General features: G+C 39.2%; 1 protein-coding gene and 1 non-coding gene across 3 annotated transcripts; both read right to left on the reverse strand.

Annotated features, from left to right (window-relative positions):
* Nucleotides 1–9,254: 9,254 nt before the first annotated feature.
* Nucleotides 9,255–9,356, reverse strand: LOC138817430 (U6 spliceosomal RNA). The gene has a single exon (XR_011368875.1). It is a non-coding gene; the product is annotated as a U6 spliceosomal RNA (small nuclear RNA).
* A 4,837-nt stretch (nucleotides 9,357–14,193) lies between these two features.
* On the reverse strand, nucleotides 14,194–106,557 carry Kiz (kizuna centrosomal protein). Of its 2 annotated transcripts, XM_070006660.1 has the most exons (13): nucleotides 106,365–106,557; nucleotides 98,540–98,602; nucleotides 95,812–95,974; nucleotides 84,846–84,938; nucleotides 75,378–76,023; nucleotides 73,907–74,171; nucleotides 52,336–52,429; nucleotides 43,933–44,098; nucleotides 42,496–42,561; nucleotides 28,719–28,823; nucleotides 22,745–22,838; nucleotides 15,005–15,048; nucleotides 14,194–14,343 (listed from the first exon to the last, which is right to left on the reverse strand). In XM_070006660.1, the coding sequence occupies exons 1-13, from the start codon at nucleotides 106,472–106,474 to the stop codon at nucleotides 14,237–14,239; spliced, it is 2,016 nt and encodes a 671-aa protein (XP_069862761.1). In that variant the 5' UTR covers nucleotides 106,475–106,557; the 3' UTR covers nucleotides 14,194–14,236. The 2 variants fall into 2 exon arrangements, with proteins under 2 accessions (XP_069862761.1, XP_069862762.1); XM_070006661.1 differs by lacking the exons at nucleotides 95,812–95,974; nucleotides 98,540–98,602 and having other exon boundaries at nucleotides 106,365–106,434.
* Nucleotides 106,558–144,179: the final 37,622 nt, after the last annotated feature.

Genomic DNA, 144,179 nt, shown 5'->3' on the forward strand with positions numbered 1-144,179 from the left:
CAATGCATATATCCTGTTCTTAATCCAATGTTTACCTATCAACTCTTTAACTTCCATTGATGTTTCTTGCCTGACTCAAATTATGATGGTTGCAAAATGGTGATGTTTCTAACTCTGGCATCTCTTCTACATTTTTAGTTAACTGAGAGAAAGTTCTTCACAGTAGAATGCCAACTAATAATGCCTAATTGCTCTACTCTCTCTCTCTCTCTCTCTCTCTCTCTCTCACACACACACACACACACACACACACAAACATATAAATACTTATATGTATGTTAATATGTGTATGTTATACAAACTATTAATTGGTATATATACATACACACTGCATGTGTATTTGTAATAAGTATGGCAAAATAATTTATATAGGTGCTAGAAATTGAACCAAGGGCTTTACTCTTCCTAGGCATGTGTTGTACTGTGCTACTTCCCTAGTCCTTGTAGTTGGCCATGTCTCCTATGTCTCCTATTGTCCAGTGATCAACTCTTCACACCCACTCTGCAATGAGAATGGGTCATCCAAGTCTTTATAAGTACAACGATGGGGAAGATGGCTGCGATCCAAACTTCAGCTACAAGTATATTTGATGTCAATCATATTGGATGTCAGGGCTGGGAAGGTGGCTCAGTGGTAGAGCGCTTGCCTTGCACGCATGAGGCCCTGGGTTCGATTCCTCAGCACCACATAAGCAAAAAGAAAAAAGACGGAAGTGGTGCTGTGGCTCAAGTGGTAGGGCGCTAGCTTTGAGCTGAAGAGCTGAGGGACAGCGCCCAGGCCCAGAGTTCAGGCCCCACGACCGGACCCCCCCCAAAAAAAATAATATTTGATGTCAATTTTGAAAGCTGCCTTAGAAAAGAGACTGGTTGTGCTCAGCAAATGAGTGGAAGGATCAGGAGGGATTGCAGACCAGCCTTGTGAAGAAGTTATGGAGACATGGGCCTGACTCCTGGGTCAATGCCATCTCTCATTTCAAAAACAATAAAAAGGATTGGAGTGACTTCGACCTTGCGCTTCTTTAGGAAACTATCAAGCTCAGAACTATGATGAATGCTGCTTTGACTGGGCAGCAGGGGCACTGTAAACACCCAAATACTTTTTATTTAATGATGAGTCAAGCAAGGATCCATCTTCTTTTCTGCTCACTCCAGAGCAGGGTTTGAGAATTCTAACCAACCAGGCTGAGAGGCTCTCCAAGATCTCTAGTTTGCCTAGCAGGAACAATATTGACCTTCTGTTTTTAATCAATGATTCATCCCCAGAGGCTGTATAGAAGATCAAGACGGCAAAGCATTCTCTTGCCTTCTTTCTCTCTCTTTCCCAGTTTTGGCAGAACTGTTTTCTTGGGAGGAAACAGGGCAACATTAACATCAAATTCCCTAGTTCCCACTTGCAATCTGTAGGGTCCCTGAGTGATTTTCTTAGTTCCCAGGGAGAGTAGGCAGAGGGTAGTGCTCTATCCTCCAGGTGGAAGACTTACAGTAAAATATTCATAAGGAAAAGGATTGAGATCATGAGCAAACTTTTGAACAGCTTTGTGAACAATTTAATGTTTAGGAGGATAAGACTATGACTCCCCCTCTTATGTGCAACCTTCAGGATCCTTCCATGCACTATCAACAAGAAACTTATGGATTTTTTGGCTGTGGAGATAATGGACCAACTAAGAAGTATTAGTGCATGTATACATGGATCTTCAAGAAATAGAGACCAAAAAACCAAAAAAGGTAAACAAACAAACTCTTTGGCTTGAATCTCCTGATTTAGGGTTTATAACTACCGTATCTTTTTTTTGGGGGGGGGATCGGTCATGGGGCTTGAATTCTTAACTCCCATATCCTGATGACTCTGTTCCTGGAGGTATGCTGTCACCTACTCCACCAACAGAGGCTACAAAAAATTGTTTAAAAATAGTTTTAATTGTTATTATAAAGGTGATATACAGAGGAGTTACAGTTACATAAATCAGGTAAAGAGTACATCCCTTTTTGGACAGTATCACCCCTTCCCTTGCTCTCTCCAGGTTTTTCCCTCTTATCCCCCAAAATTCTTTTTTTGGGACCACATTGTAAAGATTGTTTTACATTCCTCTTTACTTCCTCCTCTTCAGGTCTCCCTTTTTCTAAGTATCCCCTCCCCCATGATGCATCTCTAATCAAAAGGAAGGAGCTATTCACTGAAGGAGCTTTAAGGAAATGTACTGCTTAGAAGTGCTATACAGGAAAAAAACAAATGATCCATCAAGAAATAAAGGAACATAGGAACATAGATAAGGCCCATAAAGAAGCCATTATGCCAAATAATGAACATAGGAGCTAGTTTAGAAGTGATGAAAATAACATGTGAAGCACTTACAACCTAGGACTAGTTTTAGAATACTAGTTTTGGAATACTGGTATCCACTACAAGCAAATGATGGCTCTTACTAAAGCCTATAACCTCTGAAGTAGGTACAACAGGTGTTCCAATTCAGGTGAAAGAGTTGCCTAGATAATAACCACATGGATTTCTAGATATAATCTGTTTCTTCAATCAAGTGTCTTTCAATAATTTTTCATGTCCATAAAAACCAAATGCAGTGAGGTAAGTGGCTCCTTCAGTTAAAAAAATACTGTAAGAGAACATTTTTTATACAAATAGGGAAATTTGAATAAGGACCATATATTGGAGAGCATTACTGTGTAAATGTTATCATCTCAAATGTCTTAATAGTACTATAATTAGGCATGAGATGTCCTTATTCTTTGGAGATGCTGGCTGAAGCATTTAGGCCACGAGGAAAGAATAGAGCATAGAGGGACGGAAAGATATCACAGATCTAGCTGGTCTGCTCAGGGCTCCTCTCAGTCAAATGGAAAACACACTGTGTTTAAGCACACAATGCTGTATACTAAATATCCCCAAACATGGTGGCCAGTAATAACAAGTGGTAATTTGCTGCTAGTCTGCATCTTGAGCAGGCAGCACATGTAGACCCAAATGCCATTTGGGAGCAGCTCAATGACTAAATACTTTTTGGCCGAGTTCCTTACTCCGCTTTCACATGCCCCTGTCCAGGTGGTTAGTTTGAATTTCCTCATAACATGGTGGTCTCAGCATAGTTGGACTTCTTATATGGAAGCTGGCTTTCCATCAAGCACATAAAAGGAAACGTCAACTTCCATAAGGCTTAGGCTTAGAAGGGGCACCGTGTCAATTCTGACACAGGTCATGAGGCCAGGCCTACTTTACAGGACTTCAATGCCAGGTAGGGAGACTCATGGGAAGGGATTGTCACTAAATGGGGATCACACCTACAAAGGAGAAACTGTGATGTGTGGAAATGTTCTGTAGGTCAGCAATCTCAGAAACAGGATACACAAAAGGTGTTTCCAAATTCTTCAAAGATCTCTTTGGGTCATATTAGATCTGTTGGTCATCTTTCTGTCATTGAGAACAAAACAACAAAAAAGGAGGAAAGATTTCTTTTGGCTGAGAGGTTCAGAAGCTTTAGTCTTTGTTTGCTCCGTGTGGTTGCTTTTAGACCTATGGCAAGGCAGAGTATCAATGACAGAAGCATGTGAGGGAGAAAATCTTCTTATCTCTTGGAGTCTAGGAAACAGAGAAAAATAGCCAAAGATATTGGATGGGGAAGAGGCCTGGGACAAAATGTACCCTTCAAGAACAAGCCCCCAATGGCTAAGCCCTCCCTCCCAATAGTCCATTAAATTGTGAATCCATAAATGGATTAATTTTCTTGTGAAGTCAGAATCCTCCTGATCCAATCACCTTCCAAGACTCACTTCTCGGGGACACATGAACCTTCAGGGGACATTTGATATCAAAACTACAAGACGTATGGATGCATACCTATAATCTCAGTACTTGGGAGGGTATTGGATTATGAGTTTAATGCAAGCAAGGATTATATAGTGAGACTCTGTCTCAAAAAAAATCTTAAAACCTATGTAAGATCCAAACCATATTGCCAGACCACTTCAACTGAAAAGCAGTGATCAAACAGTTTGATGAAAAGTGGGGAAATAAGCATTTAACTTGTTGCAGGACCTCAAAGAATTTAAGCTCACGTGTGTTGGGGGTTAATAATACAAAATGTTTCCCAGATCTATTTGACCATAGTATTTATGGTAAGTATATGTGTGGCATGTGTGTATGCTATAATATATACAATATATGTGTACATACACATAATGATTTGAGACATTTGGATTTTTACCCTCCAGACATGTTGGGCAAGTTTTGCATTGGATCGTAGTCTGGGCTGTTTTGTTGTCTGTATCACCATGATACTTGTCCCTGATTCTTCTGATGTACATTGATAAATTTCTCTTCTCCCACATCCTCCTAAGGGGTATTTGTGAAGGTTCATTGTTGTCAAAGATCAGAATATGAGTCTTGAGAGCCCAATATGAGCTCCTGTGGTATGAGAAAATTCTAATAGCTCAGAGGAAAACTGGTCTAGCACTTCCTTGACATTCAGGATGATTGAACCCCTAGCCTTTTCCTCATTAAACTATTTTTTTTTGTCGGTGGTGGGGCTTGAACTCTGGGCCTGGGCGCTGTCCCTTAGCTCTTCAGCTCAAGGCGAGTGCTCTACCACTTGAGCTACAGCGCCACTTCCGGTTTTCTGGTGGTTTATTGGAGATAGGAGTCTCACGGTCTTTCTTGCCCGGGCTGGCTTTGAACCGCGATCCTCAGATCTCAGCCTCCTGAGTAGCTAGGATTACAGGCGTGAGCCACCAGCACCCGGCTTCATTAAACTATTTTTTAATTTAAATTTTATAGTAAAGGTGATGTACAAAGAGAGGGGCTACAGTTATATGACTCAGGTAATGAGCACAGTTTTTTTTTTTTTTGGTCCGGTCGTTGGGCCTGAACTCTGGGCCTGGGCGCTGTCCCTCAGCTCTTCAGCTCAAGGCTAGCGCTCTACCACTTGAGCCACAGCGCCACTTCCGGCTTTTTTCTTATGTGGTGCTGAGGAATTGAACCCAGGGCCTCAGGGCCTCAGGCATGCAAGGCAAGCGCTCTACCACTGAGCCACCTTCCCAGCCCGAGCACAGTTCTTTTTGAGCAAGTTGCATAGTTCATTTCCAATATAGTGTCTAGTGAGTATCACTGCTGAATTGGTTCACCCTTTGACCTTTCTGTGCTTTCCCTTCCCTTCCCCAAATCATATATACTTATATGTAAGACAAAAGGTACAGAAATCAACAACAGTGACAAAAGGGAATAAACTAAAAGAAAAAATGCAAACTATACAACTAAAAAAACCTTGTTTCCATCTCTTGGAGTTCATTTCAATGAGCATCATTTTATATGATCATATGCACATAGTTATTGAGCCACTGTGATTCTCTCCTAAGCATATCCTCCTTTGGTCTCACTGTGTGAATATCTAGAGTGCTGTTTAATTGTGTCCAAGTGTAATTATTTGTCTTTTACTATCAATTGGATTTACTTGTAGATTTATAGTTGCATTTTAGTTATTACAAATGAGGGAAGCCATGCAGCAGCCTATGTTTCTTTGGATCTGGTGGCTTACTTCACTTTTTTATAATTTTTCCAAGTCTATTTCCTTCTGAATGGAGCAATGTCACTCTTCCTGATGGAAGCATAGAAATCCATAGTGTATATATACCACATTTTCTTGATCTTTTCTTCCACAAGGGCTATCTGGGTTGATTCCATGTCTTAGCTATGGTAAACAATGCTATAATGAATATGGTTGTGCTGGTGGCTTTAGTGAAGCTTAGTTTGTGGTCATTTGGATAAATACCAAGGAATGGAATTTCTAGGTCATAGGGAAGCTCTATGTTTACTCTTTTGAGGAATTTCCATACTGCTTTCCAGAGTGGTGTAACAACTTTACATTCCCACCAACAGTGTAATAGCATTCCCTTTGGCCACATTCCCCACCACTAGTTAAACTCTTATAGATCCTTGGATCACTTTGTCAGCCTAATTGGCAGTCTGTCCAATCTCTTCAATGTATTTCTTCAGAATGGCAAATAATCACACTATTGGCTAATATGTGCCAAGTATGAGGATTCAAATATAGGCATGTCTGGCTCCTGAACTGAACTGCTTAAATCACTGCACATCTCAGCCTCTCTGGGGTTGTTCCTCTACCAATATTTAGCACACAGCTCTTTATGGCAAAGTTGACCAGTTTTCTTTTTTCTTTTCTTTTCTTTTTGTCAGTCGGGGGGGTTTGAACTTTGGGCATGGGTGCTGTCCCTCAGCTCTTCAGCTCAAGGCTAGCACTCTATCACTTGAGCCACAGAGCCATTTCCGGTTTTCTGAATGGTTTATTGGAGATAAGAGTTGCACAAACTTTTTTGCTTGGGCTGACTTTGAACCTCAATCCTCAGATCTCAGCCTCCTGAGTAGCTAGGATTAAAGGTGTGAGCCACCAGCACCTGGCCAAAGATGGCCAAAGATTCTAACTAAATATTTTCTCTTCTTCCTAAGAGCATGACTATCCAGCTGGAAATTATTTCCTAACCTATTTTATAGTTAAGTGTAGCCATATAACTTAAGCATTCACTAGTGGAATGTGAGAAGAAAATTTCTTTCCTATGTCTTTTCCTCTTCCTCTCTTTACTAGTGTCCATAACCCAACATGACAGTGCAGATCAGCTTTGTACTCTAGGAATGGTAAAGGAACAAAATAGAAAAAAAAAAACCTAGGCTTCTGAATGCACAAAACAGAGTCACCTGCTAAACCTGGGGCTACTAAGGATTGTGAAATAAATTTATATACCCTCTAAGCCACTGTGCTTGGAGGCCTACTTATTCTAGCAGCTGAATTTTTTCCCTAAACAATTAACATGAAGATGATCCATTTTTTTCTCTGTGAGACAGAAAAGTTCTTGAGGACAGAGAGAATGCCTAATCCATCTTTCTGCTTATCTGTCATTCATCCAGAATGCTCCTGTAGAATGAGAATTGAATAAGCAGCTACTTCTTATTTTGTTGCAAAAAATGTTTATGAAGGACTTTTTGTGCATTGAGACAGGATGTGGACACACCTGAAAAAGGAGGAAGATTGGTTCTTAACAAGAATACAGACATATGTGGAAGTGACATCATTCTCTTGGGACTGGAGAGAGTGGTGCAGACTGATTTCATACAGTGTCTACAGGTGTGCCTACAAGTGCTAGCCAGACCTAGCCAGCAGGATCCCACAAATGACATTTAATGAACCACCATGGTGATTAAGCCACAGCACACTATACAGTGGTTCCTAGCTCTTTTCTCCAGTAAGTTCTTTCAGTTGAGTGGCTTTAAATTTGGAAAGGCAGGAGATAGCAATGGTTCTGTCCATCAGTATCATCTGTCGTCATCTTTGGGCTGCCAGCATGACAGCTGGGGAAGAGTAGGATCAAGTTGACTGGCAGAATGCTTTACATCTAATGAGTTTGTGCACAATAATAGTATAATAAATAAGACTCTAGAGGAACTCAGTTATCACTTGCATTCCAAAAGTGAGATATGGCCTTACCAGAAGCTCACAGAACCATCTGTCATCAAATATTAGTCTTTGTGTCAGTGACTAGACTAGCCTGGGGAAATGGAAAACATCAGCGAAGGGAGACAAATGACGACCCATGTCATCCAAAAAGACTTAAGGGGAGCTGCCTTAAGAAGCAAGAGATTTGCAGATGATTTTGAAATAAGTATCTACAACCACTACCAAAAGCAGTTAGAGTTAAAATCTTAGCTGCTGAATGCTAATGAGCTTTTACATTGGATAAGTTCAGTTTCTGTCATTCAGAGTAAGTTCTTGAGTAATATCATTCTTATCTGCTTGGATTTGGGGCTGGAATTATTGTGATCATCTTTAATGTGTTTTTGCCAGTTTTGATCCATCCTGATCTGATTGTCACCAAAGCATTCTGCCAAGGACATAGCCATTAATGACAGGGATATTGAAAGTGGACGGAAGCTTGAGAATTTGACCAAAGCTGTTAGGATTTGTAGTTGTTTGTTTTCCTCATTTCTTTGTTGAGAGAAAGAAGGGAGAATCTCACAAGCTGTCATAAATAGAGAATTGTGGCCTAAACAAATCTCGTCAATCAATAACATAACTAATCCCGGGGCATATCAAACCATATGGTAATGGGAAACGTTAGGGAGAATACAGTAGAATGTTGATCATTTAAAAAGAATATGAAATTAGAATAACAATTCATCAAAATGAAAAACTCAAGGATAGCCAAGTCCCAGTAGTTGCAAGTACACTTTGGGGCTTATCTGTGTAAGACCTATGCAAAGATTTTCCTTGTAAGGATTTCTGCCTAGACAAAGCATGCAAAGTTTCTGGGATGGATCCCTAGGGACATGATTCAACAAGGGTCAATTTTGGTGACTTATAGATTTCACTTCTAGATTTGCTTTTTCAGTTGAGAACAATCTTTCACTTTGTTCCTGGACTAGTATTGGTGGATGTTTACAGAGAACCTAGTAGAACAATACTCACCATCCCTCCCAGCACCTCTCATATGTCTTCTTAATACTATAGAGCATGCTAAAAGATATACTGTCTAGACCTCTTGCAGCTATGGTTCTGTTGTAATTTAGCTAGATCCCACCAATCAGAGATTTGAGGGGTAGAAAGAAGGCAGGTCTGTGCTGCATTTCTGCTGCCACTGCTGCTCAAGTTGCAAGCTTGTGGAGTTATTACTTGGGGTCTCAGAATGTTAAGACACAGTACTAGACATCTATTTTCCTGAGACAGATGGTAAAGAAGGGCTTGATTTAGGAGCTGGTAGCTGTAATGGGGACTTTATTAGCATGGATTTCTGATTATGGCAGCTTTCTGATCACTGTGGCATCCCTATGGTGGTAAAGGTACGTTTATGGAGCTGGCAGCTGTAGAATGGCTCCCTACTTTGGCAAATGGCTTCCTCTGTGGTGGATGGTTAGTTTGTTCAGTCTTCTCATGGTCCTTTTTAAAAAAAAAAATTCCAAAGCTGATTTTCTTCTATTATTTTAAATTCAGTTCAGAGGTTGTGTTTTTTCATCCTTAATATTTTTCATATTCCATAAAGCACTGTTGAGCTTATAGAACTTGGCTGGCATTGCTGTTCCCTCAAATTTGGTGCTCCCAGGAATTCTCATAGCTGGGAGAGGTTGGGCTCGATGATTCTTTTGTATTATTAACATACTTTATTGTTATTATGGAGGTGATGTACAAAGGGATTACAATGACATGAGTCAGGTAAGGAATATATTTCCTTTTTTGCAGTGTAAAAACATGGAATGCTTCACGAATTTGAAGTCATCCTTGTGCAGAAGTCATGCTAATCTTCTCTGTATTGTTCTATTTTTAGTATATGCTGCCCAAGTGAGCACTTCTCAAGACTTTTAAGCTGTCCAGCATTCTTTGTGGTACAGAGATTCCAAAGATGGCCCTATCAATAATTTTTTCATAATGTATATACAGGCAACACTACTCATTAAGAAGCCAAATTCCCTCCCTTGCTCAATGGCTTGAATGAGAGAAGGTAAGAGCTCAGGTTGGCCTCAAACTCTGGATCCTCTGCCTGTCAAGTGCAGGGATTATGCATATACACCATAATTGTGTATCTACTAATCATTTGTTTCTTTTTCTATGAACTACTCATTCTGACCCTTTGTTTTTCCCATTGAGTTCTGTATTTCTGATTGATGGGTAGTTCTTTAATCTAGACACAGATCTTTGATATACATATATTCTCCAAATGTCACCTTCTACATGATTTCTTTTCATATTTTTGATAATTTTGTCACTCAAGTTTTGTATTTTAATGTAGTGATATTTATTTCTGAGTTTGTGCTTTTCCTGTTTTGGTTAAGACATTCTTCCTTGCTCCAAAATCGTAAGATACTTGCCTTTTCTCTTCAAATGTTTTAAAATTTTCTTACATTTCTTTCTTTTCTTCTCTTTTCTTTTCATGGGGCCTGAACTCTGGGCCTGAGCGCTGTCCCTCAGCTCTTCAGCTTAAGGTTAGCACTCTACCACTTGAGCCACTGCACCACGTCTGCCTTTTTCTGTTTATGTGTGCTGAGGAATCAAACCAGGGCCTCATGCATGCCAGGCAAGCACTCTACCACTGAGCCACCTTCCCAGCCCTTACATTTTTTTTCTTGATTCCAGCTGTGATTTCTTTTGTGCTTGGAAAAAAATAAAAATTGTGCTTTGTTATATAGTTCATAAACTGGCCAAAATACTCATTTCTGTATTACATCCACATGCCTGAAAGCCACAAGCCTGTGGCTCTACCACTTGAGCCACAGCACCATTTCTGGTTTTCTGGTGGTTAAATGGAGATAAGCGTCTCACAGACTTTCCTGTCTGGGGTTGGCTTTGAACCATGATCCTCAGATCTCAGCTTCCTGAGTAGCTAGGATTACATGCATCAACCACCAGTGCCTGGCTTTTTATTTATATTTCTTAAAAATATGTTTAAAATTTTATTTTATTTTTAGTTATTTTGTTGGTCATGGGGCTTGAACTCTGGTCTTGGGTGCTGTCCTTGCTTTCTTCACCTCAAGGTGAGCGCTCTACTGCTTGAGCCACATCGCCACTTCTGGTTTTCTAGTGCTTTATTGGAAATAAAAGTCTCATGGATTTTCCTGCCCAGGCTGGCTTTGAACTGCAATCCTCAGATCTCAGCCTCCTGAATAGCGAGGATTACAGGCGTGAGCCACCGGCACCTGCCTAAAATTTTATTTTGTTAGCATACATCATCATTATACAATAGGACATTTCATTATGACATTCTCATATATGTATATGCTGTATTCCAATCAATTTCTCTACCTCCATCATTCTCCCTTACCTCTCTTCCTAATATAATTTCAACAGGGATTGTTTTCAAACATGCCAACAATTTATTTTAACCCTATTCTTTATAATAAGTTTTGATTTCTGCTACAGCAAGATCTTTTCTCCTCACTGTTCAAAATTGATCATATTAGCCTTTTACATTTCCTCTGAATTTTATGATCAGATTCCTGGAAGGCACGTTGGGATTTTGGTTTAAATAGCATTGACTCTTGATCAATTGGAAAGGATTATAGGAAGAAGATTCACAGGGTGTCAGCTTTGTGTCACTGCAATAAAATACCTGATAGAGGCTACTTAGGCATTAAAGATCATTTGACTCAGAAGGCCAGGATCAGGTGGCTCTGTTGGCTTGGGCCTCTTAGTGGAGTACATGTTGAAGTCAGCACTCACAGCTTAAGACATGAAGCAGAGAGAAAAAGACATGATATGTGTGTAAGACCCCACAATCCCCTTCAAGGACATGCCTTCATGTCTTAAGACCTCTCACTTTGTCCCATCTCTTAAGAGTTCCACAGCACTTCCTTGAGGCCCAAGGGGCACTACCGATGTTCAAACTATAGGACTATCCATGTGGTTTTCTATGTATAAATGTCTTTGAGTAGCCTTTTCAGGGTATTTTGTCATATGGTCTTTGCCCTTAAATTGTCATTAATCTTGTTCTACACTGTTTTCCAAAATCAACATTTTGGAAGGTGCCTTTATATCCACCAACTTGGTTGATTGAACACTTACTGGCACTAGAGTCTCCTAATGATCTTAACAACCATATTTTCTGTAAATAAAGAACACTTTCCTTCCTTGACAGTCTGTAGTTACCTAAGTTGAAATGCATTTAACACCCCCAGTCTTCTGAACATGATGACTTAGCTACACAGTACACTGTAGAGTGCTGCTGCGGCTCTCATGTCTACTGCTCCCACGCATGGAGAGGGGATTCTTTATGACAAGTCACTGGCCTGGAAAAGGGTTGAAAAACCTTAAGTCAAATCATTATAAGTTAGGGACTGCATATTTGTTTAATTAACACATTTTTTGTGCCTCTAATCTTTGCAAATGCCATTTCTCTGCCTAGAGACCTTCACACTCCCCAGCCTCCACTCCTCTCTTATATAAACTCGCCTAGTGAAACTTTTCAAACACAATTTTTCATTCACTCCCTTGCACTTGAGGACATACTCATACCATAGTGTGATGCATAGAATACACCATTTCTAGCTTTGTGTCTTGTTGGAGATGAGGATGCTGAGGTCACTAGCCCAAGAATCTCCAAATATGGAGGAGTCAGAAAAGCCTGAGTATTTGATAAAGTTGTATCTGAAGCTGGCTAACTTGGGAGGCTGAGATTGGGAGGATCATTGTTCTTATTACTAGTGTGTAAAACTATAAAACAAAACTACCTTTTGTTTAAATAATAAAGGAATATGGGCAGCCAGTGGCTCATGCCTGTAATCCTAGCTGCTTAAGAGGCTGAGATCTGAGATTTGTGGTTCAAAGCCACCCTGGGCAGGAAAGTTCTATGAGACACTGGTCTCCAATTAACCACCAAAAACCTGGAAGTGGAGCCATAGTCTCAAGTGGTAGAATGCCAGCTTTAAGCAAAAAAGCTAAGGGACAGAGCCTAGGTTCTGAGTTCAAGCCCCAGTACTGGCACGCGCACGCGCGCACGCACGCGCGCGCACGCACACACACACACACACACACACACACACACACACACACACACACACACACACGAGATTAAGAGTAAAGGAGGGAATCCAATGCAATTCTAAGGGGCTGGGAAGGTGGCTCAGTGGTAGAGCGCTTGCCTTGCATGCATGAGGCCCTGGGTTCGATTCCTCAGCATCACATAAGCAAAAAGAAAAAAGCTGGAAGTGGCACTGTGGCTCAAGTGGTAGAGCGCCAGCCTTGAGCTGAAGAGCTGAGGGACAGCGCCCAGGCCCAGAGTTCAGGCCCACAACCGGACCCAAAAACAAAAACAAACAAACAAAAAACCAATGCAACTCTAAGTCTCCAAGTTTTTGAGCCAGGATGTGTGAAAAGCAAGAGAAAAACCAAAAGGGGTAAGTCTAATTCTTTGTATGTGCAGGGAGGTACTGGTGTTGAACTCAGGGATTCATGCAAAGTAGGCTTGTACTCTGCTACCTGAGTCATGCCTTCAAACTGTTTTCTCCTTGGTTATTTTGGAGAGGGAATCAAACTTTTCTGCCAAGGCTGCCTCAAACTGTGGTCCTCCAGCTCTCAGCCTCCTGAGAAGCTAGGTTTACAACTATGAGCCTTTGGCACCCAACTTGTATAAAGCTATTTAAAAATCATTACAATTTCAGAGAAGCAGAGAAATTAGAGGAAGCCAGAGTAGTCATATAAGCAAAGCAACTATGCTCCCAGGCTCCCTCCCTAGCTGTGCTGAATACACAGCCTTTTGGGGAAAGAGGGTGCTTCTGTATTAGGGTTTGAACTTTGCCTCATACTCTCATTCAGCTTCCTTGTTCACGGCTAGAACTCTACCACTTGAGCCACACCTAGCCAGATTTTTCTGGTTAATTAGACAAGGAGTCTTGCAGACTTTCCTGCCTGGACTGGCTTTGAACTGCTGTCCTCCAGGTTTCAGCCTCGAGTGACTAGGATTACTAGGATTACACTAGAGCCTGACTCATAGATAACTTCTGAAATTGACTTGTGACCCTTAATATATGAAGGGCCATACCAAGAGTTACTGATAATTAACTCCTGAATCATTTATAACTCATATACCATACAACTTGTCTGTTTAAATGTATAAGTCAATTGTTGCTAGTCTATTTCTCAACTCTGCCTAATAATAACTACTGATCTTTTTCTATGGATTTTCCTAACCTGGCATCTCTTTCTCTTTCTCATCTTTATATCAATTTCTTGAGTCTTTCTATCCATTTATTCTCTCTCTCTCTCTCTCCTCCCTCTCTCTCTCTCTCTCCCCTCTCTCCCTCTCTCCCCCCTCCTTATCCCTTCTCTCATAGGTGGTATATTGCTATGTAGCTCAGGCTGGCTCAAATTTAGCATTCTCCAGCTGAGCTTCCCAAGTGTTGGATTACAGGCACATACTACGAAGCTCAGCTTACCCAAAACAATTCACACAAATGAACCATTCAGCTTTATGTTTTCAAGATTTACTAATGTTGTATGTGTAGTGTATCAATAGTTTGTTCTTTTTTGTGTTGATACTGGGGCTTGAACTTAGGGCCGGGCACTCTCCCTTAGCTTTTTCACTCAAGGCTGGTACTCTACCAGTTGAGCCACACCTCAAGTTCTTCCCTTAAATAGTGAAAAAAATTTTAAAGGATGTATTTATGTTGGACATCAAATACAAAAACTTGGGTTTTGGTTTGTTTGAAGACTTTATTTTCAGCAGATGTTATAGCTCATGTGTCATAAAAGTCATCAAAGTCATCGATGGATGTATTGTGGTTTTTAGGACGTAACGCAGCTTCAATTTCTGAGTTGCTGTCATCAGACTCTCCCCAGAAGGCTAGAAGAGAAAAAAAAAACAGCTACTTAACATTTCCACACTGATTAAAGTTTTTACAACAGCACAGTAGGACTGGTTGAGACACCATCCTGCAAAAGACCTAACAGGAATACCAGGTGACGTTCCATACTTGGCATAGCAGGAATACATGACAGTACTGCACAAATTTACACCCTGCGCTATGAGTCCTCTGCATTGTCACAGAAAAATCCATGCAGAATACTACATTTCCCTTCTGTTGTGTCCCACTCCTCATTACAAGAGGGAGATTTACAATCAGAGTTAACACAGAAACAGGGTTACCTCAGCTGTTCTTTGCAAGAGCAGAGCAGAAAAGAATGGCAGTGATGACTGGCTTAAGGTAGGACCTAGATACACTATCATTTCTTTGGGAGGTGCTCTTAGCAACCAGGGGAGGGTGACCTACCACAGGGAGCAAACCTAGAAAAGGTGTGATCACAGGTGTGTGCTGGCAGTGGACACCTGGTATCAATTCTGCTAAGGACTCTCGGAGGAACTGTGGAGCGCTCTCCTTACATTAACCTAGTGAAGCAGATACTTCACAGTCCTCACACGAGGACAGAGGACACTAAAAGCTGTCATAAACAACATTTTTGGCTAAAATGTAAAATAAAAATTTGTGTCTGATTATTTCTCTTACCATTTGACTTTAAATTGGTCATTAGCTTCTTTTCATTTTCATGCCTGTAAAATTTTTAAAAAAAGGTGAAAAGAAAGGTGACAATCAGACTAAGAGTTGTATTACCAAGAACTGTCAGGAAGAAGCACTTAGCAGGTCAGAAACTATCCTTCCCACATACTGAAAGCACCAAGACAATAAACACAGGAGTTACACAAGAGTTATCTGCTGGGGCCTCGGTGGGAGCACTGCTACTGCAACAGCATCACATGGGTCCTCTGCGAATACCCTTGCCAGGCTCTTCCAGGTCCTCTCTTCCTGGATATGTATGCCCTGAGTGCCGTGGACTCGGGCTAGAGGATGATCACATGGTCTGGAGGCAAAGGACAACTTCCATTCAGTAGTCCTCTGGAAAATACTGTGTATAAAGCTTTAGTGCTCTTAGGCAAGTGAAAGTGAAATACTGAAGCCAGGAATTCAAGATGTTAAAATGCAAGGAGATGCTGTAAGTTGAAATACTTATTCAGTTGAGGCAGCAATACAAGCAGTTTAACCAAGGAGGTCACAACAAATGTGCTAGAAAATGACAAATGTCATGGACATATACATTTAGCTTTCTATGAATCAAACATACACACCCTCGTGTCTCTGGTGCCTAGTGCCTACTGACCCTCTGCTAGAGACAACAGGACAAGAAATCTGGCTCTGTGGAGTGGGATTTCTCAGTTGTCTTTTCAAGAGTTTCTATGATTTTAGTGAATTAAAAACCCTCTCTGGGAACATCATTAACATGTTTTATAATTCTTAAACCCTCCAAGGCTCATATTGAAGGATGAGAGGGGGTCAAAGGAGACATTAGGATTATTTGTGTCATACCAGGCACATACCTTGTTTCTCTTGAAGCAGGAAACCCTGCACAATCATCTTTCCCTTTCTAGTAGGCTGAGTCTGGTTAACCCGCAGCTAGTTAACTGCTGCTTCTCTCAAAGTGCCATAATTTACTTTTTTGGGGGGAGGGAGTAAAACAAACTTCCACCGAGGTACCATTTTCCAGGCCCAGGATCCCTCTTGCAACTTAGTGCCTGGTACTGGTAGTAATCAAGTTGTGCCTGAGACCATTTCTCTGTGAAGAGTAGAAGATCTCTATAACCATCTGAAAAGAGATAGCAGCTCTAGAAAAGAAGAAAACAAAACTGGCCTAATGCTGCACATGTGATTGTGAAAACCATCTATGCAAGTGATAGTTTGTAATCTTCCGACTTATCAGAAGCAAATGAGCCAGCAGTCAGGTTGGGTTCCACTGGAGGTGAACCACGGGGCCTGCCAGGGTCCCTCTGGCTATGCACAGGGCATTGTAGATAGGCTATGTCTCCTCAAGGCCCTTGCAATTATTTTTTTCTGTTCGTCTTGTGATCACACAATACATTGTATAATACATTTAAGACACAGGGAGTCAGTCAACATATCATGAAATGTGAATTGTCTTTTTGGTAGTTTTTCCTAACAAGAAACATGTGTCAGAGCTATATGCACCATAGTTCACCACTCAGAAAGGGGAAAGATGCTCTCAAGTGATTTCTACTCCACCCTTATACCCAAGGAACAATTCTTTTACTCTCTGTAAACCCATCTCTAAAAAATTCAGTGTGATACTGTAATTCAAGAATTCATACTAGACATAATCTACACAGTCAAACACAAAACTAGACGGTAAGGGTTACTCCAAGTTATAAGTTTTGCTTTGTAAAGCCAGTAAATAAGAAAAAAGTGAGAAAGGCTACAAAGTCCCCTATGGAATTAGAAGAGGATATTCATAGAGCTTCCCTGTATGGGTCGGCTGAGTTACCTGTCTCAAGCCGCACTAAGCCAGCCAGTAGTAGAAGAGAACAAAACATTCTCTGGCAACACGGACTCAAATATTCCAGTTGCAAACATCTGCCTCTAGGCACCATATGAGAAGCAGTAAAACATCAAGAGGAGCCTTTGGGTTTCTGGGTCCCTGCTCCAGTGAATGGCTGATTATGTGAGTTGGGATATATTGGTTCTGGGACAGAAGGCGTAGCTTCTAAGGCTGAACTCTGCTTATTCTGGGCTCTGGATAAGGTCCCTACCTCCTTGAACATCCATATTCTTGTCTGTAAAATGGGGTTAGCAATGCCCTTCGTCCAGAGCCCCGTAAGTTGAGAGCCTGTGTCAGGCAGACTTCAGGATGCAGAGGTGCTGCCCTGCCAGCACCCTGGGATGAACGAGAGCTCTGCTTGGTCTGGGGAAGAATCCTCGAGCAAGGGGCCAAGGAAAAATAAAGTTTGGGATAGACCGAAAGGAGACAGGTTTAATGTATATACATTTGTTCCTTTTAGGGATGACAGGTAGGAGCACTCAAGATGTGATGGACCTCCAGAGAAGGAAAACTGCCTCAGCCAGGCCTTCATCCAGTGCCTATACTGAGTTCATTCATTCACGTAATCATTCTTAAGGAATACAAATTACAACAAAAGGATTCAGGCCCTGGGCTTCGAATGGCAGCAGTGAACAAGAATCAATCTCTATACTCAACATGCTCACTCACCAGAGAGGATACACACACCCAAATGATAGCTGTGATATAGGTAAAAAAGGGCAACTGTGAGGTTTGCTGAGAACTGATGGCAGAAGTAGGGGGTGACATTCCAGGTCCCTGACAGGTACCAAGAGTACACATCCTCATCAAGGTCAGGATCACGAATCAAGTAACTCATCGATCAGTAGACAGGACCATAGTCAAGAAAGGATTCCAAGAAGGCTCCCTGAAAGTGTCTGCTTCCTAATGCCTGGGTAGAGAGGACTAATCCAAGTTGACCATGAGATTTCCCTTTAAAAATGTGCACACATGTGCACACCCCCTGCAACTTTGCTCATGCATACAACTGTATAGAATTCATTACTCCTTACAGCTCAGGTATGTGATATCAAACAGAACTAAGGCCTTTACACAAATGATTTTTTGGGGGGGGTCCAGTCGTGGGGCCTGAACTCTGGGCCTGGGCGCTGTCCCTCAGCTCTTCAGCTCAAGGCTAGCGCTCTACCACTTGAGCCACAGCACCACTTTCGGCTTTTTTCTTTTTGCTTATGTGGTGCTGAGGAATCGAGCCCAGGGCCTCAGGCATGCAAGGCAAGCGCTCTACCACTGAGCCACCTTCCCAGCCCCACAAATGATTTTTATAAGTAAAAATGCTTGAGTGAATGGTGGAACTATGTATTGATGCTTATTCTCTCAGAAAGTTCAACTGTTTTGCAATTGCCACTCCAAAGAGGAGCTCACACAAGGGCTGGAAGGAGAAGACAACTGTAAAAGGCTTCTTTACCCTTGATAGATGGTAATATGAACAGCCATTAGGCCACTAGAGGGGTATCCAACAAGGCTACATCCTCTGCTCAAGAAACGTTTAGAAGGTTGAATGAAAGAGTAGAGTAGATCATTCCAGTAAATGGACAGGAATAAGGCCATGTTTGGTAGTGCATGTGTCCAATTCCAGCTATTCAGGAGACAAATGTTGAGAAGATTATGGTTGGAGGCCAGCTAGGGCAAGAAGCTAGAGAGCTCATCTAAACAATAAGCTAGATTTGAGGGTTTGTGCCTGCAGTCACACCTGCTCTAGAGGCATAAGTAGGAGGATGGCAGTCTAAGACTAGACCAGGGTAAAAAAAGCAAGATCTTGGGCTGGGAAGGTGGCTCAGTGGTAGAGCGCTTGACTCGCATGCATGAGGCCCTGGGTTTGATTCCTCAGCACCACATAAGCAAAAAGAAAAAAGCCAGAAGTGGCACTGTGGCTCAAGTGGTAGAGCGCTAGCCTTGAGCTGAAGAGCTGAGGGACAGCGCCCAGGCCCAGAGTTCAGGCCCCACAACCGGCCCAAAAAAAAAAAAAAAAAAAAAAAAGCAAGATCTTTTCTGAACAATAACTGAAACAAAAAAGGGTGGAAGGCATAGCTTAAGTGATAGTTCCTAGCCCTGAGCCCAAACCTCAGAATTGTCAAAAGCAAATAAATAACTAACAAAAATAAATGCCATTTGACATGTGGCCTAGTGATTTAAAGGTATATGGAAGAGCAGACTAGCAACACATTTCAGCTGTGATCTTTAGACTGTAAATTCTAAATATTTTAATGATTTTAATTGCTTTCTGAATTTGGCATTAAAGTATCTCACACAGCATTTTCAACTGAGATCTTAAAGTACATATTTTCCTGAAAAATATAAGGTAAAAAACAATCCAGAAAGAAAAACATGATCATGCTAACAAATCTCTGTAAAATAGTGTCTAAGTTTTAAAGGCCCACCAAAGTTTGAGGCTGTTTTAATTTGATAAAGTCTGAGCGCCCCCTGATGGTTAATTTTGGGTCCTACAGCAGATGCCATTTTTAGCTGCCTAGGTCAACTTGTTAACTTCTCCCCTTTAAGTAATTGATTGTTCTTATGCAAAAGTGCTCTATGAAGGACACACACACACACACACACACACACACACACACACACACACATTTACAAGACTGCAATCTCTGGAGAACTTATGGCAAATGAAAATTTGCTAAGCCAAAGAGAGGGATGTACGCTTTTCTAAGAAAATCTATTGAACTTCCAGGAAAAACATTTTTATTTCAGTGGACAATAGGGTTCTCCTGATTTTCATATTATCCTAGGGAAAACAGCACAAGATAGGTAAGAGAGGCTATTACAACCCCCATCAGAACATCAATTGCAGGCTGGCGCCCTCGGCTGGTGGCTCCCATGGTTGCAGGGCTGGCACTGAATGCCACCCACAAGGCCTTGCCAGGGTGTGGTGGCTGAGTAACTACTGCTTCTTTTCCATCAGGCAAGCACCCATTCTTTTCTTTGGCATAACCATTATCTCAATCCAATGCTGAAGTTACAAGGCAGGAACCAGTAAGCTAAAGTTACAAGGCAGGCTGTTAAAATATAGTCTCCATTGAATAAATGGATCCAGGAGAGTTAAAACTGCTTCCTGAGGAAGGTAAAGCAAGACAATGTTTGCAGAGAAGAGGAAGCTCTGGCATGCACCCCTGAACAAAAGGGAACAAGTGGTCTTTACTCAGTGAACAGCTTCCTATTAGAACTCACTCCTTCATGCATTATGCCTTTCATCCCCACTCAACCACAAAATGATTTTGCTGAAGCAAATACAATGGTAGAAAAAGATTTACACTGAAAGAATCTTTAATAATAAACTGTTGCCGATCTGCCTACTTGCCCGTGATTTGTAATACAATAAACATCGGATTCTATTACGGCTCATACACGGAAGCTGCTGCTCGGAAAAACTGGAATATGAAAGCCCCTGGACCCCACTACCACCACCATAATAAAATGAGCATGTATAAATGTGCTAAGAGTATCTCTTTGCATCTTTTATAGCTTGTGTGTATTAATCTGTAACGCTTATTAAGAAAGTCATTGCTATGCAAAGCAGCACCCAATCCCTTTCTCTGGCTTTTCAACAGAGTGCACTGTTTAGCCAATAGGACGGACCCTCTGGCCCTCATTCTGCATTCATCACAGGCAACATTTGCACAATGTATCTCTCAAAGGCGACTGAAAAGAAGGCCTTAATACTCATGTAAACAACTGCAAACCAATTACTTAATGAATCAGGCCCACACATAATGAGGTGCAGACAAAGAGCTATAAATGCATTTTTGCGCCCAAGCCGCTGCTTTAAAGTAAAATCCCTCAGCTGTAGTTTGGGTTTAACTAGCACATCATAATTATTGTCTCTAGGACATCAGAGAAAGCCATTTTTTTTTTTTTTAGTCCAGTGGGGTCTTTTTTTTTTTTTTTTTTTTTTTGAGGTTGCTCATCAGCTCACTGACAAAATAGAGCAAAGAAGAATTTTTAAAAGTGCTACAGCAGCGCTGCACTGTTATGTTTATTCTCAAGTACTGGGTTTCGAGACCACTTGTAAAAGCAATAAAGCACAAGGAGTGACTGCAGTAAGTGGGATCCTTAAATGTAAGCCTCTAAGAAATTTCAGAAAAGCCAGCCACAAACAGCAAAACCAGGGTATTAACAATACCAAACCCAGTACAAGAAGCAAGCTGTGGCCAACAGCACGCCAACCATGCACTTGATGCCAGACCTTTCACTGCTGGATTATTATCAAGGGTTTCTGGAAGACCTTTTGTGCTTTTGCTTCTTGTTTTCTTAAAGTGGGTGATGAGATTACTTATGATTTATTAGGAAATTAATTTCATGTAGAAACAACTATAGTAACAAAAGGCAAAAGGCCTCTGTCTTAATTTGTAGAAAAACGTTCAATGTCAGTTTAGTCAAATATGAACAAGATATGAAATCACCAAACTGAGAAAATGCTCTACAAAATCCAATCTCTTTTCTCAATATATCTAAACATTCAAAGAGTGTATATATAAAAGTTTTTAAAAAGAAGCTCCCTGAAAAAGATGAACTTGTTTTGTTAATATCTCTAATAATGAGATAAATATTAAATAATAAATCCCTTTAGAAATCCTTTTTTAAGCCGAACGATAACATTAAACCCTGAAAACTATCTGTAGAAATGACTGGCCTTTAAATTAAAATTCTTTTAAAAGACCAAAAACTTGAATTTATCATATTATCATGACAATGTGATACTTAAACACTTCTGAATCCAGTTATCACCCAATTTCTCCAACAATATGGATGGAAAGCCAGGTATTAAATATAATAATTTCTGATAATTAAATATTGATTTTGGATACTCATCATTTCTAAAAGTAAGAATTTTGTAAAATGAATCTCATTTAAATGTTCTAGGTCCTAAAAAAATTGTGATGCTTTTATAAAACATAAATTAAAGTGTCCCTCCCCCCATTTTCATTTCATTTCAGTGTAATATTTCTGAATGAGATCATTTAATGTTATAGAACATTACATGTATCATTAGAAATGTAAATGTCCTGTTTTAAAATTTAATCAAGGTCAAGTAGTAAATTTAGGTGTAATACAATCGTCTAACGGATATAATTTTAATGAGCAACACTATCACCAAGAGAACTTACTGTGCTGTTTTAAATGGTAGTTAGCCCAAAGTAAAATGGTAGGTATTTCATCAGATGATTGTTTCCATTTCATCTCTTAAATTCTTTCTTGGTAGCTTGAAGCCACTGCATGATTAGTATTGTATGTTGTTAACAAATTCAGCACCCAAATCAGTTATCAATGCTTAAAAAACCTGCAAGTGCTATGGTTTAACAAATGTGAAAAGAAAAAAATTGTTCTTTCAGGAAATAAAACAAGAAAGTATCAGAAAAGAGAAAGCTAGCCTAAATACTTAGAAAAAACAAGAATACAAATACTATGTCCACAATTACTAGTTTATCTATCAGACATCTCAGAAAGAAATATAGCACTTTATTTCTTTTAAGGCAAGGCCTGATGTTTTCTCTCTGCCCTTTTACTGACAACCTCCATTGTGCGTCTCTAAGCAGCCCTACTGCGAGCAGCTGTAGACGCTAATTTGTGGTTCACTGAGGTGTCAATTGAGTCTTAAACCAAGGAAACAACAGCTGCAATACAATACTTGGCTCTGGTGCAAATATTTTCAAAGGTAGACTAAAGTTTCAACTGCTTTTTAGATAAACAAAAACCCAAATCATAACCCTTCATCAAGTAACACAACAAAATAATGCAGCGCCAGAGTTTAATTCATTGTGGACTGACATTTCTCATCTTGTTGCTGCTATTCAGAAAGGCTTTCAGGACTTTACCTTGACAAAGGACTTCCTTCACTAGATGAAAAACTAGCTTCTGAAGCAATGTTGTGAGTTGTCTTTGTCTTGAATGTGCTGCCAATGTTCAAACCTGTGATAAGCACAAACAGGGAGAGTGAGTCTTAGCTGCCAGGCAGCAATGAAACAAATAGACAAAAAGTGGCCTCTCAGGAACTTTGGTAAAACAAAAGCCAACAGAGGAAGATGCTACAGAAGTCATGGGAGCTGGAGGCAAGGGATGAAATACTGACAGAATACTAACAGGAAATGGTGGGATTTCCTTGTGGCACTTCAACAGAAACAACATGAAGTAGAAAATAAACTCACCCGACAAACTCTATTTTAAATGACCAAGATGCACACACATGCACATGGATCTTTAATGTGGCACATGGTACAAGACAACTTGCACTGTATGACCCACGGGCAGCAATGGCTCACCAAGATAATGGAGCCTGGGAACCAAGTGCCAGAAATAATGACACTCCTGGATGACAGTGACTCACCCCACCACCCTTGCACTCCTTTGCCAAGTCCTCTATTTTCTACCCCACAGAGGAGAATGAATCTCCACTGAAAACCAGCAAGACTACCATCTCAGCCTGAAAAGGGCAAGGAAGAGGAGTCACAATATCTCTTTCCGTCAGGCTTGGGGGAATGGACTGACTCCACTGTTTCTACCTCATGGGAGATTCCCTGATCTTTGCTTTCTGACTAGCTTCAGCCTTGAGTGTTCATAAGTGGCAGTCAGCCTAGATGCCAGATAGAGAATACATGGCAGTTATGCAAAGTTTCTAACCTGTATCCAGTTTGTCTACACGTCACCTCTGCTGCAAAGCAATTCTCCACAATATGTCTGCAATATGTTTAAAAGGCCAAGAACTCTGGAATATGAAAACTAAGGTTCGAGGTATATGGGACAGGTCGAAATGCAGAGACCTAAAATATCTACTCAGAAAATACACGAAACATGCACCCTGCTTCTCTAATAGTGAAGTCTGGGGGCGGGGGAGGAAGGGGGGGAGAGATCTTAAGTTGAGAGCACATATCTCCACTACTACCTGTGACTCTTATGAAGTTTCCCTTCACCTTCCCAGTTGGCTTCCTACTTCTTTTTGGAGTTTAAGGAAGTCGTCTCCAGGATCAGAGAGCAGAGGTGGGAATATAATGTACAGCCCAATAGAAACCATCAGAAGTATTTTGTGTGATTATAAAACTAGAAAATTTGGAATCTTTCAAAGCACAGTTTCATTTCAGTATGGAATGAGGGAATTGAGTCTAGGGGTGCTTGACTATACAAACTGTAAAGTATCATTTCACTTATGAATAAATGAAAATAAATTATTAATATGCTTAATAGTAATATATTTTTTAAATTTACAGCACTCAAATTATGTTGTCTATGCAAAATTCTAATAAATTAGAAGTCAACATGCTTATAAGGATACTGCAAATTGAAGGAAAATTCTTAACAAAAATTATAGTATATTTAGATATGAACAATTTGAAAGAATTGTAAAAACAAAACTGTAGGATACAGATAAATCAGTAACTAGATGTAAATTTATAGCTTTGAAATATACTCCTGGAAAAAACAAAATTTAAAATAAATGATTTAAAAGTTTAATACAAGTCCAAGGCTAGTGGCTCACACTTGTAATCCTAGCTGTTCTGGAGGCTGTATGTGGAGGACTGTAGTGAATCTCAGTTCCAAGGCAGCCCAGGCAGAAAAGTTCAGTAGATTCCATCTCAAAATAAGCAGAAAAAAGCAGGCTGGAGGCATAGCTCAACTGGCCAGATCATTAGCTGGCAAGCAAAAGACCCTGAGTTCAAACCCCAATGCCACACACAGAAAAGTTTAAGACAATAAAAACTAGAGAAAAGAATGAGATAATTTATTTAAAGTTTTTTTTGCATAATTTATGTCCCACAATAACTTAAATAAAGGAAGTATAAATCTTTCTCAACTTACAATGTCCAGTAGACTCATCATAAGTTAAAAAATATCATCAGTCAAAAGTGCCTGACGTACTGAACAACATTGCAACCAACAGACTGTACTGTCCATTACTGGAGTCTACTCTCATGATGGCATGGCTGACTGGGGTCTGCAGCTCACTGCCACTGCCCAGCATGGAGAAAGTATCTCCCCTCATATTGTTAGTCTAGGAAATGATCAAAAGTCAAAGTATGGGTTTTATTGAATGCTTTTAAAACTTATTTTCACTCCACAAATTTAAGGTGTATACTGCTATAAGTTGATATATGTATATAGTATGTAATGTCAAAACCAGGGTAGTTAACAGATCTATCTTGTTAAACACTGAAACTTGTAACATAATTAATTCTATATATTAGAGGATACAATGCAATATTTCTAGACATTTATGATGATGAAATTAAGGTAACTAACATTTTCTTTGAAGCTTTTGAGTACCTCTCTTCTATTTAATAAAATGTATAATAGATCCTGGTGAGCTATAGTTTTTCTACTGTTCTGTAGAAGAGTTAAACTTATTACTCCTATCACACCTATTAACTAACTTCTCATTATCTAATTTCCCATTTATCCCTGATTCCTAGCCTCTAGAAGTCACTTTTGTATTCTGATCAACTATTTTTTAACATCCAGACATGAGTAAGAACAAGAGGAATGTATCTTTCTGAGTCTGTTTATTTCATGTAATATTATGTCTTCTAGTTCCATTGAACTTGATGCAAATAATAGAATATCATCTTTTCATGGCTAAATAATATTTTTCATGGCTAAATAATATTTTCATGGCTAAATAATATTCACTACTGTGAATAGTAAATGGTATCATTTTTGTACCATTGTAAAGTTGGAAAATCTAAACTGAGTCTCTGTAAATTAGAGAAACAGAAATTGTATTAGTTGATATTAAATCCTTAATTTTTGGTGCCAGTGCTGGGGCTTGAACTCAAGGTATGGGTGCTGTCCTTTAGCTTTTGTGTTCAAGGATGATGGCACTATCACTTGAGCCACAGCTCCATTTCTGGCATTTCCGTGGTTAATTGGAGATAAGTCTCATGGACTTTCCTGCCCAGTTGGCTTTGAACTGCAATCCTCAGACCCCAGCCTCCTGAATGGCTAGGATTACAAGTATGAGACACCAGTGCCTGGCTCAACACATAATTTTTTTAATTAAAAGAGCTTTTCTTTTAATATCATGACTGCATAAACAATAATGGTGAATCAAAACAAATATCTCTGTGTCTGAGACTTCAGAAACTACCTTTTTCCCACCTTGAGACAGAATCTCCTAATAATAGCCTTGAACTTGTGATCCAGTTGTGATCTCAGCTCAGGTAAGGCTCTGAACTTGTGATCTCTCTGCTGTAGCTTTTCAATTACTGGGATTATGGGTATGTGCTACTACACCCAGCCAAAAATTAATTTTTAAACAGTTCTTTATAGTCCAATATTCCAAACAGATAAATTCTCTAGCCTGGGTTGATATCTTCTGCCTCTATGAAAAATAAGCACATTTCTTCATCCACTGAAAGGATGAGAGATGGAACCAAGAATTCAGCAGTGACATGTCATGCTTCAGAAGCTAAGTCCCTTGAAGACCTTATTAGCATTTAGTAAAATTTAAATAATTACAGAATACCTTCTTTCTTAGAGGTGTTGCTGAGATGCTACCTCCTTAACACTATCCTGCAGAAAAGAAAGCATGTCCTCAGACAGATTCTTGCTATAGAGAGTCTTTTCAATAACTACACTTTTTTTTTTTTTTTGGGTCCAGTTGTGGGGCCTGAACTCTGGGCCTGGGCACTGCCCCTCAGCTCTTCAGTTTAAGGCTAGCACTCTACCACTTGAGCCACAGCACCACTTCCGGCTTTTTTCTTTTTGCTTATGTGGTGCTGAGGAATCGAACCCAGGGCCTCATGCATGCAAGGCAAGCGCTCTACCACTGAGCCTCCTTCCCAGCCCAATAACTACACTTTTGAATAACACAATACTATCTGAAGGAATATGTAAAATCCTCAGAGGAACTCAATTTTACTTTTAGATTGGTATGTGGATCACTTTATAGAATTTGTTAAAAAGGCAGCCAAAATGTCATAGTAGTATCTTATTAATAGCATTTGACTTTTCTATCTATGTTATTTGAAGTTTGTATGTTCAAAATGGCTTTTTTTTTTAATGCCTCATTTGGAAAAAAAAAAAAAAAGCTTAGTTTTCAAGGTTGACTTTTGTTTGGGCATTTGATTATCTGTGAAAGGAAAGTGGTGAATGCTCCTTTCCCTGACTCTCCTGGTGAACAAGGCCACCTGGGGAGAAGGTAGCAGCTTACACTAAAGTCTGCAATAGAGCGTGCCTCTTTGGATGGCCTCTTTTGGTGCAAGGAGTCTGAGAACACTGGCAAAATGAAGTACCTGGAACTACTGCCTTCCCTGACCTGTGAGTGGTTAATTGCCTTGTTCTTTCTAAAGATGCTAGATAGTTTCCAAGTATACTTCTTGTGAGGGATTGGTTGTCATCCAAGTGAAGCCTTCCTCTGTGCTATACCTTGTCTTTGCCATTTATTTCCCCAACACTCATTATGGTCAGAAGGGGATGCTCTGACTCTCCTTTTTTTTTGGGGGGGGGGGTCCGGTCGTGGGGCCTGACCTCTGGGCCTGGGCTCTGTCCCTCAGCTCTTCAGCTCAAGGCTAGCACTCTACCACTTGAGCCACAGCGCCACTTCTGGCTTTTTTCTTTTTGCTTATGTGGGGCTGAGGAATCGAACCGAGGGCCTCGAGCATGCAAGGCAAGCGCTCTACCACTGAGCCATGTTCCCAGCCCCTGACTCTCCCTTTTAAACAAATGAAAAAACTATATAGTCATACATTAATGATAGGAGAAAAAAAAACACCCCACATCCGTTGGGTTCTTATTCACTGATGATGGGGAAAGACTTATGGGAGAGGATGCTTAAGACTCGGCTAGTATTACCACTTTCCAAAGTGATGACTGCCTTTAGGACAGAGGCCCTGCTCATACCTCACCAAACTATGATGACTATATTTGTATGATAACCACCACAGGATGGGCCCTCCCTGAGAGCGTTTCACCCCCAGGCCCTGCTCTAGGACTGCAATAGCTCACTTCATCCTCAAAACAACTCAAATAAGTGAATTTTATAGAAAAGACTATACCAGCTGTATAGAAATTTATCTAGGAATTTGTTCTCCAAAGTCAGGTAGCTCTGATGCACCATACATATGTCCCTTGACAAACTTCTTCTTTGAATGTATTTGAGACTATTAGAAAATCTAAATATAATCCATTAATTATATGATATTAAGAAATGATTATCCAACTCTGAGAAGAAATATTATAGTATTATGGTTATATAAAAAATAAATGCAGTGGTATGTATTTTCTTCTATATTAATCATCTACTTGTGTAGCGTTAAAGTAATCAATATACTAAAAGAAGATGTAATAAAAGGGAAGCCAATGAAAATAATAAATGTACAACAAAGAAAACAAGTAAGAAAACAAAATTATAAATAAAACAAAAACCTTAAACTACATTTAAAGTTTATAATTTAGTTTTCCTGGGACTTACAATTTTTTCATTGTAAGAACTTGAACTCTCCCAACATTCTATTTGAAGAGGTCAGTTTGGACATAGGTCTGCCTACTTAATGTAGGTTAGACAAGAAATCTGGGGCATCTCTTGTAGTGGTTAATGACAAGTCTTGTGATATGGCAAGCAAAATCTAGGGGTCTCTTGGGGCTATGCCATGCTGGGCCCCAAATACCCAGAAGGAAGGGCTCTTCCAAATGTCTGCTTGTTAAGGATGAACAAGCACTCACTCATTTTAACCTAATGACAACTTGTTGCAAAATAAACTCTAGAAACCTTCAAAGAATGACCACCTTCCCTGAATATAACAATGGCTGATGCCCTGTCCCCAGATACTGGGGTCAAGTAATGAATCTGCTCTTACTTACTTGAAAATTGTGGTGCTGAAGCATAGTCCTTTTGAAATTTCTCTTCAATTTGATTTGTATTATCCAGGAGGGTAGATTTCTTCAGCAACTGGTAGGTCTTTGTTTCTATGGATTAACAACAACAACAAAAATAGAAATATTGAATTTTCTACTATTCAGAGAGGTTACTTAAAATCTCTCCTATAAAGTTAATATTTTTGTCATGGCAAGCCAGGTGCCAGTGGCTCATGCCTGTAACTGTAGCTACTCAGGATGCTGAGATATGAGGATCGCGGTTCAAAGCCAGCCCGGGCAGGAAAGTCCATGAGACTCTTATCTCCAATAAACCACTAGAAAACCAGAAGTGGTGCAGTGGCTCAAGCAGTAGAGCGCTCACCTTGAGCTGAAGAGTGCAGGGACAGCGCCCAAGCCCAGAGTTCAAGCTCCACGGACTGACAAAAAAAAAAAAAAAAAAAAGTTTCATGGCTTTTCCTGCCCAGGCTGGTTTTGGACCGCAATTTTCAGATCTCAGCCTCCTGAATAGACAGGATTACAGGCATGAGCCACTTCAGCAGTGCCCGGCTGAAGTTAACACTTCTTAAATGAGTGAAAATTATTTTTGAACCATCACCTTTTTAGAAATTCTGCAAATATAAGTAAATGAACCTAGTAGGTTTTAATAAAGATGAACTGTAACAGTTTATCTGAGATAGCAAATTTAAATTCATTTTTTAAAAAGTTTCCAAATCAATGGTTTCTTTCCTTTCCAAGCCATGCAAAAGCCATTATAGGAATAAGCAGAAACTTGATAGTTGGTCAGGTCACTGAAGAGCACTTCTTGCTCTTGCTCTCCAGCTCCCACACTGCAGTGCTGCTCTCTGGGAGAGGAACAGGTGAATAATGAGAGAATCAAGAAGCACAATAGCAACATGGTAAATTCCGTATTCCACAGCTGATAAAATCTAACCCAATGGGAAAGAAAGGGAGGAGTGTGCCCGCAGAGATTAAATCCCAGATGCCCAGTGATACCAGCAGCAGCCCAAACCTGGCTCATATCCACAGGACTCTCTTGTCCCTGAAGGGCTTCTAACAATGTCTGCTGAAAGCTATTCTGTGGAAGTAAACAAATTATGTAAAGGACTCAAATGATACAACTTTCCCATTTCTGTAAGTCTTGAGGATACCTAAATAAAATGGAGGATGGAGAATTCAAATTTTAGCATAGACAAAACAAAACAGTATCCCTTTTCACATTTTCAACATGGCCACAAAGGGAGTCCTGCAGTCAACATGAGAAACTGGTTGAATTTCTGCTTTAGCTAGCTTTAAGATCTTAACCGTGAGTCCTTTATTACTGGATTAAGACTATCATTGCACAGAACAATAAAATATAACTTATCTTGCCTTTTTTGAGAATCAATCAGGTTAAAAAGGAGTAACTTGAGCATCTTGGGGGAGAATGATTGAAGGGGTGACATTGATCAAGATGCACTGTGTTCATAACTTGACATGTTAAATTGAAACTCCTTTGTATAACTAAAGATAATATTTTAATGAGTATGATACTTGGCAATATTAAATGCTATATAATTAAAATATGTACAGATGGGGGGGCTCTTTTAACTCTAGAGATAATAAGCTCCAATGCAATACTTTTTAACATTACTAGATTGTAAAATAGCTTAGTGTTATGGAACTACTATTTTAAGAAATGTAATTGAATTTAGAAAATACCATGTACAGTACTGTTTGTGTTGTCTGTGTCTGTATCTACAAGGTACACAATGTAAGGACTTGTCTGGGACAAAAAGTGCTTCCTGGTAAAGGGATGGCTTCCTAAATGTCCTGCAACATTTTCCAATTAATCCTTCATCACATTTTTCAGAAGTGTTATAAGATGATTTAGGGGAAGAAGAACGTATTCATAAAAGCAAAGACAAAGTGTCTGATTCTAGTGACAAAGAAGCAGAGTAAAAGTGGTGAAAAGTTTTTCTCCTCTCCCCCGTTGAGATACTTGGATTTGAATTCAGCACTTGAGTTCTGGCACTTACTAGGTAAATGGTTTATCCCTTGAGTGATATCTCCAGTCCTGAAAACCATGCTTTTTGCCAGCACCAGATCCTCCTATTTGCACTTCCTTTGTAGTTGCAATCACAGGTATGCACCACCAAGACCAGCCTTTTTTTTTTTTTTTTGGCCAATCTTGGGGCTTGAACTCAGGGCCAGGGCTCTGATCCTGAGCCTTGTTGTGCTCAAGGCTAGCACTCTACCACTTGAGACACAGTCCACTTTTGACCTTTTTCTCTTTCTGTGGTACTGATGAATTGAACCCAGGGCTTCATGCATGCTAGGCAGGCACTCTACCAATAAGCCATATTCCCAGCCCCAAGACCAACTTCCAATTGATTGATATGGAGGTCCTGAATACTTTTTGATTGAGTAGACCTTGAAATCTTTCTAATCTCAGCTGCCCAAGTAGGCATGAGCCACCATACCTAGCTGAAAAGGTGTATTTTAAAAAATAAGCCAGAAAAATTTCAGTTTGTAGGCTAAAAGTTCAGGTCTTAATGACCACATGGTATTTTTACATTCAAAGGTAGAAGGTAAAAAAGCATAAAAAAGGGAGCAGCTACTCGACCAGCTGAGGCTCCTGGCTCTAGGCAGGCAGCTGGCCTGAGGTTCACAATTCCTCTCATGGATTTTCTTAAGTTATATGATCCAGGAAAAAGCTCTCCTGATTTTCATAATAAGAACAATTCTGACCACTGGCTCTCAGAAGATTTTCTTAAGAAATATCAAGTTAGTAGTCTTGAGGTAATTTCAGATTGGTGGGAATTAAATATTTTTGCCGAACATAAGATAGCTGCTTGGAATCTAGCAAGGGAGAAAATTAGCCATGTGGCTAAGACTAAGACTCCTGGAAAATTGTAAAATGTCTCTGAACAACACTCTGGAAAAGATGAACCTTTCCATGGATCTCATGCTTTTCTATTCTAGACTCTTACCTGTCTTCCTCTTTCTTCTGCTCCTCCTCCTCCTTCGCCACCTTATCATCCTCTACCTCCTTTCTTTGATTATTCTGAGATGGAGACATGCTGTGTAGACCAAGCTAGTATCTATTTCTTAATCCTTCTGTTTCAGCCACCCAAGTGCTAGGATTACAGGCATATACCACTCTTGGCTCTTTCCTTCCTTCCTAAAAGACTTGGGTCCTGTCATCAGGCTTTTCTTCCAGTGAAACAGATTCTGCTAACCAACAGTTCTAGAGGGACTTTCTTGTCCCATTCCACCAAGACCAACCCTTCCAAGCAGGCTCCTTACTGGTACTGCATCTTTAAACTTTCTGTGACCCTCTTTCAATCAGTCACTGGAAACCACCAGGAAAAAACATGTTTATCTAGAATGTGGCTACTCTAACCTGAGAATAAAGGAGTGGGCAGGCTGAGGACTGCTGGACACATTACCTGTCTATCCACCCCAGACTCCAGTACGCTTCTTCCAATGGTTTAAGAACAAAGTGAAGTTTAAAAGGTGTGAGGATGAAGTACATTCATTTGGAGGAATCAATGGTAACTGGGGTAGGTCCTCAGAAATGAAACCAGCTGGAGGAAAAGGGTCAGTTATATTATGGGTCAGATGCATCAGAACCGTAAGATAATCTAAATAGGAAAACCAAAATTAATTGGGCCTGTTTTTTGTTTGTTTGTTTTTTAATTAGAAGAGGTTAGAGGTTAAAGGATAGACAGCCTGTGTAGAAACAAGGTTGGAAAAGGGTTAAAAACACCAATCCTACAAATGACTGGACAGGAGGAGATGACTCCTGGTCCAAGTAGGTACCACAAATTAGTAGTGCCACAAGCTCAAGGGCTGAGTCTGAACCCCAGCATGACCAAAACAAGAAGTCACTCTGGCTAGGTGGTTTGAATGGGAAAAGAAAGCTCTGTAGTAAGTTGGGAAGCATACTCCTGTCTTCAGAGAATAGCTGATCTCTGGTGGCAGGCAACTGATGCCAGGTAGGAAAGTAAGCTTAATCTTGCCAGACTTTTGCCTTATTTTTCTTTAAGTAAAGCACAGTATAGGCCAAAAAGAACATATTTGTATCTTAAAAACTAGATGTTAGTAGCAATTTTTATGTTTACTGAAAGTGGCACAAGAACACTTATGGGAAAACTACAGGCAAAGAATAGAAGCTAGATGCTAGAAAAGCTTTCTCATTGAAAGGGTTGCGACCCCGAAACATTATCAAGGGAGGCTGCAACAGCTGTATGAAGATTTTTAAGTAGTGGATTGGTTTCAGACTCTTTGGAGGCAAGAGTGTACTTTTTGCTAGCGGTTCTTAAAGAATTGTAACATCCTCTTGAAACTTCCTGGAAGACTTAAGATGCCATCATCAGGGTGCAAAAAAGACAAACTGATGGACATGTTTTGGGGCAAACATGTGAACTACTTATGCTAAAGGAGAACAGACCATAGTTCATGTTTCCAAGGGGAAAAATATAGTCTTTTCAGCTACAGGTAAGCTGTAAGTCTGAAATTTTGAGGACTGAGTGGTAGTTAAAGGCTTTATGTAATTTTCTAGCCTGTGTCAAAAGAACTCATGAGAAATAGTTCCTCCTATTAGTAATGTTAGACACTTGGAAAACTATTAAGTAGCAAAAAATGATTAGACAAAGCAAACACTTCTGAAGGATCCAATTATTTTCAGCTGGAAAGTTCTTGTATACAAAACAAATACACATGCATTCTCAAGCTTTCAGTTCCTGAATCTCAGTCAAACATCTATTATGTATTCAAATCTGTGTCAACTCTTAGTTTAAAAAGTAGAAAACATTGCAGTTTAAAACATAAAAAAGGCAAGGGGTCCCCGTTCTGTGCAGTATCCAGCTCTAAGAGCTTAAAATTTATCCTGTCTATTAATTCCTGACTGAGGACCCAATGAAATCAATATATTTTTCCCTACTTTGTTACATAGCTGCCAGAATCCAATCATCTTTCTGCAAAGTACTGAAGGATCACTAAGACTATTTTTTTCTGATAATTGTTTTGTGTTAGAAACTACTGTAGACACATCTAGAGAGGGAAAAAAAAAAAAACGGAAAACATGCTGAATAAAGAGGCCTGAGAGATGAGGTTGAGGAAAAAGAAAAAGCCTCAACTTCTTATCTTTTATTCTCTTTTATATGTAAATGTACACCTGCTAAAATACTTCTAAATCTACAAATAAAAAGAAAATATCTTATGAACAAGTTCTTTTAACAACCCATTACAAGAGCCAGATAAACATGTGGTTCACCATCCACTAAGGGTTGTCTGGTGACAGGGAAAGCTACCCATTGCTTTTGCAGAAATCCTTAATGAAAAAATAAAAATAAAAAAAAGACTTGAGCCCAGAAAGGAATAACAAAGAAGCAAACAACTTTAAAAATCGACCTTGAACCAACAAAGAACTGGGCATCTTCAAGTAAGGAAGCATAAGTACTATTCCTATATGAAGTGGGTAGAAATTTTTAAATTAAATTTTAAAAGAAATTTTCTAGTGCCATTACTACACATGTGTGTCTTTTTCATGTTATATTAGCTGTGTTGCTGATGCAGCAAAATCAGTTGCTTCTGTAAAAAGTATTAGCTTTATTTCTTAAATTAGCAAAAAAGACACATTATCATTGAAAATCCATGTCTCCTCTAATAATCTCAAGTGAAACAAGAAAATATTAGGATATGATGCTTTTGCAGTTCCAAAAAACAAACAGAAAATGCATCCACATTTAGAACTTAAAACTAAGGTCACAAGTCTTTGTGAATGTCAGATATGCATAGGTTTTGATCCATAATGAGAATTTTCATATCCTGACTTCTTGTTTTAAACTGAACTCCACTAGAAGACTCAGGCCTATAAATCTACTGCCAAAATTCCTCTTTGTGGTCTCATCAAGAGGGCTGATGCATAAGAAAATCTGAATTCACATGAACTGTATAGGGCTACATCAGAAAACAGATACTTACATTCTAGTCTTAATTTCTTCAAAGCAACTGAACAATTAAACTTGAAAACAATGCAAAGCTTGTAACATGTGTGTGTGTGTGTGTGTGTGTGTGTGTGTGTGTGTGTGTGTGTATGTGTGTATATATATATATATTGGTCATGGGGCTTCAACTGTGGGCCCGGGTGTTGAACCTGAGCTCAAGGCGATTGCTCTACCACTTGAGCCACAGTGCCACTTCCGGTTTTCTGGTGGTTAACTGGAGAGAAAAGTCATCTCATGGACTTTCCTGCCCCGGCTGGTTTTGAACAGCGATCCTCAGATCTCAGCCTCCTGAGTAGCTACATGAGCCACTAATACCTGGCTTATAACCTATGTTTAATGAATGTTCCTAAAACAGTTTTGAGGGTATGACATTTGACTATTCTCAGCTTCACATCTATAGATCCAACCAAGCAGATTGCAATTGCTAGAGGGAAAGGGATGTGTTTGTACTGTTGTACTTTTATCTTTGTCATTATTTCTTAAACAATACAGTATAATGACAATTTGTGTAGCATTTACATTGTACTAGGTATTACAAGTAATCTGGAGATGATTTAAAGTATTGTGTGGAAGATGTGTGTACGTTATATGCAAATGCTAACAATTTTATATATAAAGGACTTGAGCTTGAACAGATTTTGGTATTCAAGTAGGTCGTAGAAACAGTCCTTTACATATCTAAGAAATGACTGTATTTCCTATGAAAATTTATAATCACACTACTTCTCATTTTCCATTGTTTAATCATGGGAGGTAAATTTTCAAGTCTCAAACTCATTGAACCTATAATGTTTCAAAGATTGAGTAATCTTGATTAGAAAGTATATTTTATTAGCATAACTATATAGCTTCTCTTTTTACCTGTGCTCAAACCCTAAGTCTCATGCATGCTAATAACATGTGCAGTAGTAATGCCACCAGTACTCAAGAGTTTTGGTTTTTGTTTGTTTTTGTCAGTAATGGAGCTTGAAGTTGGGGTCTGGGCAGTGTTCCTGAACTCCTTTTGTTCAAGGCTACCACTTTGAGCCACAGTGTCATTTCCATTTTTCTGGTGGTTAATTGGAGATAAGAGTCTCACAGATTTTCCTGCCTGGGCCAGCTTTGAACTGTGATCCTCAGATCTCAGCCTCCTGAATAGCTAGGATTATAGGTGTGAGCCACTAATGTCTGGCAGCTAAACAGGTTTTTGAAAACAATATTTTTTAACAGTGGTACTTGAAAACCCATATAACAAAAAGAATCATAAATAATGACATTATTTGAGGTAAGTTCTTACAGATCGATTAGCTAAGGAGATCGAGATGAAACCATTCTGTATTTACTGTGGGCACTAAATCCAGGCTGCTATTCTTTAGGCTTGGGAGCTGTCCCTGAGCTTTTCTGCTCAAGGCTAGTGCTCTACCACTTGAGACACAGCTCCACTTCTGGCTTTTTGGTAGTTAATTGAAGGTAAGAGTTTCACAGACTTGCCGAGGCTGGCTCTGGCCTGCAATCTAGGATTACAGTAGCTAGGATCATAAGTGTAAGTCACTGGTGCCTGACTGATATCCTTTAATTAGAGGAGTAGACACAGAAAAGAAAGTAATATGAAGATGGATGCAGACACTGAAGCCCTGCTACCATAAGCTAGGAGCCACAAGAGGTAGAAATGGGAAGGAAGAATTCTCTAGAGCCTTCTGAAGGAGCATGACCTTGCTGATACCTTGGTTTCAGAATTCTGCACCGAAACTATGAGGGAATAAATTTCTGTAATTTTAAATTGTGGTACTTTGCTTTTGATACTCTGTTGCCAGGCTGGCTTCCAACTTCTGGGCTTGAACAATCCTCCTGACTCAGCCCCTTCAGTAGTTGGGACTGCAAGTGTATGGGACTGCAATTGTACAATACTATGCTTAACTTGGTTTATGGCACTTGGTTATAATAGTTCTAGGAAAACAATATGTTCCCTGACTTTCTTAAAATAACCAATCCTAATCTCTTCTCTTCATTTCAGTCACCTACCCACAATAAAATTCTTTCACAACAAAAGCTTTGAAGACTTGAGTTCCATAGTTCTGAAACCTGGAAATTCAACTGGATATGTTATAAACTTCCTGGGTTACACACAACCCCAATTCCCAGCTACTATTTAACTATTAACCAAGTGGCTTGGTCAAAGGAATCCACATGGGATTCTACTGAACAATCACGGTGGACTCTCAGTATAGATAACTTCATGCTCGAGTGTAGAATCCTCTAGATAACAGCAGTCTTGAGAAAGGCCACTTTATTTTATTTTTTTTTAATTTTTTTATTGTAAAGATTCTATACAGAGGGTTACAGTTACATGAGTGGGGTAATGAGTACACTTCCTCTTGAACATTGTTACCCCCTCCATTGTTTTCTCCCTACCATCCCCTCCCTCCCTCCCTTCCCCAAGGTTCTTTTTTTTTTTTTTTTTTTGATTGTGATTAAGTGATTACTTAATTTCCGGAAATTCACAGTATTGTGGAATAATGATGCTCATTTAAAGTCACACGTTCATTCTAACTTTCCTGGAGCAAATTGTCTATCACAGTCTATAATATATAACGGTGTTCATATGTTATATACCATACACGTGATCAGCAGCATGGGGATATTTAGTAGTGGTTCAACCAGATGAGTGGGAGTTCTTTGTTTCTTAAGTCCTGTTAGTTTTGTCATATCACCTAACATTTTGGATTTATCATCCGCTTATCAGGGAGACCATGTACTGTTTGTCTCTTCGTTCTTGGCTTACCTCGCTCAACATGATTCCTTCTAGCTCCATCCATTTCCCTGCAAATGCCATTATTTTGTCATTTCTAATGGCTGCATAATATTCCATTGTGTATAGATACCACAATTTTTGGATCCATTCATCTGTGGTGGGGCATCTAGGTTGTTTCCATATCCTAGCTATTGTGAACAGTGCTGCAATAAACATGGAGGTGCACGTGTCCTTGTATATTGGTTCCTGTTGTTCAGGGTAGATGCCTAGAAGTGGTATGACTGGGTCGTAAGGGAGGTCAATCTTTAGCTTTCTAAGGACCCTCCAGACTGCGAGAAAGGCCACTTTAAATAAATAAACTCCACCACCCTACAATGTAATGAGGAATTCTTGCTACTGTAAACAGTGAGTAGCAGGCCTCATGGAAGAGGCCCCAGCAGGCTGACCTCTACCTCAGATGTACTGCGGTGGACAATTCTGCAGCATGTACTAGTCCCTGGTGTTATACAATTTGAAAGTTCCCAGTCCAAATTATAGCAGATATTCCCAGTCCAAATTATAGCAGGTCTATATTAATTCTCATCAATAAAGCACTCTGGAACAAAACAGTTGAAGCACATTCATAGTAAACTCTAGGTACTTGCAATGATGTGTCACTATATATTGGTAGCTCAAAGTTGTCATTGGAGTCTTTTCTCCCAAGATAAATCCAGCCATTAATAACAACGTGGCCATTGCATATTTTCATTTCTTTGTCAACTTGATATAAAACTCTAGCAATAATGATACCAGTATAGTGGCTCAAGCCTACAACCCTATCTACTTGGAAAGCAAAAATTGAGGATCATGGATCAAAGCACATTGGTCATAAAAATTCAAGAGACTCCATCTCAACCAGTGGCTTGGCATGGTGGTGCACACCAGTTATCCCAGCAACAGGGAAAACACAAAGGCTGGGCACATATCAATCCGTATCATGTGCCTGTCGTCCGCAGCTATTCAAGGAAGCACAAATAGGAAAACTGTAGTACAGGTTGGCATATGAAATAAGTCAAGACCTCATCTCAAAAATAACCAGCTGAAAAAGGAGATAGTTGAGTGGCCCAAGTTGTAGAATTCCTGCCTAGAAAGCTTGAGGAATAAAGGTCAACCTCCAGTACTGCCAAACAAACAAAACAAACTCATCCAGCACTAATAAGAGTATTTGGGGAGGCAGTTTCTAGACTCCAAGTGGCAACTTGCAAATCTACGTTGATCTACTGGAAAAATTCTATATGGATGCCTCAAGGTGCCCTGGAAAATTTCAGAGTATCAGTGAGGAATGGTACAGTAAGGCAACCACTTTCAACACAGCTTGACCAAGAGAACTGGTGTCAAAAGAATGAGAGTGAATGGACCTTCTTAGAGGCTTAATCCTCTTGAGATAAAAGCTGAGAGCCCTTTTCACATGGAGCTTAAAGAGATGAGTTTTGCCAGGATGGGCACATGGGGTGGGGAAAAGTGGTAGTGGAGTGAATGACTGAAAGAGGTAGCATTCTGAATTGAATCAACAAGCATTTAAAGGGACTCCTTAATGTCCCCATTTTTATTCATTTGTTTGACAAATTAAGTGTCCACTCTGTGCCAGATACTGTGTCAGTTTTGGATTTTATTATATGCAGTATAAACTGTATTATTTGCAAAAAATGAAATCTAGTGCTGAAAGTAAACTTAGTGTAAATATAAATCAAATTGCCAGTGCAGGGAATGTCACCTTATGGGTATAAGTAACTCAAAAGAAGATCTTCTCTTATAATCTTGTGCAGCATCACTTTCTTACTGCCCTGGGTGTTTTTTAGGACATATCAATTGGCATGCTCTATAATGTGTAGGTGGTCTCAGGGCCCTAGGCATGCTCAGGTCTGGCCTACTTTACAGGGCATCCCTTTCAGTACAACCTGCAAATCTTAGCAGAGAAAACTCACGCCTTTTACAATGATGATTAACAAAACACCCTTTTGTAGAAATAGCTATCTCTTTTAAGGATGAGCATCTCTGCCTAAGTTTTGAGACATTAGCAGTTAAAGGGAAATGAAGTTATAAGAATGTTAGTATATTTGATTCCCTTAGGACAGAAGAAGAATCAAAATCTCAGCAGAGGAAGAAATGTCAAGTCCCAGAAAAAGAAAATTCCTTCTACAGTGTTCTTGTTAAGAGATTCATAGTTTCTGCTATGTTCCAAACACAGAATCTCATACCTTGAAGACACCTACCTTGGTTTGGCTGAAATAAAGAGCTACAAAATTATTTTGCTGCTGAACTATATTCTATCATTACAGCCAACCAATTCCCAGTCTTGTATGCTGTAGTCTCTCAAATGTCTAAAAATAGTTACTGTGCCCTTCTTAGGTTAAATGTCCTCCAAACAGTATACCTTCATCAACTTCCTGTATCTGACCTGGATTTCACCTCAGCTTTCCTTTTTCTCTGACATGGCGGCAAAGCAGACACACCTAGAGGGACACACAATGAAGAAGTGACCATATTTCTGAGTTGCTGTATTACTACTATAACCTTCAGTGGATTCATGGAACAGCTTTTTTTTTTTTTTTTTTTTTTTTGCCAGTCCTAGGCTTGAACTCAGGACCTGAGCACTGTCCCTAATGCTTCTTTTTGCTCAAGGCTAGCACTCTACCACTTGAGCCACAGGGCCACTTCTGGCTTTTTCTGTTTATGTGGTACTGAGGAATCGAACCAGGGCTTCATGCATGCTAGGCAAGCACTCTACCACTAAGCCAACTTCCCAGCCATGGAACAGCTTTTTAAAAATAGCTTCCAATCCTAACATCTACACTAGCATAACTAGACATCTCATTCGAAAGTAGTCTCTCCCTGCTTCTTTTCTCAGTTGAGTTTGCTTTGTGAAGGTCCTTTTGACTATATGATAGGGATTTAGAAGTGTTAGGGATTATGGGACCTAGTACAAAAGACCAATAATGCTACTAATATCCACATATTATAATACATTAAAGATAATATACATTGAGCATCTAGTATCTGTTTGGCATTTTCAAGTGCATGATCTCACTTAAACCTTAAAACATCCTGTCAGATAGAACATTTGCTTCCCCTACATAGAAGCTTAGTGGGGTGGAGAAACTAAGCAGGAGGTGAGACACTGATGCTAATGTCAAAGCTTAGGCTAGGCTGTCATACCCCTCACACCCTAGGGGACAGCCTCTGGAACAGGCTTTTCCTTTGAAATATTAAAGAAGAAATACAACCCACACAAACAGGAAACTCCAAGAGAACTAATATAAACAGATGGGTAGACCTTATTTGAAGTCAAACTATCTACTTGTTTTGCTCTCCCCAAAAGCCGTATCTCTATAATTACGCCAAAGACACAAAAAATAATAAAGGAATGGTGGTCAAAAACTTCAGATACCAAAGTAGCAGCAATGATAGATACAAGTGCTATTTAACAACCATAGCATTAAATACAGCAAAGGTACACAAGGCCTTCCAACATGAATATTGTGGGAAGTCTAAGGGTGGAGACTGGAGGATGAGGGCATGATGTTATAATAAGAAAAGGGCTTTACTAAGTTTTTTCCTCCCATGTTCTTCATACTTATCTTTTGTGGGTCAAATGCTTTGAAATGCAACAGACAAAAATATTATCTTTTAAACTTTTGATTGGCAGGTTGCTGAAATTACAATTTCTTTAAAAATCTTGTTGCCAAAAAGCCCGGATTACTCCTAGGTATATCACACTTCTGCATGAAACAAAGAAAGATTTAAAACCTTATACTCAACTATCTTCTCCCTTAGCATTTGCACTAAGGCTGGTAGTGCCACCCACCACAGCAAGGAAGACTGTAAAGAATACTGAAAATAGAAGTAAGAATGAACAATTAGGTAATTTCAAGGTTAATGGCATGATCTTTATAATTGTAGGCTTACAAGAATAAACTTTTATTATTCTAAATGAAATAAATTCATAGGCCATTAGATACTTCTATATTCAAAGGTAAATACAAAGAAAAGATAGCCAAATGATTTGATTATCTACAGTTTGGGAATTTTTTATATTTCTCCTAGTAATAAAAATAATCAAGAAGACACCCATACCATTTTCTCAACAATGTAAAATATAAACAGGCTGGAAAAAGTATTTTTAAAAGAAAATAAAATCTCTGTATTTTGGAAAATATTATGGCACATAATACATACAATAATTGCTTTGCCATAAACTTCTTTTTCAAAATTAGAGTTCATTATAGAAACTGAGCTAAAAAAATATCATCGTGCCATGAACTGCATTGTCATATAAGCAAGCCATTCTTTTCTTCTTATAAACAAGAGCAAATTACCACATATGCAGATGCATGTACCTCCAGGCAATGGTGTATTTACTTGCATAAATATTTAAAGTCAAACCTTTGAATTTATAATGAAGTAGCACAGCACTTTACAAAATAAGGTACTACTAAATTTAGATGAACAACAAATACGATTCTGTTCAGAATACTAATTACTGCTGTTGGTATTCTAAACCTAAAATAAGTAATGATATCATTCAGATTCCATCTAAACACACCTAATACAAGCATGGAAATCTTAATAGGTATTGATGAAGCCTGACTGGTAAAATTCTTAAAGTAACTGAGGCACAAGAAAGCTTTCTGCGTGGCACTTTGTTTTTCCCTGCTCATACTCTCAATTACTACAGGAAAGAAAAAAGTAAAAGCAGATGCATCTATGATTTATCATATCCTCCCTAGGTGTTCCATTGGGAGACTGTTCTCACACAGATGCAGGTGCTGAAAGGTTGCCCTATGAAAGACATTTACAGGTATAAATGTATAACATCATAAGGAAGAGCTCATGGGACACTGTAGTGTATGTTAAGGTAGCTTAGTAGCTTATATGTTACTTCTTATGATTCATCTCCTGCTTTAGTAAGCTGTAGTTAAATATACTGGCTCTCAGTGGACCCCACAAACCACTGAATGTTCTGATTATGTACTTTGAAATGGTCAGGCAACAATAGCTTTACCTGTCATTGGAACTTTTGCAGAGATGCTTTCTTCCTTGCTCTCATCTCCACAGTCACTTGAAACATCTGAAAATTGCACACATAATAAAAAGATACATCTAAGTTATGAAACAGATTTTCACTCCCCTTGATGCTGGGCATTAAATAGAGGGCCTTACAAACTCAAGGCAAGCCCTCTACCACTGATCTACACCCCCTGCCTCATATTTGAGAGTTTAATGGCCATTTCTTTTTCTAAAAAATTACTTTATTGTTATTATAGAGGTGATGTACAGATGAATTATTTACATGAGTCAGGTAATAAGTACATTTCCTTTTGTACAGTGTCTTCTGTTCCCTCATTCTCTCCCAGTCCCTTCCTCCTATCTCCACTCAGGAGCTGTATAGTTCACTTTCATCAGTGAGCTCCACTACTACACTTTTCACCCTTTATCTCTCAAGTTCTAAGTGCCTCCCCCCACCCCCACCTTCCTAAAGATATACACAGGAATACACCATACATAAGGTAAAGAAGACAGAATCATCAAAAACTAACAACTTAAAAAAAGTCTTTTGTTTCCATATCCTGAAGTTAGTTTCAGTATGTATATTATTTTATATAAATATGAAGAGTACTTAGGAATTGTACTTTTGTGTTTCTCTCCTAAGACTATCTTCTTTTGGTATCCTGAGTATCTACAATTCTTAATAATTTGTCATATCCCATTGTATTCTAGATCTAACTTCTACATAGAGAGAACATGTACCGTTTGTTTCTCTGGAGCTTGGCTTACCGCACTTAACATGATTTGTTTGTTCTAGTTCCATCATTTCCCTGAAAATGACATTATTTTATTCTTTCTAAAATGGCTGTGTAAAATTCCATTGTATATAAGAACCACATTTTTTGGATCCACTCATCTACTGTGGGGCATCTGGGCTGTTTTAATGGTCATTTCCTTTATTTTCACTGTCTCTCCACTTACTGGGTTTGGTTAGTTCACTGTTTGTCTGAGGAGTACTGCCAAGTGATTAGATTTATTAAGATTCATAACTTTTTTAAAATTTTATTTTATTGTAAAGGTGATGTACAGACATTTCTTGTCAAATAGTTACCCCTCCCTCATTTTCTCCCACTTTCCCTCCCTGCCAATTCCTTTCCTCCCAAGTTATACAGTTCATTTCTAACATAGTGTCTTGCGAGTATGACTGTTTGTAAATTAAAATACTTATTTTATTAGAAATACAACAGGACTACAGACCTATAACTAGATTTCCCATTCCAGTTAAACCAGAACAGAAGTATCTATTGGAAGGTGGCATAAAACAAATATTATGCATCTCAAAACCAAAAATACCCTCTAGTGAGTTGTGTTTTATAGATAAACCTTGAGAAAGAGGATGTTAGTATTGACTCTGAATGCCTTTTGCTGTGGACAGACTTTTAACAATAGTTACCTTGTTCCCTTGTAAGAACACTGTTGAGCCTCAGAGGGGGTTTTGCTTCCTTTATTGCACTATTGTCATTCAGAATAGATGGCAAGCTGCAGGATGATTCATTACTGTGAATAGCTGACCTATGGTCACTCTCTTCTGTAGGAGGCTTTTTCACTAATGCTGTTGCCTATAGTGTTTCAAAGAAAGCACAACAATTTGTAACCACATTCCCCTTAGTTTCAAAGATGTAGACTTTAAATATAACTTTAGGTTAAGCTTTACTTAAGTTTGTTTCCTGACATTCACTGAAATTAAAATGTCCTCAAGATAAAATATAACTGGTTATTTTCAAAACAATTTAATTTTATATAACAATTTTCACCTAACTTTTTTTTTTGAGGAATGAATCTTGTGTAATATACAAGGTTCTGATGTGATAATCTCTGCTGATCTGAATCAGTTTAATCTTCCTTTGATATACCCAAAAGTCAGAGCCCTAGAACACCTTTCTGAAGGAAAGATTTATTCTCTAATTGCTTGAATCCCGTTTCCTAGAAATGCAACAAAGGGCTGGTCTGGACTGAGAGAGAGATTTGAAAAAAACACGATCTTGTGGTTGGTTCCCTCATCTCCCTAGATAGTAATGACCCTTAACTTCCCTCCCAATAGGGAAGATTACAGAAAAACTTGGTGGCTGAGGAGTCTTCACTGAGCAAAAAGATAAGTGACCTGATTCTGAACTCTAATTTTAAATCAAAGATAAATATGATCTACACTTGCCTGTAAGTTATTGGGGAGCTGGGAAACTTCATCTGTCACTCGCTGCTCATCTTTTTCTCAAAGAGCACTAGATGTCTCTGATTTTATCAGATTTATCACATTCAACTTGAGAGGTGAAGAAAAAGTAGCAATTAACAGGGCCTGGCTTTTAATTTCTAGACCATCAGTTTGTCCCTCAGGCATATACTGTGGTAACAAGGAATAAAGGCTTAGGAGAAAATCACTGATCACATCATTCTACTGCCAGATTGTATGCTTTGTTCACTTGTATTAGCAAGTGGCAATCTGCTCTGGAACAGAAACCCTGATGGCAATGGACGTGACCTTTCATCTGATGATAGAAAACCCATAGCCAGTGTCTGACCCAATCTGTTAAGAAATGGACTGAAGATTTTATAAGCTAATATAAAAAGCAGAATTTGGCAAAACTTCACAGGTCATCTATATTCTATGAATGTATAAATGACAAAGCAATTATTTAGTTAATGGGGGAGAAAGGAATAATCATTTCTTGTGATTAACCATGGATGGAGTGAAGATGCACTAGTGAAGAATCATTAAGGCAGAGATGGAAGGCCCAGCCTTGTACATTTGACCTTGACAACATTTGATGTCCATTGCCTTCAGCCCTGACATCTCTCAAAGCTCTTGCTCTCTGCCCTCCCTAAAACTTGCTGGCCTCCTGGTCCTATGGCCTATGATGGAAGCTATATATAGTAGCTGATTTGGGAGAAGGGGGTTTCTAGTCCTTGGCCAAAGGACATGGTGTTAAGTTAGCCTTTGCAGCTAGCTAAGATCTTCCTGTGGTACAGTTCTAGTGACCAGGGGTTTTTCTATTTGTATAAGCTAGTCCCTGAACTTTATTCCAGTTATGATAGCTATTGGAATAACCTGTTCAGTACTCCAATAGGACTTGGCACAGAGTCTTGTCTTGAAGCCCAGGCCTAGGCTCATCTTCGTTTTCTGGCTGTCATCCAGCCACATCTTGGCAGCTTACATGGAACTATCTACTATACTTGCTTCTGAAATCTGCCCAGGAAGAGAAACACAAAGTACAGACACTTCTTCCTTAAACATCCTTCTCTCAACTCTCACTGTGCTATCTGGATTGTTAAGGGAATATTGGGAGCTCCACTCATCTTGTTCCAGTCTGTACTCAGTATTACTGGGCATAGAGAAAGTATTTTAAAATATGAACAAAAAGAACTGACCTAAATCCTATAGTGAAAGCTATAATTTTCATTTTCTGAAGTTTAAAGTAATCCATACATTCTGAGACCCTCAATTATGTATTTCTAAATCCTATTATCTTACTACAATAGTTATAACTAATAATTTCTTGACATGACCTGTTAATAGTTACAGTGTTAACACACATTTTAAGAATAAAATTGTTAAAGGACTGTGGAAGTTTTTTTTTTTTTGTACTTTCTACTGTGAAATTTGTCTGTAAAGATTCATAGGGTTTTTTATTAAATGAATTCAATGGCTTGTTTAGTATTGATACATAGATTTTTTTTTTTTAGCAATTTAAAACACTTTATTATTCCTCTCCTCCCCTGAATGCCAAACTGATTTGGCATTTGCAAGTTATCAGGATCAAAATGGAGCCATTTATGTCAACTTAACAAAATAGAGCCAGGGAGGCATGAAGGAACCCTTAGGTATGTATGTATGCCTATGACAGGAACTATGCAAGAAATTCTCCAAAACTACATTATAATAAGTCTGCCTTATTAGTGGATTACACATGTCTTTGGCCAAGCATGGTCAAAAAGTTAATTTTAAAAATCAAAAGGAATTTCAAAACCAAAATGGATAAATTCCTGTGCATGCATGCATTACGCAGCTTTACTGATGTGAAGCTCTTCAACAGCTGTGAGAGCTTTGGAACATTCTGTTATTTTCCTCCATGGAGGTTTCCTTGGAACTACCTAACTGTAGATTCTTGTACAAGTGCTTGCATAAGCTGCTTGCTTAAGAACACTTGACTAACAATGACTATTTCCATTAATGAGTTAACACACCCGCAACAAGCTCCTATAACCAATGGACTTTTACTTGTGTGGATTTCTCTTGTAGTTTCCCTTTTGCCTAACCTCTTTTGCACGTACTCATGGTCCACCAAGTTACTCAAAGATGAGCACTTTACAAAGATTTTAGTGCATGTCAAATTGCAACATGAGAGTGGCTGGCTTGACTACTGGACCATGGAGGCTTCAAAGAAGGCAATGGATCTGCCTAATACATCTTCTGTAAAGAATCTGTAATATAAGCCACTAAAAAGCAGAAAATAATAATAAATGGATAGAACAAAAGCCACCTATGTAATGACTAGTTATAGTTGTTAGTCAAAAACAACTTTTGCCCAGGCACTGGTGGCTCACACCTGTAATCCTAGCTATTCAGGAGGCTGAGATCTGAGAATCACAATTCGAAGGCAGAAAAGACCCCCCCCCCCCCCCCCCCGTGAGACTCTTATCTCAATTAACCACTCAAAAACCGGAAATGGCACTGTGGCTCAAGTGGTAGAGCACTAGCTTTGAGCACAAAGAGCCTCAGGGACAGCTCCCAGGCTCTGAGTTCAAGCTCCACTACTGACAAAAAACAAAACAAACAAAACAAAAACAAAACAAAAAAACCCAAACAAAAAACAACAACAAAAAAACACCCCAAACCTTCTGCTAAGCCAGGAAAACATCCATAAGATTCTCCAGATAGTATTAGTAGATTGTTCAGAAATCTTGATTTCTAAGGTAAGCCCCTATCTGAAAAAGTTTATATGAAAGTAAAGATACTAACTCATAGCTGCAAAGGGACAAAAGCCCAGAGAAGAGTTAATAAAATGCTTTACATATCTCACACTGGGATTGAATGGGTCCTGCAAAAATGGAGTTTCTTCTCTGAAAATTACTGCCAGAGAACAATTTTTCTGATAGCGCTTATGAATGAACTAAGCATAGGTTTAAACATACCTGTTACTGATAAAGTCTCTTTGAATTAGCTATCTTTTGAGCTCAGGAAGGGAAACTGGAGAGCATTTCACCCTTCTCAGAAAAATGAAGCCTAAGTTAACATCAGTAAGTTAGTCCTTTGCTTTGGGGCCTTTCAAGAACTAGGAAACAGGTCTTAGAAGTTACATCACAGGACACAATGATACCTACAAGATGACTGATGTTTATAACCTGCACATTTCAGATCTTACCACACACAGATAAATAAATCACTATGAATTACACTTAATAGTATTCCTAAAATTTCTACTAGAATTTTCCTCAAAGTTCAGTTTTAAATATGAATCCTCCTATGTTTAAAACCGTAAGAGTCACCTGGGCTGACTAAATTTATACCTAGAAACTTATCAATTATGATATTCAAATGCATAACTGGATAAAACTGTTAGTGGAAATGATTTGTGTCTAAAACCCTATTATGAAAAATGAAAGGTAAAGATCAAGCCGCTAGAAATACTGTGACAAAATGTACAAATTTGTATCTTGAAAGTTCTTATGAACCAATAATAGTAGGAAAATGAGCATAGAACATGAACTATTGAATTATAAAAGACATACAAATGGCTAACAAATAGGTACGTAAATATTTGACCTCAATTGTAACAGAAAGGTCAAATGAATAAAATAAAACTGTATGTCATTTTTACCTCTCAAACACATTTTTTAAAAGTTGATAGTATTTCATTTTATAAAGAAATCAAAGAAATTACTTATTCACCCATTACTGCTAACTCTGATGACCCTTCCAGAGCAAAGGCATGAAAGATATTCATACCTTTGACCTGCTACTTTTCTATACCTAGGAATTCATTCTAAGGAATTTGAAAAAGCTGAATTGTACAGATACCCTCTGAAACTTTCTTACTGGAAGAAAAATTGGAATAAACTTCTGATCCACAAGTGACTAAAATGAGAAAGAGTAGGGGACCTAAAACCATTTGAAATGATATAGAAGAACATGAAACAGTGTAAAAGACAACTCACTTTGTGAGAAGTGAGAGTAATGTATACAAACAATGCAATGGTATTTTAAATAGCAAAGATCACACATTTCAATGTGAATGGACTTACATATAGATAGAATCAGGGCAGTTTTTTTTCTTTCTGTGTATCTTGATATTTCAAAGATTTTTCTTTTTCCTGATTACTTTTAAAGAAAACATATGCTAGCTCTAAGAGAATATGGTTTCTGTACAGGTAGTATAAACACCAAGAGAAACAATGTGAAAGTATGTGATAAAATTACATTCCCTTCTATATGTAGGCCAGTGCTACTAACACAGCTACAGGAAAGCAAGGGTATTAATAACCACGATTGCAGACAGCAGATGACTTCCAAAGCCTTCCCCCATGGACACTGAAAATAATTTTTTGGTGTTCAAAGAGAAACACTGGCATCATTATTTAAGTTACATTTAAGTTAAAGATGATGGGAATTTATTCATGTAGCAATGAAAACAAAGGAATAAATATGAGCCAGCAAATGGGTATTCAGGAAGAAAGGACAAGAAAATAGTACATCATTTAGGGAATAAGTCTTCCTAGTGAACATAGCTGGAGTGTGTGTGTGCCTGTGTATGTGTGTATGCATGTGCACATGACCTATACTAAGTGCTACTAGCAAACTGCTCTGCTATGTCAAACTTCTCCCTGAGAGAAACAGACATCACTTGGGAGACAAAAAATATTAAGCCACTTTGTATTTTAATGACGCATCCAACTCATTTTTCCTCACATAAAGTAATTACAAATTTTTCTGAATTAAAAGCATGTAGCTCAATTATGTAATTGCCTAATAGGTATGCTGGCCCTGTTGGATCTTATCTGGTCTCCAGGGGACATAATCTGAGTTTCTGTGGCTTTGATGATGTATTTACTCAAGAGAAAGGATTGACTGGAGCGGACAGCACAGGGACCCACAGGTAAACATCATTTACATGTGGTTGTTTAATTAGCCACTTACCCAAGAGATCAAAGTAAATATTTCTGAGCTTCATTAGACTCCAAACCAAGTAATTGCTATTAGGGCCTTTTACATTTTGAAAATCACTTATTTTTAAGATTTTTATCTAAAGAGAGGTATTGAATCCATAATATTAAATGCTCACATTGTTTCAATATATAAAATAATTAAAAGATACTTAAAGATAGAATTCAAAGATACATAAAAGGATGATGAGGGCTAAAGATGTAATTCAGTGGTAGAACCTATGTGAAACCTTGGTTCAATTCCCATTATTATGAAATGATATATAATCCAAAACAGTTTTAGAAACCACAAAAGCATTCTGTCTTCAAGTTCACAAGTGTTACCTTGCTGGTATAATTTTGTTTATTTGTTCCATACTGGCTTAACTTGCTAGAATAGCACTCTATCTACCACTTGAGCCATGCCTCCAGCCCAACTTTTTGCTGTTACTTTTGGAGATGGAGTCTGGTGGACTTTTCTATCCAACCTCACCTCAAATAGTGACTTCCAGATACTGGCCTCCAATTAATTGGGATTATAGGCCTCAGCTATCAGCACTCAGCTTTCATTTTGCTAACATTATTCTTTGGAACTATGCATTTCTTCAGCCTCATCTAATTGTTTGAGACACTACCTGTTTTTAACTATTTTTATGGGTAGATTGTTGACATTAATTTATTGGTAATTTTTATGATTGTTACTAAAATGAGATGATGATGATTTAAAAAGGAACTGAGGAAGGCTTCTCCAAGTGGCCTGACTCCTTTCACTGAAGATGTAACTTCTTGACCATTATGTACCCTCATACGTGTCATCTCCTAGGAGGAGGACATTTTAATATTTCCTTCCAATAGATCTGGTCTAATATCTCTGTGCAGTAATGAATCAAAACATGCTTTCTGAATCAACACCAATGGTTTTTCAACCTTTTAAAGTACAGAATACAGACAGAAAACCCTTGCATGCATGAGGCCCTGGGTTCAATTCCTCAGCCCCACATAAGCAAAAAGAAAAAAAGCCGGAAGTGGCGCTGTGACTCAAGTGGTAGAATGCTAGCCTTGAGGAGAAGAGCTGAGGGACAGCACCCAGGCCCAGAGTTCAGGCCCCACGACTGGACCCCCCAAAAAAAAGAAAAAAAAAGAAAATGTTACAGTATGTGGAGGGCTCTCCTGGGTTTACCAGACAGCGGTACTGAGGCCTGGGTCTGCCCTGGGCCTCCCCGCCCTTGTGCTGGCTGCACATGGCCAGAAACACATGGCCCTGGGCATACCCAGTGAGGCCAAGGCGGTCTGGCGCAAGGGGCATTGGTCGCTTTCGCCCTGTGGAAGAGACCCACGGAAGTCCTACCCCTAAAAATCCTTCTACAAAATGTTATGCAAAAGACCTAACAACAGAAAGTTAAAACACACCAACCAATCACAAAACCTCACATTACTTTTCCTATCATTATTTAAAAAGTTAATTGTTCTTTTTTTAATTGTGAAAATACTGTACAGATGGGTTACAATTACATGGGCAAGATAATGAGTACATTTCTTATCAAGCATTGTAGCCTCCTCCTTTGTTTCCCCTTCCCATCTTCCCCCCCATCCAATCTGCCCCCCCCACCAAAGTTGTAAAGTTCGTTTTTCCACATAACAACTTGTACATCTCATTCTTGCAATGGACCCACCTGTATCCCTATTTAAACGGTTTGTTTTTTTCCTTCCCCTCCACAAATTATACCAACCTCAAATACAGTGAAAGCAGAGGTTATACCATGGGGGAGGGACATACAAAGTAACAAAGAAATCATCTTATAAATGTGTTAGAAACAATCACCTGAAAGAAAAAAAACATTTGAATACATATCTTAGGGTTCATTTCCCTAACATCAACTTATCTGACCTTTTCTGCTTGACTCAGACATATACTAGTTATTGCAAATTAGGGAAACCATGGGACCTAAGTTTCTTTGGGCCTGGCTTACTTCACTTAATTTTTTCCAAGTCTTTCCATTTCCTAACAAATGGGGCAATGTCATTCTTTCTGATGGAGGCACAGAATTCCACTGTGTATATATGCCACATTTTCTTGATCCATTCATCTACTGAGGGGCATCTGGATTGGTTCCATATCTTAGCTATGGTAAATAATGCTGCAATAAACATAGTTGTGCTGGTAGCTTTAGTGTGGCCTTGTTTGTGATCATTTGGGTAAATGCCCAAAAGTGGGATTGCTGGGTCATAGGGAAGCTCTATGTGGAGTTTTTGAGGAACCTCCATACTGCTTTCCAAAGTGGTTGAACAAGTTAATTGTTCTTAAGCATATGCTATTTCCTCAAGTGAATAACTTACAATCGTGAAACTTGTTTTTTGTTTAAAATAAAAACTACTAATCGGAGCTGGGAAGGTGGCTCAGTGGTAGAGCGCTTGCCTTGCATGCATGAGGCCCTGGGTTTGATTCCTCAGCACCACATAAGCAAAAAGAAAAAAGCCGGAAGCGGCGCTGTGGCTCAAGTGGTAGAGCGCTAGCCTTGGGCTGAAGAGCTGAGGGAGAGCGCCCAGGCCCAGAGTTCAGGCCCCACGACCGGAACCTCCCTCCCCCCAAAAAAACAAAAAACTACTAATCATTGTCATTAAGTCCACTTTTTTTGACTAAGAAAACACTGTAGCTACCTACCTCTTCTTCAAGAGAATTGTCACATTCTTTCAAAGTGGCAATATGCTGACCCAACTGTGTCTTCAATAAGCCCCAGTCTGGTGTTTGGTCAAATCTATAAGGCAAAAACAGGAGACACATTAAAGATTTGTAAATATAGTTAGTACTGGATTACTTTTGAGTTGCATATCTTTCAAGGACTAATAATCCACTTAGGAGAAGGATAGTTTATCCAGGAAAAGTCTAGGAACAAATAAATTCTAGTCAAGAAACTCTGAATCCAAATATCTTTTTTTTAAATTAAATCTTTGGTTATGATTTTTTCATTGCTAAAAAGAATCTTCAACTTTGGCTGCACACAACTACTTGAGAAGTTTTGCAAAGTCTAGGTGCATATTGCCACACCTACAGAATCTAATGAAATTGATCCAGGCTTTGGTCTGGCCATAAGACTATTTTAAAACTAAGTGATTCCAAAGTGTCACCATGCATTTGGGAAGCACAATATGAATGATAAATCTCTTAAATGTCATTAAGAGAAACAGACTGCATTTCCTTCTTAGCAATAGTTTCTTCTGGTTATTTTTACTATGTTCTACCTATAATAAAAAAAATGAAGATAATTTTAGAAGGGAGTCGAAAAAGTTTGTATTGCTGCACAGATTAGAATGAGAATCACAGTCCCCATTCTAGGTCTGGTTGCAGGATACATGTAAGATAAGCCTGGAACATATAGATATATTTTTTTGAAGGGCATGATAGTTTATTTTTTAAAAATTGTACCACACTGATGCTGATGACCAGTATATACACGGTAATTGCTTTTCTCTTGGGTATTAACATTGCATTATTTCTGTACACTGAAATGTTTCAATAGGACCAAGAACGCTAGAGAATAAGAATCTTAGATGAAAATGGACACTAACAACTCTGGTGTTCTAACCCATGGAATTAATTTCCATCAGTGTCATTATGTTATGTAGCATGGAAAGCACAAGTTCTTTTAGAAATAGGCAGCATAAACTTAAGACTTCTTTGTACTTTAATCTTTAGTTTTTATAATTTTACTTCTGTTCACCCTGGCAAAAGCACATTTGTACAAGACACCTCAGATAATTTCCATGCTAGCATTGCACAAGTTTAGTGATTTTACTTAAAATTTAAAAAAATCAAACCACCATCAAAATAAAGAGGCAAATAAATGTGACTTTCAATTCATTTAAGAAACATAATGCTTCTTCTTCCAATACAGATCCCACTTAAATTAAATGCTATAATTGTAACTTCCAAACTTCGGTGATAAAATTAGTATTTAATATATATATATAGGTTTATAAAACTGTACTTTGTAATCAACAAGAGAAAATTACTTTTTAGAGACTGAAGTATTCAGTGACAGCTACAGACATGTAGCAAAGACAAAGCCACGTGATGTTACATCTTATACCAAAAAGGATGTTTTCAAACATAAATGAGTAGTGTCAAAATGGCTTAGGCAATCTTAAAAGGACTCCACCCCCCTCCTCCTAACCCCATCCCCCACAATCTCATTTCAGCTTCTTGACATTCATTTTGTTAAACTGCCTTGTAAGTGTTCAAAAGATTTACTTCATGGAGTTTCACTCCTGCATATACTATATATACTTCAGTCAATTAAATTGTGTATCCAAGCATATGCCTTTGTGTGCAATTATATGAGAGGTTACATTTTAGGCTAAGATCCACACATGAGAGAAAAATATGCCCTTTGTTTTTCTGGGCCTGGCTTACTTTGCTCAGCAGGATGTTTTCCAGAACCATCCATTTCCCTGCAACTCAAGACTAGTAAAATGTTGACAGTTGGTGGATCTGAGTAATAGGCATATAGAGCTTCCAATGTTTAAAAATTCTCAAAGTAAAACAAAACAAATTAAGACACTTGTAATCCTCACTACTAAGGAAACTGAGATCTAAGGATCACGGTTTGAAGCCAGCTGGAGGAAGAAAACATTCTTATCTCCAATTAACCAAAAATAAAACAAAAAACCCTTAAGTCACATTGTGGCTCTAAGTGGCAGAGTACTAGCCTTGAGTGAAAAAGCTCAGGGACACCCCTCAGTCCCATGACAAGAAATTTTTTTTTACAAGTTTAGGAATGTCTGACACTCTGAAATATTCAGAAAAAAAGAAGATGGATGGTTGGTTAAAAGGGAGGACAAACTAATAACTATGAGAATGCAATAAAAACATCCAGGGTAGAATATGGGTGGCAAATATAGCAATGTTCACCCTGTATGGCTCTTTTTATTTTCTGTACAATTGAAATATTTCCTAATAAAAGGGAAAAAATAAGTCCAGGTACAATTAAGAATCTTCTGTAATAAATCTGAATCGTCATGATCTTTGCCTAGATCCAAGTCTAGTTTCTTCCCAAGTATCAATAAAGTGGGATGAGCCATTGAAATCCTTCTAAAGATGATTCTAAGGCTCCTGACTCATTTGACAGAAAACTCCTTCAGCAACTAGGTTCCTGCCATACATAAATGATGTCCTAAAACACTACCAAGGTTTTTTGTTCTGATTATATGCAAATGAAGCAATTTTGTACCACTATTTGGTTTCTCACTGGATGTACTGACTACTGACCATCATCAAATTCTAGTCCATTCGTCAGGTATATTTCTTGTAATAAGTAAATTATGTTTCTGGCTTAAAAGCAAGTTTAATTAGGGTGAGTTATTTAAACTCGTCATGTAAATTAAATTATGAGAGAACATTTTCTCTGATTGACTATGTGATTTTTCTGTAGAAGCTAAGCCAATGTTACTTTACTTCAGCCACCTGTAACTACATCTTGATTCTGGCATGAAATAACTAGCTAATATTTCTTCTAATTTTTATATTTATTTCCCACAAAAGGATAAAACCAATAGATTGACTTGTTCAGGGTCATACTACAAATGAGCTATTGAAGAAAATATAGCATCTAGAATTTGTGGCTTCACAACAGCTAAGCCCAAACCAAGCTTTCCTATAGATATATTACAGGACAAATGAAGAAACTGGTATAAGAGCCAGGGTTAATCCTTGAATGGAGTCTTTCCCGTAGAGTCACAGAAACACAGTGTTAATCTCTAGATTGTCAACTTGATTTCTTATGAGGTCAGTAAAACACATCTGTAGGTGTATCTGCGAAGGTGCTGTCAGAGATTAGACCATAGGGCTCTGACATAATGAGCCCATTGAACCCTGATAGATGCATAATATAAAGACATTATTGGGAAATGATAAAAAGTAAGAGCTGGGGCCTCGTTGGAGGAAGTAGGTTTCTGAAGGCATGTAATTGGGGGCTTTATCTTGTCCTGAGCCCTTCTGATATTTCTGTTCTCTGATTCCTAATTGCAATGATGTTAACCATTTTGCTTGCTTGGCCTTCCCAACCATAATGGACAAACACTCTCGAAACTGTGAGCCAAAATAATTCTTTCCTTCCTGTACGTGGCTTCCTTCAGGTCACAGGAAATAGTATGCTAGTAAATGGTCAAATTCAGGATGTCAACTGGCCTGTCTTCTTCTAAATACACAATGTCAAGGCTGGAGATGTACACATGCTCAGTGGAAGAGTGTTTGTCTAAGCATGTAGAAGGCCCCAAGTCCAATTCCCAGGACCACAAAAACAAAAACAAACAACAACAACAAACCCATATATTAGTCTTAGAAAAACAAATGGTTAGAGGCCTAAAAAGTTAAAGTAACCAATAACACAAAATAAATAATATGTGAACCCTTGTGGGCTCATGGTTCAGAAATAAAGATACTTTTAAGAGAACTGGGCAAATTTGAATATGGGCTTGATATTAAAGATATTATGGATTTGTTAATTTTCTTAGGTGTGATAATGGCATTACTCTTGTTCAAATGCTCCCAAGTATAATATATACCAGACTCACTGACTCAGGAAAACAAAAATAACACATGCACAAAGCAAACACACCCTGAAAGAATCAACAACCCAATTAATAAATGGGCTAATGACTTAAAGAGAGACTTCTCGAAAGAAGAAGCAAATAGATACATGAAAGTATGTTAAACATCTCTGGCCATAAAAGAAATGCATTATAGGGCTGGGAAGGTGGCTCAGTGGTAGAGCGCTTGCCTTGCATGCCTGAGGCCCTGGGTTCGATTCTTCAGCACCACATAAGCAAAAAGAAAAAAAGCCGGAAGTGGCGCTGTGACTCAAGTGAGTGGTAGAGTGCTAGCCTTGAGCTGAAGAGCTGAGGGACAGCACCCAGGCCCAGAGTCCAGGCCCCACGACTGGACCAAAAAAAAAAAAGAAGAAATGCAAATCAAAATAACACTTAGATTTTACCTCTCCCCAGTTAGAATGGCCATTATCAAGACAACTAACAATAACAAATGCCGGCATGAATGTGATAAGAATGTAAAATTGTTAAATCATTCTGGAAAGCAGTATGGAGGGTCCTCAAAAAAACTAAACATAGAACTATCATATGACCCTGCAATTCCACTTCTGGGCATTTATCCAACAGAATACAAACAAGGACACACTAAAGCCACCACCACAATCATGCTTGTTACCATATTATTTACCATAGTCAAGATATGGAATCAGTTCAATGGATGAATGGATCAAGAAAATGGTGTGTGTGTGTGTGCGTGCGTGTGTGTGTGTGTGTGTGTGTGTGTGTGTGTGTGTACATACATACATACATAATGGAATTCTACTCATCCATCAAAAAGAATGACATTGAACCATTCGTAAGGAAATGGAAAGACTTGGAGAGGATTATGTTGAGTGAAGTTAAGCCAGACAGAGAGAATCACAAGTCGCATAGTTTCCCTCATTAGTGGGAACTAGAATGTGTCTATAAATCTAGAAGTAAGCACACTGGATAGCACCTAAGCAGTTGTAAATGAATTAACTGAAGTATAATAGAATCCATGTAGAATATGAATAGTATATCTCTTTAGAAAGACCACGTTGAAGTCTAACAAATAAGTACTTGGAAATGGGTACTTACAAAATAGGGTTCAAGAGGAAAGGGGTAGAAGAGTGAATGAGGGAAATTAGTAGAAGGCAGGCAAGAATGCACCGTATATGCCACAGAACTGAGAAAAATAAAGGAAGGAGCGGGTAGAGGGGGGTGAAGATGTTGAAAGGAGGACACAGACCAAGATGTACTATATGCATAAATTGCTCTGTTAAATGCAAAAAACTTCAATACATAACCTAAAAATTAAGAAAAGTGAGGGAAGGGGTGGGTTGGAAGGAGTGGGTAAGAATGTTAAAAGGGGTAATATTGATCAAGAGGCACTATATTCATAAACTGCTCTGTTGAATGGCAACTCCTTTGTACAAATACATAAAGAAAATAAAAATATATTTAAAACAATTTTTTTACAATTGTAATCCAAACAATATAAAGTTGACTCAAATTTTTAGCCTGAGATTATAAGCATAATTATATCTGAAATAGAGATAATTAGCTGTACCTAGAAAAAAAACAAATGATGGGTAGTTTATAATAAGAAAATATGAAAATCATACTTTCATATATGCTAAAATTACTCAATGTTAATTCTGATGGCAGTAATTTTAATCAATTATCCAAAAGACATATTATTTCACATTCATAATTATTAAAATAATAATTTTGTTCTTTACATACTAACAGTGGAGCCTTAAATATAAAGGCCTTTGAACAATTAATCCTTGGTATAACATAAATCAATAATAATGACGGTACTGTTTCTCTCCTTTTGTGAGCAACAATTCAAATTTTATTTTTTGCAGCACTAAGGTTTGAGCTCAGAGATTCATGCTTGCTCAGCAAGTACTCTACCACTGAACCAGACCTCCAGCCCGATGAGCAGGAATTCAAAATCTTCATATCATCTTTGATGGTGTACTCTAGTTAGATTAGAAGCTCCAATATGGGGATGGGCACTGGTAGCTCAGATCAGTAATTCTAACTATTCAGGAATCTAAAATCTGAGGATTGTGGATCAGACAGTCTAGGAAGAAAAGATCATGAGACTCACCTCCAATTAACTACTAAAAAGCTAGAAGTGGAGTTGCAGCTCAATTGGCAGTGACTAGCCCTGAGCCAAAAAGCACAAGAACAGTGCTAGGCACTAAATTTAACATAAAACAGCCTACATGGCACATGAAAGGTGGAGCTAGTGCTAGATACAGGCTGAGCTGCTTGTTCTCTCAGCCAAACAAAGTCCCAATAGATAGGCTTCCAAGACAAGCATCTACTAATTACTCTGGATAATAATCTGTTTAGTTAGTAAACAGAGCAGATGTATTTTAGTAAGAGGAAATACAGCTAGTCCTTCCCTACAAGACATTGCAAGTATTTTTGCAATGAATTAGATACCAGCACCTATTACATATTTACACATATCATATATTTTTGATTGTAGAAACTAAATAAATAGCCCAGATGTCTGAGGCTATCATGAGAATCTCTGACCAGCTAAAAAGTAGAAGATGTAGACTTGACTTCTGACTGAAGTAGTAAAGACAACCAAGAATCTTAAGACTGTATTTTTCCATCTACCTGGAAACCACTAGCTCTCTCTCTTATCCCAGCCTTATAGCTTGTTTAAGGCATAACCAAGGATGATAAGTCTCAAACTGGAGGGAACAAAATTCCCTAAGGGGCTCATTTAAAGCAGAGGTGGCTGTACTTCATCCCCTAGAGGCCCTGAATCTGATGGGTCTGGATAGAGACTCAGAATAGCATTTCTCACCAAGTTCCTAGGTCTTGCTGATGCTGCTGGTCCATAGATCGATCACACTTGAAGAAACAGCTTTACACTGGACTTCTACATCTAGGGCAGACTTTTCTTCCTAAGTTTATCTCTTTTTGTTTTTTTTTTTTTTCATTTCAATTAGCATCATTTTATATGGTCATATGTACACAGCTATTGAGCTATTGTGATCTTCTGCTAGAACTATCCTAGACACATACTAATTATTACAAATGAAGGAAACCATACAGCCTATGTTTCTTTTAGTCTGACTTACATCACTTAATATGATTTTTCCCCAAGTCTTTCCATTTCCTTACGAATGGGTGATGTCATTCTTTCTGATTGAAGGATAGAATTCCATTATGTATATATACCACACTTTCTTGATCCATTCATCTACTGAGGGGCATCTGAGCTGACTTCATATCTCAGCTATGCTGCAATGCACATAGTTGTACTGGTAGCTTGGGTGTGGCCTTTTTTGGTCCTTTAGGTATATGTCTAAGGCAGATATAAAAGCTTGGTTTGGACTTGCCAAATGGCAATACTGGATATATAACATGGTTGGTCACTTGGGCTTCTCCAGCCCCCTCCCTACTAAAGTAAGCATTTTTATATACTCTTTAGTTTATGTACAAGTATAGATTTCTTAAACATTACTACTAGAAAACACTGAGTAGCTAAATCCTCTTGGCAATTAGAGACAAATACATTTACCAAAAAACAGGTGGGAAGTTGAAGAAAAAGTTAAACTGATGTCTGTGTCTACTTATCTACCCTGAGTGATTCCTGCCCCTCCCACCCATCCTCTTGCACCTGCCCCTTCCCTTTCCCCTTTCCCTCCTTCTCCTGCTCTGACACTTTGAAGCTTTGAGAACAAGAATGCCCATCCCACCACAGCAGTAATTTCATGCCAGTAACTGACTTGACTGATTTGCTTTTCATTGCTGCCAACTCCAGCTAAGAATCTGGGAACTTGGTGAAGGACAGTTACTCTGTAAACTTCAAGGTCTTTCAGAATGTTGCTGTGATTATAGAGCCTATAAAATACATCAGGTGCTGCCAGAGATGTTTATTTAAGCACAGACTGCCAGCCCAGCTTTTAGAAGCTATGGTGATTCTTTCAGGTTTACTGAAACACATCTGTAATATAACTTAGACATAAAAATACAGCAACTGTAAAAAGGACAGTTCAAAAAACTTGTTCGTGTGTTTGTGGCAGTTTTAAATCCATCTGAGGAAGTAACTCTTAACTCTCTGATAGCTTTTAATGATGTTCAGATCCACAGCTGGGCAATCTCACTCCCCACTCCACATAACAGATAGGAATGGTAGATTACCTTAACAGCAGAAAAGGCTAATTTTATTGTCAATCATAAGAAAGTTAGCTCTACAACTCATGAAATTTACTTAAATTGTCACTGCTAAGAAACAAGAAACTTCTGGATGAAGTATAGATCACATTCTCTTTTCTAAGTGTCCAAAGTTGATCAGTATTTTTTCCATTCAAATTCGACTTCAGTAAAATTCTTTATTATTAATAAATAGGAAGGTTTGGCCGCTGTGTTAGGTTAAGCCTGTCACTGTATCATAGTAGCCTCTACATACATTGGAGAGTTACTACCTTTAAAAATGTTTTTTAGGGAAAATGTAATTCTAAACTGAAATGGGAGAAAATACCAAAGACAAAACAGTGTTTCTATGATAGTGCACTGCTGACTACTTCTTAGTTTGTAATATTTAACACAAAGCTCAAAAGGATAGTAAGCCTGATTTACCAAAAAACCTTAAGAAGTAATATGTTACTTTTCAAAGTATTACTCACTGGTAATTAATAATATAGTTGGGTAAGTTACAGAATCTTTTTAATGGTCGCGTACCTGATACCATAAATATAAAGATGTTGTCTGCCTTATAAATTAGAAGGGTAAAATGCTTGACAAAATTGCTATGGATATTCCTGCCTACCAGATACAGATCTTGCAAAACTGCTATTAAAGTCCCTCTTTTGCAGCACTTCACTGTATTTCATGTCTCTGAATCAACTCTTTGAATTTAGGTAAGTTAGTGTGTTTTTCTATATAAGCCTATATGTACCTGTATGAGAGGCTACTAAGCTTTTCTTCAACCACATCATAACTTTTGTATGTTTTCTGATGAATGCTGCCTTTTGAAACAGGACTTAAATTTTGTTTTTAAGTTGAGGCATAATAAGCTAGACTACTTAGGTTTGATTTTCTCTATGAAAAAGTAGTCTTGGGGCTAGGAAGGTGGCTCAGTGGTAGAGTACTTGTCTTGCATGCATGAGGCCCTGGGTTCGATTCCTCAGCACCACATAAGTAGAAAAAACTGGAAGTGGTGCTGTGGCTCAAGTGGTAGAACGCTAGCCTTGAGCTGAAGAGCTGAGGGACAGTGCCCAGGCCCAGAGTTCAGGCCTCAAGACCAACCAAAAAAGAAAAAAAAGAAAAAGTAGTCTCAAAATGGTAGAGTAATTGCTGATACAAATCATGATAAGTTCAATTACATAACATCACTTTTAAGCAGTTTTACAAAATATTTTCTTACAGTATTAATAAGACTAAAGAATTATAAAACCTTGTAGCTGGTCACAGCCAAAGCGTTACAGAAGGAAACTATATTTCAAACTGAAACAACAACAAAGGCATTATTCAAAGAGGTCCCAGAAGTGATGAGAAGCCACTTTAGGAACAACAACAGGTATAGGAATGGGACAAAGTGACTGACCTGCTTCCAATTCCATTGTCTGCTGAAAAATACTTGGGAATTTCACTTTCTTCATGATCACATTTTGGCTCTTTCTTCTATGAGCACTGACTTCCCTTTTCCACTCCCAGTACTCTTTCCTACACCCCCAGTAGCTGCTATAGTCACCAGTGTACAAGGCTTGAGGAGGAAAAAGGTAGCTCTGCTCTCAGGAGTTGAGCTTGGAATGGTTCCCAACAAGAAGAGAGGGTTTAAGGCTGGAAAAAGTAGAAAGGTCTTCATAAGGCGTTTGAGTGCCTTTCATTGCTTTTTCACACTGAACTGTTCAATCTCAAACAGGCAAAACACCAAAATATAAGCTTTTGTCTGAAGCTTTATCTTTTGTTAACAAAGGAACAAATTAAACTGTAATTCTTTTCTAGATGCTTCTCCCCTCCTCCTTATGTTCTTTTGGCACATGTACAAAAATACATGAAAGTAAAATGAACAGGCCTCCTTACTTCATAATTACTTTTAAATTTTAAAATCATAAGTTTCTTTTGCCTCTGCGAGTTTGAGCTAATAGATCCAGCTGCCTCAAAAATTTTGCAAGTTAAAAAACAAAATATAACCTTACTGTGGTTTACTGGTTCGAGCCCAACTCCCCTGTAATGCCAAATATATTTTTTTCCACAGGTTCAAAACAACCAAGGATTTATTTTCTCCTTGTGACTCTCCAAATGCCCTTCAGTTCCATGCATTCACTCTTCACTTCTTAAAATTCAACACTTCTTTAAAGGGTGATGCTTACTTAATAACAAGTTGTTTCTATCTTCATCTTACCTGACATGTCTACACCTATTACTTCAAAAACTTGCGGACTATACGGGGTCCTTTTATATTATATTTTCTATTTTCAACACTCTCAGCAACTAATACCATTCTTTTTGATTCATGTAAACTGCTGATTTTTGTGGCTAGCACAGGAACTTTCATGGATACCGTCAGAATTTGGTGAATAAGGTAACAAGGGCTTTTATGATGAAAAATGGTGGGACTAGCTGGGTGCCAGGGCTCACGCCTGTAATCCTAGCTACTCAGGAGGCTGAAATCTGAGGATCGAGGTTCAAAGCCAGCCCAGGCAGGAAAGTGAGACTCTTATCTCCAATAAACCACTAAAAAACCCAATGTGGTGCTGTGGCTCAAGCAACAGAATGCTCACCTTGAGCTAAAGAGCACAGGGACAGCACCCAAGCCCAGAGTTCAAGCATCACAACCAACAAAAATAAATAAATAAATAAATAAATGAATAAATGGTGGGACTGATGATAAGACTGGTAGGTAACATTTATGTATGAGTGATGGGGATATTCAAAAGGAATCCTAAAATGGAGAATCCTTGATTCAGTGTCTATTTACCAAGAATCCTGCTCTCTCTCTTCCATAGCCTGCTTGCTTTAATACTGCAAAGGACATATCTGGCTTCTGGCTCTGTATCTATGTAAAAATGACCAGTAGGGAAGAGGCCCAGTACAAAGATACAGGGAAGACTTGAAACAGGACCCTCCCCAAGATTAATTTTGCTCTGGAATGTTACTCATCATTATGTCCTCCTGATCTGGTCTGAGATATTTTACTATGATCAGTACCCTGTCATTATAATTATGCCTTAAAATTGGATCCCCTCCTCACCTCAGGGTTTTTCTAAGATGATCATGGATAACCCCATGTGCAAGGTGGTTCTTGAGACATGTAAATCTTTCACAACACTTCTGTAGGCTCATCATGTCAAGGAACCTTATGTTCCAATACTCTTAAACTTCAATAAATGCCTGTGCTGAAGTAGAAGTTTCACCACCGAAAGCCTTTCTATTCTAATAAGCTACACGTTCACTACATTTACAGTCTTGCCTTAATTTTTCTCTTGAAAGTTGTAAAAACTGAGCCACACCAACAGTATCACTGTTAAAATGTCTCAATTTTACCGGGAGCCAGTGGCTCACACCTGTAATCCTAGCTACTCAGGAGGCTGAGACCTGAGGATCATGGTTCAAAGCCAACCCCAGGCAGGACAGACTCTTATCTCCAATTAACCACCAGAAAACTGCAAGTGGCACTGTGGCTCAAGAGGAAGAGCACTCACCATGAGCTGAAGAGCACCCAAGCCCAGAGTTCAAGCCCCACGACCAAAAAAAAAAAAAAAAAAGTAAAAAAGTCTCAATTTCTTTTTACATTTCAATAAGTATTCTATCAATTTTCATTTATTTACTACAATTGAATCATAACCCTTTTTTACTGTAGTTGAGACTTTCTAATTTCTTTTGCTCTGCCTTCTACCCCTTGCCATTCACTATCTTATACTATATTTAGACGTCACTGCTGGCCAATGCTGAGCATCTGGAACTCAGACAGGCAGTTCCAGCTTTATCCTAACAAAAACAAAATTTCATCTATTGACTATAGGACAATCTAAACAAAAGAAAAGTTTGAGCCTTAAACTAAGAATATATGGTCTGGGTAGAAAAGATTACTTTAAAACAGTCGCTTCATGAAGCACTGGCTCTCGTTTTTTTACATTTATTCCCAAAGAAATGTGTGTATTACAATTAATAACATTTAAAGTCTGCCTAAGACCTGCGAAGATTCTCAGGTTTAAACAGATAAAGCAGAGTTCACTCATGGGCCAAACATACAAGAGCCACAACTGCTATAAAATCTAATGAGCCCAAAGCAGATATTGTCAGTCAAAACTAGAGACACTATTTTAATTTTTGTGGCTTACTAGTTATTTGAAGCTATTTAACACCAACACTAGTAAGAGAAAACCTGTATGGGTCTCCCACCCAAAGGTACACAAACACAACTTAGACCACAGAAGAGATTGGCAGAAGTACTACCTCCATAAGGATGCAAATTAAGATTTAAAACAGTGTAACAATTAGCTAGAACTAATCCTTTTACAGGGGTGTAAATGGTTATTGAGAACTGAATTCCATGCTGCTAGCTATTGTTAAATAGCTACAGAAATATTTTACCTAAGAGCAATGCCCAGCCCCCTAGCTCCAATAATTATTAATAAAAGAATGAAAAACGTAAGGGTGACTTGTTTTGATATCAAGTTTCCTGGAATAAATTCAAGTGCATAAATAAACTACATCAAGAATTAGTGCCCTGGGAAAATAAACTCAATGCAACTATCTCAAGTCTGACACCAGACGGCTGGAACAGCTCTATGTGTGGCCACACTGAAATTTGTATATGGGGTTTTATTTGCTACACAAAACTATTATAGAGAGGACAAACACATACATAGTTAAACAGTATTTTTCTTTTAACTGTCTGCCTTACAAACTCTATGTTTTGGTGGCTACCTCGGTCCCCATTGTGCAGCCCCCTGGGTGGTCCCTTCCAGGGGGCCACTTGAAGGGAGTACAATAACCAGAAAAAGAGGAGGGAAAGCAACACAAAGGCCAATAGAGCAGGGCGGTCTGCTGCAGGCTGCAGACCAGAGGTCAGCAAACAACACAGCTTCTCTTTACCCAAGAAACAAGGGCTCCTTCTCTTTACCTGGATAACAGTGTGATTAAACTGACAGCTTGAATTATGGGTTACATTTTGTAGGGTACTGTCAGTGCTAAGGTCTTGTCGTTGTAGCAGGGACTGCACAAGCAAAACCCTTGCCCCCCCCCACACCCCCCAACACACACACACTTTGGCCTCCAAACAGACCTCATCATTCTGTTCTATTCCCATTCTTAGGACCAGCAACTTTTTTTTTTTTTTAAGTTTCCTAATGAGGAATGGAAAGGCCTGGGAGAATTTATAATAGATGTTTCCCTCCATCCTTAAACAGAGACAACCAGCCTGAACTCATCATTCTAGTCAGTAACCAAGACTTAGTGATGGCTGTAGACATGCATTAAGAAATGAGTGTTTTCCTTTGGCAAAGTAGCAGGATATAAAATTAACACTCCCCCCCCCACCCCGAAATCAGTAGCTTTTCTGCATGCTAACAATGAAAAGAGCAAGGCTGAAATCAGAAAAACAACTCTTTTTGTAATAGCTTCAAAAATAAATAAATAAAACCTAGGAATTATCTTATCCAAAGAGGTGAAGGACCTCTATGATGAAAACTTTTAAAACCTGAAACAGGAAATTAAAGCAGATTTAAGGAAGTGGAAAAACCTCCCATGCTCCTAGATTGGGAGGATTAACATCGTGAAAATGGCAATTCAATATCCCATTAACATTCTTTAATGAAATAACAGAATCCAAAAATTCATATGGAATAACGTAAGACCCTGAAAAATAAAAACAATCTTTAACAGGAAAAACAGTGCAAGAAGAATATCAATTCCAAACTTCAAACTCTATTATAAAGCTGTAGTTATAAAAACAGCTTGGTACTGGCACCTGAACAGGCCTGAAGACCAATGAAATAGAATTGAAGACCCAGAAATGATCCCACAGACCTATGGTCACATAATTTTTGATAAGGGAGCCAAAATTATCAGATGAAAGAAAGATGGCCTCTTCAACAAATAGTGCTGGCAGAATCGGCTATACACATATAGAAAACTGAAGTTAGATCCTTATATATCACCCTGTACCAAAATCAATTCCAAATGGATCAAAGATCTTGAAGTAAGAGCAGAGACCCTGAAAATATTACAGGAGGGGATAGGGGATACACTAGGGCTTCTTGGCATGGCTCAAAACTTCCTAAATAAAGATCCAGAAACACAACAAATCAAAGAAAGGCTGGATAAATGGAATCACATTAATCTGCAGAGCTTCTGCATGGCAAACGACATAGCTAGCAAGATAAACAAAAAACCCACAGATTGGGAAAGGATCTGCATTAGCTATATAACAGACAAGGGCCTCATAAAAAATATACCTAGATACCAGGTGCCAGGGGCTCACGCCTGTAATCCTAGCTACTCGGGAGGCTGAGATCTAAGGATCACGGTTCAAAGCCAGCCGGGGCAGGAAGCCTGTGAGACTCTTATCTCCAATAAACCACTAGAAAGCCAGAAGTGGCAGTGTGGCTCAAGCAGTAGAGCACTGGCCTTGAACTGAAGAGCTGAGGGATAGAGCCCAAGTCTAGAGTTCAAGCCCCATGACTAACAAAAAATAAAAAAATAAATAAATAAAATATATAGCTAGAGCTCAAAAAATTAACCTCCAACAACAATAAATCCTCAAAGAAACAACCATCCCATTAATAAGTGGACTACAGAATTGAAAAGAGGACTGGGAATGTGGCTTAGTGGTAGAGTGCTTGCCTAGCATGCATAAAGCCCTGTGGTTCAATTCCTCAGTACCACATAAACAGAAAAAGCCAGAAGTGGTACTGTGGCTCAAGTAGTAGAATGATAGCCTTAAGCAAAAGAAGCTCAGGGACAGTGCCCTGGCCCTGAGTGGAGTGCAAGCCCTAGGACTGGGGGAAAAAAAAAAAAGAATTAAAAAGAGACTTCTCTGGAGAGGAAATAAGAATAGACAATAGACACATGAAGAAATGCTCAACATTTCTGGCCATAAAAGAAATGCAAATCAAGCTGGGCGCCATGCATGTAATACTAGCTACTTAGGAGGCTGAGATCTGAGGATCATGGTTAAAAGCCAGCCCAGAAAGTTAAGTCCATAAGACTCTTATCTCCAATTAGCTACCAGAAAACCAGAAGTGGCACTGTAGCTCAAGTGGTAGAAGGTTTGCCTTGAGCTGAAGAGCTGAGGGACAGTGCCTAGGCCGAGAGTTCAATGCCCATGACTGCCAAAAAATTTAAGAAAAAGAAAAACAAAATGCAAATCAAAACTACATTCGGATTCCACCTCACCCCAGTTAGAATGGCCATTATCAAGGAAACAAATAATAACAGATGCTGGCAGTGATGTGGCCAAAAGGGAATGGCTACTACACTCTTGGGAATGTAAACTGGCTCAACCACTCTAGAAAGCAGAATGGAAGCTCCTCAAAAGACTAAAACATAGAGCTCCCCTATGACCCAGCAATCCACTCCTGGGCATTTACCCAAACAATCACAAACAGGGCCACACTAAAGCTACTAGCACAACTATGTTCACTGCAGAATTATTTACCATAGCTAAGCTAGGGAACCACCCCACATACCCCTCAGTAGATGAATGGATCAAGAAAATATGGTATAGGGGCTGGGAAGGTAGCTCAGTGGTAGAGCGCTTGCCTTGCATGCATGAGGCCCTGGGTTCGATTCCTTAGCACCACATAAGCAAAAAAGAAAAAAAAGCCAGAAGTGGCAGTGTGGCTCAAGTGGTAGAGTGCTAGCCTTGAGCTGAAGAGCTGAGAGACAGCGCCCAGGCCCACAGTTCAGGCCCCATGACCGGACCCAAAAAAAAAAAAAAAAAAAGAAAATATGGTATATATACACAATGGAATTCTATGCTTCCATCAGAAAGAATGGCATCACCTCATTTGTAAAGAAATGGAAAAACCTGGAAAAAAATAATATTAAGTGAAATCAGACTCAAAGACACATAGGCTCCATGGTTTCCCTCATTTGTAGAAATTAGTATATGTCTAGGATAGTCCTAGCAGAGGATCATAACAGCTTGATAGCTATGTATATAGCTACTGACCATATAAAATGATGCTAATAGAAATTAACTCCAAGATATGGAAATGAGGGGTTTTGTTTTTGTTTTTTAACATACTAAGTGAAGTTATTTCTTTTTTTTTCTTTTGTTTTTTCCTTTGATTTATCTCCTGTTGCCACTGTTTTTGATTCTGGTACCCTGTGTCTTGTATATACGTTTCTCTGACTTGGCGAAGGGGAATAACAAAATGGTCAAATATAGGACAAAGGGTGAACTAGTGAAACAGCAATATAAGACACTATCTTGGAAATGAACTTTACAACTCTGGGGGAGAGGAGCTGATAGGGAGGAAAGTAGGAGAAAAATGAGGGAGGGGGTAACAACGTTCAAGAAATATATTCATTACCTTACTTATATAACTGTAGCGCCTCTGCACTATAAATTTAAATTAAAATTAAACAAAGAATATCCATTATCCCTACTCCTTCAATACTGTCCCAGATGTCCCATGAAGTATATGTAACAAAACTAGAAAAAGGATATAACATATGTAAAGATTCAAAATCAAGAAACAAAGTGTTCTTTAAAGCATATATTATAGTTGAATTTATACAAAGTTGAAGAGTCTATGAACAATTTGTTAGATATTAAGACATCTTTCAAAAAGTTGGATTTAAAAAAATCAGTGCAGTCACCTCCTCACATTGAGAAGGATACAAAAATATTTTTAAAAATTATGTCTGTATTTAGCATGAACAGGTTTTTTTCCCTTGTCATTTATTCCCTAATCAACAGAATATAATAATTATATCCCATTTACATTTTAGTCAGTGCTATAAGTAACCTAGACATGATGTTACGTATATGAGAATATGTGAATGAGCTATACACAAATACTGTACCATTTTATGAAGAGGACTTGAGTACCAGCAGGACTCTACAGGTATCTATAGGACTTCTAGAACCAAGTTCCTTCAGGTAATAAGAAACTACTGTATATAAGTGAGACACAGTCTCACAAGCAAACAATCTATAATTTTTATAGAGATACAATACAAACACACGCACATATGTATGTATTACTTATTTTATGCCAAGATTGTTCTGTATGGAAGGGAGAGCAAAAAAACAGTGGGACTAAAGGTGAACCAATTCAGCAGTGATACTCACTAGACACTATGTTGGAAATGAACTATACAACTTAGGGGGAAGGGAAGTCAGGAAAAACTGGGACAGAATAAAGGAGGGGGAGATGCTGTTCAAAAAGAAATGTACTCATTACCTGACTTATGAAATAGTAACCTCTCATCACTTTTACAATAATTTTTTTTTTTAATTTGGGGGGGGGGTTTGGCTGTGGGGCCTGAACTCTGGGCCTGGGCACTGTCCCTCAGCTCTTCAGCTCAAGGCTAGCGTCCTACCACTTGAGCCACAGTACCAATTCCAGCTTTTTCTACTTATGTGGTACTGAGGAATCGAACCCAGGGCCTCATGCATGCAAGGCAAGCGCTCTACCACTGAGCCACCTTCCCAGCCCCATACAATAAAATGTTTTAATTGGCAAAGGCTGGAGTTCAAGCTGGCCAACAAAAATTTCTTTTAACATCTCTACAGACAGTATGTGATAATGACTATGATTCTCATTTACTTTGCTTGCTTTTTTTTTTGGTCAGTCATGGGGCCTGAACTCTGGGCCAGGACGCTTGTCCCTCAGCTCTTCAGCTCAAGGCCAGTACTCTACCACTTGAGCCACAGCACCACTTCCGGCTTTTTCTGCTTATGTGGTGCTAAGGAATCAAACCCAGGGCCTCATTCATGCAAGGCAAGCACTCTACCGCTGAGTGACCTTCCTAGCCCCTTACTTTGCTTTTGATTAGATCTCAAGATAACTTCTCTAAACACCAGGCTAAGAAATTTCAGAAATGTAAACCAAAATAAGGACAAAGAAAATATGTTAACTTTCCATTACTGTAACCAAATACCTGAAAAAAACAACTTAAGGGAGGAAGTGCTTATATCAGAAGGTTCAACCCATGGTCCCTTGGCTCCATGTTTCTATACCTGTAGAAATACAATATGTCATAATGGTAGAAGCATGTGCCAGAGGTAAATCATCCCATCCAGAGAGGAAGTAGAAAGAATGCCTATGAAGCTGGCTTTCTCCTTTTTTCTCTTTTATCACCTTCAATCAGGGCAGGTTCTTTCCTTTAGTTAATCCTAAGTGTCTCTGAAATGCCCTCAGAGACACTTCTAGAGGTGTGCTTTACTAATCTCCTAAATACTTCTCAAACCAATTGAGTTGGCAACCAAGATTAACAATCACAGGAATGCCTAGGTTTCCCAGATCAAATAGCTAAGCTAATAGAGGCACAGCAAGATTGTGGAAAGACATGCCAGGCAGAACACTAAGAGTACTGATAGTTGCACCTAATGGCATTGTGTTATTTTTTCCAAAAGTAAAATGTACAACCTTACTTTGGGAACAAAGGCTAAAATCTATATGAAAACAGAAGGATTCAGGCACTATCTATGTTGAGAGCAAAACTAGTGACTGTGCAGAAGAAAATAGTCAGTTGAGAACAGACCCAGGAAGGCATCATCATGTCTGAAGAAATAATCAATTTATAAATATACTTTTGCTTCTTTTAAAGTGATTTTGAGGTAGGTTGTAAGAGAATACTACTCTAACTTATTATTCTGGGCTGTAGGATTTCCAGAAGCAAATCTTTCTAGATGAATAACTTCCCTCCTATATGTAACTTTTGAAAAAAAGGGATAAATTAAATTCATTGGATATGTTTCAATCTATTTTCCCTTTTTTGTGACTCATAGAAACCAAGACTTCCATTTAACTTAGTTTGAAAGGTTGCATTACATCCTGCTTTTAGTAACACTCTAGGCAGAGAGAGAGAACAAAGGAACTTTGTAAATCATTCAAGTGTGAAGAAAGGAACATAGCACTTCATCAGTTTATCTGAGTCTGGAAGGCTCTTCTTTTCTTAATTAATATAATTTGCACTTTGAGCTTCTTTATTTAACCTTACAAAATATTATCTTGGATGATACTTCAGCAACCTAGGCAGTAGAGAGATATGGGGGAGACAGCATAGAGTAGCAGTTAACAATGCTGATTCTGCTGGGCGCTGGTGGCTCACGCCTGTAATCCTAGCTACTCAGGAGGCTGAGATCTGAGGATCGCGGTTCAAAGCCAGCCCAGGCAGGAAAGACTGTGAGACTCCTATCTCCAATAAACCACCAGAAAACCAGAAGTGGCGCTGTAGCTCAAATAGTAGAGCGCTCGCCTTGAGCTGAAGAGCTGAGGGACAGCGCCCAGGCCTGGAGTTCAAGCCCCACGACCGACAAAAAAAAAAAACAAAAAAAACCACAAAAAAACAAAAAAAAAACAATGCTGATTTTGGACCCAGATGACCAAGTTCCAAGTATGCCAAATTACTTTGTGACTGTTACTAACTCTGTGTTTACATTTCCTCACCATATAAAATGGGCATAATATAGAATTAAATGTTTATGAATAAGGCTCTTAATATAGAGCCTGGCACAGAACCTGCGGTAGTTCAGGGGTATATTACCATTATGATTGTGATTTCAAAACATAAGAAGATTGAGAACATGAATTCTAGCACCGGACTTCCAGTTTGGACCCTAAGGGTACTAGTGACCAGCTTTTTGACCTTGGAACGTTATTTCTGACATTTCTCTGAATTCCAGATTTGAAGAAATCTGTTTACTATGCATTCATACTTCAATGTTAAAAAGATCTCAAATATAACCTATCTAGGATTTATATTTTGATTGCTTTCCCTTAAATCAATGGCTCCTATGAGTTCCTATCTTAGTAAGTAACTCAGTATCTACTCACCCACGCACTGCCACTAAATCTTGAAGCCATCCTTCTGCCCCTTCTCTCACACCACCCACATCCAATCTCTAATCCTGCTGGTTCTTCATAAAAGTATATCCAGGATCTGCCACTTCTCACCACCTGTGATGATACCCTTGTCCAGATAACAACATTTCTCCCCTGGATCATTATAATATTCTCCAAACAGATCTCTTTTCTTCCCCCTTTCTCCCAGTTTATTTTCCATTAAGCAACCAATTCCTCTGAAGTACAATCCAAAGTTCTGCCTGCAGCCTACAGGATAAACCATGATAGGGACTACTCTCATTCTACCTTTTCTTTCCCTTCACATCTTCTGATCCTGCTGCACTGTCCTCTTTGCTGTTCCTAGAAACACCAAGTATGCTTTTACTGCAGGCCTCTGTATTGTGTTCCCTTTGCTCTTATTCAAATGAAACCTATCTCTCTCCCAAATATGGGAGGAGAAGCAGGAAATAAAAACTGAGAAACAAATAAATATACCAAGATGAAAAAAGAAATGACAAAAAATAAAGCAGATTAAGTGGACAGAGAAGCAAACTAAGATGACAGGGGATAGGTGGGTAGGTTACTTAAAACTTTAACCAATGATTATTTGGGTATAATTATAACTATCAATCACCATAATTCAAAGATACTATTTTTTTTATTGTAAAGATACTATACAGTTACATGAGTGAGGTAATGAGTACACTTCCTCTTGAACATTGTTACCCCCTCCATTGTTTTCCCCCTACCATCCCCTCCCTCCCTCCCTTCCCCAAGGTTTTTTTTTTTTTTATTGTGATTACATAATTTCTGGAAATTCACAGTATTGTGGAATAATGATGCTCATTTAAAGTCACAAGTTCATTCTAACTTTCCTGGAGCAAATTGTCTATCACAGTCTGTAATATATAATGGTGCTCACATGTTATATACCATATATGTGATCAGCAGCATGGGGATATTTAGTAGTGGTTCAACCAGATGAGTGGGAGTTCTTTGTTTCTTAAGTCCTGTTAGTTTTGTCATATCATCTAACATTTTGGATTTAGCATCCACTTATCAGGGAGACCATGTACCGTTTGTCTCTTCGTTTCAAAGATACTATTTTAAAAGATACTTTTTAAAGCTATTTGAGCCAGGCACTGATGGATCCCACCTATAATCCTAGCTATTCAGGAGGCTGAGACCTGAGGGTCGAGGCTCAAAACCAACCCAGGCAGGAAAGTCTGTGAGACTCTTATCTCCAATTAACAACTAAAAAGCTCAAAGTAGAGAAATGGCTCAAGTGGTAGAGTGCTACCCTTGGACAAAAAGAAGCTCAGAGACAGTACCCAACCCAGGCTGTGAGTTCAAGTCCTAGAACTGGCACACACAAAAATGCAACTTGAGACAGACAGACAGACAGACAGAAAGAAAAGAGAGGGAGAAAAAGGGGGGGGGAGGAAAGGAAAGGAAGGAAAGAAAGAAGAAATAGAAGAGGAAAAGAAAAAGTAGAAGGAAAAAAGAAATAAAATTAGATCATATCTAAAAGGCGACTTATAATACTTAAGAATCCCTTACCCCGTCATGGCAAGTGCTCAATAAAATGATCCTAGTGATTTGGTTTCTAAAAAGGCACACAATAAAAAAAAATAGTAAAAGAGAAGAGAAGCAATAGCTTACTGTCTTGTTGGTGAGTTAGTAGAGGATTCCTTTTCTGGATCACAATTCTTGTTTTCAGTGGATAGGACATTATTTTCTTGCTTGAAATCTTCTCCCTTCTTTTTGTCACCTGGATATGGCTGTGGTTCTAGATTCTCCAAAAATGAGTCTTTTTCAGTTAGAGAGATGGTAAGGTCATTGCTACTACATGAACTTTCGTCCTCCTGTTCTTCTAGCATTTTTATGAAAGGCCTTTGTTCCTCTGGGGACCCATGGGCAAGATGATCTGTAAGAGGGAAAATGAAGAGATTGCTGATCACTAACTAAAGAGACAACTGAAGTAACAGAGAAAAAAATATTCGTGGGTTAAAAACATATGCAACTTACAACTAATTTTAGTATTTAAAACCTGGGCAAGGGGCAGGGCTCAAGTAGTAGAGTACCTGACTACCAAGTATGAGGCCCTAAGTTAAAATCCCAGTACCACCAAATGCAAGCAAACAAAACAAAAAGACCATACATACATAAAAAGTATTTTTTGTGTGTGAAGTATTATGGATGGAACCCAGGGCCTTATGTATGTTAAACGTGTACTTCACATTGAGCTACACTCATATCCCTTAAAAATATTTGGCACTGCTAGCGCATGCCTATAATCCCAGCTACTCAAGAGGCTGAGATGGGAGAATAATGGTTCAAAACTCTTCCAGGAAAGAAAGTCCAATTAACCACCAAAAAAAGCTAAAAGTGGGGCTGCTCAAGTGGTAGAATGGTAGCCTTCAACAAAAAGAAAAAAAAAGCTGGCACCCACGTCTTGAGTTTAAGCTTCAAGACTAGCATAAAAATTTTTTTTTAATATTTTAATGCACACACACACTCATACCACACACACACACACACACACACACACACACACACACACACACACACACACACACACACACACACACACACAGAGGTACTGGAGATTGAACTCAAAGCCTCATGCTCTGGCAAAGGGAATCACAGGTGTTCTACCACCTGAACCAAACATCAACTTCCTGCTTTTTGCTGGTTAACAGGAGAATCTCTTGGGCTCTTTTGCCCAGGCTGACTTCCAATCTTGACCTTCTCATTTTAGCCTCCCGAGTAGTTTGGACTACAGGCTTGAGCCACCAGGGCCTAGCTAAAGTGTTGTTAATAGTAATTTTTAAAATCAGCTTATTTTCAAAAATATTTCCTTGAACACATTTAAGGACTGATTAGAATGAAATGCACTGACAAAGTCACTATTATTATTATTGTTGTTGTTGTTGTTATTTTTGGTAGTACTAGTGAACTCAGTACTTTGTGCTTGCTAGGCAGGTGTTCTACCACTTGAGCCACACAATCACCTCTCATTATTTTGTTTTTTGACAGAGATAAAATTAGAACATAATTTGTAAGATTACTACCACCCAGAAAAACTAAGCACTAACAAAAACCAGCAAACAAACTCAGCCTCTTATCCAACCTGAGAAACCTTCAGAGGCAGAATGCTTCTCTTGAGACCACTTATTTTCAGATGCACAGTGTTCTGAAACTGATATTGCAGAGACTGGCGGGCTGGCTCTTTCTTCCTTAACTTCAATATGTTTTCGTGTCAGTATTTCTCCCTCTGATCCTTCTGATCTGCTGAAACTGTCACACTTTAAATCAGTGGTTCTGTTCTCTGGACTTAATCTTTCCTGTAACGAGGAATGGAGTTCGGCGGACTTTTTGCCTTCAGATAAATTATTCTTGCTATGACGTGAACTGCTTCCTATCTGCAAGCAATGAGTTGGTTCCTCCTCAGACAATACACTGGCTGTGACTGGCGTTTTTTCACCAATCTGAAGAGATGTCTTTCCATCTATTTTGTCAGTCTTATTTAAGCACTGTGTGTCATTATTAGTTTGTACTACACAGCTGTCTGTCACATTACTGCTCTGTGCTGTCTGTTGGTGTGAATATGGGTCAGGAATTGAAAAGTTCTTTGTGGGTTGGGGAGATTTCTGCTCTGTACTGAAATCTCCAATGCTTGAAATGGCTGACATTTGGCGCCCCATAAAGACTGTTGCTGGTTGATACAACCCTCTTGACATGGATGTCCCCAAGTTGATTCCTGTCTGCATTGCCTCCTGCAAGAAGACATGGAAGTATAAAACATGTGAACAGTTTGGCTGTTTTCAAAAATGAAAGGTAAGACCATGAAATCAGCACCTACCTTGTTTGATAAAAACAAATGCATGTTCTCAATGCAACTGAATTATATTATTAAATTAAACTGGATACATTTTATTACATACATACCAAATAAACACATTTTATTACATACATACCAAATAAACAAACAAAAAACTTTTATTTCTATAAGCATGCCATAGAACCATAGCGAAACTACATGGAGTTCCTCTGTCTAGAACTTCATGCCATCTTTTCCCTCTTCCTTGTCACTTGGATTCATTTGTGGTTCTAGATTCTAAAATCAGATAATTTTCACTTACATATCACGGAACTACGCAAACCAAACCAAGCAAAAATGGATAGGGAGAGAATACAAAGAAATATTGGAGGTTTCAAAATTCTACTATTAGTATTAAGAAAAGTTCCAAGGTTGGACATGGTGGTACATGGCTATAATCCTAGAACTCAGGAGACAGGTAGAAGGATCATGAATTCAAAGCCAGCCTGTACTGGACACTGCCTCAAAAATAAAACTCAAAAAAAGAATGAGAGACAGACTGGCTGGCAGGCAGGCAGGCAGATAGACAGACAGACAGAGGAAAAAAAAACCCTCAGGATCACATGTACAAAAATATCAAAATCTGTAGTAAAATTATAAATAATATCAGTTTTCCTAGGTAACCTCAAGTGATTTAAAAATTGTGTAGCAATTTAAAATTACTGTCATGTCTATGGTGAGAATAAGCAGAGTCAGATAGGGAAAAAGGAAGAGAGGGAAAGGAAAAGGAAGGGAGAGAGCAGAAAAGCAAGGAAATGAGATTAAGAGAGGGCAGGAGAGAAGAATAGGGAAGGAGAAGGGAACACTGGTTTAATGGCTTGAATAAGGGAAATGGTGAAAAGCAGAATGAGAAGTAACAAACATAAAGCCTCCAGAAAGTAAAATACTTTTCTTCCAAAGCACTTTCAAGGATATAAAAGCATTTATTTCACAGAGGCATATATAGATAGGGAGATATAATGTCTTTGCAAATGAAAAACCTGAGGCCCCAATAATGAGAGAAAAATCACACACAATCACACAGTCTCACACACAGTCTCACACACACACACATACACACACACACACACACACACACACACACACACACACACACACACACACACAGAGATAAAACAATCTAAGTCTTGCTTCCCTTTATACACTTTCTTCTATTTGTAAAATAAAATAAGACATGCTTGGAAGTTAAGACATTACTTGGAAGTAAAAAAGAAAAAAATGAACAGCGATGACAGAAAAAAATGGTGGAATAGGACCTCTGAAAAATTCTTTGAAAATTCTGTGCCATAAAAGAGATAACACCAGAAAGATTTTTTTCAGTAACTTTCAATAACTTTTCAATAACTTTTTAAAACTGAAAATTTACCAGGCTTGAAGCAATGTGTTGTGTTTGTGTGTGTGTGTGTGTGTGTGTGTGTATGTGTGTGCTGTGTGTGTGTGTGTGTGTGTGTGTGCAAATCTTGATTGGAACAGTGAGCTTCATGGTACTTTAATCCCCCACTTCACTCACGACTCCCTTCACAACAAGTAGGTAATAAATTTTAAAACCTATATTCACAGAAAGAGAGAAAAAGGGATAGCATTCCTGTTTGGCAGTTCTTTGGAAAACTCATGTAAAACAAAAACAAAAACAAAAAAATTTTAAGCCTTTATTTGGTGCAGTTCTGTACTTATCCAGTACAAATAGCTTTTTTTTTTCTTGGAAAATTTGTTGAAAATAATAAAAGGCAATTGTCTAATACAAAAACTATATAAGGTAGTGGCTAAAATTCAAGGCAAACAGTAGGCTAACAAAAAAAATTTAAAGGAAAAGCTGGTGAAAGAAAGATTCATTGGAGGAAGGGTTCTAAAAAGTTCCCAACATATTCCTAGGTATCTAAATAGCCACCTACACATGCAGGACTATGGATGTGCTCAGGAAATCGTTACATGAATTTCTACGCTCTCACCAGCTTAACTTAAGGCTCTGTAAAAGTAGGAATTGTAGGTTAAGGGGAAGGAATAAACTTCTCAGCTGAGTGCTGAAAGTGTACACACGTCATTACCTGTTTACTAAGTCTATTGAACAGAAACTTCAATGACTTTAATTAGTTCCAGAAAGCCACTAAACAACAAAGCAATATTTTATTATTTACATTTACATTTTATTGCATTGTTCAAGTTTCAACAAAAAATAATTAAAAAGAAAAAGAAACAGGAAACTAGTTCTCTTATTTTTTTTTGCCGGTCATGGGGCCTGAACTCTGGGCCTGGGCGCTGTCCCTCAGCTCTTCAGCTCAAGGCTAGCGCTCTACCACTTGAGCCACAGCACCACTTCTGGCGTTTTCTGCTTATGTGGTGCTGAGGAATGGAACCCAGGGCCTCATGTTTGCAAGACAAGCGCTCTACCACTGAGCCACCTTCCCAGCCCCCGAAACTGGTTCTCATATAGGGCAAGAAAAAAAAATCAACCAACAGAAACTGTCCATGAGAAGTTCAGGTATTGAACATACCAAATAAAGACATTAAATTAGCTACATTAAATATAGTCAAACAATTATAGGAAACCATGTGTAAAGAACTAAGATATCTTTTTTGGTAGTTAATTGGAGATAAGAGTCTCATGGGCTTTCCTGCCCAGATTGGCTTCCAACCATGATCCTCAAATCTCAGCCTCCTGAGTAATTACAGACATGAATTACAGACATGAGTCAACAACACCCATCAAGAAAAATTAAAGGCTTCCTAAGCTTTTTTTTTCAAAACATGAAATAATAAAAGTACATTGTTTTAAAGTAAAATACTGGTCAAGATATATCTATTTTAGTTTATAATTATAATAATTTCAAATTGATTAATATATTTTTATTTCCATCTTTTTCCAGTAAAAACAAATTTCAAATAAATTTTTAAAATAAAGTAATTTTTAAATCAATAGTTTGTTAATTAAATCATGTAACTTCTTATAGGTCTACTCAAATTGTCTACTTCTTTCTGTTCCAACTTGGATCATACATTTCTGAGATATGTGCAATTTATCTACGTGATCTAATTTGTTGATACTTATTAAAAGATTTCTCTTAATCTTTTTTATTTCTGCAAAGCCAGTCACAAAATACCCACTTGTATTTCTAATTTTAAAAACTTGAGTCTTCTTGTTTTCTTAGTGAATCTAAGGGGTTGTCAACTTGATTCTTTTCAAATAACTTATGAATTTTTATTCCTTCTTATACATTTGTATTCTTTTATTCGTCTCTTCTCTATTCATTTGTTGTTGTTCTTTCTGTCTGCTTTGGACCCTGTTTTCTTTCTTTCTTTTTTTGGGGGGGCCTGGGAGCTGTCCCTGAGCTCTTCAGCTCAAGACAAGTTCTCCCACTTGAGCCACAGCACCACTTCTGGTTTTCTGGTGGTTAATTAGAGATAAGAGTCTCACAGGCTTTCCTGCCTGGGCTGCCTTTAAACTGTGATTCTCAGATCTCAGCCTCCTGAGTAGCTAGGATTACAGGCGTGAGAGTTTTCTTTTTTAAAATATGTGTGCGTAGATCTTTTTGAGTTTATCATACTTGACTTGAGCTTTACTGATTCATGATTTTCATCTAACTGGAAAGTTTTTTCTTTTCCTTGTCATTTCGTCACAATTTTTTTTGTCCCTTTCTCTTGCTCCTTTCTTTCTGGGAATATTTTCTTTCTTTTCTTTCTCTCTCTCTCCTTTCCTTTCCCACCCCCCTATTTGTATATATAAGAACAGACTATATGATACATCAGAAAGATACAATCTACAACCAACGCTGTTGGCACTTCCATCTGAACTTTCAACTTCTAGAACTGTGAGCAATCTGTTGTTTAAGTCACTCTGTTTGTAGGATTTTGTTAAAGGCAGCCCACCAAACTAATATACCATGACAATGTGATTTTTTAAAATTCTTCTTTCATTTAATTCCACTTTCAGTTATAGTAACCACCAAATTCTCACAATTATGACTACAAATTCTCACAATTATGACTACAATGAGATGTCTCTGGCCATTAAATCTATCAGTTGTTGGAATTATCAAATTTTACCATGGGTCTATTAAATTAGCATTTAAAGCATATTCTGTAACTTATCTTGCAGGGTAAAAACCACCATAAAATCAATCCATAATGAGTTGTTATCATCAAGTGGTATTATTTTCCACTTTTTAATTTATAGGTAGCCCCTCTACTCCCTATCCCTACAGTGGCCCCTTTACTACCACAGAGAGGTGGCAAAAAGTCAGTAGCAAAGTAGGCTACCTTAATGAAGAACAAAGGATGACAATGGTGACAGTAGAAGTGAGGAGTATGGCAGTAGGATCAATGACTATTCAATTAGACACATACAATATACCAACCACAAACTAAAGAGATTTATGCTCATTACTTCTAATCTTCCAAACAACTATTATTATTGTGTCAATTCTTAAGGAATTAGCCAGGTTGAGCAACTTGCCTACAGTCACAGAGCCAGAATTCAAATTCAAGTATCCTTGTTTTGCTTAATATGGAGAGAATATGTGGTTAGACTCTCCCCTTCCTCAAGCCAGCCATTCCTCTAAGGCTGGCCATTCAGATTTTTACTTTTTTTGGCTATAAATAATGCTGCAACAGACAAATGGTATTTTGAACTAAAGCTATTCCTAGGGAATACGTGACCAAAGTTAGACTACTAACACAAAGTATCTAAGTATATTAATTATGATGGTCATTGCCAAATTCTTTTTCAAAAATGATTCTAGACACTAACTCATTTTTTTTCAGACTGCATAGTATCTTTTTCTAAAAATATATCATACACAGAATTTGGCAAGAATAAGAAATTGGTATCTGTCCTCATGCAAAAGTTCTCTAATCCTCTGTGTGTGTCATCATTAAAAGGAAAAAATAGTATTTTCCACAAAATATATCTTCCTCTTGTTAAAATGACATATTTTCCCCATATCTTTTTTATTTTTGGTGCCGGTTCTAGGTCTTAAACTCAGGTCTTGTCTGAGCACTTCCCTTTAGCTGTTTTTTTTTGTGTGTTTTTGGGTTTTTTTGCTGGTTAACTGAAGATAAAAGGTCTTACAGACTTTTCTGTCTGGACTAGCTCTGAACTGTAATCATATCTCAGCCTCCTGAGTAGCTAGAATTAAAAGCATGGGCCACCAGCTCATTTTTCCTCCTTACTCATGTACTTTTTAGCCCCATCAGTCCACAAACATGCACTTATATCTATGAATACAAATTTCTTACTTGTGAGTCTTTGTCATTTATCTGCCACATATATCCAGTACAGGAAAGAATAAAGGAAGGTATTTGCTTGGTCCAATGCTATATAAAAAGTTCTTTTTTTCTACCCCCTTCCTTCCTTCTCCTCCCTTCCTCACCCTCTTTCTTTTTTGTCAATCCTGAGGCTTGAACTCAGAGCACTGGAGCACTGGTTCAGGCCTGAGGCTTGAACCCTGGGCACTGTCCTTGGGCCTCTTTGTGCAAGGCTAGCACTCTTCCATTTTAGCCACAGCTCTACTTCCAGCTTTTTTGGGGTAGCCAGCCCAGGCTGGCTTTGAATCACAATCCTCAGAACTCAGCTCCCTGAGTAGCTAGGATTACAGCTGTGAGTCACAGATGCTCACCAAAAGGTAATTTTATTGTGAAGCTAAATTTCTTCAAGAAAAGGCCTCTTCTACTACATTTCTAACTAATTGTTTTTATTTGTTAAGTCTCCAGATCAAAATAAATTTAAGAAGACTCTAAACTAGTCTATTCTGTTGAAATCTGAGTCTAACTACTACTTACCAGTTGTGTAATCTGGGGTCAAGGTATTTAATTCTTTGTTTAAGACAGAATCTAGCTATAATAGCCTAGGCTTGTTTCCAACTCACCGTGTTCTTGCCTCAGCCTCAGCTTCCAAGTGTTAGAATTATAGACAAGCACCACAATTACATAATGTTGTATTGTGTGTGTGTGCGTATGTGTGTGTGTGTCTGTACATACATAAATGTTTAGATCTGTACCTGAAACATATTAAAACCAATGTAAATGTTGACTATGGATCAAAGCTAATTCTCCACCAGCCACTTGGAAGGAACCCCAGAAGGAAGCAGAATCTGTCTTCTGAAATAGGGCACATAACTTGCTCAAAGAGAACAGCTATCAGCTCTTTCTCCTTTTATATTGGTAGGCTATTATCCCTTACCATTATCAGTCAATTGCCATTATAACCATTATTGTTCCTCCTGTCTACCCTGACCCTTATTTTCCCAGTTTTATCCTGTGCTGCATTGCCAGACTCATCTCTCTGCAGCTGTGCATTTGTGATGGAACTGCTCTGCTCCCAAGGCCTTCCTTTATCTACTCTAACACACACATGCATGGATACATGCACTCACAATCATTCCAAGTACTAAGATTCATGATGTACCTGTCCAAGTTCATTTGTTACAATATCCTCAATAAGCTCTTTAGATTTCAGACAGACTGTCCAACTATCCTCTGGCCTTTCTTGTTCCTACGCCTTTATCCATAATACCTCCCACTGCTACAATGTCCATATATTCCTATGACCTGTGTCCTACTTACCCTTCAATGCCTACTTGAACACCATCTTTTTTTTTTCCTACCAAGGTTTGTGTTACTTAGTGCAGAAAAAGCAGTCTCATTTTCCTCCATGCAGCTCATGCTTATTCTCTATAACTGGTTCTTATTGCACACTATCCTGTCCATCAGAAAGGCTATTTTGTAAGAAGTACCTTGCGGGCAAGAATTGTGACATTATAGAGGACCTACTGTGGCTTCTCAAACACAACAGTTATTCAATAACTATACTATATTCAATTGGTGGTACTCCACTATGCATTAGGAAAATCTCTGGAGACCAATGATCCTGGGCACAGAGAATAATTAACGTGATTGTCCAAAAAAGAGGAACTTAAAGTTTCAATAAAAAATATAAGTTATAACCCATATGGTAAGGACTTATTTGGAAAACAATATTAATAATGATTGGCATAGTTAGGGTTTTGCTATAGTCTGTTTACCTTTTAATTGAACATTAATGAAAAATTAGAAAAGGCAAGATAAAAGTTTCTCCAATGTTATCTACTTGATTTCTACCTATAGTCAATAGGCAAAGCTTTTAAGATGATACCTTTCGGCATAAAGAAAATAGTTCTATTTTATTAAGTGAAGATTTCTTAACTATGTATAAGGTAAGGAATTGGTAGTGCAAATAAAAAAAAAAACCACTCTCCCATTTTACTTAAGTATCATTGACACTGTCATACTAAGAATGTGTCTACCAGGAATGGTATAGAGAGAACAAACTGGTTGGCAGATTAAAAACATATCAATTATTTTATGACCAAATGTCAAAAAGAAAAACTGCATGGATGGTTTAAAAGTCTATCACATCATGCCACATTTGGCTGACATCTAATGGCATATAAATCATTTATCATTAAAGGCCTTTTTATATAGGTCAGGATTGGTGGGGCTTGGTGTTTTGTATCTTACCATTTAAAGAATGCTCTAAATTCTAGCTTTTTAACTTTTTAATCTATGAGGAAAGAAAACTAAAACTTCCTATAAACTCAGATTAATGCCCGCTAATGCACGGAAGAAAGAAAAACTAAAACCTTCCTCCTACTATAAAAACAAAATAGTGTGGCCTCTGTTTCTTTTCTGATAAGAGTCTTAAATACCAAACAGTTAACTGCATAATAACATTTACTGGCAGCCAGGCAGCCTGCTTAGCAGATATATAAAGCAGGTAAAAGGAGAAAAAGTTAATTTCTTGGCTGAATGATTCCATCGGTAGCTATAGGGCAAACCTGAAAGTCTTTTAGTAAAGTAGCAGTTGATTCTTCTATCAATCTGTAGCACACATACTCTTCCAAGGAAAGCATTAAATATGAAAATCATATCCCGTTATCATCTGTTTCCAGCTTTCAGCCCAGTAAGCTTTCCTTAATGAATGCTGCAGCCTAAGGAACAAGCACGCTGTTGGCTTTTCTGAATAATGGAGTGATGCTACCATTTTTGCTTATTACAATATCGACTGGCTGAGGGGGTTTCACACATAGTCACAAGTGACTACTCTTGCCAGCATGCTCCAAGTTATTACAAGATGTTTTTAGACATTTCATCTAAAAGAGCTTTACTGCTTTTAGTGAAGAAAACATCTATGGTCTTGAACAGAATCATTTATATGGAGATAGGCAGAAGGATTAGAAGCCTGCATTACGGCAGATACATAGCAGAATTTATTTAAGTATTCCTTGCCGGCCTTTTTGTCTATTGCTCAGATATGCAATCTTTTCTTTCCACTTTCTCTTTAAAAAGGTTCAAATGTACAAAACCATACACAGAAAAATATATACACAAAGCAAAAAAAAAAGCTACATTTAGCTTAATTTTTATTTAAAGCATTTCTCAAACTAAGAAAAAGTAGTTATAAAACATTATTACTATTATTATACATAATTTTGTAAGTTAATAAAAGAAAAAATAAAAGCACAATTTTATCTCCTAATAACACTGAGATTTTCTCCGAAATCTAAATCTTAAATTCAAAGTGACTGCTTTTTAGCAAACAATTCAATTAGACATTAAAGTAATATTCTAAGCAAAAAAAATCTTTAATGATTTCAAGTTCAACAAAAAGATCTTTATAATAATATCTTAAAATATGAACATTCAGACACCATCTATAAGCAGAAAATATAATTTTAAATGTATTACCTTTTCTCTATCTTCACCTTTTAGTTCATCTTTTGTTTCCAGGCTATCTTTTGAGAGAAACTGCATATTCTTAATTCGTGTTTCATATTCAATCTAAACATGAACAAAGTATGATTTTATGGTTGACATTACAACTAGAACTTATATATAATTTACCATCATAAAATGAACACAATTTACCAACATAAAATGAACAAAATTTATTCTCTATTGTATAACTACTTCCCTTGACTGATGTTGCCAAGAAAATTAATTTATCTTAGAAAACAGAAAATAAAACCAATAGCATACAGAAAGTCCAATTCTGCCAGCTGCTGGTAGGGCTCATGCCTGTAATCCTAGCTACTTAGGAGGCTAAGATCTGAGGATCATGGTTTGAAGCCAGCCTAGGCAAGAAAGTCCATGAGACTCTTATCTCTAATGAACTACCCCAAAAAATTGGAAGTAGAGCTGTGGCTCAAAGTGGTAGAGTGCTAGCTTTGAGCAGAAGAGCTCAGGGACAGTGCCCAGGCCCTAAGTTCAAGCCCCATAACAAGAAAGAAAGAAAGAAAGAAAGAAAGAAAGAAAGAAAGAAAGAAAGAAAGAAAGAAAGAAAGAAAGGAAGGAAGGAAGGAAGGAAGGAAGGAAGGAAGGAAGGAAGGAAGGAAGGAAGGAAGGAAGGAAGGAAGGAAGGAAGGAAGGAAAGGAGAGAAAGAGAGAAAGAAAGAGAAAGAGAGAGAGAGAAAAAGAAAGAGAGAAAGAGAGAGAGAGAGAAAGAAAGAGAGAAAGAAGGAAAGAGAGAAAGAGAGAGAGAGAGAGAGAAAGAGAGAAAGAGAGAGAGAGAAAGAAAGAGAGAGAGAGAAAGAAAGAGAGGGGGGAGGGAGGGAGGGAAGGAGGAAGGAAGGAAGGAAGGAAGGAAGGAAGGAAGGAAGGAAGGAAGGAAGGAAAAGAGAGGGGGAGGGAAAGAGGGAGGGAGGGGAAGGGAAGGAAGGGGGAGGGAAAGAGGGAGGGAAAAAGAGAAAGGGAAAAAAGAAAAGAAAAAAAGGAAAAGTTGAATTCTATAAAATAATATATGCATTTTCTAAATGAAAGTTTGATGGATTTTTAGTCTTTCATCAATTTAGAGATAAAATCTTGGTACATACACAAATAATAACAACTTGACACCTTAAATAAACTGTCACAAAAATCTAGTTACTTGGTTATGAAAGTAAAACATTAGACATTCAACATTAGACAGTGTTTTCTTTGAAAAGTTTGGTCCTACACAAAGGGAAAATTTCAATCCTATTGAGTTTTTAATATATATGCTATCTATATAGCAGCATGGTCTTAACAATCATAGCAATTGATTATAATATTTGTTAGATGATCAACTTTAAAAATTCCATTTTCTAGGAATAAAAGATAATCATTAGAACCATAAGAAGTTTGCTCTGGTACTAATAGCTATATAAAAATGTCTGCATCATTACCACACTATAATTGATAAAAATGGTTCAATCATTAAATGACTTTTTCTTAAATGCAAATCATGAAAAAGCACTTTGAGTTAGTACATTAGCAACTCAAAGCCTGACCAAAAAAAAAAAGTCAGTGATTGTGGTCTATTACAGAGGAGTAACAGAACATTTTCTAAATTAAGCAGTTATGCATGTAATTAGAAATGCATCTGTGAGATAATCAAATTACAAAGTGGTATTCTTAATTCTCAATCTGTGGGTGAAACAGACCTGAGCTTTGTTTAGATACATTTAAAAAGCACAAGAAAAATAATTAAAACTGAACTGTTTTCCTCACAGTATTTAAAAAGTATTATATACACTTCCAGTTTATAACAGGTAGGGCATTTTTAGCATCTCTAAAAAATGCTATTAACATGATAGAGACCAGTAATGATCTAAACAGATATCTAGTCAAGGTTTCATAAAGCCAGTAAAAATGATAAGCTAAGAAAATAAAAAGGAATAAAGCAATTATAAAAACGAAGTTTGATCTCTCTATTCTTTACCTATCCCTTGAATTTAAGAAATGTTTTATTTTTAAACCCAAATATTTTAAACACACATACTTTATAGATTCCAAGGGATAAGAGATAGGTTAAAATATAAATATAATTAATATATAATTAGAGGATAAACTAAAATTCATTTTTCCTATGACTATAAATGTTTTTTAAGATTAGTTGTTTTTTTATTGTGAAAATACTGTACAGAGGGGTTACAATTACATGGGCAAGGTAATGAGTATATTTCTTATCAAGCATTATATCCTCCTTTGTTTCCCCTTCCCATCCTTTCCCATCCTCTCCCCCCCCCCACCAAAGTTGTAAAGTTCGTTTTCGACATAATGACTTGTACATCTAATTGTTGCAATGGGTCCACCCCTCCACAAATTATACAGACATCAAATACAGGAAAGCAGGGGTTATACTGTGTGGGAGGGACATACAAAGCAACAAAGAAATAATCTTATAAATGTGTTAGAAACAATCACATCAAAGAAAAAAACATTTGAATACATATCTTAGGGTTCATTTTTCTAACATCAACTTATCTGACCTTTTCTGCTTGACTCAGACATACACTAGATATTGCAAATAAGGGAAACCATGGGACCTATGTTTCTTTGGACCTGGCTTACTTCACTTAATATAATTTTGTCCAAGTCTTTCCATTTCCTAACAAATGGGGCAATGTCATTCTTTCTGATGGAGGCATAGAATTCCATTGTGTATATATACCACATTTTCTTGATCCATTCATCTACTGAGGGGCATCTGGATTGGTTCCATATCTTAGCTATGGTAAATAATGCTGCAATAAACATAGTTGTGCTGGTAGCTTTAGTGTGGTCAAGTTTGTGAACATTTGTGTAAATGCCCAAAAGTGGGATTGCTGGGTCATAGGGAAGCTCTATGTGGAGTCTTTTGAGGAACCTCCATACTGTTTTCCAAAGTGGTTGAATAAGTTTACATCCCACCAACAATGCAGTAAGGTTCCCTTCTGTCCACATCCCCTCCAGCATCTGTTGTTATTTGAGTTCTTGATTTTAGCCATTCTAACTGGAGTGAGGTGGTATCTCAATGTTGTTTTGATTTGCATTTCTTTTATGGCTAGAGAGGTTGAGCATTTCTTCATGTGTCTATTGGCCATCCTTCTTTCCTCTTCAGAGAAGTTTCTCTTTAAGTCTTTAGTCCACTTATTTATTGGGCAGTTGTTTCTTTGAAGATTTGTTGTTGGGGGATTTAATTTTTTGAGTTTAAGGTATATTTTAGATATGAGATTAGTTGTTTTTAATATACTATGAGATTATTTTTGAGTCATAGAGATTATTTTTGAGTCATAACTTCCAAAGACATAGTACTTTCTCATGGGAACAGTTTTATTCAATACATTTTGCTAAAGTAAAATGGAGGTGATAATGGCATAAGAGTTCTAAAAAATAGTAAGAAATATCTTTGATTCTGATTTCGTTCTCATATTTGAAAAATTTACTGAACTACAGACATTATTTTTCTAAATTACTGATGTAAAGATATTGTGTAATGTATTTTGATATCCAAATGGATATGATAAATTAGTGAATACAGTTTATAATTCTTAACTTTAAGGAGGAAGAATGACCAAGTAAAAATATTTTAATCTCTTCTTTGTTCCTCATTTTTACATATAACCATCAAATCTACCTCCTAAATGCTGAAGAACAGGAGTTTTCATCTGTGCTCTGCACCAAATCAAAGGATTCTATGAAGATTTTTTTTTTAAAGTTTCAAATTACTGGGGAGATAGAGCTTTCCAAGACTTTCCTAGCTAAAAATCATCAAATGTCCTCAGTAGACGTCAAAGGTACATGTCTTCATTTGGGCATATCAGCTCCAACAGTTTTACTCTTCGGTTCCTAATCCCCATTCAGAAGTTCCATACTTTCTTCTCTCTAGTGCAGATTCCTGTCCCTGTTGCCTTTCTGTCATATGCCCTAGACTATTTCTGGTCAGAGTTACTGCTTTAAGAGATAAACAACTCATGTCCTAGTAGTATGGCCTGGTCTGGAGCCCCTCTAAGGGTAATCCCCTCATCCCCTGTCTCAATCTGGAAAATCTGTTTTAATAAACTGAAGAGCATGAAGTTAGCCCATTTGGTAACTCACACTCTCCATTTCTGTATGACTTCTTGACACTGGCTTGCTGCTGTCCACTTCAATATAATAAAACCTTCCCATTCACATCTTCACTATGAACAAGCAATGTATTACAGCTGAATCACTGGAATCTATGAACAATGACCTGGGGTTGTAGGAAGAGGAGATGGGGTTCTTACAGATGGCTCAGGTCGCTGGGATATCTCTCTATGCTAGTTAACATGTCCATTTTCCATGATGCTTCCTTTTATATTCTCACTCTCATTCCTTCAATTTCCCTTCTGTCACATTACTGTTTGCCCAACAATACCTCCTTTTGCTACAGGCTTTCTTTCCTTTTTTTTTTTTCCTCCTTTAGTTTGTAGGATTGCAGAGCTTAGTCTTTCAATTACAGGCTAATGGAATAGCTGAAGATATTAAAAATCAACTGACCCTGCTTTCTCATATTATAGTTGAAGAAATGGGCACAGACATTTGTATACATTGTCTAATCTGGTTCTTGGGTAGATCTAAGAGACTAGACTTAAGATTCACAGTTTTGTTTCCTTCTGTTTTTTTTTTTTCAAAATATGCATTTCCTTCTAGATGACAGACTTATTTAATTAACATATATAAATGTTAATCAAAAAGAAAAAATACAGTATTTGTCCTTCAGAAGTCTGAAGGCCAGGCCCTGCCCACAATATCAATCAGACTGCTTAGCTGAAATCTGAATGAGAACCCAAATGATTTGCTTTCAAATTCTTCCCTTTCAGCACACATAATGTAATGTGAAAAATTTCCAGGAGAATTACATCTTTAAATAGTGACATTATCTTTAAAATGCCTCTGATATTAAACACAAATTCTTCCTGGAAAAATATAGGGTACAGTCAATACCACATTTGTTCTCACAAAGTTTTCATGGTCCATAAGAAAATGAGACAAAATACAGAGTTAAAACTTTCAGTCAAGGGAGAAATCGCAATGCTTACTTAGAGCCATATTCTGAATCAAACACACAGATCCACAAATAATAACACAAGGAGTGGAAAAACAGAAAGATACATAATTATAATAACTGTACAACCATGATGGAAGTAGTGAGGTACTTATGACAGAGACATAAGGCAGGACAGGGAGAGAAAGGCCTTCTAGCGGAAGCAAGTATGAGACATAATGTAATACTACCAAAGAAATACAAATTGTTCAGCAGATTTAAAGTACTCTGTGTGTGTGTGTGTGTGTGTGTGTGTGTGTGTGTGTGTGTGTGTGTGTGTGTGTCTGTGTGTGTGTGTGTAGGTGTGGGGTTGTGTAAGGTAGAGGAGTATATACATATGAAGGAGATTAAGGTGTAGAAAAACAGTATAAAGATACAGAGTTGGAAGAGACTGAGATGGAAGAGAAAAGGGTAGCAAGCTGGGGATAGGGAGAGGCAGGCAGACAGGAATAGGAAGGGGGAAAATACTGTGGCTTTTTTGAGTGTGTGGGCAATGAGTTTCTGAACACCTTTCTCCTTAGATTGTAAAGATCTGATACTTGGGTGAGGAAGCAATATGAGGAATCAATGGTTTTGTCAGAACTAAGGTCACATGGGGTCTAGACCCCATGCAGAAGAAAGGAGTAGGAAGAAATGAGAAGACATTTAAAAAAATTAAATCCCCTATGAACTTCTGCTGACTGCACAGCCTGCTGAACTAATGAAATCACTGACAGTTTCAGACATCACTGGCTGGTTTTGTGGCTACTGTGTAAGCTTTCAGAGTTAAGACTCCAAATTATTGCACCACATGACTCATGGTGACTGCATGAATTTAGATCCTTCTCAACTATAGCTACACAATCTGTGCTACCAGCCAACTTATTTATTTATTTATTTATTTTTGTTGGTCATGGGGCTTGAACTCTAGCCCTGGGTGCTGTCCCTCAGTTCTTCAGCTGAAGGCTAGCACTCTACCACTTGAGCCACAGCGCCACTTCCAGTTTTCTGGTGGTTTATTGGAAATAAGAGTCTCAAGGACTTTCCTGCCGGGCTGGATTTGAACCTCAATCCTCAGATCTCAACCTCCTAAATAGCTAGGATTACAGGCATGAGCCACAGGCACATGGACCAACTTGTTTTTAAAAGCATTTCTTGTTCAAAATTCAACGAAACCACATCTATATTATTTTGAACTATGTTTATAATGTTTTCCATTATATTATATTATTTTACTAAGTACAGTCCAGTATACTGATATTCTTTAGTAGCTCATTGAGTTTTTAAAAGCATATTCTGTTATGGAAAACTAATGCTGACAACATAAAAATATTTACAAAAGATGTCTCCTTTTTGTAAACAAATTCCTCCCTCCTATATTTGGTTGTATCTAATCAATATGTAATCAGCAATGAAAACATAAGGAAATTTTGTTATTTTGTCTATTTTAGGGAAGGCAAAAATTTCTTGCTTTGTTTGCCACTTTGATTTTCTGCATAAAATCTCTGGAAAGTTCTTTACAATGTGGATAATGACAACTAGTTTTGAACTTAAAGCATTCTATTTGAATACCTCAAAGACACGAAACTGCTATATACTATCAAACCTTGCTGTGGCTGCAGTACACTTACCCCCCAAAGCTTAGTTTTAAACCTCTCCCCACTGAGGGCAACTAAAACACCCTGGGTGAGGTATTAATTTTGTGTTTGAGGCAGAGAAAAATGTAAGGCAAGCCTGTAACATCTTTCTATGTCCCAAAGCAAAGAAGAAAAAATTAGTGAGCACACATTCACAAAGGTCTCTTTTTTCTTTCCATTGGTCGTAGGGCTTGAACTCCATGCCTGGGCATTGTCCCTGAGCTCTTTTTTTTTTAGGGGGGGGTGTAGGGGGGGCGGTCGTGGGGCCTGAACTCTGGGCCTGGGTGCTGTTCCTCAGCTCTTCAGCTCAAGGCTAGCACTCTACCACTTGTGCCACAGCACCACTTCTTCTAGCTTTTTTCTGCTTATGTGGTGCTGAGGAATCGAACCCAGGGCCTAATGCATGCAAGGCAAGCGCTCTACCACTAAGCCACCTTCCCAGCCCTGTCCCTGAGCTCTTTTACTCAAGGCTAGTGCTCTACTACTGCGTCATAACACCACTTCTGGCTTTTTAAAGTAGTTTATTGGAGATAAGAGTCTCATGGACTTTCCTGACCAGGCTGCTTTGAATTGTAATCCTCAGATTTCAGCCTCCTGAGAAGCTAGGATTACTGGTGTGAGACATTGGTGCCTGGCAAAAGTTCTCTTTTAAAAAAGAGAGAGAATAGAATTTTTCTCTATTTTTGAAAATCTGATTGCTCATTTAATTATAAGTGAGAAGGGAGTATAGAGAACATTATATTCCATTTTTATTACTAAGCAAATGCTCTACCACTGAGCTAGACCTTCCAACCCACAGTCTATCTCTGAACCCTGGCTTGATACGCTGGACTCTCCTGAGTTGTTCATGTTCAGTCTGCTGTAGTATCACCTGTCAGGTAACTGATAATAAAATCCATTGTGTACTGCAGGAGGGGACTGAAATGGGAAAAATAAAGTCTGGGAAGTCAGTTATAGGCAGAGAAGTGGGGCCAATTATTTGCTAAAAATCAAGCTCTAATATTGACCATGATTACCGACAGGAAATATCCCTCTAAAGAAAAGCATCTTCAAGGAGTAAAAACAATAAAAATAATAAAAAGTTAAAGTAGGAAGGGGGAGAAGAAAATGCTTTTTGTTAAAGCAGAAAGTCAGCGAGTAGAAGATAAAACAGAAAATCACCTTCACATTCTCTCATATAGTAACTGGCTCAGGCAAGGGTCCTCAACAAGTCCCAGAACTATTAGATAAAAGGTTGGTAAGGGACATATACTCTATTGGTACCAAGCCATACCTCCATAGATTATTTACTAAGTTTTGAAGGAGGTGGGGAGATGCCGTAAAACAGAAACATCTAGAGATTACCATCTTAAGCAATGGATCAGAGTCCACCTCACTGGGACCTTCTGACACCAGGGAACTCATTGATTGGATGTCATGGGACTTGTGGGATGTGCTTGTGACATTATTTACATTAACAGACAAATTAAATGTGAAAATACAGTACTTAGTATCACAGTTAAGAGCTTCATAGCCATGTATGACTAGTAGCTACTACATTAGAGATCAGCATAGACACAACATTTTCATCACTATAGAATGTTCTATTGAACAGTGCTAGTTTCAACTGCAATCCCAATTTACACAAAACAGAGGAGAATACTGTAACAGGAAATAGTATGCTAGTAAATGGTCAAATTCAGGATGTCAACTGGCCTGTCTTCTTCTAAATACACAATGTCAAGGCTGGAGATGTACACATGCTCAGTGGAAGAGTGTTTGTCTAAGCATGTAGAAGGCCCCAAGTCCAATTCCCAGGACCACAAAAACAAAAACAAACAACAACAACAAACCCATATATTAGTCTTAGAAAAACAAATGGTTAGAGGCCTAAAAAGTTAAAGTAACCAATAACACAAAATAAATAATATGTGAACCCTTGTGGGCTCATGGTTCAGAAATAAAGATACTTTTAAGAGAACTGGGCAAATTTGAATATGGGCTTGATATTAAAGATATTATGGATTTGTTAATTTTCTTAGGTGTGATAATGGCATTACTCTTGTTCAAATGCTCCCAAGTATAATATATACCAGACTCACTGACTCAGGAAAACAAAAATAACACATGCACAAAGCAAACACACCAAAATATTTGTAACTATCGCATCTAAGTAGAGGATACATGCATTTGCTATGATAATTCTTTTAACTTTTCTCTGTATTTGAAATTGTTCAATAAAATTAGGCTAGGGAAAAACTGCTAGAGCAAAAAGGGAAGGCAAAGAGAGAGAGGCAAAAAGAAAATACTGAAGCCATCTGCTACTATAACCAGTGTAGAGTTGAGTAAACTGGGGTAACAATATCTGAGCATGCAAATGGTAAGAAAGCAGACTAGCTCCTGGTCCACCACATTTTGCAGAATTTGTGGAACAGCATGTAGCCAGGCACTGAAATGGATTAAGACGCCAGTACCAGAGAAGGTTCAAAAAGCATACACTCGGCATCCCACAGCCCAGGCTAACTTCCAGAGCCATCTCTAGCCTTTAGTCCCTCTGCCAATGTACTCCTTGACCAGAAGAGGAGCCCAATCCTCAATAAAAGGGTTCTTCAAAGAGAGAATAAAAGGATTCTTTAAAGAGAGAAGCAGTTTCAAGAGACAATCTTAATGCTGCTCAAATTTACTCATTTTGCCAATGAATATCATGAATCCAACCCTGTACTTGTTCCTAGTATTGTAAATATCCCATTTACTCTCCAACTATAGTAGGAATATTTTAAAAGTCCTTGGAACAAAACTGGCCACATGGCACCTACAGAGAAAGCAAATATTTAATCATATGTACAAACAACTGACCATTAGTGACTAGCACTGATCTGAAAAAAAGATTTTTAAAAAGCACACTACACAAGCCAGGTACTGGTGGTTCATGGCTATAGTTCTAGCTAAAGTAAAAGCTGAGATCATAGTCTAAGGCCACCCAGGTAGCAAAGTTCACTAAATTCCATTTCTAAAACAAACAGAAAAAAAGACTTGAAGTGTGGGTCAGGTAGTAGAGTGTCAGTCCAAAAGTACAGGGCATTGGATGCAAACACCAGTGCCCTTTGCAGTTCCACCACCACAACCACAATAAACAAACAAACAAACAAATAAATAAATAAATACCAAAAAAAACCCAACCAACCTCTATAACCCAGCAATCCCACTCCTGGGCATTTACCTAAATGATCACAAACAAGGCCACACTAAAGAAAGCTACCAGACAACTATGTTCACTGCAGCATTATTTACCAGAGCTAAGATATGGAATCAGCTCAGATGCCACTCAATAGGTGAATGGATCAAGAAAATGTGGTACATATACACAATGGAAATCCATGCTTCCATCGGAAAGACTGATATTGTTCCATTCATAAGGAAATGGAAAGACCTGGAAAAAATTATACTATATGTAGTAAGCCAGACCCAAAGAAACATAGGCTCCATGGTTTCCTCATTTGTAATGATTAGTATATGCCTATGGTTCACAATAGCCCAATAGCCATGTACATACAACCATATAAAATGATGCTAATCGAAATGATCTCTACAATATGGAACAAGAGGTTTTATTGCTGTTGTTTTTCTTTTTACTGTGCTATTTGCAGTTATTTCTTTTGTCTTTTGTTTTTTCCTACTTCCCTATGGTCACTGTTTCTGATTTAGGTACCCTTTGCTTTGTATATAAGTTTATCTGATTTGGAGAAGGAAAGAGGAATCACAGAAATGGTAGACCAAAGGGGAACCAATGCAACAGTGATACTCATTAGACACTATGTTGGAAATGAACTTTACAACTTGGGGGAGAGGGCAAAGTGGGGAGGAGGGAGGGAGAAAGGAGGGAAAGCAGGAGAAAACAAGAAGAAGTACACTCATTACCTTAGTTATGTAACTATAACCTCTCTGTATATCACCTTTACAATAAAATAAAATTTAAAAACAGACCTAAAAAATAAACCAACCAAATAATAACAAAAAACACTACAAGGGGCTGGGAAGGTGGCTCAGTGGTAAAGCGCTTGCTTTGCATGCATGAGGCCCTAGGTTCGATTCCTCAGCACCACATAAGCAAAAAGAAAAAAGCTAGAAGTGGTGCTGTGGCTCAAGTGGTAGAGCGCTAGCCTTGAGCTGAAGAGCTGAGGGACAGTGCCCAGGCCCAGAGTTCAGGCTCCATGACCGGACCCCAAAAATAAAAACAAAAAACAAAAAAAAACACTACAAAACAAGATATCACCTTAAGTTTTTGAAGCTTCTCAGTATTTGTAGCAAAGCGTCCAACATGAGCTTGGAAACGTTCAAATTGCTTTAAATATTCTTGGTTTCGAATATGAGCCTTCTTTTCAGATTCACATATTTCCTTGAGGTATTTCTTTAGTTTTACATACTTCATATTAACCCTATGGGAAAAAATAATAAGTAAACTTCTAACAATGGAGTTAAGACTTTGATAAACCCAAATAGAATTTTAACAAAATTGTTCATGTGCCAATGAAATCTAAAATATTTTACCCAAAGCAGTGAAGCCTGAAAGATAGAATGTATATACATTTTTAGAAAAAAGACATTAATATGGTACCAATAGGCACCATTCTGGTTACCTTTATGGCATAATTGTCATGAGAAATGTATACATTATCACATGGTAACATTCACATGGTTACATTTTATATGAATTTATTTCTTAAAGATAAATGTGATTTCAAGAATGATGTCTATGTGGCCATGTTCAGTTGCATAGCCTTATGAGTACTTTTTAAAGTATTTTGCTTATACAGACACAGAATCAATGACAAGCCATAAAACTAAGAAGGTTTTTTTTTTTTGTTTTTGCTTTTTTTGATTGGTTGTGGGGCTTGAACTCTGGGCCTGGGTGCTTTCCCTGAGGTCTTCAGCTCAAGGCGAGCACTCTACCACTTGAGCCGCAGTGCCACTTCCGGTCTTCTGGTGGTTAATTGGAGATAAGAGTCTCATGGAGTTTCCTGCCCAGGCTGGCTTTGAACTGCGATCCTCAGATCTCAGCCTCCTGAGAGCTACGATTATAGGCGTGAGCCATTAACATCCAGCATAAAACGAAGACGTTTCAAAATATAAAATACAAAGAGTTCGCATTTAGGAACAGTAAAAGGTATTTGTCTAACATTACAACAAGTTATTAAAAATGCCTTATAAAATATGGACTATAACATTACTTGAACTGAAAGGAGACATCTAGAGACTCGTATCCAAAGTGTAATGTTTAAGACATACTACATAGCTATTCACAGGGTACCAATATTGCTAATTCTAACTTTCTTCTTTGCAAGCATTTATATTATAGAAGAGTATTTGTTATTTGCCATGTATATTATTGGTTTGATAGATTATTTAACATTCTTTCATCAACATAAGTAAGTATAAAGAACCACCAATATATTCACAGATATATAAATATCAAAACACAAATCAGCAAAGATTATAAGCAATAGACCTAATTTAGCCTCTAATTCTAAGCCCATAATTTTCAAAAAAAATTTTTTTTTGTTGGTCCTGGGGCTTGAGCTATGGGCCTGGGTGCTGTCCCTCAGCTCTTCAGCTCAAGGAGAGTGCTCTATCCCTGAGCCACAGCACCACTTCCTCAAAAGATTCTTTATTGTAGTAATAATGCTGTGTTATGATTATGGTTAGATGTTGTCCTTTTACTTTCAGAATGAACAAACAAAAACCCCTCAGACTGCCTGTTGGCTGTACTGAAGTTTGAACTCAGAATCTTGCACTTATTTTACTTGTTTGCTTGGCTGGAGCTCTATCACTTGAGCCAGGCCTCCATTCCAGCTTTTTGCTGGTTATTTTGATAAAATCTCCTGAGATTAAGGTCCAGACAGGAGACTTTTATTCCCCAATTAACTATGAAAAGCTAGAAAGGGAAGTGTAGCTCAAGTCATAGAGCACCAGCCATGAATAGAAAAAACTGAATGAAAGAACTAAGGCCCAGAGTTCAAGTCTCAGTACTAGCACAAAGGGGAAAAAAAAAAAAAAAAATATATATATATATATATATATATATATATATATATCTACACACATACATACATACTTATGCATGTATATGTTCATACATATTATATATAGATATACGTCTTTATATACATATATATATATATTACATACTAGAAATAAGAGAATTGCTGGAGAAATAGTTCAAAGCACTCTAGTGCTTGCCTAAGAAGTATAATGCTCTGTATTATCAATCAATCAATCAACATTTAAAAAATAAAAATAGGGGTTGGGGGTTTACCCCAGCAGAAGGGCGCCCACCCGATGCACGCAAGGCCCTGGGTTCGGTCCTCAACCCTGGAAAAAAAATTAAAAAAATAAAAAAATAAAAATAAGGCTGGGTGCTAGTGGCTCATGCCCATAATCCTACTCAGGAGGCTGAAATCTGAGGATCAAGGCTCAATAGCCTAGGCAGGAAAGTCCATGAAACTCTATCTCCAATTAATCACCAGAAAACTAGAAGTAGACCTGTTGTTCAAAGTGGCAGAACACTATCCCTGAACAAAAGCTCAGGGACAGCTCCCAGGCCCTAAGTTCAAATCCCAGGACTGGCACCAAAACTTTTAAAAAGTAAAAAAATAGCCGGGCGCTGGTGGCTCATGCCTGTAATCCTAGCTACTCAGGAAGCTGAGATCTGAGGATCACGGTTCAAAGCCAGCCCGGGCAGGAGAGACCTTGAGACTCCTATCTCCAATAAACCACCAGAAAACCGGAAGTGGCGCTGTAGCTCAAGTGGTAGAGTGCTCGCCTTGAGCTGAAGATCTGAGGGACAGTGCCCATGCCCAGAGTTCAAGCCCTGCGACTGACAAAAAAAAAAAAAAAAAAAAAAGTAAAAAAAATATTGCAACTATAGAATTTATGACATTAAGGATTGAATTTTGATTAACATATGCAAACTGACCTGAAATTGTCCCACTGTCATCCCTTACCTGCATAAATCAGACTGATTATATTCATTAAGTTTCTTTTGCAGTTCTAATCTCTTCTGTTCACTATAATACAAAAAGAAAACATTTTATAAATCATTACATTGGTAAGTAATAATCTGATGAATTTAGACCATGATTTACTTCCAAAAAAATCACACTTTTCTCTAGTCTTTCTGAGAAGCAGAAAATGCTATATGTGATCAAAAGATATAAAAACAGTTTTCAATTACCAGGAATGTCTACAAAACAAAAACAAAAGATTCTTCAAGTCAGCCAGCCATAGTGGTACATTTCTATAATCCCAGCCCTTGGGCAACTAAGGTAAGAGGATCAAATGTCTAAGGACACCCTGAGATATGTAGTAAGACTCTACTCAAAAAAACCAAAAGCTAGCCGGGCGCTGGTGGCTCACGCCTGTAATCCTAGCTACTCAGGAGGCTGAGATCTGAGGATCGCGGTTCAAAGCCAGCCCGGGCAAGAAAGACCATGAGACTCCTATCTCCAATAAACCACCAGAAAACCGGAAGTGGCTCTGTGGCTCAAGTGGTAGAGCGCTCGCCTTGAGCTGAAGAGCTGAGGGACAGCGCCCAGGCCCAGAGTTCAAGCCCCACGACCGACAAAAAAAAAAAAAAAAACCAAAAGCAACAAACAAATGAACTGGAAAAATGCAGTAGAGAAGGCCTGAAAACAGGACCTGATGATGAGCCAGGTGTTGTTCTAGGACTGGAGACTAACAGGGAGAGCAAGCAAAAGACCCATCCTTAGGCAGATGACATTCTAAAGGAAAGACTGACAATAAACAGAATAAATCTGCAAAATAAAATATAGCCAGTTTTTTTTCTGAGTCAGTGGTATTTGAGTACTGAGACTAAACACGTTGGACTGGTGGCTTTCTTTGCAACCAGTCAGCTTGCACATTGCCAAATGACTGTCAGAAAGAGGCATCTGAAAATCTAATCTGGCTTCTTTTAAATCTGATGAAGATTATGTCTCCTAAAAGTCACTTAGAATTTGGGGGAATTTGTTTATAACTTTGTAACACCACAAGTACTTGTCAGCTACTACCACTAAAGACTTAACCTGTGACCTGTGATGTTTGGGTGTTAGCAGTAAAGCCAGAGGAGAAATCCTGAGCAAGAGTTAAAAAATAATGAACAACCAAGGCAGAAAACAGTAATAAAACTGAATAGAGAGCCATTCATTCCTAAGATGAGTCCTTTCCATATTCAACCACAGAAGGTCCCATTCAACCACTACCAAAGTTTCAACTCCAACCTCGCCTGAGATCAAACTGCTAAGCTAAATAAACATTAACTAAAGGCCACAAGAGAAATCACATAATATCTGAGAGAATACCTGACTGCCAAACAAAGATAAAGACCACTGTGGACATCTCAGAGTGACTTCCTAAAGGAAAAGAATAACTCCAGGTTATTTTTGTTAGCACTTCTGTTTCTATTTACATTCAGACATCCTCCCCTTCTCTGAAGTTATCCTCAAATTTAGTCTAGCTACTCCACAGAGTAACTAAATTTATTAGCTTACTCAATTAAAACCTCCATTTAATCCTGATTATTTTAACTGGAAAATGGGGTACAAAATCCAAACACAGAATCACTGAGAAATACAACTGAGTCTCTAATTGGGGTATGCCTATATTAACCAAGAACTGGCAGTCACAGGGTTTGAACTCAGAGCCTGAGTGTTGTCCCTAAATTGTTTTGCTAAGGCTAGTGCTCTATCACTTGAGCCACAGATCTACTTTCAGTTTTTTGGGTGGTTAAATTGGAGATAAAAGTCTCAAGGACTTGTCTGCCTGGGCTAACTTCAAACTGTGACCCTAAGATCTCAGCCTCTTAAGTAGCAAGGATTAAAGGCATGAACCATTGGCATCCAGCTGAAAACATGTATTTTTAACCAATTGCTTCACAGATGATTATGTTCTCATTAATAAGACTGACTCAGCCAGGTGCTGGTGGCTCATGCCTGTAATCCTAGCTACTCAGGAGGCTGAGATCTGAGGATCACTAGAAAAACGGAAGTGGCGCTGTGGCTCAAGCGGTAGAGTGCTTGGCTTGAGCTGAAGAGCGCAGGGATAGCGCCCAAGCTCAAAGTTCAAGCCCATAACCAACAACAACAAAAAAGACTGACTCAGAGAGCAGAAATGAAAGAAACAAGGTGTAATTGCTTCTGCATTAGAAATTTCTGTTGAAATCTTTAGTATAAAACCTTTGGGGTAGGGGGGGTATGCTTGTTCACTAATACCAGGGCTTTAATTCAGGACCCAGGGCTTTTGTTCAGCTCTCTTGGTCACAGAGAGTGCTCTACCACTTGAGCCAAACCTCCAATATGATGTTTTGGTGGTTAAATGGAGATGAAGTCTCTTGGAACCATGATCTTCCAGGTCTCAGTCTCCTGAGGAGCTGGGATTACAGGTGTGAATCACTGGCACCCAGCTACCTTTGAGGTTTTATAATTAACTATGTGTTTAGATCATAAATAATGAATAGTGTAGGCAACTTATCCTAAAAATTAAAGAACAAAAATACCTTTAAATACACACCTATAACCCTGTACTGTAGTGATCCAACAAAAACGAGTAACTAGATTTGGTAATGAAGAACCAGCAGATGGACCCAGAGTGAAGGCTACCCTTTAGAGTAAATGTTACACTTTAAGAAGTTGTCCAGAAAGTGAAATATGGATGCTTCAAGAATTGTTCTAGACAGCCGGGCGCTGGTGGCTCACGCCTGTAATCCTAGCTACTCAGGAGGCTGAGATCTGAGGATCGCGGTTCAAAGCCAACCCGGGCAGGAAAGACCGCGAGACTCCTATCTCCAATAAACCACCAGAAAACCGGAAGTGGCGCTGTAGCTCAAGTGGTAGAGCGCTCGCCTTGAGCTGAAGAGCTGAGGGACAGCCCCACGACCGACCAAAAAAAAAAAAAAAAAAAAAATTGTTCTAGAGCTGGGAAGGTGGTTCAGTGGTAGAGCGCTTGCCTTGCATGCATGAGGCCCTGGGTTCGATTTCTCAGCACCACATAAGCAAAAAGAAAAAAGCTGAAAGTGGCGCTGCGGCTCAAGTGGTAGAGTGCTAGCCTTGAGCTGAAGAGCTGAGGGACAGCGCCCAAAACAAAACAAAACACAACAAAAAGAATTGTTCTAGACTGGGGAAAAAGGAAGCATAATACAAACCAAAAGCAAACCAGGTACCTAAAGGAGATAAAAATAAAAAATTAACATGGTAGGAAAGTTTGTGAAATTTGATGGGGGTGGTACTCTGTGAATTGGCATATCAAGATTGAATATTCATTAGGAAGATTGTACAGTGATTAAATACAAAAGTTTTCTTTATTCTTAGAAATGTGCACTGGGGATTTTAGGAGTGATGAACTATCATATCTGCAGTTCTCAAATGGCTCAGATTAAAACTAATTATTTTAGGTAAGTAGACAGAGAAAATAAAAATATAGTAAAATGTTAGTAGTTAAGGTTAAAATGTTAGTATTTAAGCTATGTGAGATGAGTATTAGAGGTCTTTGTTCCACATCTGCAACTTTTAAGTAAGCTTGAATTTATTTTAGAGTTATTTTCAAAATTAATCTTATAGTGAAAAAAAAAACCCACCCTGGGCTCTTTGGAAAACCATCATTTCCCAAATAAGTTCTAAGAATGAATGCAAAAGGACTTTGTTCACTTTGTTCTCTCTTTAGAGGAAGCAGACACCTGCTGGTCATACTTCCTCTATCAGAACACTTACATAAATAAATTTTAAAAAAAACCTTACAACCTATTGGCTCTATATTTTACACAAAATGTGCTAATCTTGTAAACTCTTCATTTCTAGCCCCTTTTCTAACCCCTTTATCCATGCTGCAACACCTCTGAATGCTAGGTCCTTCATACCTGTTTTAGATGAAAGGCTTCGAATATAGACATTTCAATAAAAAAAAGTGGAGGAAGGCTTATTAGGCAGGATTACCTTCTAATTCCTACGTGTTAAATCTCCATTTCAGAATCTTAAAAAAAAAAAAACAAAAAACAAAAAACAAAAAACAAAAAAAAACCCTCCGTTCTAGGAACCTTTTATAGTCTATGTTTCAGTCAGCTGCACCTTCATCAAAGTTTTACGGGGCTGAGTGGTTCTTATACACTGAGTTTCCTACTTTTAAACCACTTATTATTCCATCTTTGCCTCAATACACAATTTTCCGTCTTCCTCAGCTTTACTAACTCAATGTCAATTTCTGGAGTTTGGTATGGTGTATGACCCTAAATCAATCTTGGCACTGAAGAAACTGGGAGTGGTTAATGGAACTTTTAAAGCATGTTTTCATATAAAAAAATTCTAAGAGTCACTTACATGCTTCTACCATACTTGTGGGCACTCCACACACTGTAACAAGTTACTTCCTCAGTCTCTTTCAGATTCAATTAGTGATTTTCACCATAATGCAGAGAAAAACACTGCAAACACATTTTTTAAAAAATCTGGGCTAACATATCTATGTGTAATACACAGCTAAGATGACTTGAGTTCAAAACTATCACAGTTACAAGAGAAAGGCCCAGTTAGTAGATCAGCTAACATTTCAATGACTACCTAAAAAAACGGATGAGAAAGAATAGTTTTTGTTGTTACTGTTATTGTTACTCTTTTAATTTATCATTCCCTAAAAGTTTCTGGGCTATTAAGGCATCAAGACTACCCAGATTTCAAACTTTGAAATGACTATGGAATTTTAGGGGACAGCAGTCCCTGTGTTCACTGGGATTGTTTTTTTTTTAAACAAAACAAAACAAATACATCCAGACACTCAAACAGGACAAAATGATAATCATTATGCTTCCCACAATTACTAATTTCAATTAAAAAAAAAATTTTAATGAAGAACAAAAACAGTGTAGGGTTACTCTGTGGGGTCTTCTCATTTCTGGAAAAGAACAAACATTCAATAAAGGCCTAATGACCTCATCAAGGTTCCACAGTCAATCACGGATTGGTTCATGTTCTTACTCTAGCTGTGTCTATACTTAAAGTTATTTACCTCTATCTTATATGTAATGTGCATTAGTTATGAATTCTTAAAATGAAAAATGAATTGACACAGCAACAGATTTGTACTGACTTAATTTTTTAAACAGCTCCAAATGCATAACCATGAATAGCCCATAAAAATCTGACTCAAATTTCTTAAGTAATTTTAACAGCCTCGCCTCGCTTAATAATTTAAAGCAGTAAGTGTGAAACATAAAGTAGGTAATCATTACAGTTATTGAACCATAAGGACTATTAACAACCAGGTGTTTCTAGCATAGGAGACAAAAATAACTCACAACTAACTCAAAAAGAATGCCATTTAAGCCAGTAACATTTTAAGATTAGATTTTCAAATAAGAGATACAAATAACTAAAAACGGAGAAAACCTCAGCCACTCTTTAAGTAGAACAGACACTAAGCCAAGAGCATGTGTAATTGTACTGAAACAAATACTCTTTTGTTGATGTTGTATCATTTGTTCCCAATACATTTTTAAAAAATTATTTCTGCTGAGATGATCTTACTATGTAGCTCAGGCTAGTTTGAATTCATGATCCTTCCAGCATCCCAGGCACTGAGATTACATGTGTTCAGTGCCACACCTGGCTCAGAAATCTTGCTTTTTAATTATCAAGTATATGGGCACAATATCTTCCTGGATATCATGGGATTCACTTTCCTAGGTTCACTATAAAGTGATCATTATTTAGTGACATTACATGAATGTGTAAACCATTCCTGCCAGGTGTTGGTAGCTCATAGCTGTAATCCTAACTTCTTCGAAGGTTAAGATCTGAGGATCACAGTTCAAAGCCAGTTTGGGCAGGAAAGTCCATGAGACTCTTACCTGCAGTGAACTTCCCAAAAGCTAGAAGTGGTAGACCATGAGCCCTGAGCAAAAGAGCTAAGGGATAAGGCCAAGATTTTGAGTTCAGGCCCCAGGACTGGCAGAAAAAAATAAATAAATAAATAAATAAATAAATAAACACAATTCTTAGATACTAGCTAGTTGACTTTGGGATTTCTTCTACAAATTCAGCAAAGATTTATAAAGCACCTCCTCCACCAGTAGTGAGATAGATATGATTCTTTCTAGAAATCTCAGTCTAGGCAAAGAATAAGATACTTAAGCCCTCATGAAAATGAAAAGTTAGGTAATGGGAACTAGATTCTGGTGGCTCATGTCTATAATCCTAGATATTCAAGAAGCTGAATCTAAGGATCAAGGTTCAAAGCCAGCCTTGACAAACAAATCCACAAAGTCTTGTCTCAAATTAACCATAAAAAAGCCAGCTTTTGGGTTAAGGGATATAGCACCATCCTTGAGCAAAAAAGCTAAGAAATGGTGCCAGCCCTGAGTTCAAGTCCCAACACTGGGGTAACAATATTTGACAAGAAATGTACTCATTACCTTACTCATGTAACTGTAATCTCTGTGTACAGCATCTTTACAATAAAATAAAATTATATATATAAAAGAAAAGTTTAAAAGTGGTGAAGTGGGGGGAGTGGAGTAGAACAGGGAAGGCTCTGCAGAGATTTTAAGGTGGCCATCAAAACAAGTAAAAGATAGTGTAACAGAAAGAAAATAGGATGTAGAAAAGAACATAAAAGGGGCTGGGAAGGTGGCTCAGTGGTAGAGCGCTTGCCTTGCATGCATGAGGCCCTGGGTTCGATTCCTCAGCACTACATAAGCAGAAAAAAAAAGCCGGAAGTGGTGCTGTGGCTCAAGTGGTAGAGGGCTAGCCTTGAGCTGAAGAGCTGAGGGATAGCGCCCAGGCCCAGAGTTCAGCCCCCACGACCAGAAATCCCCCCACCCCCGCCAAAAAAAAGAACATAAAATATTGATGCTTTGTAATTTTCTTGCATAAGATTAGTTTAATCCCTTTTAAAAATTATTTCTCCCTTTATAAATAATTACATACTGTTATCATTTTAGAAGTCACTAGAATGATTTTGTTACTTTTAACACTCATTAAATGTTTCGTTTATCAAGAGATCCAAAAATCTCTTTCCTTTCTTGTCAACTAATGAGATTGCTAACTCCAGTTAATTTAGCAACTAAATAAGAGTTCCAACAACTTAGCTTTTACCTGGGTTATTTATAGAATTGCTTTATAATGTTCTTTATTTGTGCACTCTTAGATCTATAGCTGTTTTTAGTCGTTCCCATCTTTTATGTCTTAATCAAAGGCAATGCCAACCCTAGAAGCTGAACTTACTGGAATTTTCATCCCCTTTCTGAGAAATCTAAACCAGTCCTAGATTTTTTTTCCTTTTTTTCTATCTCTTTCTTTCTCTTTTTCTTTCTTTTTTGAAAAGTCTCCTGCATTTTAATAGGGCCTATGTTCCACAAACACACACTATCTGTCTTCAGCCTGCGTTCCAGGACCTGTCACCAACTGCGACTTGTCAAGGTGAGATGACAATTTGAAGAGACAGGAAGGAGGGCGGAGTGTGAAACGGGACTAGAGAATTGCACGCAGCTTGATGGAGAGTGACAGGCAGGAGAACTCCCATTCTCACTCTGGGCAAATTTAGAGACGTGGCTACATTCCCAAGCGGGGGCTCTGCTTCTGTAGCCCAACTGTAATACCTGGGGCATGCATGGTAAACTTTGAGCCCGCCCCCCAGCCCCCTACGGAGTTACGGGATTCGCTGGTGGGCCCGGAGCCCAGGTGAACCCCCAGTGAGGGGAGAAGGCCGGAAAAGGAGCCAGGGCCGCCCAGGACACCCTCGGTGCCCGACACCCTGCCCGCCCTCTCACACATACATCCCCCGTACCTGACCCGCAGCCGGTGTCGGAGCTGGCCCACCCTTTGGTAGTAGTCGACGTTCGACTGGGACGCGGACAAGGCGGAAAACGGTTGCATGTTTCCGCTTCGGCCCACCATGCCCGCCCCACAGTCTAGGGGAAGCCGGTGGGCCAGAGTTGCCTAAGGAGACGGCCCCACCATGCACCGCGGGTAAACACAGCGCCCAGTCTCTGCTAAGAGGAGGAGCGCCGCCGAGGGGCGGGACAAGACTCCGTGATGGGCGGGGCTCCGCCGAGGGGCGGGTTAAGACGCCGTGGTGGGCGTGGTGCCGAGGGGGGCGGGACGCAATGCTATGGTGGGTGGGTCTCCGGGGAGGGGCGGAGCGGAGATTTGCTGGCTGAGCGGACCGCCTACCAGCTGGCGGAGCAGCTACTTGCTAGTGGCTGAGCTAGTGGTCTTGAGAGCTAGGTGCCCTTCTTTCTGCGCCGGGGGACAGCTGCGTCTCCATCTTTCCGGATCCACACAAATTGCATTCAACTGATACCACGCAATCTATCGCTTCTTTCCCCTTTGCCCCCTCCCCTCTTTTCATCTCTGGATTTGAGGCTTCGTGGTAAGCTTGATTTCGTATCAGCATTTAAAAGCAAAACAGAACACTGCAGAAGGAGGATGGGGGGGGGCGGGAAGGAAGAGGATGAGGGAGGAGGTGGAGGGAGAGGGGGAAGGAGAGGGGAGGAGGAGGAGGGGAAGGAGGAGGGAAAATTAACAAAAAGAGAAAAGAACAGAACCCCAAGTTCTAAACAACTGCAGTGGAGCAACTCTACTGCAAAATCCATGCTGACCTGGAAGGTGTGTTTAATGCAAGCTCCAGTAGCATCATTCTGTGGTGGGCAGGGCAAGGTTCTTAACTTTGCTTGAGAAGCAGATGTTTATATAGGCAGACCTAGCTGCAATGATTCCATAGGATCCTCCAAAATAGGCCTCTAGAGCCAGATTACCTTGACCCAAATCTGCTCTTCCACTCTCTTACTGTGGAACATGAACAATTCACCCTCTGGGAAAAGCTGCTGAATTTCCAGATATGTAAAATAGGGAGGTGGTTAAAGCAGGATTAATTTGGCATTGGATTAGTTGACACATATTGCTAGTTTATATAAAAAAAAAAACCTAGCACACAATAAGCATGAGTTATTGTTGTTTAATTATTGTCATCATCAAAGTGGTAAAAATATACCCACAGGGCAGTGGAATAAAGTTTCTTTAGTTGGTTATTCTTCTTTGTGCATATGTGCATATGTGCATGGAGGTGTGTGCTCATACTGGGTCTTAAGCTCAGAGCCTGGGTACTGTCCCTGAACCTTTTTTTATACTCAAGACTAGCTATTGTCCACTTGAGCCACACTTCCACCTTCAGCTTTTTTGCTGGTTAATTGGAGATGAGTCTCATGGACTTTTGGCCTGGAATAGCTTTGAACCACAATCATGAATAGCTAGGATACATGAACTACTGGCATTAGGCTTTATTCTTCACTTCTTTTGGTTTCTGTCCTCGGGCATTTTTACTAAGATGCAAAGTGTGACTTGAGCTAATAAATTGACCAATAAAAAAAGCAACAATATGTAATCAACAGTATAAAAAATCACTCTATATAATATAAAATTACATTTTATATTATATAAAATTATGAATGACTTGGCCTTTCTTTCACACCATGTCTAAGATATGAGTACCTCATATCATATTACCTGCAAAAGTTTTAAACCAAGATATCAAGCTGTAAGTAAAATAGATTGTCTCCTCTTCTTTGACCAATATACCTTAACATGAGCCAGAAATTCAGGGTGTAATTTAGTTTTCAGACTCCTTTCCTAGTGCACCCCCACTAAATTCCCACCTCAGGCTCAATCTTGCATCATGAAGGGTACCTTATAAATAAGTGACATTTGTTGGCTGACAGTTTTGGAGACTAAAACTTCACAATCAAGTATCCCTACTGGTTTAGTCTCTGAAAAGGGCTTTATGGTAGATGGTCTTAGAATGGTTAGGGTCTGTGAGAGGGATCATATAGTGAGACAGGAAGCCAGAGAGAGAATCGGGGGTCAGGCTTGTACTTGTATTTGTTCAAGGAACAAATCACAGACCCACACTAAATCTATGTTAATCCCATCCAAGGGGAGCACATGTAATGATGCAATTACATTGCACCATGTCTCAAATTTTAATGTGTCCCATCACTTCAACACTGCCACACTGAAGTGCAAGCTTCCAAGACATAAACTTTCAGGAGGCACATAGCAATCATACCCAAACTGTAGCATCTCTGAAAGCCATGGGCATCATTGATTGAAAGACTTAGGAGAAAAGACTGATATCCACACTCTCATGAGCCATTTTCCCCAAATAAATCTCCCTAGCATATTCACTATTATATTCTGGTAAAGTCTGATTAATATAGGCAGGCATAAGCTTACTAAGTGTATTTTGCTAAACAAAACTTGTAATAGATCATTTAAGACACCAAGAAGTAGGTGAAAATTCTAGTAAATAAAAAAAAATATACAAGAGGCCCTGCTTTCAATCCTTAGCTCTAATAATAATAATGAACTTTTCCTCATTTTACTTCAAATTATATAAGCCAAAAATTAATATTTTTTCTAAAGTAGCTGAATTTTATGAAAGCTAAATAATAGCCACAATGTAGAATAATAGGGCAACAGTAGAGAAATAGAATAAAAGTGTACTGCCTTAGCTAGAGGCAATAGTTACATGAAATAGACTCACCATATCATGTATCCCTTATATACCTATGATTTTCACTAAGGTCCTAGAAATTTGTGTTTTCATAAAGTCTCCAGGATTATACCTCTGTAGACAAAGAGAAGTCTTCACGGGGGACAGAGTTGAGAAGCACCAAATCCTTGTACCCTTTCCTCCTGCAGGAATAGATCATAACTGGCTGGCCCCAAGTAGGGCCAGCTCCGCATTCCTGCATTCCTGGGTACATGAGTGGCAGGCTGTAGGTGCTGACATCACACGTGAAGAATCTTTCAATGCTAAGACTCTCCTCAAAAATCATTTGGTGGATTTCATAATTGTTTGCCACTTGGATACACTTCATCAGGGTTCAACAAGTACTCCTAACTACAAGGGTTAGAAACAAAGGGACACTCTAGGATTCTCTTATGATGATGCACTCGCAGGCAGGTTAAAACTAAAGAGTTTTGCATAATAAATGCTATTTAATTTGACAGCTATGTGTTTATGTTTTGACGGTGGTGTGTGTATGTGTGTGCTCGCGCACTTGCGTGCAGGCGCATGCACCCACACCTAGAGAAATGTTGACTTCACTCATTCCTAGGACACATCAATGGTGAAGCCACATGGAATATCCTTCCTACTTCACAAGCACTTACCGTCATGTCCTTGAGAAGTGGTTGAATACAGGGGTTGAGAATTTTGACTCAGGTGTTTCATGTATCTGGTATACTGCTATACCTCCTCTTGTAAGCTGTGTTACCTTGGACAGATTACTTATCCTTTCTGTGCCTCAAATTCTTCTTTCCTTGTAAAATGGTAATGGCAACAGTGCCTTCCTCTTAGGGTTGTTGAGAGGATTAAATGTGATGAACTGCGTGACGCTCTTGGAATCATGCCTGCTGGTGTTAGCTCTCAATCAATGCCAGCTAGCATTATTTCTTCAAGAGGCAAGAGGAATATCCCTTTGGGAGGTAGAGAGAGTAGTGTGTGGGCTGTGCCTCTCTTACCACATCGTCCTATATTATTCAATGGTCTAGTTTCTTTTTTCTGTTGGCTGGCTTCCAAGAGTTCACATGTATTTCTTGATTTTTTTTTTAATTTTGCAATACATCAGGCAAAATGCAATTGTGAAGAAGATAAACTGTAAAAAAAAAAAAAAAAAGTCCCTTTCATCCCTGCCTCTAGTTTCCTTTCTCACCTTTTCCATGTGGGATTCCTAGATTATTTTAAGTACATATCTATGTCTGTGTCTACATATATATTCATATATGTATAGTTTTCTAGATCTATTAGTTAACCTTAAATATATATATATGCCACTATTTTTTACATACTGTTCTGCATCCTGTGTGCTTGCTTAAAATGTCTTGAAGAGCTTTCTCTGTCAGTATTCAAAGAGCTATAGATCAACCTCAAGCTGTGTGTGTGTGTGTGTGTGTGTGTGTGTGTGTGTGTGTGTGTGTGTGTGTGTGTGTGTGTGTGTGTGTGTGTGTGTGTGTGTGTGTGTGTGTGTGTGTGTGTGTGCATGTTGGTCCTGGGGCTTGAATTTAGAGCCTAGATCCTGTCCCTGAATTTTTGTGCTCAAGGCTAGGGCTCTATCACAGTTCCACTTCTGGCCTTTTGGTGATTAGAGATGATGAGTCTCACAGACTTTCCTCCCCAGGCTGGCTTTGAACCACATTCCTCAGATCTCAGCCTCCTCAGTAGCTAGGATTACAGGCATGAGTCATTGGTGATTCTAACTTTTTGTGTGCCTTCTAAAACTTGCACCATTAAGTAAGACTTACAAATATACTCTACTGTGAAGGACCCTCCCTCCTGTTTCCATGGAATATTTTGATACCCTGTACCACTATTAGTCCATTTTCTCTCTTCAAGACAATCTCCTTTATGGGCTTCAGTGGCCTGCACCAAATATCCCACTTCAAATATCAGTGATTTATGTTGTTGCTTATAGATACTTACAATGACGCCTGTTATGCCTAATACAATTGGGGCTGCATTGTTAATGTTGATTACAGACTTCTGAATATTGTGTTACCAGTGTTTCAAATATATTATCCCATATCTTGGTTAAGGCTAAAGGACACAGTCTAGAGTCAGAAGACTTAGGTTTATATTCTAGCTCTACTATTAACTAGTGTGATCATGTGACAAATAATCCGTCTTTGTTTTAATTCTCAAACTCCAATCCCAAGACAAGGTTTTTGGATATTTCTGATTTATTTAGGAAGTGGTTGAAAGAGAAGGGATGTGAGATGAGATGGAAGGTAGAAGATATCAGGGCTTTAGTGAGCAGATTACCTCTGTGGGCAGCTGTGGCCCAATTCAGCTGGGGATCTCTAAATGACCATGTAGGATGAAACAGAATCATCACCTTGACTAAGGGATGAGAAAACAGCTCCATGCCTCCTGTTTTGGTGCTGGATATTGAATTCAGGGCCTTATGCATACTAAGCATTTCTTTACCATTAAATTATACCCCTACTCATGAGAAAGTAGACTTTTTAATCCACTCACTCCCATTCATCATAGATGCTAGGTTGCTCTTGAAGTGTTAAATCCAGCTATGGTTTGCTTGTGTCCCTCCAAAATTCCCATGTTGAAATCTAGTCCTCAATATCTGTCATTAAGAGGTGGCACCTTTGGGAAATGACTAGTCATCAAGGTAGAGCCTTATGAAAGAGACTAGTACACTTATCAAAATAGACCTGTAGATGATGATTTGGCCTTGTGAGGAAACAGCAAGAAGGCACCATCTGTGGAGCAGAAGGCCCTTACCAAATCTGTTGGCACCTTGATCTTGGGTTTCCAACAACAATATATTTCTGTTGTTGATAAATTAACCCATCTATGGTATTTTGTTATAACAGCCTGATTGGGCTAATACAACTTCCTAGAATTTGTATTCTTCTATAAACTCTCAAGCAGAGAGTTTGGTGATGTCCTGGGTTCTTTAGAAGCTATGAATAAAGCCTCTGGAGTAGACTAAGGAAAAATGGACTGTGATAAAATCTGCTGTTTAGAAAAAATATATATACAATAAGAATACAGCCCTTATGTCCTTACTGAATACTTTGTGATAGACAACAAGTAAGAACTTTCTTTTTTTCTTTTTTTTTTTTTTTTTTTTTTTTTTTAGCATATTGAGCCTAATGGATACTTAGCACCAGGGGTCAAAAAACAAGTTTCCAGGAAGACTTAGGATATGAATCAAAGAACATTCACATGTAGTTAGTGTTTTCTGTGGTGGAGTCCTTGATTCAGTTTCTGGGTGTGTCTTTAACATGTAGAATTCCATTAATCAGAACTATAGCACAGAAGGGATGTGAAGGGTAAACAAAGGAGGAGGCTGCAATGCTTGGTAAGAAATGTATGCATTATACTGCCCATGTAATTGTAACCCCTCTGTATAATATGTTCACAAATAAAAGAAAAGAAAAGAAAAGAAAAAAAAGAACTATAGCACAAAGTAATAATTTTTATTTTGAAACTAAGAGAGTTTATACTTATTCAAAGTATCATAGAAGACAGAGACATAGAAGTCAGCCCATTACTATCTATATAACATATGTTCTCTTAGAGACTAACAGGGAGAAGAGCAAAACTTCCTCTAATAATTAATATAAGCTAATTTTTTAAAAGCCAAAAGAAAAGTAGAGAGGGAGGAGAACTCAAGGAGCATGAAAACCAGGCTGTGCCACTCTGTGTTTCTCTTGCCTTGCTGAGAGCTAACAAGTGAGCTCCCCCCAGGTTTTAGGATAAAGGGCCAAGATATGAAAGCAACAAAAACATAAAAATTTAAAAATACTAATTGTTTTAGTCAAATTTTTACTGTAACAAGTAATACCTGGGAGTAACAATTTAAAAGTAGGAAAGATTTCTTTTGATTCATAGTTTCAGAGGTTTGAGCACCACATCTCATGATGGTCAGGAAGCAGTGAGAATACCTGCCTTGGTGAATTTCTTTTCTCCTGGTATGTGTGTGTGTGTGTAAGTGTGTATGTGTGTTGAGGCAAGGACTCCTTATGTAGTTCAGACCTGACTTAACCTCCCAAGAGCTAAAGGTAATAGCTTGTACCACCACATCAAACTTAGCTTCTTTTTTCCTCTCCTTATATTCCATCCATGCCTCTCCTTGCCAACACCCTATTGGAGGGGGGGGTACTATTCCCTTCAGGACACACTCAAAGATATATGCACAGTGTGCTTTACTAATCTTCTAGGCCCTTTTAATCCAATGGACAATTAAGATTAACCAGCACAATGACTGCAAATATGCTATGATTTGAAAATGTTCTCCTAACCCCATAATGAAATTTAGAGTTGACAGGTGGTTGGAACTTTAAGAGATGATTAGGTCATTAGGTGAGATTAATGCAGTCTTAGTGAGATTGGATTAGTTGCCTTGAGAGCAGGTTGTTATAAAATACATAGCATTATGGTTTGGGAGGGTAGCAATGATTTTAAGAATATATAAAGATGTATTGTTTACATGCAAATGCTATATCCCTTTATATAAAGGAATTGAGCATTCACAGACTTTTGTATCTTTGGAGGGACTGGTAACAAAACCCAGGATGAGGATGAGGATCTTCTTCCTCCTCCTCCTGCTTCCCCTCCTCTTTCTTTTCCTCCTCCTCTTCTTGTTTTGTCTTTCAGTTTCCTGCACAGATGATAAAACTGAGGCACAAAAAATGCATAATATGTTAGACTTGTCCCTCCTATTATGAGTATTGCTGCATGATAAATGATTTTTCATTGGTTCTTGGTTTACTGGGCTCATGTGAGTGGTTCTTACTTTGGCTTTTACCAGTCAGAGTTTTCCAGAGACACAGATCAATTTTATATGCATATCTGTGGACAGATAAACACAGTTGGCCCTCTAAATCCTTGGATTTTGCATCTCTTCTGGGGAGAGTCAGACAACTAGGGTTCAAAAATATTTAGGAAAACTGCTTTATTGTTGTTGATATATACTATTCACTTAGAACTACATGGATTGCATCTATAATAAATGTACATTTTTTTCTCCTTGTCATTATTCCCTAAACAGTACAGTATAGCAACTATCTACATAGCATTATGGTTTGGGGGGGTTAGTAATGATTTTAAGAATATAGAAAGATGTATTGTTTACATGCAAATGCTATATCCCTTTATATAAGGGAATTGAGCATTCATATATCTTTGGAGAGACTGGTAACAAAACCCAGGATGATAATGACGATCCTCCTCCTCCTTTTCTTCTGCCTCCTGCTTCTCCTCCTCCTTCTTTTTCCTCTCTCTTCATCCCCCTGTGTATATATGTGTATATATGTGTTTGTGTGCACATAAACATACATATGAATGAATTAGCTTATGATGTTGCAAGGCTTGGTAAACCTGAAATCTTTATGACAGGCTGCTAGGCTGGAAAGTCAGGCAGACATTGATGCTGAATGTGTGTGTGTGTGTGTGTGTGTGTGTGTGTGTGTGTCTGTGCACATGCTCATGCGTATGTACACACAGCGCATATGCCACTACTAGAGCTTGAACTCAGGACCTGGGCGCTATCTTTTAGCTTTTTTTTTTTTTTTTTTTTTTTTTTTTTTTGCTCAAAGCTGGTCCTCTAGCACTTGCACTACACCTTCACTTCAGAATTTTTGCTAATTACTTGCAGATAAGAGTCTCACAGACTTTCTTGCCTAACTGGCATTGGACTTTGATCCTTAGATCTCAGCCTCCTGAATAGCTAGGATTGTAGGCATGTGCCACTGGCACCTGGCTTGAAGCTGAAATTTTGAAATAATTCATTCTCCAGGAAACCTGTTTTTCCTCTGAAGATGGTCAACTGCTTGGATAAAATCCACATAAAACCCAACCGTATCGTTGAGAATGATGTGCTTTACTTAAAGTCAATTGATTTTAGATGTTAATTATACCTACAAAATTCTTTCACGGCAACCACTTAGTCCCATTAAGTAGTTGGAAATTATAGCCTATCAAAGTAGATAAAACTATTGAAGAGCCTCTGATTTAGTTACAATCAGATGTGAACTGAGTTAGCTCTTCTGATTCAAGTCCAAAATGACTATACCAGTGGCTGGTAGATGATGCTGGTGGTTTGCTAGGATCTCAATTGGGCTGTTGAACTTCAAACTCACAGGACATCTTTCCATGTGCCTTGCAATAGTCCCAGCATGTGAGCTGCATTCTGAACAAGTGTCCTAAGACACAGTATTCCAAGAAACTACAATTCAAGGCCATGTAATTTCTACTGTATTCTATTAATCAAAGTGATAATAGGGCCCATTCAAATTCAGAGAGTGAAGACACATATCCTATCTCTACATGGGAGATAGTCAAGGCTACATTGAAGAAACAACCCCATTTTGGGCCACAAATGGCCACTACTGACATAGGAAATTGATGAGCAGGAGTTGGATGTTATAATTATCTTACCGTGAAAGCAGGAGTCTATAATGCCTGCCTTTCTTTAACAGGATTCTGGTAGTTCTTCTAGCAAGATTAAGTTCCAGTGAATAAAATGGAAACTTATTTCATAATTCATGATTATTGCTGTCTTGTTTCCCCTGTCCCTCACTTTCCCTACTCTGTTGCTTCTTGTAATCACTTCTTTAAAAAAAACCCAAAAACTAGTTAAGCATTTGGTGGGAGAACTCTACTAAAGTTGAGTATCCAAGATCATGGATAAAAGTTAAGGCTGAGCTGGCCCTCAGTCAAGAATACTTTTCATATTGGTTAGACCAAAAGAGATTCAGAAAATCAAACTGTTTAAGTTTATTGAATGGTGTGGGTGTGGGGAGGGGGGGTTATATATCAGCTATCTTAAATGTTGTTTGGAAAGAGCACTGGACTAGGAGTCAAGAAATGGGGGTTCTTGCTTTTGCTGTGAGTTGTGAACACATACGATACAGCTTCCCTGAGTCTCAGAGAAGTTACATTCTCATCCAAGACATCCTCTAGCATTTCAGTAAGAATCATTAATGTGCACAAAAGCTGTATAATGAAGAAAAATGGGTAACCAAATGATTTTTATTAATTTGATATCCCCCCTTTCATGGGTTCCAGTCAACAAAACTCTTTTAGTTTTTTAAAAGCTTCCTATATAGCTTTGTTCCTCATTCCACATTTCAGAAAGAGACAATACCATGCCTCCTAATTCATACCATCTGGATAATTCTGGTTATGTCCAGAACCTCCAGTTTTAAAGCAAAGTCTTAAGATGAAATTTTTAGCAGGCAGTGGCCAATGGCCCACTTTAACTAGAAAGTGCTCCTGGGATAGAAAGTGATCTTTCAGTCTCTGAGAACAAATATCTCCTTCATTACAACGCAGATGGAGGCATGAACTGCCTGGATAAAGATACTCAAGATATATACTTTTTTTTTCTCTATTGGCTTATGAAAAAAATTCACCATATTATGGCTCCCTCCCCTGCATTAGCTTCTGTAGCATTTATGAAATTCACCTAGCAGTGTGTGTGTGTGTGTGTGTGTGTGTGTGTGTGTATGTGTGTATGTGTGTACTTGGTTTTGATACGTTATCTCTTTGTGTGTTAGTGAATAGGATAGAAAGATGCAGACAACAGACTAAGGAAAAAATATATCCTATGAATAGTCCTAGATACATTCAATTATCAGTGATATTCTGTGGTAAAACATTCCCAGGAGGGTCAGGATTTATGTACTCATTTGCCTACTAAATTCAATCTGGTAGGAAAATTTAATGTAATTTAACGGCTAAGGATTTTGAACACATCTTGGGTTTATGTTTATTTGTATTTTCTCTCTCTTTTTTTTTAAAAGAGAAAACAACAGGATTGATTTCTAAGATTTGTTTGCAAAACTTTAGCTTTGCCAACCTAGCTAAATTATAGCCCTTCTCCAACCCAAACCAGCTTTGGGGGATATCCAGTCCTGGCTTATTCTAAATTGGGAGAAGTCTGAACATGGAAGTTACATTTTTTTCTAAAGATTAATTTCAGACTAGGTATTGAATTTTTTTTTCCAGCTGACAGAAGCATATTACATCACTCTTTTCAGAGATGGGGGGGTGGATTTCCTCTGTGTTCATTGTTCTGCTATTGTGTTAGAGCCTGAATGCTGGTGGTCACCCACCCATAGCATGACAAAGACCACTTTTTATGAGCACTTGCTTCCTCTGTGTGTGCAATCAAGTCATACGTCAATTTTAATTGGCTTATCCATTTAAACAGCTGTAATAGAAAAATTAGAAAAGGGAGAAAGTCTAGAAAATAAAACCAGCTTCTGATGACTTCAGAGCAAAAATCATAGACTATGTAAAAAAATATGAACCCCCCAAACTAGTTACTTAATTGAAAAAAAACTCTTCATTTTATTTTCTTAGTATTTGTAGTATGGGAAACCCAGGGGAGATACCTTTGAGTTAGCAAAAAGTTATCCTTTGAAATGACTTCAATGATGTGACTCCATCAGTATTTCAATCGCATTAACTTCACACCATCCACGATGAATAATAAAGATGCATCTATTCGGGTCAAATTCAACCTTCTGAAAAACTGCAAATTAAGATGTTGATTATACACCGCTGTCTATTTTAAGTAACGTGATCAAAATTCAGATATTAAGGAAAGGAAACCGGGAGGGATGTTCTTGGGCTTTTGACAAACTATTAACCAAACTCTGAAGCCCAGCCTGGGCTTTTCCAAATCTCCCCCCACCCCTCACCCCCCATCAAGCAAGAGGCCCCACCAGTCCGAGAGGGCCTGGCAGTGTTTCCTAAGAGTGGTTTTAAAGCCCACATCACCCAGATACAACCTCCAGAATGATTCTGGGCTGTCAAAGACCCGAGGAGGCAGCGCATTCAGTCCCAATGACTCGCGTGATGATTAATGAGCGGCTTGATCATTTAATATCTCATGTGATTAAATTATAAGGCGCGGGGGAGGGGAAGCTCTTCGCTCCGTCGGACGCTGGGGCGGACGCGGACCAGCCAGCTGGTCTGGGCTGCGCGCGCGAGCCGCGCTCTTCCTGTGCACAGTGTCTGGCCAGGCTCGGCAACCACGGGTCCACGCCTTCCCAAGGTCAGTGGGTCTGGGAAGGGGAGGGTGGATGTCGGGTGGAAGGAGGGGTCGTTGGAGCAGGAGAAGGAAGGGAGGGGGTATGAATCTGACCCTCTGGCTCTTCCTCCAGCAAAGAAGCCCAAGGCTTGAGAGAAGCGGGGTGTGGAAGTGGGCCCGGGAAAGGGAGAGGAACAGAGAGGAGGCAGAAATGGCCCCAAGCAGCAAACAGATCTGATTTTAAAATCCCCTTCTTTCTGCCACAGAGCCTTAGATCGTTGATCGGATCCAGAGAATCCCGGAAAGAGGGGCTGCGGGATCTGGCCACAATCGGTCTCCCCCTGCCAACAACCCCCCACCCCGCGCGCACCTTGACCTGGAGAGGGATTCCTGTAGACAGGGCCCAAGTGACACCCCCCACTATCCTTTCTCTTCAGCCTGTGGACCCCGGCTCTGTGTTAGTGCTCACCGGTTTCAGTGGTAGTATAAAGGCGTACAAGAGTTTCTAGCTTTTGGGGAAGCCGGGAGACGCCAACTAAAGCGTGGGTGCTTAAGTCTCCGGGATTTCTCAGCTTGCCTCATTAGGAAATAGACGTGGGAATCGCAGGCACGTTAGGGAAGGGATTCCTTTCCTCTTTCCCCATCACTCTTTCTTCCTTTCTCTGGAAAAAAAAGAGAGTGGGAAGCAGGGCCACGCAAATAAAGGGGTCCATTGCGCTCACCAGGCCCCCAGCTGCCACCGCGCAGTTCCGCAGCCGCAAGCCAGACGTAGGTGACAGCTTTTGCTCTGGTGCCGATCGCTGGGTCTGCAGGTCACGGGGAGTGGAGGGGTGGGACCTGACAGGCCACTTTATTTCACGATCGCATTTTAGATCGAACATTTAGCTGAGAGTGGACAGGCCCTCTCGGAATATGTTTGTCTCGGAAGACTAAAAAACAAAACAAACAAAAAACAAAAACCCTGCACTCATAGGAGTTTGTTGAAACCGGAGCTGAAAGGTGAAAATGAAAGCTCCACGACCAGAGCTCTGGAGGTTGGAAAAGCGAAGTGGTGCCCTGGTAAGGATTTTCAGCTAGAAAGTGACATCCAGCAAAGAGAAGACAAGCTTTTCTTGAGTCAGAGGAGGGGGAAAGTGCTGGGACCCGCCGTGCCTGTAGTCCATTGCCTTGGGCTCCAGATGATGGACGGCCCAATCTCCTAAGAAAGCTTGCCATGGCCAGTTCCTTGGATATGCAATAAGGAACGACTATTTTTCTCTCATTGTCTGCAAAGTCTGAAGAAGGGGGAAATATAAACTACCAAACGGGCTTCTAAATAGAGGTCACACTATGAAAAAAAAAAGATGCACACGTATGAATATTTATACTATCAGAACACTCAAATACAGTGAAAATAAACCTGTATGAATATTTATACTATCAGAGCACTCAAATACAGTGAAAATAAACCTGCCTAGCTAGAACAGACACAAGAGGTTCTGCCTGAAATGCCATAATTAGAAATGGATGCAGGCTGTGACTACAATTTCAGAATGCATGGTACACACAGAACTCTCTTTAGGGGAGAGAGAAAAAAGTCTGAAAGAGGGGCAAGAAGAAGTGCCCAGAAACTGCAATCATGTCTTTGGTTCAATATGGCTTAAAATCTGGAAGCCCCACTCCTACAGGCCAGCTCTCTGCTCGGTGTAGGTCCACTGCTCTACTGAAGTGCACTCCCTTCGAAGTGATTTGGTGGTAATTAAAGAGGGTTTATGGCCAAAGCTAGTGAAACTCACAGGCTCTGCAGATAGAACGAATTTTAAGGAGTGGCAGTCCTAGAACATTACCTATATGCAAGCTAGCATTTTACTTGTGACTACTGAAACCGCGTGCCACTTTTGTCCCTGTCATTTGAAGTCACTCCTTCAATTTGCTCTATATCTGTGCTTCTTTCAGACACAAGCTGAACCCTATATCTTCTTTTACCTAAGCAGCGGCTGGACCCACAGGGGACAGTTTTAAAAAGCCAAAACCAACTTTTTTTCTCCCAAAGATGCCACATATGAGAGCATAAATAGTGTGATTTGTGGACTCATCACATTTCCCAGAAGTAACGCTGGGTTCCAGAATTGGGACAGGGAAGGTCCTAGACAGAAGCATCTCCTTGGAAGGGAATGACTTTGCATTCTCAGTCTTAATTTGGGGTGAGGAAGGCCTGAGGACCGCCAAACAGGGTTTTATTTCCCAGATTATCTGCTTTTGACACAAGGATGCCAAGATACTGAGTCCCAAAGTTTGGAAAGGAAGAAGAGTTGGTTTTATTCTCTTAACCACAAGATCTCTTAAGTCCAATGATTTTGGATACCTGCAAAATAGCATCGAAATCCTTGGCCCATTGGATGGCATTGTTCACTAGCCTTGCCAGGACACGATCTGTGTGGCCCTTTTCTGCCTCGGGAGTGCAAGTTGTTGTGCATTGATTTCACCCCTCACTCTCCGCCCTGCTGCCGAACACCATTTAGGCCAAGATCGGGTATAATGGGAAACACCATCAGCAGACAATTACCCTTTCAAAGGATTCACTTCTCCTCACAGACACTGTTATTTGAGAAATAGGATCATTTGATTTCATATTGCACTAAATAACACCCAGCCGGTTCAAATTGCCAGCTTCTTAAAAACCGCCCATCGGAATAAATTGCAGCGGCCTCTTTTGCTTTTCAGGGCAATATGATGGGCATCAGGGAGAACTTGTTTAAAAAAAAAAACCACACAGCTAAAAAGCCAGCCCTGAGCCATCGCTATTGGTGGGAATAGCTCTACCAACCTGCAGGCAAAAGTATTCAGCTTCTTGGTTCCTTACCACCGACCCCCCAACTCTGAGATGGTTCAACCACTTGGCTTTGGAATTAAAATGCACAACCTCAGCCATCCCAAAGAGGCAGTTTGAGCCATAAGGAGCATTACAAAAGATGGGCAGGTGATCCGGGGGACCCATTTCTGTATGTTCTACCAAGTTGGTTTTCAGGTTTTGTGCATCTGAAAGGCTGCGTGGCTGGGACTTCTCAGCCTCCAGGCTGCTTCCTCCAACATCTCGGGTCTGATTGAGGGTTTGCACGTTCTCAAGGCCCCATGGCTATCCACCATGCCCTGCTTACTAGTGTGCCCTCCAGCTCGGCCCAGTAATGGCACCCCTTTGTGCACTCAAACTGGTGCCAAGCTTGGAGTCACGGTTCTAAGGGGCCACCGAGGGGGCTTGGAGGAGGGATCCGAATTGTGGGATCAGTAGGGAGGGAGAGAGGAGAGCAAGGACCAGCAGCAAACGGGAGTTTGCTGCAAGCCCTCTGCCAAAGCCATTTCAGAAAGAATTTAGCATTTAGAAGTCGGCCACTTGTAGTTTAATTGATGAGGGTTGATGAGGGTAATCCACCTCCTCCCATATACATATATATATAATTATATGTTGTATATAAAATAAAATATATCTTATTGTGTTTGTATATGCAAATATACATATGTGTATGCAAATGCACGCAAAAATAAGATCTGTCTCCTTGGTTCTTGGTTCTTTTGTGCCAAGAGGCAGGATGTATTTCAGACCACCAGGGCTTTGGCAAATCTCTCGGTTGAAGTCTTTAATCACATTTGTATTAATGAACTTCTGGTATCTTGAAGGAGGCTAGGTATCTTTTGGAGGCTCATTCGCTCATCCACATTCCGGATGTGAGTTTGAAGGTCCCTTTTAGTGGGTTTAAAGACCTAGGGGCTAATTAGTGTAGGCCTTTGGATACCTGGTGAAAGTCTTTCCCCTTCCTTGGCACTGGGAGGAGCCAAGGACCAAGGAGTTGAGGGTGTGTGCCCAGAAGGAAGGTTCTCCAAACATTGAGAGTGGGAAAAGAAATTCCCCTCTCTTGTGTGGGCGCAAGCTTTCGCTCTGGGTCAAGGTCGGCAGTGGCTAGGAAGACCTGGGCGTCTGACCAAGATGGGGTGGTGGGGAAAGAGGGGCTTCAGCGTGCCTTCGTTCTTGCCCTTGCCCTTGTCCTGCAGGCTTTTCGCCGGGTCACTCTTCCTCTGCGCAAATGAGTCTCCTCCCGAGGCGCAAGTGACCCCAGACACAAATCAGAGTGACGGACCTTCGGCGCTGCGCTGCGAATCTGGGGAGAAGGCAGCAAAGCCCGATGTCCCACGCCGCCAGATCTGCCGGATGCAAGGCAGGCCTTCGCAGTGCAACCCAGCCTAGGCAGAGCCCGGCCGACTTGTTCTATTAGGTTCCTACCCCAAGTGTGTCTGTCGTGCCCACGCGGCGCAGCACTCCGCCCACCCCGTGGGCACCCGGTAGCCTCCAGACACGCCCAGCAGTTTGGGCGCTCCCTTTCAACTCCCCACTTTGGCTCTGTGGACGGCAACAACCTCGAAACCCTTTCTGGCCAGGTGCTAGGTTTCCCAACGTGGCGACATTCCCAAGAGGTAGGAAACAGATTCTCGGAGCTAGATTCGGAAATTCGGGGCGGCGGGTGGGTGGGTGGGTGGGAAAATGGGTCTTTCCTGGCTCCCAGATTCATTGCCTGGGGCGAACCGAACGGATGGGATGTGAGAGACCGGCCTGACGAAGTCGCAACGTGGGGCCGTGGGGCCTGGGGTTAGGCGGGGAGGCTGCGAGGCTGTGGAGCGGACTGCGTACCTACGGGACACAGGATCAGGCTCCGGAGGCGATGTGGGTGGGCCATGCGCTCTTGGCGCGCCTTTGTCGCTCCCTCTTTGGGGACCCAGCCCAGGCAGTGGCTAAAATAGGGTTGGTCAGCAACCCTGCTTAAGGGAGGGCTCGTGTCCGCCCCGTCCAGGCCTGGGAATGCTAGGTGAGGGCAAGTCAAAGCCAGTGGTCGCCGCTCCTTTTCGGCTCTGGCTGCAGTTTTGGCGACGGCTGGCGGGTCAGACCCTTTGCCCATTTTGTCCCTTCCTCCCCTCCACCCCCCCGCCCCACACCTCCCTCCCTCCCTCGCGCGCGCACCCCCTCCACGTCGGCTGGGTTTACCGAGGCGTTTTGTTGCCGTGTCGGATTCCGGGGCCGAGGGGGCTGTAATCGTGCATCTCCTCCAACGGACGCTAATCAAGTAATTTCCCCATCCCAGCCCCATCAAATTGCTCTTTAGCTGTTGAACCGCGGAGTTTTGCTCGCCTTTTCACATGCTAATCACGCCCATTCAGCGGCTCTCCGTGGGGCTGTTTGTCGCGGGATAAATCTCCTTGTTTGCCCGCTGCATGATTAATTGATATTGTTGTCTGGCTTTTGTGGGGACCCGGAGGAGCTGAAAGGCGACGCGTTGTGGCGGCACCGGGGGCCGCTGGCTACAACATCGGGCTGCCGAGGTCCCGGCGAGGTCGGGCCCGGGGCTGATGACATTATGCGCCCGATTTGGTTTTCCTTATTAGAAAGATGATGAAAGCCTCCGAGACCCCCGAGTCTCCCAACCTTACCATCCAGGCACAGAAGCCACACAGCGTTTTAAGCCGCAGCGCGGACAAAGCCCGGCGTCTGCTCTATTCAGGGAAACGAGTGGGTGTCACTTCTCTTAAGCAGGACAAAATGACATCTTCTTTCGGCCCACCCGGGATTGTGCAGAAGGAATTGAATGGGCGAGTGCAGTGTAGTGGATTACGTTCCCAAAACAAAGGAGAAGGAGAAGAGGAAGAAGAAGAGAAAGAAGAAGGAGAAGGAGAAGAGGAGAGAGAGGAGGAGGAGAAGAGGAGGAGGAGGAGGAGGAGGAGGAGGAGGAGGAGGAGGAGGAGGAGGAGGAGGAGGAGGAGGAGGAGGAGGAGGAGGAGGAGGAGGAATAATAATGTTGTTGAGGGTTATAAAGACTGGTTAAATTCCTTCAAAAACAAAAACAAAAGTCTATGGAATCCAGAGCTCAACAGACCTAAGAAGGCGCCTGTGGAGGAAGAGCAAAGGCGCTTCCACGCGGAATGGATTTGGAGCCTTCCAGTTTGCAGAAGTGCGCCTTACTGGCACCGAATCGTCAGCGCCAACGACGGCCTTGACCTGAGTCCCAAGGCCAGAGCTAAGGTTCTTATGGTCCAGGCTCCTGGCGGTGTCGCCACCCGACCCGCGCCCGCAGGTGTGCGGTCAAACCACAAATTCCTCTCCGCCCCTCGCACCCCTCCCGCCCTCTCTTCAACCCCTCGAGGGAGGGGGGCTTATCCTCCGCAGACATCCCCGAAAACTTGGTGATTCAATTAAACAATTCCAGCTACACAGTACTCCTGCCGCCTGCTTACACCAAATATTTCCTTTTTTCGAGTTCTTAAAAGGGGGGGGGGAGCAAAGAGAAGAAACTGTCTCGCCTTCGCTTTCACTGCGTGCGGGGTAATTGATAGGCTCCATCAGAGGTCAGAATTTACATAAGAATTAAGAGCAGTAAATTAATTTAATATTCCGTGCACATCTCCAATTATTCCTGGAGACCTTTGTCTCCGTGGCTGCCAGAGAGGAGATTCAGCTGCTCTTCAACCAAACAACATCTGTGCAGTTAATAATTTGATAAACAGCTCATACAAATAGTTTCTGAATTATCTGGCAGCCCAACGACTATTCAGTTTGAAACCGTTTTTGGCAGGGTCTCTCGAAGTCCTCTGAGGGCTTCACGCGCTTGCCCTGACCAATGTCTTCTTATCTTTTAAACATCACCAGACCACAATGTGCGAAAGAAGTCATTATCATTAAGTAATAACCCTAACCTTAAACAACAACAACAAAGCCTGCCTAGGTCATTAGGATGGTGGCAGGTCATATATAAAATAATTCAGAGCTGATTACACAAGGGTGGGGAGGGTATTGAGTAAAGAACAGCTTGTCTGGGGAGGAACTGGGTGCTGGGGATGGAGAGTGGGATGAAGAGTTGTTTTCCTCTTCTGAAATTGAGCAACTGGGCTGTTCTACAATGAACAGCTTTATGGGTGACTTCTGGAAGAGAGACAAAGTAGTTGGACAGAAGAAGACTGGCTTTCTGTGGCATTACTTCTGGTATATCTCATTTTTTCCTTTCTACATATAGGTATTATTTATAAACAAACAAATAAATAAATTCATTAACATGAACAGAAGGACCAGAAACCAGTAATACATTATTTTGGCTGAGTATAGTCCTCAATTGATTGGTCCCTATCCATTTATCCTTCCTGTCTTCACTCACCCCCAGATGACGCACCCTCTTACTGAAAGCTGCTTCATACAAAAGCACAGGTATGTTGAAAAGGCATGGTGAGGGCCTTCATCCTACCAGAACTCAGCAAAAACATTAAGTTGGACTGAACAGGGAAGCATGCACTTGAAGAATGCTGCCATTCTCTCAAAACAGCCCCAGATTTAGATACTTAACCCTCCTCACTAGCTCTGTCTCTATCACGAAAGATTTCATGGCTCTGATTATACTCTTACTTTTCAGCCACGTGTAGCCTATTCCCAATACAAAGTCTAGAAAGCAACCATTTGATCTTGAATGAGACTCAGACGTTTCAATTCTTACAACCTGTGCATGGTAGCTCTGTTTACTACAAATCTCTGTTTACCTTGGAATTGTTCTGCAGCAACTTCAATATAACAGGATATGTGAGGAGAGGTTTTAATCTCTGTCTATACTTTCCCACACGTTTGATGAATACACCTCACACATTCAATATTCTGCTTTCTATTTACTACACTGCGGACAATCTAAGTACTTGAAGCCTCTGAAAACTACCCAGAAGTTGTGAGTAATGTCAAAGCAGTAATATGATAGAGTTTTGTCCTTGTACTCTAATGAGCCCTGGATAGCACTGAGCTTTAAAGACAGGCGAACTCTTCAGGCTATAGGTCTAAATATACAGCTTTACAATGAATACAATGCTTGCCTGGACTCAATTTGAAGAATTACTTTTTCAGAAAACAAGTCATTGTGTCACACAAATAGGACAATAGTATTTCTCCTAGGCACATTCATTTCTATTTTTAACATTTTATTCTTGCATTTCATTAGATTTTTTTTCTCATGGAACTATAGACACTGCAGGGCCTTGCAGGCTTTTATATGAATACAAATCATCTCTGTAATTTATGTTTGGGGGGTCTCTGTCTACTGCCTTTTATTAATTTCTGACTTTGATTCAGACTTCTCTAGTCAACAGAATGATTTGAAAACATTTCTTTCCTTAAATGGAACATTATCAATTCTTTTGGGAGCCATTTTAATTTTAAACACCAATATATTCAGTTTCTTAATCTGCTTCTTTGGTGTTACTCATTTTTATGCATACAACCTACCCTCTTTGGCAGTACTTCATTTATGCTCTGTATTTATCTTCTTTACATTTATTTGACTATTTTTCAAAGTATTATATGTGCAGAAAGTGGCTATTAAACAAGAAGGCAGAGAACTCTGATTATATTTTTGACTACATAAGTAAAGACACAGAACATGAGATTTTTGAGAATTTTTTTTCTTCTAATGAGCCCTCTCCAAATAAGCCGTCTGGATACCATTAAAGTTGATGAGTTTGGAAAGATTATCCTGATAAATGCTTGGCTTTTTGGTGATTAGACACATATTTTCAACAGTCCACTAACTGAGACTGAAGTCTGCATTTAGAGGGAGGTTTTTTAATAAATCTCAATTTTTTTAAGGAAGAAAAAATCCAGATCACTAACTTCCCGTTTAGAGTTCGAGACAATTGCTACTCCTGATCATGTGCACAAAAAATATTAAGAATACAGTAATACAACTTTTGTGATTTTAAAAAAACTGAACTTTACAAGTTACCTATCATCTACTGTGGGGAAAACTAAAAAAATAGCCAAGGGGTAGAAAAATGATTTATCAAAGTCTCTGTACACTCTTTATTAAGACAAAACAATGCTGGGGAGTAAGTCAAAAGCTTTGAAGATAAGTGCTCGGCATTGACCTATGCCTCCAAACTTACAATTATTATTATTTTTTTGTCTGAGACAAGGAGTAGGACTCAATATCTGGTACTTTCACTCACTGGCTGCTCTACCAGCTGAGCCATGCTTCCAGCCCCATGATTTTTTATTTGGAAGATACAGTTCCAAGGAACAAATTCTTCTAGTTTGTCTATATCTTCTATCCTTTGACCTTAAAAATATAGTTTTTGTATATAGGTCAGTTTAAAACCCAAATTTATAAGAAATATGATTTGAAAAATATTAACCAGCCACCCATGGTGCTGAGATCTGAGGACTGTGGTTCAAAACCAGCCAGAGCAACAAAACTGGAAGTGGAGGTGTAGCTCAGATGGTAAAGTGACAGCTTTGAGCTAAAACACTCAAGGACAGTGCACAGGCTCCAAGTTCAAGCTCTGGGATGAGGGCAGGTATACACAACACACACACACACACACACACACACACACACACACACACACACACACACGCACAATTGCTCAAGGCTTCTGGCTTACCCCCCCTTAGTACTAGAGCAACAACAATAACAAAAAGGGACTAGTCCAAAGAAGTTATGAATAGGATTTACTTAGATAAATCTGTCAATTCCCATTTTCCTTTATTTTGGGGGGGATGGTGTGGGGTGGGGAGGGGAGCTGCTGGTCCTAGGGCTTGAACTCAAAGTCTGGATGCTGTTCTTAAGCTTTGTTCTCAAGGATAGTGCTCTCTCACTTGAGCCATAGCTCCACTTCCAGGTTTTATTCTGCTTAACTGAAAGTAAGAGTCTTATGTACTTTCCTGCCTGAGCTGGCTTTGAGCCACAATCTTCAGATCTCAACTTCCTGAGTAGCTAGGATTACAGACAAGAGCCACAAGTGTCTAGCTTATTTTCCTCTATTTTAATATTTAAATAATCTCTACTTACCCATCTTGCATCTCCCGCTGTGATACTGATTAAAAAAGAAAAAGCGATGTGGGCCTGCGGATGCCTGGAAGCACAGAAACAAGTTCAGAGAGGACTATAAAAATCTTTAGTTGAGCCGGGCACCGGTGGCTCACGCCTGTAATCCTAGCTATTCAGGACGCTGAGATCTGAGGATCACAGTTTAAAGCCAGCCTGGGCAGGAAACTCCATGAGACTCTTATCTCCAATAAAAACCACTAGAAAAAAAACTGGAAGTGGTGCTGTGGCTCAAGCGGTAGAGTGTTCGCCTTGAGCTGAAGAGTACAGGGAAAGAGACCAGGCCCAGAATTCAAGCCCCAAACTGACCAAAAAAAAAAAAAGTCTTTAGTTATCACAAATGTCAGCTAGTTCTCTGTTTTTTTTCCCCTTCCCTCTGATGGTCCAGATGACAATCAGGCAAGTTGAGTTACACATGACTTAAGGAGCACCTTTTACATCTTTATGAGCATAGATTTCCAAGATTTTAAGACATAGTTGTGTTTAAGGCAGTAAAAAGGAAGTAACATATTAAAATCAATACCATGAGGCAATTTGAATCATTAAAAAGAATGGTCAAGGAAGGCAGGTGTAGTGGTTCATGACTCTAATACCAGCTACTCAAGTGTTGGAGATAGGGAAAATAGTGGTTTAAGGACAGCCTTGTCAAAAAGTTAGGGAGATCTCATCTCAATCACTAAGTCAAGGATAATAATGTGCACTTATCATCTTAGTGGTGCAAAAGAACATAGTAGGACAATCACAGTCCAAGGACCAAAATGCAAGACTTTACCTGGAAAATAACCTAAATGCAAAACAGGGATGGGGCATGGCTCTAGAGGTAGAGTGCTTACTTAGCAAGGGCAAGGCTGACATTAAAAACCCCAATATAGGGGCTGGGAAGTTGGCTCAGTGATAGAGCGCTTGCCTTGCATGCCTGAGGCCCTGGGTTCGATTCCTCAGCACACATAAGAAAAAAGCCAGAAGTGGCGCTGTGGCTCAAGTGGTAGAGCGCTAGCCTTGAGCTGAAGAGCTGAGGGACAGCACCTAGGCCCAGAGTTCAGGCCCCACAACTGGACCCCCCCCTCCAAAAAAAAGAAAGAAATAAAAACCCCAATATAGCTAATAAATAAATAAATACATGAAAAGGAAAATGAAAATCCACAGGTATAGTGACTGTGGTACTTCTATGCTATTTGTTTTGGCTGAAAGGTCCAAACTAGTAGACCCATATCAATGGGTTTATTCTGCTTTGCCACCTCTATGATGAAGAGAGTTGGATCCTGCAGAATACCATAGTCATCAGCATCACCCTGGAAAAGTACTATAGTCTGGTTGTAATGTAGATGAGACTAGAAGGGAAGAAACTAGTGAGTACAAAGCTTATAGTTCTGCTAACTGCAGACCCTTTGGCAATTACTTCATCCTGTGCCACAGATGGCAATCTACTATTTCTCGTATTATTATTATTATTATTATTAGTAGTAGTAGTAGTAGTAGTAGTAGTAGTAGTAGTAGTAGTAGTATTTTGGTGTGCATATGGCTGCCCAATAGAACTTCATTTTCTAATCTCTTTGGCAGCTCCTGTTTGGCAGCTCTCTGTGTTCCCCTGTGACTCAGTTCTCACCAGTGCTTATCATCTCATAGTGTACCTCTCTTCCTGCAAAGACTCTTGCTGTGGGAATGATGCTAATGGAAGCCATGGCAACATTTTTCAGAAGACATGTGTTCCTAAAATGACTTTTCTGGAGTCCCTCTAGGGACTGTCTTATAGAAAGAAATAATTTTTAAAATTCTGATTGAACATCTGCATACTTTGATTTGCTTTATTATAGCATCCAGTTAAAGTAATCTGCTCCTTGGCTTTATTTTTCTTAGCTGTAAAATGAAAACATCTTAGTTTGGGTTTCTCCAAAAGCAAACAGCATTTTGTAAGATAATCTCAAGAAACACTACTAAGGAGTTGAAAAAAAGAGAAAGGAAGGCATTGTATGTCATAAAGTAAATTAGCATTGTGAGCAACTAGAATTTAATTCTACTAAGGGAACTTTGAGAAATATTATAGAATAGTTGCCTTATAGGAAGTTCATATAAACCTAGGATATTTATGCACAAACTTCCCTTAGTACTTAGCAGAGAGGGCTATTTTTCAGAAGCTTGACTTCTACAAACACAGCATAGGTAGGGTAAGCTTCAGGGGAGAAGACAAACAAACAAATAAATAAATAATGGAATAAATAGCTCCAAAGCAATGAAACGCAGGTTTGGTGACTTGAGCTGAAAAACACTGATGTTTAAAGGCAAAGAGCCATGAGTAGATCTATTGACAACCCCTGCTACAGACAGCATTGAATGCATAGACTTGAAATTTTGTTCTTATTTTTTGTATTTGTTCTTAGTTTATACATGCAATTTTTCACATGGAAAGCAGTTCATCTTGTTTTTTTTTTGGTTCCAATGCTGGTGGCTTGAACTCAGAGCCTGGGCCCTGCCTCTGAGCATTTTTGTTCAAGGCTAGCTCTCTACCACCTGAGCCATAGCTTCCCTTGGCTTTTTTGGTGCTTAATGGGAGATGAGAGTCTCACCAACTTTCAGTCCCAGCTGGATGACCCTCAGATCTCAGCCTCATGAGTAGCTAGGATTATATCTGTGAGCCTCTGGAATCCAGCATTTCATTACTCTAGTACTGTTATTTACTAATGCTGTATTACTTGTTGATTGCTGATTAACTAGTCATCCCCAAACATAGTGAAATAAAACCACAATGATTTGCTTTTTATTTTTTCTTTTCTTTTCTTTTTTTTTTGGGGGGGGGTCCAGTCGTGGAGCCTAAACTCTAGGCCTGGGCACTGTCCCTCAGCTCTTCAGCTCAAGGCTAGTGCTCTACCACTTGAGCCACAGTTCCACTTCCGGCTTTTTTCTTTTTGCTTATGTGGTGCTGAGGAATTGAAACCAGGACCTCATGCATGCAAGGCAAGCACTCTACCACTGAGCTACCTTCCCAGTCCTGATTTGCTTTTTCTACAATGCTATGGGTCAAGAATTCAGGCAGGACATACTGAATACTTCTCCATGGAGAGTCAGATAGACATTCATGTGGAAATTCCAAGATGGCCTCTCTTCTCCCAAGGCTTATATTCATATGGCTTCTAGCTATTCTGCCACATTGCCTAGACTATTCAACAACATGACAACTTGGCTATAAGAGGTAGTCAGTGGGAACTGCTAGTCTTTTTAAGGGCTGTGTGCAGGATGTCATTTAGGTCTCATTCTATTAGTCAAAATTAGTAAGGGCCAGATTTAGGGAGATGGAAAAATAGGCTCATGGAATGGAAGGAGCTTTTAGTTGACATATTTGATACTATTTATCATACCTACTCATCTCTCTCCACTTATTCCAAATCTCCAAGGCTTTGGGGAATAGGAAGCCTTTCCTATCATGTTAGTTCAAAAGGGTCTATTCCATCTCCCCACTAAAACTCTTTTTTTTCCCAAATTTTTTATTGTGATTAAGTGGTTACATAATTTCCCAAATTTCACAGTATTGTGGGATAATGATGCTTAGTTAAAGTCACAAACACATTCTAACTTTCATGGAACAAATTGTCTATCATGGTCTATTACATTTATGAGTTCTATGAGCTTTGCGATACAGTTATTTCTTCCACATTGGGTGGTATGTACATTTCTTTTGTTTTGTATAGCATCAGCTGTTCCTCTTTCCCACTTGTTCCCTCCCTCCCATCACTGACATTGTGTTGCTTAGTTCATTTTGGTCAATGTCCAGTGCAGCTGATGGGTCCTGCTGTTGTATGTTTTTCCCTGATTCCCTCTAGTTCTGTGTCGTCCTCCTGATTTCCCTCTGGTGTGCACATATATACCATACATGTGATCAGCAGCATGGGGTTATTTAGTAGTGATTTGACCAGATGAGTGGAAGTCCTTTGTTTCTTAAGTCCTGTTAATTTTGTTGTATCACCTAACATTTTGGATTTAACATCACTTATCAGGGAGACCATGTGCCGTTTGTCTCTTTGCACTTGGCTTACCTCGCTCAACATGATTTCTTCTAGCTTCATCCATTTCCCTGCAAATGCCATTATTTTGTCTTTTCTAATGGCTGCATAATATTCCATTGTGTATAGATACCACAATTTTTGGATCCATTCATCTGTGGTGGGACATCTGGGTTGTTTCCATATCCTGGCTATTGTGAACAGTGCTCCCACTGAAACTCTTAGGACACTTCTTATTATACATATCTTGTGACACGCTATTGCTGCTTTTACTGGCTCTTTTAGGAGAGAACATGAAGATTAGTGCTCCAGGAATATTTTGAGCAGTTGAAGTACAGAGATGTCTCTCAATGCATGTTTGTGAAAAGACAAAGGACATGAAAATAACACCTTGGTGGAAAGAGTGACTGTCATGCATATGCCTTTGCATTGAAATCTAGATCAACAGCTCATTTCGCTTGTATTTGTCTAGAATTCCTAACTACATATTTTGAAAATCAAGTATTTTTGAATTCTTCCTGGGCAATGTAAGACTTAGATGACATACAAAATTATTATTCAAAAATGTCCATGTTTATGATTGAAATAAGTTTCCTGGAAGGTGCCAGGAAGACTTGTCCTTGCCAAATACTGCCTTTTCCCACCATGTTGTACTATTCCCTACTGTCAAGCATTACCCTCTTTCAAAATGTAAGTACTACCTGTTGGGGATAGAACTGGGAAGGAGAGGGCATAAATTCTCACTAGTGTGTATACTTATCAACTCATACTTGCACCTCTCTTCTATCTTGTTGTTTTGGGATGATGCTAATGAAAGCTATGTATTGAAGGTGGAAAAAAAACTTGCCTTAGTGCAAATTCACTGATGAAAGCAATGTTTTCTCATTCTATCACAGAAGAAAGGGGTCAGCATGAATGTGCTAGAAGACTGGAGGTCACTGATGCTGAAGAAAGACCTAAGAAGGAGAAATCCCCATGGACAAGTCATCATCTTTCACTTCAGTTAGGCCGATAGACCAGGAGATATCCGGAATTATGCATTATTCTGGGCTTTAAAAAATATCTACCATTTTCCTTCCTTTTTTGTTTTTTAGTTGATGAAGCCAACAGGATTTATTTACAAATTTCTTCTGATGCAAGGCAAACACAAGATGTAAGACTAAAATAAATTCACCTTTCACACTTCTAAATACTTGCTCTATCCTGCTTAGTTGGTTACTTTTATCTAAGGTCATCTATCTTAGTCTAATGCTGACTTCATATCCCATTTCTACTCCCTCAACTCCAAATCCAAACTCAGCATCAGATGATCATTCGCAGAGAATTGTAGCAAAGCAGAGAAAATGGAGATATGAGCCAAGAGAAGATTCCAGAACTGATGAACAAGAAGTATACTTTTAATATGCTGGGGTTTTCCCCCAATACAATCATTAAAACGATTGAATGAAGATGACAACTGGGATGTACAAAAGCCAAAGGTTGATAAGATGTCCTCAGTTGCTCCTACTGACTGGTGGGAGCATTTTTATAACTCCCCAATCATGTTCTCCCTGAAAGCCCCGCCCCACTTTTTAATTAAATGGCTTTGATCGTCCTTTTCAATCAAAGCTTTATTATATCAATGAAAGGCAGCTTCCTTTAAGCTCACCTTATGACTAAGGATATCAGATGTGTCAAAGATGATGGTTTTGATGTATTCATTATCACAACCAGCCACTTTATGTATTGATGGCTTGTGTGCAGAAAATATAATGTTTTTTGGTTATTGAAAATTTATAAAGAATGTTTTCTGCCTTAGAGATGGCAGAACAGAGCGTGGGCACTTCCATGGTTCACTTGTGGGTTTAACTTTTGATATTACCACTAGCTATGTGACCTGAAAACATAGGAAAACTCTATTTGGTGTTTTAATTTTATTATTAATTAATTAATTTAATTTAATTTGCTGATCCTGGGGCTTGAGCACAAGGCCTAGACATTGTCCCTGAGCCTCTTTGTGCTCAAGGCTAGCTCTCTAACATTTTGAGCCATAGCACCACTTCTGGCTATTTCTGAGTAGTTTATTAGAAATAAGAATCTCCTGGACTTTCCTGCCCAGGCTGGCTTCTAACTGTAATCCTCAGATCTCAGCCTCCTGAGGAGTTAAGATTACAGGCATGGGCTACCAGATCCCGACTTCTATTTGATGTTTAAAAAGGTTTCTCATCCGTAAAATGGGAAGAGCAATACTTAAGTCACAGGATTGCTGTGAGGAATGTAAATGTATACTGAATTTCTAGAAAGTTACTTGCTACAAAGTTGTACATGACACTTATTTCTTTATATTTTAAAATTGAATTATATTAGTTATACAGGGGAAATTTTCATTGTTAATAAATAACTTTTAAAACTAGTTTTTGTTATCTTTTGATCATTTCACTATGTCACTGTGCTCACAGACCATATGTGCATTTTCCATAGCCATGTTTTGTTTTGCTTTTCCCCCGCTAAAGATAGGCTAGAAATCTCATGGATTGTTAATTGTCTTGCCCATTGACGAGAAGATTTTGGTGTCAGTTTAGAGGACTTAGAAGATAAAGTATTAAAGTCAAAACAGAGGAGAATTTTCTTTTATGGCTGAAATAACAAGTGTGCTAATTAGGAAAACTAACAGAAGCTTTTGGATGAGCTAGCTGTGCCTTCTACCTAGAACTTTTAATCACAAATTGCCCATAGATTAGGCATGTTCCCACTGCTACATCATTACACTCTAAGTTACTAAAGAAACTCTTTTCTATTCGTCTGGTTCCTAGTTACTGAGAGTTGTCCTTTTTGTCATTCTCTAAGCCCCAAACCACATTGAGACTTGCTCCTCAGAAGGGAACCTAAGTAAACAGTCCTCTTGTTCCATCTTTATCCCTTGACCAAACTTTTCCAAGTGCAATACTGACTCCAAAAATAAATCAAGAGTAATCCTTCCAATCATCTTCCTCTCTTCCAAAGGCTATTTGTTGGTTGATGATACTACAGAATTTACAGTGTCCTTAAACATTGGAAGAGAAAACATCTCTCTCTTGACTCCAATTTACTTGAAGCACCCTGAGAGGGCGTCTTTTATTTATCCTTCTCAGTTAGTCATTTGTCAGAAAGCCAGGACTGAGGGATTTCAGAAAAAAACAAAAGAGAATTCAGTATCTTTATAAAATTCCTCTCCAAAAACTGGAAAGAGAGAGGGAACAAAAGTGCCGGGAGAAAATTTAAGAAAGAAAACACACAAACCTGGGAAATGTCTGGAAATGAATGTACTTTCAGATGTCACCTTTCTGAAGGTAGTTAGAATTCATTTCACTCATTATAGTATGTGCCTACCCCAAGGATATATGATCCCAGGAAAAATAGAGGCCAGTTTCTTGCTTCTTGATTTGCTACATGCTATACTGGAAAACCTATGAAACAGCCATTGATCATGTAAGTGTAATGACTTCTTTGTTATTATTCAGTTGAGATAGCACAGACATTTGGCAGAGTCATTAAACCTTCTCCAATGAATAGTCATAAAAATAAGTGAAAGTTGTCACTTCACAACATGGTTAAAGTTATGGCAGTAGTCACCAGTGGAGAAATGGAAATCAAGTGTGCTTGCTGAAGGCACTTGGTTTCACTTTTTGGAGGATGCAGGGTTTGTGCAATCTCTTTACTGAGTTTTTAATCGAGTTGCTATTCCACTCTTCTTTTTATGGAGCCATAGAAGTGTCTGTAATGAAAGATTAAAATGGTCCTGCGTGGTGGTTTTGCAGTGGCTCTGCCCAAATAAAATATGACACTTCTCTCGTAGGGCCTATATGTAAGCAGAGCGAGCTTGGGAACAGGCCACATTATACTGTCTATGGTGCATATTGATTGCAAATTGTGTGACTTATCCTGGGTGCCATAATAATAATAAAAGAAGAGGTGTGTGTGTGTGTGTATGTGTGAGACAGAGAGAGAGAGAGAGAGAGAGAGAGAGAGAGAGAGAGAGAGAGAGAGAGAGAGAGAGAGAGAGGGAAAGAGGGAAAGAGGGAAAGGGGGGGGGAGAGAGATCAGATTTCTTTTCTCCAAATGATTATGAACCACATGCATTGCACTTAATGGAGTCATGATACTCAGATTTCTTGCAGCAGAGGTAACACACACACACACACACACACACACACACACACACACACATTTACACACTGACAGGCTAATGGCTACTTTCCCAAAGAGTGGTTAGAAAAGAAGTAGTAAATGGGACTGTGTTGATGCCAGGAGAAGACCCGGGCAAAGATCAAGATACCCGGCAACATATCGGATAACACATAATTGGCGGGTCACAGCCAAATGAGTGTAGTCACGCATCTCCGGGCAGGCCTTTGCCGGTGATAAAGACACTTGTAAACAATTCAGTCCCAGAACATGGCAATAATATGTTGATCCGGCGTGTAATGAGGTGTTCCTGGAATCAATAAGCAGTCATAGAGAGCAGGGAGCAAGGGCAGCGGCTGTCTTTTTGATGACCTTTCCTTACCACCGAGGACCTCATCTCCCCTGAAGAGGACTTTTCTCATTTTGTAGCAAGCTCCGAGTGTCAGAACTTCCATTCGCAGCCAGCAAATGAACAGCCAAGCCCTGCATGCTAATGAAGTCCAGGCTATTTTGCACCTTTTCATCCGCACATTATGCTCTTGACTCTGGAGAAGGTGGGAATTAGGCCGGACCCCGGTGTCAGACTGCCTGATGGCTCGGCTCCGGAAAACTGGTAATTGAAGCTGATGACTGATGCGAGGGAGGCCTGAATTTGGAAATAAACAGTTTCAAGCACTGCATGTCATTTCTAGAGAGACTGCTGAGAGAATGGAAATGAGCTCTGTTTCTTGAATCTAATGCAGTTTCTCAGCAGGAAAAACACCGTCTTTTAGACAACAATGCCAGTCATTAAGATTTAAATGTTCTGGCGATAATAGATGGAACTGGCCTAACGTGTTCACAAACAGCACTTATGTAAATGTCTTTCAACACCCAGATCTACATTTAATCCACGCCCACGAAGATAACTGTGTGGGAAAGTGGAACCAAATGCAACTCTTAGTCTATAAATATCATTCATAAGGAGAGAGAGAAAAACAGTTGAAATTGCTCGCCAACAGGTCACAAGCACAGGCAACTCCTTGTTGAAACAATGGAAGCAAAACACCCAGAAAGCTACACTTTGGGTGGCTATTATTTGCACTGTTGTATTTCATTCCTTTTTACCTATATGTGGACCTGTATTTGGACAATGAATCTCCATGTTTAATGGTATAGTAAAAGCTCAAATCTGGACCTCTTTGCTCATAATTTTTTTTTTAAAGAACTTCTCTCATTGATGTCACATTATGACAGTCTCTTAACATAATTAGATGTTAAGAGATCTGTTAGATTCCCTGAACATTACTAGATTGTCAAAAAACCCTAGACCAAACATAGCCAGTTGAATCCTTCCCCTCATCTGCCAAGATAAATTGGACATTGTTTGCTATATGCAAAAAGAAGGGCTCATAACCCAAACGGGATTGTGTGCTTTAAGAGGCTTTAAAAATCATTTTTACTAGACATGCCTCCAGCCCAGTTCTTCCTGTGCAGGTAAAATGCTGTCAGGGAAAAAATTATGAGCCAGGAGAAGAGGAGAATGAGGCCATTGTTATTTATCATGGTAGGCTGGAAGTGATTCATGAATAACCATCCGTTTGTTCTCTTCTCACTTCCCTTCCCTACCCGAAGTGAGGTTTTGATATTTCAGGCCTTTTTCAATTTAATGGTGACATACAGGATTCTCAGAGGCAGTCTCTGGTTTGTTAGAGACACCAAGACTACGAGCACAACTTGAGATGGCTTGGATGTTATTGTCACTTCGGTTTAAAGGTAACAAACCTATCTCGCAAAGGATCAACACTGAATTATTTCAACATTTCAAAACTATAGATAAGTAATGCATTTCTAATAGCATACTTGTGGATACTAGATGGATCAATGAATATTCAGCAATTCTTTGCATGAAGTATATGAAACTCAATGAGAAGAAGCAGGTTAAATCTTAAAGACGTGCATGCTTGTGTGCACATAGACCTGCATCCCCCCACCCTTCTCCAGGCTCACCTAAACCTTCACAAAGACAGTGTTATTCCATTCTGATTTGATTCTTGTGCCTCGAGGGATCTTCCACCATACAATGGTTTGAAAAAAGGGAGAAATTGTGGGTAGTGATAGCTATAAGCACTCAGTGCATTGAGAGACATATACTAGGAATTTAATATTTATATAATGACTGCTTCCATGTTCAGAGAGCAATGATTTTTTTTTTTGGGGGGAAGCTTTTTATGTGCATATCCTTACTGGATTCCTATATAAGCTTATGGAACCATGATCAAGTTTATTAACATAGAAGAAAAGGAAGATGGAGGGAAATTATGTCATTTTTTTTTTTGTAAGATCAACAGAAAATACAATGGTGAAGCCAAGTGACGATCCTGGTGAGGCCAGGATCAGAACTTTCTGGTTTTAAACATTTGCCATGTTTTTCTTTTCTATATTTCTATTGATTAAAAAAACAACTTCTTCATTGTTAGCTATTTTTACTTTAATCATTCACAAGCACTACCTCTTCTGCTGTTGCTAGGACGTTGAAGTTCTTCTTACCTGGAATCAAGACTTGCAACTCCAATTGTCCTGAGAGAGAATAATCAGAACAAGAAGTTTCCAACTTTTATTGGCCACTCATGTAGACTTCTATTGTCATACCATCTCTTTGGTGTGGAGATGTTGCCTGGATAAGAAGCAATGACTCAATCTAGTTTAAGGGTCAGGACATGGACTTCACTTTGGTTCAAATCCTGACTCCCTCGTTATATCATTATTAACAGAAAAGCAGTGAGTTTACTCATATAACTTGAATTCCAGAAGTAGATTGTCTAAGGTGGAAGGGAAAAGGCTGTCCAGGTTTCAGATTCCTTTTGTGTTTTTTACTCCATCTCTCTTAGCAAAATTCCATCTCTGGGTTGCCCCCTGGTTCTATGGTGTATATGGTATTTCAATCATTTTATATGAAAAAGTAAGAAAGAAAGATCCAGATAAGCAAGAGACATGGGGAAGTCTTCACCTTTTGTTTATAACTTATTGGTAAGAACTTAACCATATGGCTATGTTTACCTACAGGAAGATTGGAAAATGTGGCTTTGAAGCTGGTCATGTTGCTCTTCCATCATAATCTGGGTTCTTTTACTAGAGAATAGAATAGGTGTTAGCCCAATGAGCTTCCTTCCCATAGCTTAGCATGCTCCTTCCCCTTTCCACAGCTTAGCATGCTCCTTTCCTAGGCAATACTAGGCCCATGTAGTAAAGACAGTAATCAGCCTCAACCCCCCTTTACCTTGAGATGGCCCTCCTCTGGAGAAACTACCACCATAGAAAGTAACAAGAACCCCTTAGAGTGACCTTCAGGTCTGTTCAGCTGCAAGGCCCCTTATCTACTACTTGGGCAGCAACCATAAATCCTAATCCACCATGATGAAGCCTTTGGTCCTTACATCCACATCAGGGTCTCCACCTTCTAGCCCCTTCTAGCCCCTCCTAAACCTCCTAGGTTATATAGGTCACTGCAGACAATAGCTGGTGCTTCTTCTCACTTCTCCCTTGTGAGAAGGGGTCTTGCCAGCCCCTTTCCCAACAATAAGCCTTTTTTTGTTCTTTATATCTGGATGTCTGCGTGGTTTTCTGGTTAAGTCTAAAATACTGTAACAATAGACATTGTGGAATTAATTTGCAGGCTGATTTTGCTGCCATGAACATTAAATGTGTGCTTTTAAGCTAATAACCTAACTTTTAAGTCTCAGTATATTTGTGGCTCATATGGGAAAAAAATAGTGATCCTTCCTCATTACCACATAGGGATGAGATCTGAAGTGTCTTCCAAGGACCATGAGTTTGTTAAAGGCCTGTTTCTCAGTCCTGTGGTGTTAATGGGAGGTGATGATGGAACCTTTAAGAGACGAGGCCCAGTGAAAGGCCTTAGGTTATTGGGACCATGTCCTTGAAGGGGATTGTGGGATACCAGTGACTTCCTATTCCTCCTTTTCCTTGTTTCCTGGCTGCCATGAGGTTGGTTGCTGCAATACCCTCCCACTCCATGCTGTCATTATTATCTCAGGCCCAAACAACAGGGCCAACTGACCATAGACTTAAACCTCCAAAATTATCAGTCAAAATCAGTTCCCCCTCTTTATTTTGTGCCAATCCTTGGGCTTAATCTCAGGACCTGGGTGCTGTTCGAGTTTTTGTTCTTTAAGTGAGCACTCTCCCACCCAAACCATAGCTCTCCTTTTGGCTTTCTGGTGATTGGTTGAAACTAAAAGTCTCATGGTCCTCACTGCTCGGGCTAGCTTCAAACGTCTATTCCCAGATCTTAGCCTGAGTAGCTAAAATTACAGGATTGCACCAACCAATGCCCAGCCAGCCTATTCTCTTGATAAACTGATTGTCTGAAGTATTTGTTGCATTGGAAAACTGATTAGCACAAGTTGTGAAGACAAAATGAAGTAGTTCACAGTGTAGTTCCTGGCACGTAATGATAAGATATAGTAAACCAAGAAAGTATTTTCAACCTTACTAGAAACAGAGACATTCCAACATGATGTCATTCTTCTACTCTTCCAATAGACAATAAGTAAAGTGAACAGAAAGGCTTAGGTTGGCAAGGATGTGGGGAAATGGGCATTCACACAGTGAGATCTAACTGGGAACATGTTTTGGAGGGCAGTTTGACAACAATCCCTCCTTCTAGGAACCTAAACTAGATAAATAATTGCACAATTTATAGGTACCCTCTGGCAATGATCACTAAAGCCCTGTGCATATTGGGAGTGGCAGTAGGGCCTAAGCACAACCCAAAGGGGAATGTGTAATTACACTATGGCACATCTCTGCTGTGGCCATCTGTGTAGCAGACTAGGAGAAGGAAGACTTGTTGGCATGTAGTAATGAGAAAAGGAAGAGAAGAAATTCCAGTACTTAGTAAAAGAAGCTACAGAATGATAGCTTGGGTTTGATGTCTGTCTGTTTATGTACACATATAGACAGAAAGATTGCACATCCGTACTTGTAATTATATACCTAATGGTATATAAAGTATGGACCAAACAAATGATGATCACTTCTGGGACTCTGAGAAGAATTTCAAAAGATCTTTATTTTCTCCTCTTTTTTTTTTTTGGGTCCGGTCGTGGGGTCTGAACTCTGGGCTTGGATGCTGTTCCTCAGCTCTTCAGCTCAAGGCTAGCACTCTACCACTTGAGCCATAACATTACTTCCAGCTTTTTTATTTTTTCTGCTTATGTGGTGCTGAGGAATCAAACCCAGGGCCTCATGCATGCAAGGCAAGCACTCTACCACTGAGCCACCTTCTCAGCCCCTATTTTCTCCTTTATATGTAACATTTCACTAACTTTTTTGTGTGTACCAGTACTGGGGGCTTGAACTTAGGGTCAGGGTAATCTCAATTTTTTTTTTCCTCACAAGGCTGGTACTCTACCACTTGAGCCACAGTGCTATTTCTGGCTTTTTGGTGACTAATAGGAGATAAGAATCTCATGGATTTTTCTTCCTGGGCTGGCTTTGGATTGTGATCCTCAGATATCAGCCTCTTGAGTAGGATTGCGGGCATGAGCTATGGACACCTTTCTTCCCAAGTTTTCTATTGAACTTGTTATGTTAGATGAGAACTTGGTTGTCATCTTCCTCTCCTAGGTAGATCTGTTGTATTTTTCAGCTCGTTACTATTACTGAGCTTTCCTTCCTCTATGCCTTTTTTTTTTTTTTGGTCGTGGGGCCTGAACTCTGGGTCTGGGTGCTGTCTCTCAGCTCTTCAGTTAAAGATGAACACTCTACCACTTGAGCCACAGTACCACTTCCAGTTTTCTGGTGGTTTATTGGAGATAAGAGTCTCATAGACTACCTGGGCTGGCTTTGAACTGGAATCCTCAGATCTCAGCCTCCTGAGTAGCTAGGATTACAGGCATGAACCACTGGTGCCTGGCCTTCTATGTTTTCTAAGGTAAGTGACTATGCATGTATTGATACTATTACCTATACAGGAAAACTTCTGCTTTATGTAGATGATACCAGACAGGTCACTTTCCTGGTTGTAAATATTCTTTCCCCTTTTTTCTATCTGAATGCATTTTTATCTTTGATTCAATCTGCATCACTTCAATTAGAGTACAGAAAAATAAAACCCACATGGGAATCCTTTTGTGTGTGTGAAATGGTAGCCTCATCAAATATTAACCCCCACACACGCATGCACACACACATGCAGAAAACCAAACTCAGCACCTGAGTCTTCCTTATTTATCCTCATAACAAGGGTGAGAGAGTCTTTGAAATCCTCCCTGGATTCCATGTAAATGACCGAGGCAGTTAGGTAGCAAAGGATCTTTAAAGCAGGCACGTTTCCAACAAATGTTTGCATTGATTTCATTATTTCTAAAGGCTGATTGATGTCAGAAAGAACAAAGAGAGAAGGCAAAAATCGTCTCTTTGATTGCTGCCCTTGTCTTATATCTTAGAGAGAGGATGTGCTTTTGGGGGACTTTTAGACATGCCCAATGGGGATAAGGATAAGAAATGAAACTTCAAGAGTGGTTGGCTGGTGTGGTAAGGACAAGCTATGTCATGAGGTCAGGCATCCAGATGTTCTATCTGATCTGTTGTCGTTAGTTGTTTCTTTATTACATTGGGGGATTAAGTTACTTAAGAACAGGTTCGAAGCTAGGGTGTTGATTCTAACCATAAAAAACAGACAAAAATCAAGGAAACAACAAAACACAAATTACAAGAAAGGGCTAGAGACAATCATCCAGTTATTATGACCTAATATTAAACTATTTCTTTGTTTGAATTTTAAACTTGTACTACTTTAGATTATTTTTGTTTGTTTGTTTTGTACCAGTACTGGAGCTTGACCTTAGGGCCTAGATTTGTCCCTTAGCTTTTTTGCTCAAGGCTGTCACTCTACCACTTGAACCCTAGCTTCATTTGAACCATAACTTTACTTCTGGTTTTGTGGTGGTTAATTAGAAATAAGTGTCTCATGGACTTTCTTTCCTGGGATGGCTTTGAATCATGATTCTTACCTCTTTACCTTCTAAGTAGTTAGTATTATAGACATGAGCCACAGACACCTGGCAATTCTTTAGTTTTTAATGTTGTAATGTTGAATGTTTCAGTTCTGAGAGGGTGACTTACTTGGAATAGAGATAAGAAATTCTTCTCAAAATCTTTCTACAGGCCAGGCATAGTGGTCCATATCTACATTCCTAGCTACTGAGGAGGCAGAGATTAGGAATTGAGGCTAACCTAGGCAAACTGTTAACAAGACCCTATTTCAACCAATAAATGACTATGATGATGTATATCTATGGTCACAGCTACTGCTAGGCATAGATAGAAGGATACTAGTATGAGGCTAGCCTCGTGCAAGAACTCCAGACCCTACAAAATATCTAAAGCAAAAATATGGCTGGAGGAGTGGCCCTGGTAAAGCACCACAAAGCCCTGAGTTCAAGCTCCAGTGCTGAAAAAAAAAAAACCAATTCTTTCTACAAAACCCCTTATTGTTACACCAAAGTCTATGTTGATGGGTACATCTAAAAAATATACTATAACCAGAGGTTCCATGGGACCTTCTTGGATTTGCCATACTGTAGATGAAGAAATTAGTACAAATTTTTAGCATGTGTTAAACGAGGCAAGGATAGCAGATACCCAGGAGTTGCTTAGCAACTGAACCAGGAGGCCAGGTAAGTGGGATGGGCAAACAAATTCTGGGAAAAGCCAGAGACACCAAGACAGGAGGATTACTTTACAAGGAAAAATCTTTTTATTATGGAGGAAATTATCCTGGTCCTTAAATACAGATGGTGGGATTCTTTTTTGTTTGTTTTTTACAAAATTTTAAAGTTGAAAGTATTTTTGGGAAAACTTACAAATATAATACAGTAAGTAATGGGAGATTTAATCTTGTATTGGTACCTAAGAAGAAATGGCTGGTTTCATTATTTTCAGCTTAATACCCAGGATACAAAAGCACCTGGAACTTAATAGTTTTGGCAAAAGGAATTTAGTTCAGGCATTGACCTGACTT

The sequence above is a fragment of the Dipodomys merriami genome, unplaced genomic scaffold, assembly GCF_024711535.1.
Source record: "Dipodomys merriami isolate MVZ:Mamm:240054 unplaced genomic scaffold, mDipMer1.0.p SCAF_7, whole genome shotgun sequence".
Lineage (NCBI taxonomy): Eukaryota > Metazoa > Chordata > Mammalia > Rodentia > Heteromyidae > Dipodomys > Dipodomys merriami.

Coding starts and splice junctions, on each gene's coding strand:
- Kiz (XM_070006660.1), bottom strand. CDS start 106,474: ATGGTGGGCCGAAGCGGAAACATGCAACCGTTTTCCGCCTTGTCCGCG. Junction 74,172..75,377: donor TGCCTCTGAAGGTTTCTCAG/GTTGGATAAGAG, acceptor TCCCTCTTACAG/ATCATCTTGCCCATGGGTCC. Junction 22,839..28,718: donor TTCAGCACCACAATTTTCAA/GTAAGTAAGAGC, acceptor TGCTTATCACAG/GTTTGAACATTGGCAGCACA.